This window comes from Scyliorhinus canicula, chromosome 14 (genome assembly GCF_902713615.1).
Source record: "Scyliorhinus canicula chromosome 14, sScyCan1.1, whole genome shotgun sequence".
Lineage (NCBI taxonomy): Eukaryota > Metazoa > Chordata > Chondrichthyes > Carcharhiniformes > Scyliorhinidae > Scyliorhinus > Scyliorhinus canicula.
In genome coordinates this window covers 110,822,951-110,967,129 of record NC_052159.1, presented here as the reverse complement: position 1 = coordinate 110,967,129, position 144,179 = coordinate 110,822,951, and the positions used below count along the sequence as shown (strand labels likewise).

At 45.0% G+C, this 144,179-nt stretch overlaps 1 protein-coding gene across 2 annotated transcripts; it reads right to left on the bottom strand.

The window, feature by feature from the left end:
* Positions 1-59,584: 59,584 nt before the first annotated feature.
* Positions 59,585-127,884, bottom strand: LOC119977273 (ephrin-B2-like). 2 transcript variants are annotated; one of them, XM_038818014.1, is made up of 5 exons: positions 127,175-127,884; positions 93,938-94,221; positions 69,402-69,494; positions 68,015-68,113; positions 59,585-62,996 (listed from the first exon to the last, which is right to left on the bottom strand). In XM_038818014.1, exons 1-5 carry the CDS (start codon positions 127,294-127,296, stop codon positions 62,584-62,586), a joined length of 1,011 nt encoding a protein of 336 aa, XP_038673942.1. In that variant the 5' UTR covers positions 127,297-127,884; the 3' UTR covers positions 59,585-62,583. The 2 variants fall into 2 exon arrangements, with proteins under 2 accessions (XP_038673942.1, XP_038673943.1); XM_038818015.1 differs by lacking the exon at positions 68,015-68,113.
* Positions 127,885-144,179: the final 16,295 nt, after the last annotated feature.

The window sequence follows — 144,179 nt, the reverse complement described above, 5'->3', positions numbered from 1 at the left end:
ACCCGGAGTGGGGTGGTAAAAAAAGCAACAGCAGCTCCCCAAAAAAAGCGGGGGAAGAAGACCAAAATGGCGGCCGGTGGCGCACCCGAGGAATGGAGGAAATGGGCGGAGGAGCAGCAGGCCGCTCTCCTGCGCTTCTTTACGGAGCTGAAAATGGAGCTCTTGGAGTCAATGAATGCGACGATCACCAGGCTGATGGGAGCCCAGGCGACCCAAGAGGCGTCGATTCGGGAGCTGCAGCAGGAGATGACTGTGAGGGAGGAGGAGGCCACGGTCCTCGTGGGAAAGGTAGAGGTGCACGAGGCACTCCACCTGAAATGGCAGAGCCGTTTTGAGGAGCTGGATACCCGAATGAGGCGGAAGAACCTGAGGATCTTGGGCCTGGCAGAAGGCCTGGAGGGGTCAGACCTCCCGGGATATGTAGCAGAAATGCTGAGCTCCCTGATGGGGGCAGGGGCCGTCCCTTCGCCCCTGGAGCTGGAAGAGGCCTACAGGGTCATGGCTAGGAAGCCAAGAGCAAATGAGCCCCCGAGGGCGGTGCTGGTGCGGTTCCAGCGACTCAGCGATCGTGAGAGAGTGCTGGAGTGGGCCAAGAGGGAAAGGAGCAGTAAGTGGGAGAATTCGACGGTGAGGGTCTACCAGGACTGGAGTGCGGAGGTGGCTAAGCGGCGGGCCCGGTACAACCGGACGAAGGCGGTGCTACATGCAAAAAGGATCAGGTTCGGAATGCTGCAGCCAGCGCGCTTGTGGGTCACCTACAGGAACCAACACCGCTATTTTGAGTCCCCAGAGGAGGCGTGGGCCTTTGTACAGGAAGAGAAACTGGACTCGAATTAGACCCAGGGGGTACTTGGCGGCCGTGTCCGCTCGGGTACTTTCAGCTGAACAAGCGGTTCGTTTCTTTTTCGGCTGGGTCGGAACTGGGCAACTCTTATTGGAACGGTTTCCTTTTTTGTTCTTCTTCTTTCCTTGTTTGGATCTTGAACTCTTGCTTTGGGTTTTTTTTTCTTCTGATGTTTTTTCCCCCCTTTGCCAACTTCCCTTAGTTATTGTTATTGTGGTTATTCATGGTTATTTATGGTTATTTATACTGTTTGGTAGAGGGCGACTGTTAAGTACATTGTTATTTGTTATCTATCTGTTATTTATAATGTTAAGTTGGGGAGGCGGGACGGGGGGGAGAGCAGATCGGGGATATGGGCTCCTAGGGGGGGTTCTTTACAGGCATGGACGGGGACGGGGGTGGAACTGAAGATGGCGGGGTGGGGTGTGGCAGGGCAAAAGCGCGGGCTTTCCTCTGTTTTCCCGCGTGCGGGGCAGAGGAGGGGGGAGGGGAGGAGTGCGGGGCGTGGCTAGCAATGGCGACCTTTCCCGCGTTGGAGCAGGGCCAGGGAGGAGTGGCAAGGGGGGGGAGGACCCCCCCCCGAGCCGGGGGGAGTCGGAGTGTGGCAGGAGCAGCCGGGTCAGCGCAAACCAGCTGACTTACGGGAGTACGATGGAGGGTACATCGCGACTAGGAGGGGTCCTAGCCTGGGGGGGGGGGGGGGGGGGGGGGGGAGCAGGGGGGTTAGGGAGGGACACCGGGTTGCTGCTGGAAAGACCAGAAACGGGAAGTGGAGGACTGGAGAGGTGGGGGGAGGGGGCCATCGCCATGGGGAGCGGGTCAGAAGGGGGGGGTCGACCCGGGGCGAGCAGGGAACGGGACATGGCTAATCGGCAGGGGAAGGGGGCGGGTCGTTCCGCGACCCGGCTGATCACTTGGAACGTGAGGGGGCTGAATGGGCCGGTCAAGAGATCAAGGGTATTCTCACACCTGAAGGGACTGAAGGCTGATGTAGCAATGTTACAGGAGACCCATTTGAAGGTAGTGGACCAGGTTCGCCTGAGAAGGGGGTGGGTGGGACAGGTGTTCCACTCTGGATTGGACGCAAAGAACCGGGGGGGGTGGCGATTCTGGTGGGAAAGAGGGTGTCGTTCGTGGCGGAGGAGGTGGTGGCGGATAAGGAGGGTAGGTATGTGATGGTGAAGGGTAAGCTGCAGGGGGAGAAAGTGGTGATGGTCAACGTATATGCCCCGAACTGGGATGACGCGGGTTTTATGAGGCGCCTATTGGGCCTCATTCCGGGACTGGAGGCAGGGGGCTTGATCATGGGGGGGGACTTCAACACAGTGCTGGACCCCGGGCTAGACAGATCGAGCTCAGGGACCAATAGGAGGCCGGCAGCGGCAGAAGTGCTGAGGGGGTACATGGAGCAGATGGGAGGAGTAGACCCATGGAGGTTTGGTAGGCCGAGGGCGAGGGAGTATTCCTTTTTCTCCCACGTCCATAGAGTGTACTCCAGAATCGATTTCTTCGTGTTGAGCAGGGGGCTGGTCCCGAGGGTACGGGAAGCTGAGTACTCGGCCATTGCGATCTCTGATCATGCACCACATTGGGTGGATGTGGAAATGGGGGAGGCGCGGGACCAGCGCCCGCTGTGGCGGCTGGATGTGGGGCTGTTAGCGGACGACGAGGTGTGTAAAAGGGTCCGGAAGAGCATTGAGAGCTATCTGGACTTGAATGACACGGGGGAGGTGCAGGTGGGGATGGTCTGGGAGGCCCTGAAGGCAGTGATCAGGGGAGAGCTAATCTCCATAAGGGCACACAGAGAAAGAAAGGAGAGGCAGGAGAGGGAGAGGCTGGTGGGGGAGATATTGGAAGTGGATAGGAGATATGCGGAGGCACCAGAGGAGGGGCTGCTGGGAGAACGGCGCAGCCTGCAGGTCAAGTTCGACCTGCTGACCACCAGGAAGGCAGAGACGCAGTGGAGAAGGGCACAGGGCGCGGTCTATGAGTATGGGGAAAAGGCGAGCAGGATGCTGGCACACCAGCTTCGCAAACGAGATGCGGCTAGGGAGATTGGGGGAGTGAAGGAGAGGGGCGGGAAGGTAGTACAGAAGGGGCAAGAAGTGAACGAGGTCTTCAGGGATTTTTACAAGGAGTTGTATCGGTCTGAGCCGCCGACGAGGAGAGGGGGAATGGAGGACTTCCTAAACAAATTGAGGTTCCCAAGGGTCCAGGAGGGGCTGGTAGAAGGGCTGGGGGCGCCAATAGGGCTAGAGGAGCTAGTCAAGGGAATAGGTCAGATGCAAGCGGGGAAGGCGCCGGGGCCAGATGGGTTCCCGGTGGAATTCTACAAGAAAAATGTGGACTTGGTGGGACCGGTACTGGTACGAGCCTTTAATGAGGCGCGAGAGGGGGGGGTTCTGCCCCCGACAATGTCGCAGGCTCTGATCTCCCTGATACTGAAGCGGGATAAAGACCCCGTGCAGTGCGGGTCCTACAGGCCTATCTCGCTTCTGAACGTGGATGCCAAGTTGCTGGCAAAGATCCTGGCAGCTAGAATAGAGGATTGTGTGCCAGGGGTAATCCATGAGGACCAGACGGGGTTCGTGAAGGGGCGGCAGCTCAACACGAACGTGCGGAGATTGCTGAATGTAATTATGATGCCGGCAGTGGAGGGGGAGGCTGAGATAGTGGTAGCGCTGGACGCGGAGAAGGCATTCGATAGGGTGGAGTGGGAGTACCTGTGGGAGACGTTGGAACGGTTTGGGTTTGGGGAAGGGTTTATTAAGTGGGTGAAGTTGCTCTACTCGGCCCCGACGGCGAGTGTAGTGACAAACGGGAGGAGGTCGGAGTATTTCGGGCTCCACCGAGGGACCAGGCAGGGATGTCCCCTATCCCCCCTACTTTTCGCACTGGCGATCGAACCGTTGGCGATGGCACTGAGGGGTTCAGGGGGGTGGAGAGGACTGACTAGGGGAGGGGAGGAACATCGAGTATCGCTGTATGCGGATGATCTACTGCTGTACGTGGCAGACCCAGAAGGGGGAATGCCGGAGATAATGGAACTATTAGCAGAGTTTGGGGACTTTTCGGGGTACAAACTAAATTTGGGCAAAAGCGAGGTTTTTGTGATACACCCGGGGGACCAGGGAGAGGGTATTGGGAGACTCCCCTTCAAGCGAGCAGGAAAGAGCTTTAGGTACTTAGGGGTGCAGGTGGCAAGGAACTGGGGGACCCTCCACAAGTTGAACTTTTCCAGGCTGGTGGAACAGATGGAGGAGGAATTTAAGAGGTGGGACATGGTACCGCTGTCGCTGGCGGGGAGGGTGCAGTCAATCAAAATGACGGTCCTCCCAAGGTTCCTGTTTTTATTTCAGTGCTTGCCCATCTTCCTCCCTAGGGCCTTCTTCAAAAAGGTGACGAGTAGCATCATGAGCTACGTGTGGGCGCACGGCACCCCAAGGGTGAGGAGGGTCTTTTTGGAGCGGAGTAGGGACAGTGGAGGGCTGGCACTACCCAATCTCTCGGGGTATTACTGGGCGGCAAATGTGTCAATGGTGCACAAGTGGATGATGGAAGGGGAGGGGGCGGCTTGGAAACGAATGGAGAGGGCGTCCTGTGGCAACACAAGCCTGGGGGCCCTAGTAACGGCACCATGGCCGCTCCCCCCCACGAGGTACACCACGAGCCCGGTGGTGGCGGCCACCCTCAAGATATGGGGGCAGTGGAGGCGACACAGGGGGGAAATGGGAGGTCTGTTGGCGGCGCCAATAAGAGGGAACCATAGATTCATCCCGGGGAACATCGACGGGGGATTTCAGAGCTGGTACAGGGTGGGCATACGGCAGCTGAAGGACCTGTTTATAGAGGGGAGGTTTGCGAGCCTGGGAGGGCTGGAGGAGAAGTTTGAGCTCCCCCCGGGAAACATGTTCAGATATTTACAAGTGAAGGCATTTGCTAGGCGGCAGGTGGAGGGGTTCCCCCTGCTCCCCAGTAAGGGGGCGAGTGATAGGGTGCTCTCGGGGGTCTGGGTCGGAGGGGGGAAGATATCAGACATCTACAAGATAATGCAGGAGGCGGAAGAAGCATCAGGGGAGGAGCTGAAAGCCAAGTGGGAAGGGGAGCTGGGAGAGCAGATAGAAGACGGGACGTGGGCGGATGCACTGGAGAAGGTCAATTCTTCCTCCTCGTGTGCGAGACTGAGCCTCATTCAATTTAAGGTGCTGCATAGAGCTCACATGACGGGGACAAGGATGAGCCGGTTCTTTGGGGGTGAGGACAGGTGTGTCAGATGTCTGGGAAGCCCAGCGAACCATGTGCATATGTTCTGGGCATGTCCGGTGCTGGAAGGGTTCTGGAAGGGGGTGGCCCTCTACCAAACAGTATAAATAACCATAAATAACTATGAAGGGGGGGGGGAGGGGTTGGGGGGGGCAGCAATGGTCGTGGGGGGGCATGCACGACTGTAACGCGGGCAAGTCTGCTCGCTGCTCATGTCTGAAACTGTAGGCTGCCTTGTTTGTTAAGTTGTTGCTTGGGGGGGGGGGGGGGGGGGGGGGGGGAGGACTGGTGCGTGCGAGAGGGCGGGCGAGGGAGGGATATTTGCCTAGAGGGATTGTGTTGTATATAATTTAAAAAATAGTAGGGGTAAATGTTTGTATGGAAAAACTCTTTCAATAAAAATTATTTAAAAAAAGAAAATGACTGCTAAGAGTTTGCATCAATTGTTAAGGCAACAATTGTAATTTTCTTGGGTAATAAGAAAGACAGACCCAGGTGACCTGGATGGGGTGGCAACAGGAAGGAAGTTAAATAACCTGGCCCTGGCAATCACAAAGGAGAGCTGAGGCAAAAGATGATCAGCACACAGATGGAGGAGTTCTTGGAGGCGCCATGCAAGTGGAATAAAAAGGTCTAAAACCCAGAACGCTGCGTAAATAGTTCAGAGACACTAAGAATCTGGGCGTTTTCGAGATACAAGTTGAATATGGGGAAGAGCGAGGTATTCCCGACTGAGACTAGGGGGAGCAAAGGAGTTTAGTGAAGTTGCCATCTCGGGTGGTGGGATGAGCTTTAGGTATTTGGGGATCTAGATGACGCGGGGCTGGGCGCTGCTGCACAAGTTGAACCTGGCTCGGCTGGCGGAGCAGATGGTGGAATGTGCTCCCACTGTCACTGGCAGGGCGGGTGCAGGCAGTAAAAATGGCGGTACTGCCAAGGTTTCTGTTTGTGTACTCTTGAAAACCAGTGAAGCAAGGTGATTTTGAAGATAACAAAAGAGATATTCTGATCAGAAAACAAATGATCTAGGGCAGCACAGTGGCGCAGTGGTTAGTGCAGCTGCCTCAAGGCGCCGAGCTCCCAGGTTCGATCCTGGCTCTGGGTCACTGTCTGTGTGGAGTTTCCACATTCTCCCCGTGTTCACGTGGGTTTTGCCCCCACAACCCAAAGATGAGCAGGGTAAGTGGATTGGCCACGCTAAATTGCCCTATTTTTTTACCAAACAATTTTATTGAGGTATTTTTCAGCATTGTAAACAGTTACAGATAACAACAATAAAAAAGGCAAAAATGTGCAAACATCAACGTAAAATCAATACTTCAAGCGAACCATACTGCACAAGCCCGCTCCTTTTCCATCGACACTACCCGCCTATTTATCCCTGCTACTCTACTCTAATCTCCCCCCTCCCTCTCCCTGCTGACGTTCACTCGCCCATGAAGAAGTCGATGAATGGTTGCCACCTTCGGGCGAACCCCAGTACAGATCCCTTCAAGGCGAACTTAATTTTTTCCATACCCAGAAAACTTGACATGTCCGAAAGCCATAGCTCGGTCTTCGGGGGTTTTGAGTCCCTCCATGCCAGCAGTATTCATCGCCGGGCTATCAGGGAAGCAAAGGCCAGAACATTGGCCTCTTTCTCACCCTGGACTCCCGGGTCTTCTGAAACCCCAAAGATTGCCACCCCTGGACCCATCACCACCCTTGTTTTTAGCACCCGGGACATGATCCCCGCAAATCCCTCCCGGTACCCCCTAAGCTTAGGACATGCCCAAAACATGTGAACGTGGTTTGCTGGTCCGCCCCAGCATCTAACGCACTTATCCTCTACCCCAAAGAATTTGCTCATCCGAGCTACCGTTATGTGGGCCCGGTGAACGACCTTAAATTGAATCAGGCCGAGCCTGGCACATGTTGCAGTTGAGTTTACCCTACTCAGGGCTTCTGCCCACAGCCCGTCCTCCATCTCTCCGCCAAGCTCCTCCTCCCATTTGAGATTCAGTTCCTCCGTCTGGGACTCTTCCCCCTTCATGAGCACCGTATAAATATCTGAGACTCTACCCTCTCCTCCTTCTCCTCGAGAGACTATTCTGTCTTGGATCCCTATTGGCGGGAGGCGTGGGAAGGATGGGACCTGTCTGTGGACAAAGTCCCGCATCTGTAAGTACCTGAAATCATTTCCCTTACCAGACCAAATTTCTCCTCCAAGCCCCTCAAACTCGCAAAGCACCCCTCCAGGAACATATCACCCACCCTCCTCACCCCTGCCCACAGCCATGTTCGAAAACCCCCATTCATGCTCCAAGGGGCAAATCAATGATTATCACATATTGGAGTCCAGACAGATGCACCCACCTCCCCTACATGCCGCCTCCACTGGCCCCATATCCGCAGGGCCGCCCCCACTACTGGGCTGGTGGAATACCTGGCCGATGACAGCGGTAGGGGAGCCGTGACCAGGGCTGCCAAACTGCTGCCCCTGCACAAAGCCACCTCCACCCGCTTCCAGATAGACCCCGTACCCACCATCCACTTCCTTATCATGGCTATGTTAGCCACCCAGCAGTAGTTGATCAGACTCGGCAATGCCAGCCCTCCCTCGCTGCGGCTCCTCTCAAGCTTCGCCTTCTTCACCCGTGGGGATTTTCCCGCCCAGACAAAGCTCATGATGATATTGCCAGTCCTTTTGAAGAAGGACTGTGGGATAAAGATCGGGAGGCACTGGAAGATGAACAGGAATCTAGGGAGGATTGTCATCTTTAGAGTCTGCACCCTCCCCGCCAGTGACAGCGGGAGTGCAGCCCATCTCCGAAACTCCCTCTTCATTTGTTCCACCACCCTGGTCAAATTTAACTTGTGCAACCTGCCCCAGTCTCATGCCACCTGTATCCCCAAGTACCGGAAACTTTCCTCAACCAGCCTAAATGGCAGCTCCTTCAGTCTATTCTCCTGGCCCCTTGCCTGCACCACAAACATCTCAATCTTGACCATATTTAATTTGTACCCTGAAAACCGGCCGAACTTACTCAGTGTTTCCAGTATATTTTCCACCCCGGCCAGTGGGTCCGACACGTACAGGATCAGGTCGTCCGCATAGAGAGAGACCCTATGTTCCACCCCGCCCCTGGTCATTCCCTTCCATCCCTTTAGAGCTCTCAACGCAATCACCAACGGCTCTATGACCAGCGCAAACAGCAAAGGGGAGAATGGGCATCCCTGTCTGGACCCGCTATGTAGTCTGAAATAATCTGACACTACCCTTTTCGTCCTAACGCTAGGTTTTGGGGCCTGGTACAGTAGTCTGACCCAATTCACCAGTCCCTCCCCAAACCGTCCGAGCACCTCCCACAGATAGCCCCACTCCACCCGATCGAAGGCCTTCTCAGTGTGCATTGCCACCACTACCTCCACCTCCTTGCCCGTCGGGGGCATCATGACCACATTAAGCAATCTTCTCAAGTTAGCTGTCAGCTGCCTGCCTTTCACGAACCCTGTCTGATCATCCCCAATCACCCCCGGTACGCAGCCCTCAATTCTAATTGCCAGGACCTTTGCCAGGAGCTTGGCATCCACATTGATCAGGGAGATTGGCCTGTATGACCCGCAGGATTCCGGGTTCTTGTCCCTATTCAATATCAGTGAGATGGTGGCTTGAGACATCGTCGGCGGTAGGGTCCCTCTGTCCCTTGCCTCATTAAAAACCCTTGTCAAGACCGGTCCTACTAACTCCGAGAACTTCTTGTAAAACTCTACTGGGTATCCATCCGGCCCTGGGGCTTTCCCCGACTGCATAGCCTTTAGGCCCCCCAATACCTCCTCCACTCTAACCGGGGACCCCAGCACGTCCACTAGTCCCCCGCCTACTTTTGAGAATGCTAGCCCATCCAGGAACCTTTTCATCTCCTCCGGTTCTTCCGGGGGCTCCGAAGTATACAGCTTACTATAGAAGTCCCGGAATACCTTATTCAGTCCTGCAGGATCCTCCACTCTGCTCCCCTCCCCATCAATCACTCTACTTATTTCCCTGGCCGCCTCCCTCTTCCTGAGTTGTTGCGCTAGCAATCTGCTGGCCTTCATCCCCATGCTCATACACCACTCTCCTCGCCTTCCTAAGTTGTTCCACGGCCCTACTCGTGGATAGCGTCCCCGTTCCGCCTGTAATCTCCGCCTCTCCCTGAGTAGGTCCTCCCCCGGGGACCCCGCATGCTCCTCGTCTATTCGATACATTTCCCTAACCAATCTGTCCATTTCTGCTCTGTCCGCCCTGACCCTGTGAGACTGAATTGAGATCAGCTCCCCCCTCACTACTGCCTTCAGCGTCTCCCACAGGGTCGCTACTGAAACCTCCCTCGTATCGTTCACCTGCAAGTAGTTTTTCATACACTTCCGAAGTCTCTCACATATCCCCTCCTCCGACAACAATCCTACGTCTAACCTCCATTGCGGGCGTTGGTAATTCGCCCCCCCGACCTTCAGATCCACCCAGTGCGGGGCATGGTCCGAGATAGTGATTGCCGAATATTCCGTATTCTTTAACTCCCCTACACAGTCCCTGCTCAAGATAAAGAAATCAATCCTAGAGTATACTTTATGAACATGTGAGTAAAATGAGTAGCCCCTTCCCGTCGGCTGTCTGGCTCTCCATGGGTCCAATGCCCCCATTTGCTCCATGAACCCTTTCAGCTCCCTTGCCATTGCTGGGAGTTTACCCGTTCTGGGACACGACTGTTCCAGCCCCGGGTCAAGGACCGTATTAAAGCCCCCCCCCGCCATTATCAACCTACGTGAGTCCAGGTCCGGGATCTTCCCCAGCACTCTTTTGATAAAGTCCACATCGTCCCAGTTCGGAGAATATATGTTCACCAGCACCACTCTTCTCCCCTCCAGTTTGCCCCTTACCATCAGGAATCTGCCTCCCTGACTGCGACTACGCCTTCCGCCTCAAATTGAACCCGCTTATTGATCATAATTGCTACCCCCCCTAGACTTAGAATCCAAGTCCGAGTGGAAGACCTGGCTAATCCAGCCCTTCCTTAGCCTAGTCTGGTCAGACACATTCAGATGTTTCTCCTGCAACATAATTATGTCCGCCTTTAGAGCCCGCAAATGCGCGAACACACGTGCCCTTTTAACTGACCCATTTAGTCCCCTGACATCTGACATTCCAGTGATCAGCCTGGTTGGGGGGCACAACCCATCCCCCCCCCCCCCCCCCCCCCCCCCCCCCACGCCGGTCAGCCATAACCTTTCTCAGGCCCGCCCCCGGCCCGTGCACCGCGCCATTCTTGTCTCGCCTCTTGGCCGCCTCCACCCCCAACCTCCTTTCCATTACCTACTTCAGATCCCTCCCACATCAGCAGAATAACACCCCCCCCCCCCCCCCCCCCCCCCCCCAGCAACATCCCCTGGTAGCCCCATCCCTGCCATCCATTGGCTGTATTCTCCCCCCCCCCCCACCTGACTCCCTTGACTAGCCAATCTGCTAGCCCGGTGACTCTTCACTCCGGCGCCCACCTGTCTCATTCCCATTGTTTCCCCGACCTCATCCCCACTCCCCAGCACACCATCCCCCCTCCAACCCACTGGAGCAATCTCACTAACACAGGAAGGTCAAACAAAATGTAAACCTCAAACCGCCCCACGAGGCTGCTCCAGGTGCAATACAGTTCCCGCCGCGTACACAGAAAAGTGTTGACCCACGTTCCTTTCCGAGCATTAATAAGATAACCCCGCAATACCTCATTACCCATACAAGTCCCACCTGAAACAAACCTAACAAACCATAAACATAACTAAAACGAAAGCCCCCAACCCATGTCTTTAATCCCCATTGCTGACCGGCCACCCCTTTGTTGCAATACCGGCTCCAGTGCACTCAGCGAGCCCAACGAAAGGTACCCATCACAGCAGAAAGACCCAGGAAAATAAAATAAAAGCAACAAAAAAAACCAAAATAACCCACATGGCACCTTTAAAACAGTAAACAGTTGACCAACAAGTCTAGGCTTAATCGCCGTTCCCCTCAAACGGTAGTTCTCGGACGCCAGTTTGCGTCCGTGGGACCTCTTTTCGGGACCAGCCCCTGATCCCTCGCAAAGTCCATCGCTTCTTCGGGCTCGGAGAAGTAGTGGTGTTGACCCTGATGTGTAACCCAAAGACGGGCCGGGAACAGCAGACCAAACTTCACATGCTTCTTGAACAACACCTCCTTAACTTGTTTAAAGGCTGCTCGCCGCCTAGCCACCTCCTGGCTTAGGTCCTGTTAGATGCGAAGAACACTGTTATTCCACGTGCTGCTCTTGGCGCTCTTTGCCCACTGCAGCACCCGCTCCTTTTCCACAAACCTGTGGAACCTAATCACCATCGGGCCGGGGGGGGGGGGGGGGGGGGGGGGGGCGACGCACCTGCCTCGCCTGTACTCTGTGTTCCCCCTCCAGCTCCGGCGGTCGCGGAAAGGCTTCAGCCCCCATCAGCTGCATCAACAGGTCCGCCACAAACGCTGTGGCATCAGCTCCCTCAGCCCCCTCTGGGAGGCCGATGATCATCAGATTTTGTCTGCGGGCTCTATTTTCCAACTCCTCTACTCTGTCCAGCAGTCTTCTCTGCCTCTCCTTCAACCCGTCAACTTCTAGTGCCGCAGTCGTCTGCGCATCCGCCTGCTCCTCCACCACCTCTCCCAGCTCCTTAACTTTTTCGTCCTGGGCATCCAGCCTCTGGTTCAGCTGATCCACTGCCTTCTGAAGTAGGTCCAAGTTATCCCGCTTCAACGACTCAAAGCTGCTTTTAATAACCTGCAGCATGTTTTCCAGCGCTTGCTGGATCGCCGGGTCCGAGGTCCGCAGGTCCGCCATCTTGGGTCCCGGGTCAGCTGCCCCTGCACCTTGCCTTTGTCCCTTCCTCTCCCGTTTCCGTTGCTTCCTGCTCTCCCGCGGTTCCATAGAGCGCTGCCCGCTCCTCCGCACCTCCGTGGCCGTCCTTTCACCGCTCCACAGTCCCGCTATATCGGGGAACCAGGTCCTTAAGTCCCGCCGGAGTAAGAGCCCCCGAATGTGCGGCTCACTCACTCATTACCGCAACCGGAAGTCCCGCTAAATTGCCCTTTAATTGGAAAAAATGAATTGGGTACTCTAAATTTAACAAAAAAAAACAAATTATCTCAGTAAAGGTAAGTTTTTATTTCAACATTTAGGAAGAAGAAGAGAAACTGGAATGATTAAGGAACTCTGCATTCTACACGGGGAGTGAAAAGAGGAGGGCTCTCATCCTTAAAAGTGCAGGAAAGTTCACCATCATTTTCTGAGGTGTACTCCCTGCAAACATCTCGATACACAAGGATCGGGGATGATGGAATAACATTTTAAATCCACTCCTCCATCAATTTCATTCCACCAGAGTATTTAGACCCAATTTTAACCTAAACTGTCCAGCGGGGAACATTCTTTACCTTCTGAAATCAACCAAGGACAACTGATTGGGGTGTAATATGAGCCCACGCCGCTCCAGCTACCGATCCCAGCCTGAACCCAGCGGCGCGGGGTCCGCGCATGTGCAGTGGCCTTCTTCCCTGTGCCGGCCCCGATGCCAAATGGCGTAGGGCTACCGGAGCCGGCGTGGAGGAAAGGAGGCCTCCCCTGACAGAGAGGCCGGCCCATCGATTGGTGGGCCCCAATCACGGGCCAGGCCATTACGGAGCCTCCCCCCCCCCCGCCCACAGGCCGCCCAGACCCTTCAAAGCCGAGGTCCCACCGGCTCAGGGGATGTTAGAACAGCGCCGGCGGGATTCGGCTTTTTCGGCCCATCCGGGCCGGAGAATCAGTGCGCCGGCCCATGCCGGCCTGGGCCGAAGAGTCGGCGCATACCCCGACCAGTGCCGCGCCAACCACGCCGGCCCCAGTGGCACCCGACGGAGAATTGCGTCTCGGCATCGGGGCGGCTTGGTGCAATTCGTGCATCCCACCGGCTGCGGGGTCGGAGAATTCCGCCCAAGTTGTTCCCATTCGGCAAGTTAAATCAAAATCATGTATGATGCAGGGTGTTTTTAGATTTTCAACAGGTAAGAATGTACTGAGATTTTAAGAATGTAATGTGATTTTATTTTAATTGCAGTTGCACTATTGCTGATTTGAAACAGAATGTGAGAAGACCACCGTGGATTGAAGTTGGCCAGCCATATACTGCTGGCACTTATCAAAGTGGAGACACTGGTGCAATATAAAGCAGCATGAGGTTCTCGCCATAACCTGAGGACTGGAGGTATCCTTGTTATCACTTTTCTGTGTCCTTTCATAACTGTATTGCTGAAAGTGGAATAGTCAAAAACCAAAGCAACAGTTTGCAGTATAGCCTCAGTGTCATTTTACAGAGGTTGGTTATTTCAACTGACCTCATGTAGGTTCCATTTCCGTTGCCAATTATTAACATGCAATATAACAAGATCTTGTAAGCTTACCTTTTCCCAAGCTATTATGTTCAATAGCGTAACATTTAAAAAAAAATAGTTTTCACTTTTATATACGCTTTATAATTGAACTCCCAATGCGATGGCACTTGTTGTCCAGCCATTCATTTCCAAACTCGTATGCACAATGCCTATTTGTCTATTACAGAGGTGGCCAATGTTAAATTGCTGGGATTCTACCATGTCTATATTCATGGGACACTTGGCATCTTTAGCCGGCCATTTGATACTCATCACAAATTGCGATTGGGCTGAATGGCGTGTGAGGCCACTTCAGAGGAAAGTTAATAGTCAAGCACATTGCTGTGGGTCTGAAGTCACATGAAGGCCAGATCAGGTAAGGGCAGCAGACTTCCTTCTCCAAAGGACATTAGTGAACCAGATGAGTTTGTTATAGCAATCGACAATGGTTTCATGTTTTTTTTAAATTCTGGGGGCGGAATTCTCTATTTCTGTGGCTAAATGCCGGCTAAAACGGAGAATCCACAGGACATTCACATAAGGAATATCAGCGTGAATCCCTCACTGATTCTGGTACTGGTGAAGGGCGAGCGTCTGTGCCGAAAACGGCCTGAGAATGGCTGGGTCCTGGGCCACGCATGTGCACGGCTGACGACCTGCACCAGTCACGCTGTGCATGTAACCTAACCTGCAAACCATGACCCCACAACCCACCCCCTGGCCACTCCCCACCAGCCCCCCCAACCCTAGCAGATGCCCCCCTGACCAGCCCCCGTAACAGTATGGATCGCGGCCGAGTGTGGCGGCTGGAAAAAGTCCGCAGCTGGCACGCCGGCTCAGACCACACGTGTCCCGGGTGGGCTGGCCGATGAGGCGCCAATGGTCCTGTGACTGCGCACGGCGCACGTCACAATGATGCCATTTTGGAGGGGACGGAGAATCACAAACTGGCGTCAAACCGGTGCTGGCCCCGATTCCGGCGTTGGAATCGATTCTCCACCCGATCGCCAATTACGATTTTGGTGTCGGGCAACGGAGAATCCCGCCCCAGTTATCTATTCAATACAAATTTCTCCATCTTATTGTGACGGGATTTGTACCTGGATCCGCAGAGCATTAACACCTGGCCTCTGGATTACTAGTTTATTGACTGTAGACTACACCACCACTCCCTATGTCAATAAATGGCCCATGTTCAATAATGGAGCAACAGACCATGGATTGAATGTTTCAGTTGGTGTGGATGCCTATTAGGTCGGCCCGAAAACGGATCCGTGTCTGTTCCCACCCACAATCGCAAACTGAACCCAATTTCACTCTGGCTGTTCAATGAACAGCCAGCCAGCATGAAACAATGGCTCAGAGGTGCCAGTGGAGCAGGAGAGTGACGGGTGTCAGGTCCAATGGTGTTCTGAAGGGGTTTTAAAAATTGTACAGTGAGCTCCCTGAAGGCTGCTAAGAGTTACTGAGGAGCCTCAAGGAGCTGTGTGAGTTTGACTTCAAGGAACATGATCAGCAGCAGTTAAGGCCTCAGGAACCGCTGCCCATGCCAGGCAAGATGGCAATGCCGGTGGGCACTCTGCCTGCTGCTTCTCTGACACGCACCTGCACACTCTGCTGGAGGCAGTGAGTGCCTGGCAGGAGATCGTAGTCCCACAGGATGGCAAGATGATGTCACCTTACCAAACCATGAAGGCATGGATGGAGGTCGCTGCCCAGGTAAGCAGGCAAGATGCTGTGCTACGCATAGGTCCAGTAACAAAAATGGAACAGTGACCTTTGGTGAGTACTGAGTTGGCGTGGAACATTTGGGCGGTATTCTCTGGCTGTGTCAATGGAGTTTTCCATCGCATGCGGCTCGCCCATGGCGTTCTTGCGGCGGGCGGGGCGGGAGAATCCAGCCCTTTGTACAGATGACTTGGAAGGTGGCTGGGCTTTGTGGCATCCGGGGGTGTGAGATGCAGAGTGCCTTACGGCACATACCCTATGCCATCCAATACTGGGAAATGTGCCCACTTTATTTGGATCTTTGCAAGGGTGAGGTGTGCTAATCTGACAGCAGCGCACCCTGGGTCTCCTGCTGCAGGAAGGAGGTGGTGAGACTGATGTGGTGTGGCAGCTGGAGGGTGGACTAATGAAAACACTTTAGTCCAGCCAGGCGAAGGGAAACTGCATTGTGCAGGAGAAAGTACAAACAGGGGGTACAGTGCCCAACCTCCTGATCCTCTCCAAGTTTGAGGTGGAATCCCTTGACATGGAATGAAAGTGTGGAGCAAGATCCACAGGTCACAAAGAGTCAGGGGTCTCGGAGAAAGTTAAGAGTCTAGAGAGCGGGGTAGAGACTGGGGAAGTGTTTCACATGAGATGTTCAAACCAAGAGTCTCTGTGATTCTTCCAATCACAATGCTTCACTGGGGGACATGTCCATTGTCACAAGTAGCCCTAGTGCCTGCTTAGTTGCTTTGAAATGATGTTAGCAACTGTAATCTTCTCTTCCTCCCTCAGATATACCATCCTCACGGCGAGCCGCAGACCTTGAGAACCCTCCCTTGACACCGAGGAGAAGGCACAGACAGATGCACCCACACAACATTGTCTCTCCGTGCCAAGAACCAGTGCAGACACAGGCACGTCGGTGGTCAATATCACGTCTTGTCAGAATGCACATTGGTTAGGGCATATCACACTCACTTGAGGAGCTGGCGGAGGCAGAGAGTGCCCAGGGATCAGTAATCAGAGGATCATTGGAGATGAGGACGATGCTGAAGCAGATGATGAGTCTGTGGAGTCAAGCAGCAGATGCTGGATGTACAGTGGGATGTGCGGGAAAATCTCGTGGAGATCCCTGAGGGTCTGGGTGCTATGGTCTGTGTCTTAGAGGAGTCCATGCAGAGAGTGTGAGCACTGTTGACACGGACTTCCGAGCAGACAGCCTCCTCCATATAAAGAATGTGGCAACTCTCATGGACAGGCAGCTCCAGGAACAAAATCAGGTTTTCTGCGGTTGTATCTCAGCCCTTCATCAGAATCATTACTTGAGTCATCCTCTGCAGCCTGTGGAGCAGTCTCCATCCTCCAATATGTCCTCTTGACAGAAGCAGATTGTGAGGAGCACAGTAGACAATGGCAATAAGTGAGATGAGCTCTGGAGGATATTGAAGCGCTCTACTATTGGTTCAATCAGCAGAATCTCATCTTGACCAGCCCAATGGTCCTCTGAATTGTTGCCCTTGCAGAGGCATGACTTTGATTGTATCTCCCCTTCAGTTGTGTCCTTGGATGTTCCAGCGGCTTTATGAGCCACCTTTTCAGAAGATAGCCTTTGTCCCTCAGAAACCAACCATCCAACCGAACTGGAGCTACAAATAGCCTTAGCATCTCGGAGTGCTGCAGGATGTACGCATCATTGCTGCTGCCAGGGCGTGGAACCTCTTTCTGTTGATGAAGGCACCTTCCATCATCTTTGTCTACCTGGATGCAGAGAAACACAGCAATTGCAGCTAAGCCCCCTGCTCATTGACCTGGCTGGCTTTGTCAGTCCAGAAATGAATGAAGATACTGACCGGTCTGAGCAGAGCGTCAGTGACCAATTTTTAACAGCTGTGGGAGCAGATTGGGAAACGTAACATAGATCTCCTGCTAAGACCTGGAAAGAACCCGAGGCAAAAAAAACTTAGGACCACTGTAACCTCAAGAGCCACAGGCATAGGATAGCCACCTACACAGTTTGAGGTAATCTCTGCGCCAATTATCTGACAACTGGAGCTCACAGTGTCCATAGAGTGACAGAGCCTCCTTTGGCACTCGGCTTCAGACATGCCCAGGAAACAAGAGGTGTGCCTGTAAACTCTGACTGCAGGACTTCTTCTGCAGACCCTACTGCAGGACTTCTGCAAATTTCCTGCTGGTCCTGCACACCTTCTGGCTGCACCTCTCTTTCCACAAGTCACACTCTGGGATGCTGCTTGCAGGCACTACGCCTCCTCTAACCAACTCTCGGACAAATTCCCACCTACTCAATTTGCCAAGTTCCTGGTCATGTTTTAACCCACCCTGGATTGACAATCTGGCCAAGTGGCTGGTGTGCTGAGCGGGAAGTAGAACAAGCCACATAAATCCCAGTGAATTGTCTTTTTATTTGGCTTAGTTGCCTCTTTAATTGTCGGCGGGCACACTATCAACATCCGCACGCGCCCAACAACCATTATATCACACCTCGGCGCAATGACATCCGGACAACCTGTTCTCGCATGATTTTACCTGAGATTGGGATCTCCGCGTACCTATTTCAATACCATAAAATTCAGGTCCATATTACCATAAAATTCAGGTCCATATTACCATAAATTTCAGGCCAATATTAAAGTGCAACCTGGATTCTGCAGCATGGATGCCCAGTCTGTTGAGTTCCTTATGCAGTGCCATAGTTTGCAAGCTGTGTGATGATGATCTGGGACATGACCAAATGATCTTTTGGAGAATCTCCATCTCCTCAGAACATTCTGCTTTCCTAATTAGTGTCATTCATAATTTTACATATTTTGCCTCATTTGCAAGAAAGAAATGAGATGAATTCTTTTGGCACCTCACATACCTTCAGGCTGTCTCATAGCACCTCAGTCAATTAAGTACATTTGAAGTATAGTACCTTTTGTTAGTAAGAGTTACATTACCATTAATTTGCACACAGCAAAGTTCCACAAACAAAGCCAGTTTTATTGATCGTGGTTAAGGGATAAGTATTGTCCAGGGTACTGTTGTTCTTGTGATCTTTTTCATTACCTGAAAGAAGCAGCTGGGGCCTCTGCTTAACATCCCTTCTAATAACCAACACCTCTAACATTCTCTGGAATGAGAGTACTACAATACTACAGAGCCAGAGAGACACTGCTGATTGCTTTAGAAAGTTTGTTTTTGTTGTGATCTACAAGGTTCCTGAAATTTACTGTTTGTAGTTGGACAATTAAAACTACTACCCATGATCAGGAATCTGTTTCCTAGCCCATACAATGCATTACTGGGTTTCATAAGTTCCTTTTCATGCTCTGAGATTTCATTATAGCCACAATTCACTTCTGAAGAATTTTGTCAGCCACATTTTAACAGTCAAAATATTCAAAATTCATTATAGCTTCAAACCTCAGCTCTGATCTCCAAGAATTCCAATATTTTGTTAAATATTACCTGTTCTTCATGAAAACATGTTGGATCAGATTTGTTCCCTGAACTCATGCTCTTAAATTCTTTTGCTGTAGAATAACGTTCAGTGTTTTCCAACCATAAATGTCAAACAAATATCTTTGCTAGACAGTATCTCCCAGAAGCAACTTCTGACCTTTTTTTAAATGACTGTTATTGCATTCACTGTTTTCTAATCATCCAGTGCCATCCTCTATCCAATAACATCTAGCCTCATTTATTTTATTATTCTTACAGCTTGTGTTATGCTTAACCATGGCCCTATTCTGGTTCTAATTATATTGTGGCCTGAGCCAATATGAAGGGAATGCTGTGGGTGTCATACTAAATAACATTTTAGAGGGCATTTGATAAGGTGCCACATAAGAAATTTGGTTTGGAGACTGAACAGATGTTATTCAAGGGAATTTCATCACATTGATAGCTGGAAAGTAGAGGACGGAAAAGATAAAGAGTGTGAGCTACTGCACATGTTTCTGGGAATGGGGAATGATTGTAATGATAAGCCACAGGAATCTGTGCTGGGGTCCCTCTTCTCATTTCAATTTATGTAAATGAGTTAGGCATTGGCACAAGGGGATGGGTATCAAAGTTTGTCAGTGATACCAAATTCATCAAATTAGCCTGAGAAGATGGAAATCCTCCAAAATGGATTTCCAGATCCCACTTTGAACACATCCCAGATCATCATCAGCCAGATGACCCGATAGCCATTCACATTGAGTTCAGTCACTCACAGTAACAACAATCATTGTAATGACCTCTGAATAATTCCATGTTTGCACCTCTTCCTCCTTCAGTTACCATGCCCTAAGATGCATTGACAACGATGGACCTCCAATTGATTAGCCCACGACTGTACTTGGCAAAGTACTGCAGTGTTTTGCCATTTCCTTCTACAATATGGCTAACAAGGAGACTCTCCCACTCTTAACGTCTGCCATCAGGCATATTGGAAGAATTTACGGGCTGATAATCAACCCTTTTAAACACATTATGAATGCACCTACGGTGACCATCAAATCCTGAAGTGGGACTTGAACTCAGAGCTTCCAGTTCAGAGCTAGGGATGCAACCACTGTGCCACAAGACATCCTTATCATTGCACCGCTGTCAATTAAAGAAATAAAGAACTGGCATTTATATAACATCTTTCGTGACCTCCAGACATGGCAAAGCACTTCACAGCCAATGAAGTATTTTTGAAGTGCTGCCACTGTTGTAATGTGGGAAATGTGGGAGCCAATTGGCACAGAGCAAGGTCTGAAAACAGCAATGTAGTAATGGCCAGATAATCTGATTTAGTGATGTGGATTGAGGGATAATAGCACCACGTCATTTTTCACATCCAGCTGGGTTTCAGTGAGAGATGAAATGCAGACCTCACTTCCCTCTCAGTAAGACATAAAAGATCCTGTGCCACTATTTTGAAGAAGAGCATAAGAGTTCTGGTGTTGTGCCAATATTCATCCCTCAGTCAACATTGAAAAAGCAGGTTACTTTGTTGTTGTCAAATTGCTGTTTGTTGGAAGTTGATGTGTTGCCAATTGGCTGCCATGTTTCCGACATTACAACAGTGACAACACTTCAAAATTACTTAATTAGCAAGTCGTTTTATTTTTTTCTAACGTCTCACCTGAAAGATTGTATTCCCAACAATGCAAGATCCTGTGGTACTGCACTCTCATTCCAAGTCTCAAGTCTCTGGAGTGAGAATCAAATTAACAACCTTCAAGAATGGGTCATGTGGGGAGGATATAAAATCAGACAGAGTAGTTTCCTTTCTGTTCATTCTGCTGCTAATTTAATGTTCAGGTTTCAGTCATGAGACCCATTGCCAACAGGCAGTATTGGGTAAATATTCAAATGTCAGGTTTCTTTGGCATGATTTTGATGACAAGTTTCACAACTCTCACTATATGCTGGAGCTGTAAGACAAAGCTGTCCACAGGTGGATCCCAAGCAACAAGAGTCCCATAAAGGTGACTGTTTTAATAAAAATATATACGTCTCTGTGGCCTAGATGAATGTATGTGCAGGAAGTGCATCTGCCGAAACTTGAGGTCCAGACATCGGAACGTGTCAGCAGCTGGAATTCCTGCAAGGCTGAGAGCTATGTGGTTAGCACATTGAAGGGGGTGGTCACATCGCAATTTAAGAGAATGCAGGTAGAGAGGGAATGGGAATCTAGGAAAACCGGAATCCCCTGAATCTATCTCACTCACAAACTGGTTTTCCATTTTGGATACTGGCGAAGGTGATAGTTCACCTGAGGTGTGCAGCCAAAGTCAAGTCCATAGTACCACAGATAGCTGAGTTGTACAGGAGCAGAGGAAGAAGTGTGGAGGAGCAATAGTGGTAGGCGAATCAATAGTTGTGGGACAGACAGGTATTTCTGTGGCTGTGGACTCCAGGATGGTATGTTGCCTCCCTGGTGTCAAGGTCAAGGGGTCACTGTAAGGCTGCAGGACATTCTCATGAGGGAAGGTGGTGTCCATATCGGCGCCAGATGTTGGTGTCCATATCGGTACCAACAACATAGGTAGAAAGAAGGATGAAGTCCTTAAAGGGATGAGGTTCTGAAAACAGATTTTACAGAGCTAGGAAAGAAATTAAAAATAAGAACTCCAAAGGCTCCTCAGGATTTCTTCCATTGTCGTGTGCCATTGAGTACAGAAATAGGGAGATGGGGAAAATTAATGCGTGTTTGGAGAGACTGGTTCTGGGGAAGGTGGGACCTAATCAAAATGGATGGCTTGCACCTCAGCAGGACAAGGACCAATATCCTTGCTGGGGGATTTGCCATAGGTTTTGGGGAGGATATAAACTTAGTTGGAGGGGTTTGGGAACCATAGAGGGAATTCAGATAAGAGAAAAACACAACTGGAATTGGTAGAAAAGAAAATAGTAAACAAAATTGCAAGGCAACAGAAACAAAGGTCAGCTGTCATCAGGCAGGCTTTTAAAAAATGGATAAATCTCCAGGGCCAGATGAAACGTATTCCAGGCTGTTGAGTGAAGCAAGGAAGGAAATAGCAGGGGCACTGTTAATAATTTTCAATTCATTTCTGCCCACAGGAGAGGTGCCGGAGGACTGGAGGATAGCTAATGTGTTATCATTATTCTAAAAGGGAGGAAGCAATAAGCCAGGAAACTACAGGCCAGTCAGTCTCACCACAGTAGTGGGGAAACTATTGGAAGCAATTCTTTTTTTTTAATTTAAAGTACACAATTCATTATTTTTCCGAATTAAGGGGTAATTTAGTGTGGCCAATCCACCCACCCTGCATCTATGACTGTATCAACTAGGGTCAAAATACATACAAATGTTAGAAAGGCAAATTTAAAGGCATTCTATCTGAAACCACAGGGCATTCACAACAATGTTGATGAATTGAAGACACAAATTGAAGTAAACTGGTATGATCTAATTTTCATATGGAAACATGACTGCAGGGTGAGGAGCAGGAATTTCTTCTCTCAGAGAGTAGTGAATCTGTGGAATTCTTTACCACAGAGAGCTGTAGATGCTGGATTGTTAAGTATGTTCAAGGCTGAGATCGGCAGATTTTTAATCAGTATGGGATATGAGGATAAATTGGGAAAGTAGAGTTGAGGATTATCACATCAGATCAGTCAAGACGCCATTGAATGGCAGAGTAGACTTGATGGGCTGAATGGTCTACTTCTATTACAATGTCTTATGGTTTTATGGGTGACCATGGCTGGAAACTGAATGTTCAAGGGCAATCAACATTTAGAAATTATTAGAAAAAAGGAAAAGGATGTGTGATAGCGCTATTATTAAAGGATACAATTAGTACATTAGTAAGAGAGGATCTTAGATTAGAAGATCAAGATGTAGAATCAGTTTGGGTATGTTATGTATCTGGGATCTTGCTGGTTCTGCATCACGTGATGTGTAGTGGTGCCAGCAGAGGGTTTGCACGGGCTCTGAGCAGTTCACCATCTTGATAGTATGAGCAACACCCTTAATAAACCTCATCATGGTTTACAAGAATCAGAGTGTGGGCACCTTCATACAATTTCTCTTTGCGGCAAAAAATAAATAGAACAGGTGACAAAACAGGCGCTGAGGATTGAGGCAGAAAAATCGCTGGAAAGATTTTTAGCGACTAATTGTATAATGACATCGGCAGCAACAGACGGTTCTCGGGATCGAACACACACACACACACACACACAGACATCAGACAAATCACTGCACCAATGTAAAGGTTGGACAAAAGTTTCAAAAGCAATTGCAAGTAAGAAGACCGACAGTTGGTTAAGACTTGCTTGCTTTAAGGTGAGCTGCAGGGAGGGAGAGGGGGGGGGGGGGGGGAACGGTGAGGGGAAGAGGGGAGGGGGGCAGGGAGGGGGGAAAAAGGAAGGACGGGGGCAAAGAACAATAGAGGGGAACCAGAGGGGGGGGGCAGAAGAAAAGGGAACACAAACTGGAAGGAGAGTACAGGAAATGGCAACAACCATGATGAACACAGCAACACAGAGTAAGAAAGTACAGGAGGAAGAAATGACGAACGGCTGAAGCAGAGGCAAACGCACAACAACAGCGAAAACCGACCCCCACCCAGATCTATTTTGTATTACTGGTTTGTATGTACTCTCTTTGTTTAAAAAAAAACGGAAGAATACACAAGGTATGTGTACAGGTATACTGCAATTGTCTTTCCAAAGCTTGAGTTTTATACAGTTCCCCAGTTTTTCCCTCCCCACACCTAATTTTTTTTTACTTTTTATTTACATAGTTTTGTGAATTATATAGCGTTGTTGTTTTTGGCATGTTTGTATTATCTTCTCATTTTTTTTCTCTTCTTTGTGTACACCTGTAAATAAACTCAGCGGGATTCTCCGATCCCCCACCAGGTCGGAAAATCCCCAGGGGCCGGCGCGAATCCCACACCGCCGCCCCGATGCTGGCTGCCATATTCTCCAGTGTCGGTTTTCAGGCGGGGTTCACGCTACGCCGGTCAGGGTCCATGGCAGCAGAACCCCTGGCAATTCTCCGGGACCCGATGGGTCAAGTGGCGCCAGTTTGTGGCCAGTCCGGCTGACACAGATTAGACATGGTCCCACACGGCGGGACCTGGCAGGTAAGTCGGCTGGTGCGGTCCTCGTGGGGGGGGGGGGGCGGGGGCGCGGGGCGATCCGCCCCTGGGGGAGGGGGGGGCTCCACGGTGGCCTGGCCCGCGATCGGCGCCCACCAATCTACGGGCGGGCCTGTGCAGTGGGGGCACTCCTTCCTTCCGCGCCGGCCCCTGGAGGGCTCCACCATGGCCGGCACGGAGAAAACAACGCTCTGCACATGCACCAGAATACGCCACCGGTTCCGCATGTGCGGAACCACGCTAGTCCTTCGGCGCATCCGCAAACTCGTGCAGTCCCTTCAGCGCCGGTTGGAGTGGCGCCAACCCCTCCGCCGTCCACCTAGCCCCTGGAAGTGCGGAGAAGTCCGCACTTTCGGGGGCTATTGACGCCAGTGTGGTTTGCGCCAGTTTTCCCACTGGCATGGGGACTTAGGCCCCGGAAAGGAGAATCCCACCCACTATATTCGAAAATCCCAATAAAAAACATTTCTTAAAAAAAAAGACTTGCTTGCTTTGAAGTGAGTGGGTTTTGGGCTGCATGGACCGCGCATGTGGTGAAACAACGCGGGCTGCGGTGAATAGGGATTGTGAAGGCTGCCGACTCAGCCTGGGCCACTACTTGGGCGAAAAGTCAAAATACTCAAGCATAAAAGGGGAGAGAATTCCTAGTTGCTTGTTCAAGGGATTGTTTGTGCCAGATGTTCCAAACAGTAGGAAGAGAGGAAGTGTGGCAGGGTGGCACTGTAAAGGTGACAACCTGGCAGCAGCCAGGTACCTGGGTGGCACCAGAAATACCAGAGTGCCACCCTACACAGAGACCAACCACCTGGGGGCCGCCGATCACCTGGGAGACCCCCCCCCCCCCCCCCCCCCCCCAGGTATTGTTCCACCTGGTCCCTGTTTGTGGGGACCAGGACTGAAAGGTGTTTGGCTGGTGTCTCCTCAACTCAGCTGATGGATCTGGGTGACCGTTAGATCCAATGCGAGCATGACTAAGTGGGTTCTTAAATTCACTAAACTGTGCCAGACTGTCCCCCCCCCGCCCCAGCCCCCACCCAGATTGTATTTGATGTATTCTAGCATTCCCCCGCTGAGTGTGTGAGCTGTTTACAATGATGATATGGCTAGGAGGCAGGGTCCAAAAATGGTGGGGAAAATGGGGGCCATGGACATGTTTGATGAGGATTATGAAACATGGAAATCATATGAAGAAAGATTTCAATTGTTTTTAATAACCAATCAGATACCGGAGGACCTAAAGAGCACAACATTTCTCAGCCCAGTTGGCCATAAAAGGTTTATGCTGCTACAGAATCTTGTTCACCCAGAAAAACCAGGAGAAAAGTCCTTCAGTGAAAATTTCACAGGGGCATTCCTCTCCCAGTGATTGCAGAAATGTTTTGGTTCTACTGCCGTAGTCAGCAAAAAGATTAAAATATTTTAGAGTTTAGAGCCAATTTAAGAAGGCTTGCTAGATATTGGATGCGATCCACCAGCCATGACCTGCTGAAACCGGGATGCGTCGTGGCTAGATTCCAGGGGAGGCCCCCGGATCTAACCAGACCTCACCAAACGTCATGACCCCCCCCAATCTGGATGGGGGCTGGGACGGAGGGGATTTGTCAAAAAACCCAGTGCGGCCGGGACCCAGTCTGGCGCAGTTAAGTGAGTTTAAGAACCCACTTAGTCATGCTCACATTGGATCTAACGGTCACCCAGATCCATCAGCTGAGCTGAGGAGACACCAGCCAAACACCTTTCAGTCCTGGTCTCCACAAACGGGGACTAGGTGGAACAATACCTGGGGGGGGGGGGGGGGGGGAGGGTTCTCCCGGGTGATCGGAGACCCCCAGGTGGTCGGCCTCTGTGTAGGGTGGCACTCTGGTATTTTTGATGCCACCCAGGTACCTTGCTGCTGCCAGGTTGTCATCTGGGTGCCAGGCTGACATTTTGCCCATGCCAGGATCGGGCCTATCGGGCCTGAGGGTCCCCTGCCCGTATGAGTTGAGATGTAGAGGCTCTCAATGACCCCCTTATAGGTGAGTTGGTGTTCCATCGGGGGGGGGTCAAGAGATCAGGACGGCATTTAAAAATGATGTTATGATCTCTTCCTGCACTGTGGAGCTCCACTTGCCAGAGATTCTCAGCGCAGGAAATGACACTGAGTGCAGCCTTTACAGGGGGAGCGTTCCCCACCAGGGCTTAAAAAACAGATTGCCGTTTGATAGTGGGGTTCCAGCTAATCTGAGACAGAACGGGTTAGTAAGATCACGCCCATTGTGAATTCGATACAACACTTGATGAGACTCTTCGAGACAGGCTGGTTTGTGGGTTATGCAGTGAAACAATTCAGAGGAAGTACTTACTGTAAGTGTTTTAACTCTGAAAGCTGCTATGGAAGTTTCCACCTCTCTGGGGCTTGCTACAAGAGAGGTTTCACAGAAAGGGGGTGGAGAGAAGATCTGCGAAATGGATACCTCAAGGAACAGGGCTGCAAAGGTGCAGCTATATCATCATTGTAAACAGGTCACACACTCCTGCTAGGGAATGCTAGAATACATCGAATACATGCAAAAACTCTGACAAGAAGAGCCATATTGCCAGGCCGTGTTGGGCTCAGAAAACATCTTCTTCACCAAGAAGGTGCGAGAAGAACTGCACAGTCAAACAATCTAGTCCCGTCTAAAACGCGAGTATCCAACCAGGGAGAGAGAGTTCTAGCTAAGAGAAATGGGATACCACCTATGATCCGGACGAGACAGCCCAAGATAATACACCATACAGATGGATGATAAAAGAGTTTGCCAATGTCATGCTGAACACTTACTTGCTGCACTAAGTGAGCTAGCAGAAATTTGTCAGGAGGTTGTACCTTTCGAAGATCCAGAAAGCGTGACTTTGGAACAGAGACCATGGAAATTCACATTCTGTTTCTGAGGATATTTCAATGCCTGTAGTGACAGATACTGAAATAAATGCTCAAGAAGTATCGTCTACAGAAAGGAATGAGGGCACTTCTGAGGTTGCAAATAGCCGAGTACAGGAACACTGAATTCTCCAAGAAAGAAGTCTTACAACACCAGGTTAAAGTCCAACATGTTTGTTTCAAACACTAGCTTTCGGAGCACTGCTCCTTCCTCAGGTGAATATTGGACTTTAACCTGGTGTTTTAAGACTTCTTACTGTGCCCACCCCTGTCCAACGCCGGCATCTCCACATCATGGTTCTCCAAGAAAAGAATAGGCTTTCAGAGACTGTCTTATTGAATTGTATGTATGTAAAGAAATAACATGCCAGGGGTCTGTTGTATCCATGTTAATTGTTGTCATTGCACAAATGAAGGAAAGGAGGAAAGGTTTTATGGGCGAAATTCTCCGCCCCCCACGACGGGTGGGAGAATAGCGGGAGGGCCTTCCCGACATTTTTGCCGCCCTCCCGCTATTCTCCACCCCCCCCCCCCCCCCCCCCCCCCCCGCCGAAGTCCCGACCCGAATCGCTGCCGCCGTTTTTTTACGGCCGGCAGCGATTCTCAGCTGTTAGATGGGCCGAAGTCCCAGCCCTTTCCGCCATTTTTACGAACGGCAAACACACCTGGTCTTGCCGTTCGTAAAAACGGCGTCACAAACTCGCTATTAATAACCATGGCACCGATTGGCACGGCCGTACCATTGGCATGCCCGCACATGCGCGGGTTTCGCGCAAAAACGCGATGACGTCACCCGCGCATGCGCGGGTTGGAGTCTTCCAAACTGCGCATGCGCGGCTGACGTCATATGACGCGTCAGCCGGCGCTAACTCCGGCAAGCGGGCTTAACGATTTTCGTTAAGCCCGTCTTGCCGGAGCCTACGGCGTCGGGCTGCTAGCCCCGACCGGGGACCAGAATCGGTCCCCGGTCGGGAAGGGGCGCGCTGCCGTAAAACCCGCCCGGGTTTTACGGCAGCTTTACGATTTCTCCCGTTTTGGGAGAATCGCGCCCAATGTATCTGGGAATACATTCTTGCTGCTTCTGTGTCACGTGATGTATAGTGACATTAGCAGAGAGTTTACACGGGCTTTGAGCTGGTCACCTTCTTGGTTCAATGAGCATCACTCTTAATAAAGCTCTCATCGTGTTTTGCAAGAATCCAGGTATGGGCACCTCCATAACTTTGCTCTTTATGGCAACAAAGAAATATAACAGTGTGGGCCGAAGAAACAGCAAGGGGCAGCAAACATTGGTGGGAGTTACTTATACGCCACCATACAATAGTAGTAATGTAGGACACAGTATAATTCAGGAAATTAGAGGTGCATGTCACAAAGGGACTACAGTAATTATGGGGGAACTTCAATCCTGAAATGTTTGTTGAGGAACCAACTAGCTAACAGGCTATTTTAGATCAAATATTGTGCACTGCTCCCGGCAGTTCACACTATCACACTGAGAGGTAAGTAAGAGCCTACTGTGTGCCCTGTTTCACAGAGACATGGCTCACCCTGACTCACCGAACTGTGCCATAATACTGGATAGACCGCACAGCGTAGTGGGGAAAATTCTTGAATCCATTATCAAGGGCTTTATAGCGGAACATTTAGAAAGTAGTGACAGGATCAGTCAGAGTCAGCATAGATTTATGAAGATGAATCATGCTTGACAAATCTGTTGGAATTCTTTGAAGATGTAACCAGTACACTTAACAAGGGGGAATCAGTCAATGTGGTATATTTGGACTTACAGAAGGCGGTTGACAAAGACCCGCATAAGAGATTATTGTGCAAAATTAAAGCGTATGGGATTGGGGGAAGTGTATTGAGGTAGATAGAAAACTGGTTGGCAGAGAGGAAACAAAGAGTTGGAATTAAATTGGCAGGCAGTAAATAGTGGGGTGCTACAGAGATTGGTGCTGGGACCCCCATCTATTCACAATGTATATTAATGATTTGAATGAGGGACCAAAGGTAACATCTCCAAGTTTGCAGATGATACCAAGTTGGGTGGGAGGGTGAACTGTGCTGAGGATGCAGGAATCCTACAGCATGATCTGGATAGGTTGGGCGAGTGGGGAAATCAATGGCAAATGCAGTATAATTTGGATAGGTGTGAGGTTATTTACTTTGGAAACAAAAACAGGAAGGCAGATTACTACCTAAATTGGGAGAGGGGAGTGTGCAGTGGTATCTGGGTGTCCTTGTGCACCAGTCGCTGAAGGTAAGCATGCAGGTGCAGCAGGTGGTAAAGAAAGCTAATGGTATGTTGAATTGGATTCTTGGATTTTGTTTATTGTCATGTGTACCAAAGTACGGTGAAAAGTATTTTTCTGCGAGCAGCTCAACAAATCATTAAGTATGTGAAAATAAAAGAAAATAAAATAAATACATAATAGGGCAACACAAGGTACACAATGTAACTACATAAACACCGGCATCGGGTGAAGCATACAGGGGTGTAGTGTTAATCAGGTCAGTCCACAAGAGGATCGTTTAGGAGTCTGGTAACAGCGGGAAAGAAGCTGTTTGTGAGTCTGTTTGTGCGTGTTCTCAGACTTTTATATCTCCTGCCGATGGAAGAAGTTGGAAGAGTGAGTAAACCATTGCGAGATGTTTTGAGTACAGAAGCAGGGATGTGATGCTGCAAATATACAGGGCCTTGGTGAGGAAGGATGTTCTTGCTCTCGAGGGAATGCAGCGAAGGTTTCTTAGACTGATTCCAGGAATGGCGGGACTGTCATATGAGGAGAGATTGACCAGTTGAGGATTGTTCTCACTGGAGTTCAGAAGAATGAGGGGGGATCTCATAGAGACTTATGAAATTCTAACAGGATTAGACAGGGTGGGGCAGCACAGTGGCTCAGTGGTTAGCACTGCTGCCTCATGGCGCCGAGGTCCCAGGTTCGATCCCGGCTCTGGGTCACTGTCCATGTGGAGTTTGCACAATCTCCCCGTGTTTGCGTGGGTTTCGCCCCCAGAACCCAAAGATGTGCAGGGTAGGTGGATAAGTCACGCTAAATTGCCCCTAAATTGGAAAAAAAATGAATTGGGTGCTCTAAATGTAGAAGAAAAAAGGATTAGACAGCATAGATGCAGGGAAGATGTTACCAATGATGGCTGTGTCCAGAACCAGGTGTCACAGACTGAGGATTCAGGGTAAACCGTTTTGGACAGAGATGAGGAGAGATTTCTTCACCCAAAGAGTGGTGAGCCTGTGGAATTCATTACCACAGGAAGTAGTTGATGCTAAAACATTGAATATATTCAAGAGGTGACTAGATATAGCACTTGTGGAGAATGGGATCAAAGGATATGGAGAGAAAGCAGATTAGGCTATTGAGTTGGATGATCAGCCATGATCGTGATAAATGGCAGACCAGCTCGAAGGGTCAAAAGGCCTCCTCCTGCTCCTATCTTCTATGTATTGATGCCTTTTCTGTGACTGTGCTGTAACTACGGCAATCAGTGAGTTTCCCCTCCTTTCTTTTGATATCTATATTCTAATGCTCAGAGTCACCAGGTATCAAATGATACCCCACAAAGTTTAACCGGCTATTGATCAAAGAGCCAAACACCAGTTAGTTAGTTCAAGGTCAAGGGTACTTTATTTACACACACAATTAGTCATGCAACATAAGCACTACCAGTTAACTACACCTGTCGACTAAGACAACCTGTACTTAACTTCAGGCACCCGGCTTAGGTCAGAGGAACAGTGGCCGCTGTTCAATTCTGAATCTATCGAGCCTGGAGAAGTAACTGCTGCTCAGCTAGGCTCATCCGTCTGGTAGCGAGCGCTGAACTTGAACTTGCTTCTGGTAGTGCTGCGATTGGAGATGGACGTTTCCGGGGTGCCACGTCCAAAAGAGGACGAACTCATGGCGGACTCTCTTCTTATGCTTGGGGGTTTTCGTGCTCTTTTGGGCGGTCCTTCAGTTTGGACCCCACTAATTGGGGTCCAAAGAACTCAAGAACTCAATGGCCAACCTAAATGGGTATGCCACCACAGTCACAGACTTCATAAGTCACTATGTTCGATTTTGAACCAATAAATGGGTGGGTGCCTGGATGGCTGGGCGTGTCCCAAGTGGTCACTGACCCTGTTGTTTAGGCTTCCTGAAAACAGGGAGTGGCGCCGAAATGTCTGGGACTGTACCGGTCACTCAATTACCAGTCCTTTGTCTTGATGGAGATGGGCCATCAAATGCTAATCGGTCCATCAAAATTCTAATTGTTCGGAGTTTCGATACCGTCTGGATTCGTCACTTGCAAATATACATTTCAGGCTATGAGCCTACCTGAATCTTGCTTTGCCCATTTTACCCGCTATGCTTTGCGAGTTTCTCTGTTCCTGGTTGTAAGTGGCCATCCCAGATGGCTACAGTATCTATGTATGTATCTGGCAAAGTGAAGGGAAGACAGGTTTGCCTCCTCATCAACTCTTCCCGGCGACCCTGGTGAATTAATCCTTCCCGGACCTGGAATACCTGATTGTGAAGTGCCGCCCATAATATTTTCCACTGGAGTTCACTTCTGCCATCATCATAGCGGTCTAAACCGCTTGATAAATTGTACACCGCTATAAATAACAATGCAAAAAACCCGGAGGCCTTGTTCATCATGTCCGGGGATATCAACGAGGCCAACCTCAAGAGTGTACTGCCCAAATTTCACCAACACTTCTGTCCCAAAATCCACAACAACTGCTACGCCAACATCAAGGGCACCTACCCCGATCCATCCCCCGACCGAAAATCAGACCATAAGACGGTGCCCCTTCTCCCAGCAGACAAACAGAAACTTAAGCAGGAGAATCAGGTTAAGAAGGTTGTGCAATGCTGGTTCCAGGCAACAGAAGAGCTCCTACACGCCAGCTTGGAGTCAGTGGACTGGTCCATATTCAAGAACTCGATGGCCAACCTAAATGGGTATGCCACCACCATCACACACTTCATCAGCAAGTGTTTAGAAGATTGTGTGCCAAAGAAGACAGTACGTACACTCCTCAACCACAAACCATGGCTTAATCATAAGATTCACTCCCTACTGAAGGCCAGGTCTGAGGCGTTCAAGACAGGTGACTCTACAAGAAATCAAGGTACGACCTTCGCAAAGCCATCAGAGATGCCAAGAGACAGTACGAGACTAAGCTAGAGTCACAGACTAACGATACAGACAGCCCAGAGTGGCAAGGCTTAAACAACATAACGGACTTCAAACCAAAGCTGAGTAGAATCTCTGCCAGCAGCGGACCCCTCCCTGATGAACACAATGTATTCTATGCTTAGTTCAAGCAGGAAACAATCAAACTGTTGTTAACTATCCCAGCAGCCTCAGACAAAACCATATCTAACATCACAGCTTCCGAAGTGAGATCGGCTTTCTTAAAAGTGAACCCTCAGAAAGCAACAGGTTCTGATGGAGTCCCTGGTTGTGTACTCAGACCCTGCGTGGACTAACTGGCAGGTGTGTTCGCGAACATCTTTCACCTCCTCCTACTCCATTCCGAGGTTCCCACCTGCTTCAAGAAGACCACCAGCATACCGGTGCCAAAGAATAACCAGGCAGCGTACCTCAATGACTACCGTCATTTGGCATCGCTTATTATGAAGTGCTTCGAGAGGTTGGTCATGAGACACATCAACTCCATACTCTCAGAATGCGTTGATCCACTGCAGTTCGCGTACCTCCACAACTGGTCCACAACTGGTCCACATAATCAAAGACACCTCCCATTGGGTTATTCTCTCTTCCAACTTCTTCCATCAGGTAGGAGATACAAAAGTATCTGAGAACACGCACTAAAAGGTTCAAAAACAACTTCTTCCCCACTGTTACCTGACTCCTGAATGGCCCTCTTATGGACTGAACTAATCTCTTCACACATCTTCTTTACTGAGTAGTATTACACTCCGCATGATCACCCGATGTATGTGCCTCAGTATTATGTCCTATGTTTTTTCATGTATGGAACGATCTGTCTGGACTGTACGCAGAACAATACTTTTCACTGTACCTTGGTACAAGTGATAATAAATCCAATCCAAACAAATCTGAGATATGAGGAGATTGCAAAGATGCTTCCAGGGGATTTAGACGGGCTACGTGAAAGGGCAAGGATATGGCAGATGAAAATCGCTTATTGTCACGAGTAGGCTTCAAATGAAGTTACTGTGAAAAGCCCCTAGTTGCCATATTCCGGCACCTGTTCGGGGTGCAATTTATAATGGTTGCAATTTTGGGGTAGCACAGTGGCACAATGGTAAGCCTCACAGTGCCAGGGACCGGGGTTTGAATTCCAGCCTTGGGTGGCTGTCCAGAGTTTCCCCTTTGTGTGTGTGGGTTTTCTTGGGTGCTTTGTTTCCCTCCCACAGTCCAAAGAAGTGGAGGTTCGGTTAATTGGCCAGGCTAAATTGCCCCTTAGTGTCCAAAGCCACGCAGGCTATGTGGGGTTATAGAACATAGAACATAGCAAAATACAGCACTTAAAATAGTGCCCACGATGTTGTGCCGAACTTTTGTCCTAGATTAAGAACAAATTAATCTACATCCTATCATTCTACTGTAATCCATGTACCTATCCAATAGCTGCTTGAAGGTCCCTGATGTTTCCGACTCAACTACTTCCACAGGCAGTGCATTCCATGCCCCCACTACTCTCTGGGTAAAGAACCTACCTCTGACATCCCCCCTATATCTTCCACCATTCACCTTAAATTTATGTCCCCTTGTAATGGTTTGTTCCACCCGGGGAAAAAGTCTCCCTATGGGGTTAGGGTGGGGGAGGGTGCTCTATCAGAGAGTCGATACAGACTTGATGGGCCAAATGGCCTCCTTCTGCATTGTAGTAATTCTATTTTCCCATCGCCTCACGTCCTGCAGGTGAAGTGTGAGAGAGCCCCAAATCGGGGCTCTGCGCCAAGCGTGAAATCTCATGCAAGTCATCCAACTCACGCCACCCGGTTTGATCTAGATCGTAAATTCAGTGACTGTCTGAGAGGTTCCTCTGTGGGTGATACTAAATCTGAGAGATAACAAAATATCATAAGCCTTTCATCAAGAAACTGACTGTAATCTCCTGTGGAGATAATGGAAGCTAATTGTCATCTCAGCAAAAATCACATCCTGTAAGTTATGTCCCAGACCTTTTGTGGGTTCTCCCCTGGAAAAAAACAGCTGAAAACATTGTCAGTATGGACCAGTGCTGGATATATCAGAGTGTGTGACAGAAGCAAGGAAATAGAGCAGTAGTTACCCCTGCTCTCAAGCAAGCCATGTCAGCAATGCCGCAGCTTAAAATAAAGCAGGACAACCTCTCAATTAAACTGCAGAACACTGGAATCTCAAAACCAACAATTCAACTGCTGAAGTCTGAACTACTGCAATCAGAAATCTCAATGTTTCACCATCTACTCTTCACGGACAAGTCAAAAACTGATTTGTATGCCTTGTTTTTACTTGTTTTTGGACTCAGTTTTCATTTCTAATCTGTGTGAATTTGTTCTTGCATTTTAAAAAATTATTTTCCTTGTATTTAGTAGCCAATAAACATATTATTTCATTAACTCAAACAAGCCTGTTTAAATCGGTTCCTTTTGAAACAGAAATAAATTTGGATTGGGAAAAGATAGCTGCAGGGGAAGAGATCCTTTTGAAGTAAACTTGCGACGACCAACAAAGGGGCTTGAATAAATAAAGAGAGCCAGTTCATCCCTCTTCACACAGGGGCATAGCAATTTGGAGCTACCCATCCAGAATAAAAAATTGGGGCTTGTGCTGAGGTCATTCCCATAGAGGGGATGGAGGGTAACTAATTTAGGGACCTCATCAAGGGATCGGTTATGCCAACTGGTACATTTACAGTCCCTTTAAAACCACAGTCAGAATGATGTTCTTGTCATGACTCATCCACCTGTTTCAAAATGGCCGTTGCATTCTTATATATTATCTACTTGTTAGTAGCAAACCTGCAGCACTAACAATTACAGCTACTTTATGTGAAGCACCCGTAATGAACAGCTAAAAGTATTTAAATCTCACAGCTTATAAATGTAACAACCTTCAAGAGATTTATTGTCCCGATGTAATACTTGCTCATTACTTTCTGTTCCCAGTGATCAGTACATTGAATTTGAAACAATCTTCCCGATTTGCCAGAAGATTAATTTAACAGTTTCATTAAACTGCTGTGATGTGCATAATTCAAAGTAAACATCTTTAAAGCTCATCGTTGATCAAATTACCCTCTTAATATTTAATAGATGAGCGCCCAGTTGCAGCATTTGTAATATTGTCTCACCCTCAAAAGTCTAAGCTGTCTGTTTTACTGCTGAATGTTTTATTTGAAAGTAGATTTCCGGGATTCTATTGATTTAATAGAAAGAAAAAAGTAAGAACTTGCACTTACGAAGCACCTTTCACAACCTCAGAACATCTCACAGCACTTTATAACAAATAAAGAACTTTGAAATATAGGGCTGGATTTTCACGCTAGAGAAGGGTAGTGGGAGCCAGGAAATTCCTGAGCCTGTCTCAGGAAAATGTATCCCGAAAGGTGTAATTTTTGTTGTACGGGACACTTGTGTATTGGAATCAGACCTTCCATCCTGGAAACATTTTGGCACAGCAGTTGCTGAGTACCAAAGCAGCCAGTTTAAGAAGTCCATCTCAAATCTCTGGGATGTCATCCCAGTTTATTTGCTCAATATCAAGCCCCGTAGTCCTCTCCTGTCATATTCTCTTACGCCATTCCTCATGCGCCATCCATGTCAACTCAGGCTAACCTATGCCCCTTACCTATCCAAATGTCCCCTCATAACGCCATACTAACTCATAGTACTTCCATGCCCATCCACCCAGTATGCACTCTGCATAGAACCAATGAACCCCAAAGTAATAATGGCGTTTGCAGAAGGACTTAAATACATTCATGACTTCCGGTGATGGGGATTGCTGAGCGGATGCACGGAAGATGGTTCTCCTCCTAAGAATCTGAAATGACGTGCCAGAGCTGAGGAGAAAATAACATCCCATTACCACCCTCTTCAACCTACACAAGGAGAAAAAATGCCGAATAACAACTGCACCAGGGGCCGCAAGGAAACGAGAGGCAACAGGAGCCTGGAGAAACAGGCAAGCGAAACGGTGGACCCATGAGGCGGGGAAGCCAAGAAACACCAACAAGCCGTGCAAGGACATCCCCCCCCACCGCAGAGGGCAGCTGGAGGATTTTCCTCACCAGAGACCTAAAGGAGCTCAAGGAGGACATGAGACTGGGAATCCAGGCAATGGTCAAGGTGGCAGTCACAGAAGCACTGGCCACCTTGCAGGTGGCCCTCAACAAAGCAGAAAGGCGACTAGAGGCCTACGGGACCACAATCAAGGAGCTAGAAAAGGCCTCCATGGAGCAAAGTGACCTGATCGTCGTCCTGGAGGCAGAAATAACTAGGTAGACCAGGGAAACCTTAAAGAGAAGGTCGAGGACCAAGAGAACCCGTTGCGGCATCAGAACCTCAGAATAGTGGGACTGCCAGAGAGAACCAAAGGCAGGAATCCCATGGGTTACATGGCTCAGATGCTGGGAAACCAGGTGGGAAGGGACAGCTTACCCAGCCCGCCAGAGATAGACAGGGCACCTGGTCACTCTGGCCAAAGCCCAGGGCCGGGGAACAACCAAGGGCGAAGGTGCACCGGTACCAAGACTGGGAGAGAGCCCTGACATGGGCCAGGCAGACGAGAACATGCAACTGGGAGGGACACCAGTTATGAATTCATCAAGACATTGGGGCAGAACTGGCCAAGCGCTGGGCAGAATTCAACAGAGTGAAGGCAGCCCTGATCTAAAGTGTGATGATTTGGGATGCTCTATCCAGCCAAGCTATGGGTAACCTGTTTTGTTATGCTCTTGACGTAGCATAAGCAGCTTCCTTGATGTGCACTCTGACAAAAGAAGGTTCAGATTTGGAGATAGCTTTAACATGTTTATTAAACTGTTAACAATTCTCCTACTTGGATTCGACTCTCCTGTTAATCCTGCTAGAGCTACTCAGACTTACGAACCAGTCTGCTACAATCCAGGTGGTGGGTGTGATGTGTTTCAAATCAACCCTGTGTACTCACTGTGAGTCTCCACTGGAAAGAGGAAGATCATGTGTGCTGTGTCCTTTTATATGGGTTGGTGTAATCCCCCCTGTGGTAGTGTCACCTCTGTGTGTATCGTTAATACCCATTGGCCATGTCCTATCTTACTGGCCTATTGGTAGAATGTCTGTGTGTCATGTCTCTGGTGCCCCCTCTAGTGTCTAGCTAGTCTACCTGTATTTACATTAACCCCTTGTATATTTACAGTGATGCATATCACCACATAACCTACCAGGGCAGGTAGCACTATTTTACATCCCCTGAAGAAGCGGATGAGTTTGTCCAAAAGAATAGGCTGGGAAGTCAGCAGCAGAGACAGAGATTAAACCGTCACCTGGAGAAACTGAGAGACTGAAAGGCATTTTGGGCAGGACTATACCGCCTCGCTCTGAAACCGAAAGCTAAGACACAAAAAGGAGGGGGCGAGGGCAGCGGGGCGCAGGAAAAAGGGAGAAAGAGGAAGAGGGGAGAGAGAGGAAAGAAAATCACTGGCCGAAGGAGATGCTCAGACCGACCCCAGGAGGGGGGCAGTCACATTGGAGGTTAAGCTAGTGGCAAAACGTATGAGGGGGAGGGCCACAGCACATCTCCCGCAGGGGGAGAACATAGGGAAAACAAATGGATGGATGGGGGGAGAGCTCTAGGCTGGCTACAGCAGGCCACACATGACAACAGAGAACAAGATGATGCCATAAGCAGCCACTTTGGAGGGTCTCCAAACAAAGGGAAACCCCGGAATGCAGGGGTGCACCCATATGGCGGACACATAGTTGGCAGCCATGTTTCGTGGCCCCTAAACAAAGGGAAACCCCGGAGTGCAAGGGCCGAGCCTCATGGTGAGTACGGTGACCGTGGCCATCTTGAATGGCCCCCTAACAAAGGTAAACCACGGAGTGCAGGGGCACATCCACAAGGTAAGTAGGGTTGATCCCGCAGGAGGAGAGATGACAGAACCCCCCCCCACCCCCCCGCCCTAACAGAATAATCACCTGGAACATCAGGGGACTTTTGTTTTCTTTTTAAAAAATAAATTTAGAGTACCCAATTCATTTGTTCCAATTAACGGGCAATTTAGTGTAGCCAATCCACCTACCCTGCACATCTTTGGGTTGTGGGGGAGAAACCCATGCAAACATGGGGAGAACGTGCAAACACAACACGGACAGTGACCCAGAGCCGGGATCGAACCTGAGACCTCGGTCCCGTGAGGCATCAGGGTTAACCCACTGTGCCACCATGCTACCCCCTACATCAGGGGACTTAATAGCCCAATGAAAACATCCAGATCTTCGCCCACATAAAAAGTATGAAAGCCGACATAGTCTTCCTCCAAGAGATGCACCTGAGAGAGAAGGACCGACTGCGGGTAAGAAAGTGCTGAGTGGGATAGACATACCATTCCTGGGGATGGGACGTTTCGGCGTGGCCAATTCGGCGTGGCCATTCGGCGTGGCCCATTCGGCATAGCCCTTTCGACGGAGGAATTTTTTGGCTGAGTAATTTTTCGGCGGCGGGACAGGCTTCAGAAAGACAGGTTAGTGCAATGAGCAGACATTTAATATCGGTCTGGGTGAAAAATACAAGACAGTAGAAGGAACATTTTTTACAACTTGCTCTTAGTTCTAGGATGCGCAGCATTTGTCTCCCGCTTTAGAGGCTGTCCCTGGTTTGCACATGAGCAGTGGGTGACTCCGGAAGGAGCCGGTGAGGTGAAGCGGACAGGCGGCCCAGTTCAGGGGGACAGCAGCCGGCGAGGTGAAGCGGACAGGCGGCCCAGTTCAGGGGGACAGCAGCCGGCGAGGTGAAGCGGACAGGCGGCCCAGTTCAGGGGGACAGCAGCCGGCGAGGTGAAGCGGACAGGCGGCCCAGTTCAGGGGGACAGCAGCCGGCGAGGTGAAGCGGACAGGCGGCCCAGTTCAGGGGGACAGCAGCCGGCGAGGTGAAGCGGACAGGCGGCCCAGTTCAAGGGGACAGCAGCCGGCGAGGTGAAACGGACAGGCGGCCCAGTTCAGGGGGACAGCAGCCAGCGAGGTGAAGCGGACAGGCGGCCTGGTTCAGGGGAACAGCACCCCCCCCACCCCCAAGGTTTAAAAGGTTTATTCAAAACCTTGGAACCATTTCACCTTTGCTCCTGAGAGGGGAATGGGACGTTTCGGCGTGGCCAATTCGGCGTTTTAATGAAGGTTTTTTATCTAGGTTTTTAAAATATTTTTTAATGTGACGTCGAAATGTCCTGACGCCTAAACGGCCACGCCGAATCAGCCAATTATTTCCCTGACGCCTAAACGGCCACGCCAAATCAGCTGCGCCAAATGGGCTACGCCGAAACGTACCAAACCCATCTGCTACGGGATGAGAGCTCGGTGGGTAGCTATACTACTCAGTAAGAGGATGGTGTTCACAGCAACGAGGACAGTTATGGATCCTGGGGACGGTACGCCATGGTCAGCGGTCTCCTGGATGGGGCACCAGTAGTCCTGGTGAATGTGTACGCTCCCAACTGGGACGACACGGAATTCATAAAGAAGACCAAGGTGGGGGCAGCACAGTGGTGTTGTGGGTTAGCTCTGTTGCCTCACTGCGCCGAGGTCCCAGGTTCGATCCCAGCTCTGGGTCACTGTCCGTGTGGAGTTTGCACATTCTCCCCTTGTCTGCGTGAGTCTCACCCCCACAACCCCAAGATGTGCAGGATAGGTGGATTGGCCACGCTAAATTGCCCGTCATTTCGAAAAAAAAATTGGGTACTCTAATTTTTTATAAAAAACAGATACTCAAAGTAATTACATAGCACAGAAAATCAGAAATTTAAGTTCTCCTCACCCATAATTTCTCAATCATAAGATGAATGGTTGGAAACCTATGGATGGCAAATCCTTGAATTCTATCAAGGTAGAACCAGGTATTTTTGAAAACTGTACATTCAGTGCCCACAACCCAAAGATGTGCCGGCTAGGTGGATTGGCTACGCTAAATTGTCCCTTAATTGGAAAAAATTAATTGGGTACTCTAAATTTATTTTAAAAAAGAAGACCATGGTGGAATCCCAGACATAGGCACACAACGACTGTTCATTGAGGGTCTTTAACTGTGTACAGGACCCACGGACAGCCGAGTGAAACCCCAAAACAGGGAAGAACTCCAGCATGACGAGAAAACTCAGCACATTAATGGAGTAGATGGCGGCAGTGGACCCATGGAGGTTGACACATTCAGGAGAGAAGGAGTTCTCCTTCTCCCAGGTACTTAAGGTAGACACACACTTCAACTTCTTTGTAGTAGGGAAAGCGATGCTGTCAGGGGTAGTCAAAAGAAGAATACTCTGTGATCGTGCTCTCCGACCACACGCCACACTACATCAACATGAGATTGGACATGACCCTCCTTGCCGAAAAGGCTTTCTGCAAGAAAATATTCCCTTGGGCAGCATGGTAGCATAGTGGTTAGCACAATTGCTTCACAGCTCCAGGGTCCCAGGTTCGATTCCCGGCTTGGGTCACTGTCTGTGTGGAGTCTGCACGTTATCCCCGTGTGTGCGTGGGTTTCTTCCGGGTGCTCAGGTTTCCACCCACAGTCCAAACATGTGCAGGTTAGGTGGATTGGCCCTGCTAAATTGCCATTAGTGTCCAAAATTGCTCTTATTGTTGGGTGGGGTTGCTGGGTTGTGGGGATAGGGTGGAGGTGTGCGGTTGGGTAGGATGCTCTTTCCAAGAGCTGGTGCAGACTCGATGGGCCGTATGGCCTCCTTCTGCACTGTAAATTCTATGAAATCACAGGTCGTAGACAGGTATATTATCAACAATGCGGAGGTCACCCTCCATGTTCTGGGACGCACTGCAGGCTGTGATCAGGGGTGAGAATATTGTCTATGAAGCACGTCGAGGCAGGGAAGGGAGGGTGGCTTGGCAATAGCTGGTCGACTCGATACTGGAGATAGACCGACAATACTCCACAGCCCCGATCATAGAGCTTCTGGCGGAGAGGAAAAACCTACAAATGGACTTTGACCTGCTCTCCATGCAAATGAAAACCAATTAAGAAAAGCATACTATGTTATGAAAAGGGGAGAGGGGGTTGGGGGAGCAAGGGGAGTGGTATTGGAGGTTAACTTTATAGCCAGGCTTTTGTAAATTGTAATCTATACAGACTAGTTTATTTTTATTTTTGTTATGTATAAAAGGAAAAACTCTAATTAAACCATGATGTGGAGATGCCAGCATTTGTTTCGAATTACGAGCTTTCGGAGCACAGCTCCTTCCTCTGGTGAATAATAAAAACATTTTTTAAAAATTCATAACTTTCTTTTAAAAAATTGCTGTTACTATAATCCTCTACAATTGTCAAACAACCAGACATCTAAAGTATTAACAGCAGAAAGTATAAACACTTGACACCTCTTTAAATGGTGTAAATAAACATTGAGCCATTGACAAAATAGCCAGGATTCTCCGACTCGGCGCCGGGTCGGAGAATCTCGCGCCCCGCTGCCGGCTTCCCCATTCTCTGGCGCTGATTCTCGGGCACCCGCAGGATTCTGCCTCGCCGGTCGGGAGCCATTGGCAGCACCCCCCCCCCCCCCCCACCCGGCGATTCTCCGGGCCCCAATGGGTCAAGTGGCCAAAGTGTTTGGCCGGTACCGACAGCGTGGGTTACTCAGGTCCCACATGGCGAGACCTGGAAGGTGAGTGTGCAGGGGCCGTCCTGGAGAGGGGGCGGAGGATCCCCCCACGGTGACCTGGCCCGCAATTGGGGCCTATCGATCGGCGGTCGGGCTGGTTCCATGTGGCCCTATTTTACTCCGCGCCGGGCTCCTGTAGGGCTCCGCCATAATGCCCAGGAGTCAGCGCGGAGAAGGGTACTCCCGCACATGCGCAGAACTACGCTGGCCGTAGCGCGCATGCACGGCAATACGCAGGCTGTTCTGCGCATGCACGAACTCGCGGGTGTCATTCCGCGCCTGCTGCAACTGCGGGGACCACTCCGGCGCCAACCTAGCCCCTAGGAAGGGGAGAATTCCTCACTTTTGGGGACCGTTGACACCGGATTGGTTGGCGCCGCTTTTCATGCCGGCCGCCGGGCATTATGGCGGTGCCCGACAGGGGCCCGGCGGGGAGTAGAATATGGCCCCACGGAACCAGCCCTCCCGCCAATCGGTAGGCCCCAATTGCAGGCCAGGCCACTGTGGGAGAATCCCGCCCAATAGATCTGAAGTGGGATAATTGAAATAATTTTTATTAAGATTTATATTAAAATGTGCCTTATTAGCTTTACAATAGATGAATATAGTAAGAGCCCTTTTTTGGCACATGGGATATTTTGCTAATTCTATAGGTACGATGGGATCCTTGGCCAAGGGTAGTTACAGAGGTAGCAAGCCTAACAGTTAAAACAATATCAGCTTTCACAGACATTCATTGCTGAACACGATAAGACAGACTTAAGGGGAAACTGAAGACAATAGCCAAGTCTAAGGGGTGGGATAACGGGAATATCTGCTGATGGTATGGTGTGGTTAGTTAAAACGTTAATGAGAAACATCATAATGAAAAGTAGGAAGCTGAAAACTATAAATATATGCTACAAAGCTGTGTCATTGAGAGAGACACCATAACAGGCTGTGGTTCTCTCTCTCCACCATATGCTTGTAAAATAAAGCCCTTATGTACTCAAACGCTCACCAATTTGGAGTGGTTGTTTTTACCACAACAGACCTAAGAAAAAAAGCTGTCAGTCAAGCAATATTTTATCTCATGTGCCTCTGTTTCAAAACATTATTGTAACTCTGGGCTCTTGACCTCTACCACCTGGAAGGACAAACGGAGTAGACACATGACAGCGCAACCACCTGCAAGTTTCCCTCCCTTCCTTCTGACTTTGAACTGTATTGCTATTGCTTCACTGTGGCAGGTTCAAAAACCTTGAATTCCCCTCCTAACAACGCTATGGGTGTACCTATAACCAGATGTACTGAGCGATTCAAGAAGACATCTCAGCACCACCTTCTTAAGGGCAATTAGGGAAAGGCAACAAATTCTGACCTGGCCAACAGTACTCACATCCTAAGCAAAAAAATGTTTAATGTGTCACAATTTTGAAATCGTGCCTTCACCAGATCTCAAGCTGTGAACATTTGAAAATCTGGCCTAGGTATCTGAACCAAGGGTTCAGCCTGGGATCATCTTGGTCTGTGTGGCTCAGAATGTATTCTTCATTGTTGCCACTATTGCCATTGGGGATACCAATTATTCCCTGTAGTTTAGATTTAGAACAGTACAGCACAGAACAGGCCCTTCGGCCCTCGATGTTGTGCCGAGCAATGATCACCCTACTCAAACTCACGTATCCACCCTATACCCGTAACCCAACAACTCCCCCTTAACCTTACTTTTTAGGACACTACGGGCAATTTAGCATGGCCAATCCACCTAACCCGCACATCTTTGGACTGTGGGAGGAAACCGGAGCACCCGGAGGAAACCCACGCACACACGGGGAGGACGTGCAGACTCCGCACAGACAGTGACCCAGCCGGGAACCGAACCTGGGACCCTGGAGCTGTGAAGCATTGATGCTAACCACTATGCTACCGTGCTGCCCTGAGCAGGGTTACTGCCGATGTGACATTCTCTTCAAAAGCACTCAAGGGATAAATTTAGATGATGTTACACCCATTACCTAGGTGAAAAAGAGCTGCAAAAAAGTCCAATTTCGAGTGCCAATCTTTCATGCTCCAACATTAGAATCAAGTCTATTGTCATATAGGTTTGGACACTGTAAAGGTACTACCTAAACAGGCCTCTTGAATAAGCAAATAAAGGCCCAACACCGAGTTTAGGAACTCAAACAAGAAATTAGGTTGTTCTGAATGTAGCAAGCTTCCGTAAAGGATTACCTGGTTTACGTGCTACGTAACTGTCAATCCTTGAAGAGGTCATTGAAGGCCACCAACTAAAGATTTTGTTTAAAGTTTCTTACTTTAATATTGACAGCTCCCGATCCAAATTGCAGGCTTCTGTTGGCCAACATTCATTGACCCACTATGACCAGGCTCTGCCTCTGAGATCATGACTAGTGCCCGCAACTTAATGATACGCTAAGCCTGTTCCCATTGGTGGTAGATCCACGAACCAGAGGGCACAGAAGAAGCAAGCCATTATGAGGAAAGCCTTTTTGTGCAACGTATGGTTAGGATCTGGAATGCACTGCCTGAGATTGTGGTCTCCTGAGGCTTTCATAAGGAAATGGGATCATTGTTAGAAAAGGAAAGGTTTGTCCAGCTACAGGGAAAAGGCACTAGGTGAATTGTTCCTTCAGACGTTGAGCACTGACATGACAGACTGCATGGCCCTCTTCTGTGCAGTAATCATTTTATGATTCTATGTAGGCCTGACACCCAGGTCTCTCTGCTCCTGCACCCACTTAAGAATTGTACCCCCTATTTAATGTCTGTCCATGCCCTTCTAACCAAAATATATTGTTCCACACTTCACCACATTGAACATCATCTGGCATCTCTTTGTCCATTCCACCAACATTCTGTGTCTTTTTGAAGTACTACTCTTCCCCTTACAAGTTATAATGCTTCCAAATTTCATGTCAATTGCAAATTTTTGAATTGTCCTCTGCACATAATGATTGAGATCATTAATATATATCAGCAAAAGCAAGAGTCCCAACACTGACCCCGCGAAACCCCACTACAAATCCTCCTCCAACCTGAAAAATATCCTTTCACTTCCTATTACTTAGCCAATTTTGTATCCATGTTGCTACTGTCCCTTTTATACCATGAGCTGTAACTTTTCTTACAAGTCTGGTGTATGACACTCCACGGGAAGTTTCTGTCCTACCTGAGCTTGCCTTAGGACATCTGCATTACGGTGTCACAGGTGTACCACCCCAGTCAAACTCCCCACCTGTCACTGTCAATAGAGCGGGTTGTGACCTGCCGACCGGACATTTCCTACCAGTGCTTTTTGAAAGTCTATGTACATCACATCAATGGTATTACCCTCATCCACCCTTTCTTCTACCTCTTGAATATACTCCAGCAAGTTAGTTAAACATGATTTCCCCTTTAGAAATCCATGCCGACTTTTCCGAATCACCCATATTTTCCATATGATCACTAATTCTACCCCAAATAATTGTTTCCAGAAGCTTGCTCACCACTGAAATTAAACTGAAGGATCTGCAATTGCTGGACTTATCATAGAATTTACAGTGCAGAAGGAGGTCCTTTGGCCCATCGAGTCTGCACCGGTCTATGGAAAGATCACCCTATCTAAGCACACAGCTCCACCCTAACCCCGCAACCCAGTAATCTCTTTTTGGACATTGAGGGCAATTTATCATGACCAATCCACCTAACCTGCACATCTTTGGACTGTGGGAGGAAACCGGATCACCCGGAGGAAACTCACGCACACACGGGGAAAACGTTCAGACTCTGCACAGACAGTGACCCAAGCCGTGAATCGACCCTGGGACCCTGGAGCTGTGAAGCAACTGTGCTAACCACTGTGCTACAATACCGGGCCTTCATTTGTTGAACAATGGTGTAATGTCTACAATTCTCCAGTTCCCTGGCACCAACCCTGAGTTTAGGGAAGTCTGAAAGATTATGGCCAGTGCCCCTGCAATATCCACTCTCACTTCCTTCAATATCCTTGTAAGTATCTCATCCAGTCTCAGTATCTTAACAACTTTGAGTACCGACAGTTTATCCAATAGTTCCCATATCAATGTTGAACCCTTCTCGTGACAGAATTTCCTTCCCTGTCACAATAGTCTGGATAGCATCTACCTCCTTGGTAAAGACAGATGCAACATAGGCATTTTGTACCTCAGCCTTGCTCCCTGCCTCCATGTATAAATTTCTTTTGGGTTCCAAATCTGCCCAAATCCTCCTTTTACTGCCCTTTTACTATTTGTATGCCGATAGGTTTTTTGGGTCGGTCTTCACAGTGGAAGACACAAATAACATGCCAGCGACTGATAGAAATGAGGCTATGACAGGTGAGGACCTTGAGAGGATTGTTATCACTAAGGAGGTAGTGATGGGCAAGCTAATGGGGCTAAAGGTAGACAAGTCTCCTGGCCCTGATGGAATGCATCCCAGAATGCTAAAAGAGATGGCTTGGGAAATTGCAGATGCACCAGTGATAATTTACCGAAATTCGCTAGACTCTGGGGTGGTCCTGGTGGATTGGAAATTAGCAAACGTGACACTACTGTTTAAAAAAGGCAGAAAGCAGGAAATTATAGGCCAGTGAGCTTAACTTCGGTAGTAGGGAAGATGCTGGAATCTATCATCAAGGAAGAAATTGCGAGGCATCTGGATAGAAATTGTCCCATTGGGCAGACGCAGCATGGGTTCATAAAGGGCAGGTCATGCCTAACTAATTTAGTGGAATTTTTTGAGAACATTACCACTGCAGTAGATAACGGGGAGCCGATGGATGTGGTATATCTGGATTTCCAGAAAGCCTTTGACAAGGTGCCACACAAAAGGTTGCTGCATAAGATAAAGATGCATGGCATTAAGGGTAAAGTAGTAGCATGGATAGAAGATTGGTTAATTAATAGAAAGCAAAGAGTGGGGATTAATGGGTGTTTCTCTGGTTGGCAATCAGTAGCTAGTGGTGTCCCTCAGGGATCCGTGTTGGGCCCACAATTGTTCACAATTTACATAGATGATTTGAAGTTGGGAACCAAGGGCAACGTGTCCAAGTTTGCAGATGACACTAAGATAAGTGGTAAAGCGAAAAGTGCAGAGGATACTGGAAGTCTGCAGAGGGATTTGGATAGGTTAAGTGAATGGGCTAGGGTCTGGCAGATGGAATACAATGTTGACAAATGTGAGGTTATCCATTTTGGTAGGAATAACAGCAAACGGGATTATTATTTAAACGATAAAATATTAAAGCATGCCGCTGTGCAGAGAGACTTGGGTGTGCTAGTGCATGAGTCACAGAAGGTCGGTTTACAGGTGCAACAGGTGATTAAGAAGGCAAATGGAATTTTGTCCTTCATTGCTAGAGGGATGGAGTTTAAGACTAGGGAGGTTATGTTGCAATTGTATAAGGTGTTAGTGAAGCCACACCTGGAGTATTGTGTTCAGTTTTGGTCTCCTTACTTGAGAAAGGACGTACTGGCACTGGAGGGTGTGCAGAGGAGATTCACTAGGTTAATCCCAGAGCTGAAGGGGTTGGATTATGAGGAGAGGTTGAGTAGACTGGGACTGTACTCGTTGGAATTTAGAAGGATGAGGGGGATTCTTATAGAAACATTTAAAGTTATGAAGGGAATAGATAGGATAGATGCGGGCAGGTTGTTTCCACTGGCGGGTGAAAACAGAACTAGGGGACATAGCCTCAAAATAAGGGGAAGTAGATTTAGGACTGAGTTTAGGAGGAACTTCTTCACCCAAAGGGTTGTGAATCTATGGAATTCCTTGCCCAGTGAAGCAGTTGAGGCTCCTTCATTACGTTTTTAAGGTAAAGATAGATAGTTTTTTGAAGAATAAAGTGATTAAGGGTTATGGTGTTCGGGCCGGAAAGTGGAGCTGAGTCCACAAAAGATCAGCCATGATCTAATTGAATGGCGGAGCAGGCTCTAGGGACCAGGTGGCCTACTCCTGCTCCTAGTTCTTATGTTCTTATGATAGAAGACATAGACATTAGAACTACTCCATATCATTTGCACCTCTGTAATTTTGCTGAAGATTTGTCCTCTACTATGTCTTTCTCACTAGTTGGCGATCTATATGGTATGGTTGAATGTTATATATGCACAAATGTATGAATGTAGGTACATGAAATGCGTACTGCTTTGAATTAATGGCTGTATGATTATTGTTATATTAGGGGTGAAGCCAAAGGAAAAATTTGACTTTTTCATGGACAATAAAGTTCTATTCTATCCTGTAGGCTACAACGAGCAATGTAATAGTTTCCTTCTTGTTCCATAGCCGTAGCCAAATTGACTCTGTCCTTGAACCCACTGGGACATCCTCTTTCTTGAGCATTGCAATGCTCTCCTCAACCAATACCGCCATCCCGCCATCTTTTCTTTATTTCCAATACTTTCTGAAAACCTTATACCCAGGAATATTTTGCAGCCAATCCTGTCCTTCCTTGAGCCAGTTCCTCAAGGAGCTGCTCTACTCAAAGCTCAGTCGTGATAGGAGACTCCCAGGAGGACAATGAAATGCTTTAGGTTTGTCTTCAAAACATCCCAGAAGAGATCAAACATCCACTCAAATCGGAGACCCTGGCTTGTCAGTGACTAAAATAGAGAAGATTTACTTGGGAAGGCACCAAGCACTTTGGGACACTTCATTAGAAATGCTCCAAACAACTCACTAAGCCCTGCCTAATCCACATGTGGCAGAGTTTGCAGGTTGCAGATAGGACTGATCAGCCATCGCTGAACACATCAAACTGGGATGGACACAAGTCATCCCCAATCCCAAGGGACTACGCAAAAAGACATTGGCAGCATTTTCGCCCCAGAGTTGAAGAAAATCACACTCCAGCCAGGTGAGCCCAAACTCAATGTGAGAGGTGACATCTTTCAGTTGAGACCAGATCCTGTCTGCAAATGGAGATAAAAGATCCCGTGTATCTTGAAGAAGAGTAGAGGACTTAGATCTAGTGTCCAGGGTAATATTTAGTCCTCAGTGAACATCGCAAAAACACATTACCTTGTCATTAACACATAACTATTCGTATGCGATGCCTTCTTTTTTTATACTTGTGTGCAGGGAGGGAAAAAAGAGTCCAGAGCACTGATGTTTAAGCAATGAATTCCTGGAGTGGTTTGTTTCTGGAGAGGCCAACTGTCACTTGGGTGTGTCATAATATGCACTCATGCACATAATGAGATACAGACAGACAGTGACAGACAGCCAGTACAGCCAATCAACACACAGGATAGAACGCAACCAATCACCAGACAGAACACTAGAGGGGGGGTTTCCCACTATAAAACACATGAGGCGTCAGCACTCTGCCTCTTTTCCACTGGTGACAACTGTAGTGACAGTCAGGGTGTATATATCAGTTAGCACCTTCTACATGTGGCTCAGAGCCAGTCTGGTCTAATTAATTATAGTTAGCACACTTAGAGTAGTAGAATGACAACCCACAGAAATTGTGTGCACTGTTACAGAAGTTCAATAAATCATATTGAACCAACGTCTAAGTTTGGTGTCTGCTTTCCAGTACAACTGCATCCAGTTGCAGTCCATGTTACCCCAGGGTGAATAACACGATATGGTACCAGTCGTCTACTTTATCTAAGTAATTTACCTTGAATGATTCAGTGACGACCAGCAAGTGCCTTCCAGCGGCATGGAGAAGATCCAGGCCCCTCCACAGCTATGGATCTCCGGCAATCTCGGTGCCAACTGGAGGGTCTTCAAGAAGAGGTTCAGTCTCTACATTGAGGCCTTGGGCCTCGAGAATGCATCCGATGCCAGAAACATCGCACTGCTCCTGTCGACTGCCATCCAAATTTTCAACTTGTTCACTTTTGCCGACGGCGAGGACAAGACCATCAATTCCACACTGCGATTCAAAATCATCAAGCCTGACAAGGCATCCCTGGTTGGTGCCCATGCATGCAAGCTACTCAATCTCGTGCAGCGAGCCCATGCCATGTCCTCTGCCAATGTGGATCATCAGGCTGACATTAGTGACATCCTGGCACAATATCTGGAGGTGTTTAGTGGAATGGGTACGCTGCCGTCTTGCTACACAATCCTACTCAGCCCTGATGCCACGCCTGTGATCCATACACCACGCCGGGTGCCGGCTCCTCTGAAGGAACATTTAAAGGCGCAGCTGCAGGAGCTCCAAGCCCAGGGCATAATCTCCAAAGTGGCGAAACGACTGAGTCAGCTCGATGGTCTGTGTGAAGAAGCCATCAGGTGTGTTACGCATTTTTATAGATCCCAAAGATCTTAACCGGAACATAATACGGAACACTACCAGATCCCGAAGCGGGAGGAACTAACCAGTGAGATGGCACACACCAAATTCTTCACGAAGCTAGATGCATCATGTGGTTTCTGCAGATACAACTGGATGAGTCCAGCAGGAAGCTCTGCACGTTTAATACACCTTTCGGAAGGTACTGTTATAACCGCATGCCGTTCGGCATTGTTTCAGCCTCTGACATCTTCCACAGGATCTTGGAGCAGATGATGGAGGGCATTGAGGGTATGCGTGTCTATGTAGATGATGTAATCATATGGTCCACGACCCCTGAGGAACACATATCTCGTCTCAAACAAGTATTTTGACGCATCCATGCAAACGACCTCAAGTTGAACAAGGCCAAGTGCTCCTTTGGCACGTCATCAATCAAGTTCTTGGGCGATCAAATATCCCAGCAGGGTGTGCAACCAGATTCATACAAAGTCAAGGCCATCAACACCATGAAGACCCAGAACACAAAAAGGTAGTACTCCGCTTCCTGGGTATGGTTAACTTCTTGGGAAAGTTCATTCCCAACCTCTCATCACACACCACGGCTCTCAGGCATCTGGTGAAGAAGTCCACTGCATTCCAGTGGCTACCCACCCATCAAGCAGAGTGGCTACCCACCCATCAAGCAGGCAAAGCTCACCACGGCTCCGGTACTAGCGTTTTTTGACCTGGAGAGGGAGATGAATATCTCCACGGATGCCGGCCAGGACGGCATTAGTGTGGTGCTCCTCCAGAAGGATGACTCATCATCATAGGCCTCCACTGGATGGCCTATGCGTCAAGGGCCATGACTCCTACTGAGCAGAGGTATGCTCAGATAGAAAATGAGTGCTTGGGCCTCCTAACCGACATTATAAAGTTCTATGGCTATGTCTACTGTCTACCAACTTCACAGTAGAGACTGACCACAGACCCTTGGTCCATATCATTCAGAAGGACTTGAATGACATGACACCCAGGCTTCAGCGCATTCTCCTTGAACTCCGCAGGTACGATTTTGAGTTAGTATACACACCAGGCAAGGAGCTAATAATTGCGGATACCCTGTCACGCTCCATCACCTCGCCCTGTGAACAGGTAGACTTCATCTGCCAAACTGAGGCACAGGTGCAACTGTCTGCCAGCAACCTCCCGGCCTCAGATGAAAGAGTGGTCAACATTCGAGAAGAGACAGCCAAGGACACTCTTCTGTAGCGGGTAATGGATCACCTTGCAAATGGCTGGCAGAAAGGGCAATGCCCTCAGTTCTTTAATGTCAAGGACAACCTGACAGTTGTTGAGGGGATCCTCAAGCTATATCGTATCGTTATTCCTCACAGCCTCTAGAGCTTAGTGCTCAAACAAATCTACGAGGGAGACTCGGTGTCAAAAAATGTAGGCACAGGGCCTGGAATCACCAGGACATATCCAACATGGTCCTCAATTATACGACCTGCCAGCATTTCCAGCCTGCTCAGGCCAAAGAAACACTCCAGCAACACGAGATCGTGACCTCTCCGTGGTCTAAGGTGGGAATCGACCTTTTTCATGCCAATGGGCGTGACTATGTGCTCATCATAGATTACTTCTCAAATTACCTGGAAGTCGTGAAGCTATCAGACCTCACATCAAGGACGGTCATCAAGTCCTGCAAGGAGAAGTTTGCCAGGCATGGTATTCCGCTCACAGTCATGAGTGACAATGGTCCTTGCTTCCACAGCCAAGAGTGTCCAATTTCGCCAAGCTGTACCAATTCAAACACATCACCTGAAGTCCGCACTATCCGCAGTCTGTAGCCATGCTGGCCACGCAAAATGAACACTGAGCCAAACTAAAATGGAAGACTGCTGGGAAACAGACAGTTTAGCCAGAACAGCAGTCTGCAAAGAGCAGTTTGCATTCTGCAGCAGCAGAAACCAGTTTGGGCTCAGGTGAAAAGACCTTAGCTAGGTGCAAATGGCAAAACGCTTTGCATGCTAATGAGGCCATCAGACTTGAACACCCACACAATAGATACATTTGGTTCTGAATGGACACATTCTAATCAAGACCCAGACATCGAGGCACCAGAAACCTCCAAACAAAAGGACATAAGAAACGCCCCCTCCATCACGGAGACCCCCTCGCATTGGGGAATTAATCCAGTATCGATAAGAAATTGATCCAATAGGTAGAGCCCGCCCGAGAAGAGGGAAGGACAATGGAACCCCTATAAAAGATAGGGACCTCGTGTTGTCCGGTCTGTTAAACCCGTGCTCCGGCTCTGACTGACATCTTGCATCCTGACTCCAGCCGTTGAGCACCAGCCGCCGAAACCGTAAGTTCAACGCTCGCTACGCGATCCAAGCCCACTAGACTCCCAAGTACCAGAACGCTTGCTGAAGGCTGCAGTGCCAGACCAGGACGAAGGCCTCGTTCTCTGACCTTGCCTGTTCCTGTTAGATAAGTATTCTGTTTGCTTAAGTTTAGTTATAGCTTAGTCTCTTAGTGTGTGCATGAGTATTTATTATAACTGTATAATAAATATTGATCGTTTGAACTTTACTAATCGGTGTATCGTCTTTATTACTTTGAACTTGACCTTGGAATACTTGTGACGTTGCCTATACGGCAACTGGCGACTCCAGAGCTAAATAATTACATAGAACAGAGCCTAGTAGTGTTAAGCACACGTCGAACTCGGAGGCGTGTTAATACACTCCAATAAACGCGTTTTACGCCCATAGTAAAACGTGCAACATCTAACGCAAAGGTCGAAAAAGGGGTCCATATCATAAAGCAACTGCTCTGCAAGGCTGCGGACTCGGCTTCTGCCTTCAACCTTGCGCTGCTGGCATGCAGGGCAACCCATCTGTCCACCGGTATGTCTCCGGCACAACTCCTTATGAATAGAGAGCTGCAGACGACTGTTACGGCCATTCACCTACCAGACCTGGATCACCTTCCAGTGCTGCAAAAGGTGCAGCAACGCAGGAACCGGCAAAAGCTGACAAACAATGATCATGCTACTGATTTGCCTGTGCTCTCTCCGGAAGATGCTGTTCGCATCAAGTTAGCTGATGGAGGCTGGTCAGCCCCAGCTGTTGTTGTGCGACAGGCTGCTCCCAGGTCGTTTGTGGTTCGTATGGCTGATGGCTCCATTGTCAGACGCAACAGAAGGGCACTACGCAAACTTGCCTTCCCACCACCGAATCTCACCTTTCCAGCTGTTGTTATGCCTCCTCCGGACAATTCGCTCCACGTGGCCACCAGTCTGGCTGCAATCCCGCCTGTCAAGGGGCCGTCGTCCCCACCTCCACCTCTCAGGCGGTCGACAAGGATCCGACGCCAGCCCCAAAGACTGGACTTATAGACATTTATCTTGTACATATTGTTCTGTATCTGCATGCTAGACACCTTCCATGTACATATTCATTCACTCGTCATTATTGTAAATAGTTATACCTGTATATACTGTCGTATATGCTCTATGCAACCAACATTTTTTTTTAAAGGGGATGTCATGATATGCACTCACGCACATAATGAGATACAGATAAACAGTGACAGACACCCAGTACAGCCAATCAACACACAGGACAGAACGCAACCAATCACCAGACAGAACACTAGAGGGGGGGGGTTTCCACTATAAAACACACGACGCATCAGCACTCCGTCTCTTTTCCACTGGTGACAACTGTAGTGACAGTCAGGGCGTACATATCAGTTAGCACCTTCTACACGTGGTTCAGAGCCAGTCTGGTCTAGTTAGTTATAGTTAACACACTTAGAGTAGTAGAGTGACAAACCACAGCAAGCTGTGTGCACTGTTACAGACGTTCAATAAATTGTATTGAACCAGCGTCTAAGTTTGGTGTCTGCTTTCCAGTATAACTGCGTCCAGTTACAGTCCGTGTTACCCCAGGCTGAATAACACGACATTGTGTTGCCATGACAATGTTCAAAGCAGCACAGGGCTAACAATGAAAATCTTTTTTGGTGATGTCATTGCACTGTAAGTGCACGTTCATATTCAAAATGTTAAAGCTATCTTTTACTGATCCTATCTCCTTTCTTTTCCACACATTTTCTTGATGGCAGTTTCACTGCAGTGCTGTTTCATAGCTGCATCTTTGTAAATGGCAGAGTTAAATATTCTTTTAAGCTTGCAGGGCAATAATGCCCTTTAAAATGGGGCAGCTTGGAATGAGGGTGACGTGAAGCGTATTAAGTGTGAGAGAGTGAAAGGAAATTTACAGAAGCTGAAAAAATAAAACACAATGTATAATATTATTTTTCCCCCCCTTTTTTTTAAATTTACAGTACCCAATTAATGTTTTCCAATTAAGGGGCAATTTAGCATGGCCAATTCCCCCTACCCTGCATGTTTTTGGGTTGTGGGGGCGAAACCCATGCAAACAGGAGGAGAATGTGCAAACTCCACATGGACTGTGACCCAGGGCTCTGATCGATCCTGGGACCTCGGCGCCATGAGGCAGCAGTGCTGACCACTGTGCCCCCTTACTGCCCTTTATATAACATTCTTAATCCATAGGAATCGTCACCGATCCTGAATAAATACTTGAATGTGTTTTAATTATTCAAGAATATAAATACATGATAGGCTTACGTGTTAGCAAATAATATCCCGATCTCTGAATAATAGCAATCAGCCTACATGTTTTATTTTGACCAAAATTGCCTACCCTCTCACATCCTGACATTCCCTCTGATAATCAGACTTAACATTCAATGCACTGTCAACCGCAGGTGAGGAGCACTGTGCTCCCAATCACATATTTTGCATAAATAGAGCGTTGTGAGAATGACGCTGCAAAATTATTCTGAAGGTTTCCTTCCAGATTTGCTCTGGAAACAATTCAAGTGTCTCGGAATCTTATTTATCAAAGAATGCACGTTGAAGTGGAGAACATACAGAAATGTTCCAGAGGGCAGCACGGTGGCGCAGTGGTTAGCACTGATGCCTCATGGCGCCGAGGTCCCAGGTTCGATCCCAGCTCTGGGTCAGTGACCTTGTGGAATTTGCACATTCTCCCCGTGTTTGCGTGGGTTTCGCCTCCACAATCCAAAAGATGTGCAGGCTAGGTGGATTAGCCATGCTAGAATTTGCCCCTTCATTGGAAAAATGAATTGGGGACTTGAAATTTCACAAAAAAAAAAGAAATGTTTCCAGAATGCCTTGAAGAGCGGAGGGAGAAATGCAGCTCTGGTTATTTTGGTTGATGTTATAGAGTTGTTCCAAGAATGATTCATTTATTACAAATCAGCTCCCCAAGGGTTTTCCAGGCAGCATTTATGCAGATTAGGAAGAAGCAAAGGTCTGTTCTCAGTTAGCTGATCTGAGCACAGCAGCACAAAGTGTGGTACAATTGGCCTCAGGTTGTTCGGTGTAAGGAGGACATAATCAGGCGGCATTCCTGTTCCAGATGGTTATCCAGTAAATCCTGCATCTTAGTGAGAATAGATTCAGGTTTGATTGCCATGTCGTGCATTGTTGAAACGCCCCGAGAATCCCGAAGTTCACACAATGCACAGTGGCCACTGAGGTAAGCTACGAGAAGAAGCACAGTGTGCGCCTGGGCCAGTGTACACCCGGGAAAAAATAGAAAGTGTTTTTTTTAAGTAGCGACCAAAATTACAAAATTAAAGTTTCAGGGCTACCCAGTCAGTCAGATTTGTGCTTTGTATGTGCACGGTTAGGTAGTCCTCAATTTCACTGCGAAGCCATATATGTAGGTTTTCCATACAGAACTGAATAAAGCTGAGGTATTCCAGTCCCCCCCCCACCTCTTCACTTCCACTGTAATGGTACACACGACTGACTCATTGGATTCTGGCCTCCCTGAAGTATGTTTCTCGGCGGCGTGAGGTGCCCACCATTGGCCGGCAGCCGTATCTTCTAGTCCGTCGCTGTCAATGGGATTTCCCATTGAATCCACCCCCTGCCACTGGGAAACCCCATGGTGGGGAAGCGCTTCCACCGTGAGCATCCGGAAGATACAGCACACTGTAAAGGTGCATTGGCATTAAAAATATAAGGGGCGGGATTCTCTCCTACCCAGCAGGGCGAGGGGGTCCCAGCACCGAGGAGTGGCATGGACCATTCCGGCGTCGGGCCGGCCCAGAGGTGCGAAATCCTCCACACCTCCAGGGGCTAGGCCGGCGCCGGAGTGGTTTGCGCAGCGCCGGCCGGTGGGGAAGGGGCTTGGTGCCGAAAGACCTCTGCCGCCAGCACGAGTTGGCGCATGCGCGGGAGCGCCAGCGTGTGCTGGCGTCATCCCAGCACATGCGCTGGGGGGATCATCTCCGTGTCAGCCATGGCGGAGGACCACACCAGCCGACGCGGAGGAATAGAGTGCTCCCACGGCACAGACCCGCCCACAGATCGGTGGGCCCCAATCGCGGGCCAGGCCACCGTGGGGGCAACCCCCGGGGCCAGATCCCCGCGCCCCCCCCCCGAGAACCTCGGAGGCCGCCCACGCCGCCATGCCCCGCCAGTAAGGACCTACTCTAATTTAAGCCGGAGGGACCGGCAAAAGAAAACAGGCGGCCACTCGGCCCATCGTGGGCCGGTGTATCGCCGGGGAGGCTGCTGCCAGTGGCGACCGACCAGCGTGGCGTGATTCCCGCCCCCGCCAAATCTCTGGCGCCGGAGAATTCGGAAGCCGGCGGGGACAGGATTCACGCCGCCCCCCCGGCAATTCTCCGACCCAGCGGGGGATTGGAGAATCCTCCGGCCCAAGAGAGGGGTAGGAGTAGATGATGCCACTCCTCGAGTCTGCTCTGCTATTCAATATAATCATAGTTTATCTTCTATCTCAACTTCACTTTCCTGCCCAATCTCCACATCCCTCAATTCCGTGAAATGCCAAAAATCTAACAATCTCAACATTGAATATATTCAATCTTTTGGAGTTGGAAATTCCAAAGATTCACTGCCCTCTGAGTGAAGAAATTTCTCCTCATCTTGTTCCCAAATAATCAAACTCTTACCCAGAGAGCATGCTCCTGTTCTCGATTCCTCAGCCAGGGGAAACAAACTCTCAGTACCTACCCTGTCAAAACTCTTCAGAATGATCCATTAAGATAACCTCTCATTTATCCACGTTCAAGAGAGTAGGCTCCAATTTCCTCAACATTTCATCAAAGGGCAACTTTTCATCCCAGGAACCAATTTAATAAAGCTCCACTCTCCCATTTCAAGCTTGCATAAACTTTATTAGATATGGAGATCAAAACTGCACACAATTCTCCAGAGGGGTACCACAAACCTGCTAAATAATTGCAGAAAGACCTCCTTATTCTTGTACTTCGATCATCTTGGAATAGAAGTGAATGCTTCATTTTTCTTCCAAATTGCTTGTTTTATCTGTATGCTAACTATGTCCCTGAACGAGTATACCCATAAGTCTAGGAGTATTTGCACTCACAAGTTTCAGGTGTTTTCAAAATTCTGCTTTTAATTTCTTCCTGCCAAAGTGAATAATTACACACTTCTCTATTATATTCCGTCTTCCAGCTTGTTATTCACTCATTGATCCCATCTATATTTCTTTTCAGCCTTTGTGTCCTCCTCACAGCTAACATTCCGCATGGCTTGGTAGTATCAGAAAGTTTAGATATAATATCCTTGTTATCTCCATCCATGTCATTAATGTTGATTGTTAATAGCTGAGGCCGCAGCTCTGATCTTTGTGCACTCCAATCGGTAGATCCTACCAACCTGTAACCTTTCCATTTATCCCTACTCCTTGCTTCCTGTCCAGTAACCAACCCTCCAGCATTGCTATTACATTACCTTGAAGTTCATAAGCCCTTATCTTACAAAAACATATGTTTTTGTGGCAACTTATCAAATGTTTTTTGGAATTCCAAGTATGGTATCTCTGCTGGTTCCCATTTATCTACCTTACTAGATCTCTTTTTGTCTCTCTTCAGGTACCATGCCCTAAGAGGGTGTTGACAACCATGAGTGGCACAGTAGCACAGTTGTTAGCACTATTGCTTCACAGTGCCAGGGTCCCAGGTTCGATTCCCGCTTGGGTCACTGTCTGTGCGGAGTCTGTATGTTCTCCCTGTGTCTGTGTGGCTTTTCTCTTGGTGCTCCGGTTTCCTCCCACAAGTCCCGACAGACCTTCTGAATTCTCCCTCTCTGTACCTGAATAGGCGCCAGTATGTGGCGACCAGGGCCTTTGCACAGTCACTTCAGTGCAGTGTTAATGTAAGCCTACTTGTGACAATAAAGATCATTATTGTAATTGAACTTTAATGTGTGAATCCATGGTTATGTTTGGCAAAGTACTGCAGTGGTTTGCCTTGCCTTCTGTAGGTTCTGGCTGAGCAGGAGACTCCCGTTCTTACCGCCTGTATACGCATATTAATAATTTTCAGATTGATAATCAATCTATTTTGGTCATGTTCTGAACACACTTTTATTGCCATCAAATTCCAGAATGGGGTTCAAACAACCAACTGGCTACATCCTCACAAAACTCAAATAAATTGTGGCACACTCCACAAGTCACTTATCCCCAGATAGAAGGTAGACGTGCAGGACATGTTCAGTGAATCCCCACATGAACAAACTATTTCTACCCTCCTTCTCCAGGTTAATGCTCTTCTTTAGAACATCACACGCTGGGACATCATGAGGAATTTGGGTGTGCCTGCAGCAATTTTTATCCATTTGGCTTACCAGATGGGAAGCTACTGGAACCGCTCGCAAATAATTCTCATTGTATGGAAATGGAATAGTGTCAGAGGAAGAATAAAGAATTTATCCTGCTGACTCTCATGCTGGAGAATGTTCCAGTTATTAATTACCTTCTCAGCTCTTCTTTCCAACCCTTTAAGCCCCAAACTCTGGAATTCCTTTGCTAAACATTTCTGCCTCTCACCTCGCTTAGGATTATTCTTAAAGTCCACCTCTTTGACCAAGCTCTTAGTCAGTCCTTCCTTTTTTTGGCTCAGTGTCCAATTTGTTTTTTCTGATTAAGCTTCTCTCAAGAATATTTTTCTACATTAAAAGCATTATATAATGCAAGTTGTTGTTTGTGCATGAGCCTCGACAACACGTGTCAACAGATACTGAATGGGGAAGGGGGTGTTACAGACAAGACCAATCTCCTCACCTGACATGCAAGTACACTTTCAACACATTTGCAATCAGAATCATAGAATTTACAGTGCAGGAGGCCTTTCGGCCCATTGAGTCTGCACCGGTCCTTGGAAAGAGCACCCCAGCTAAGCCCGCACCACCACCCTATCGCTGTAACCCAGTCACCCCACCTAACCTTTTTGTTTTGGATACTAAGGGCAATTTAGCAGGGCCAATCTACCTAACCTGCACATCTTTGAACTGTGGGAGGAAACCGGAGCACCCGTAAAAAACCCATGCAGACACGGGGAGAATGTGCAGACTCCGCACTGTCACCCAAGCTGGGAACTTTGGAGCTGTGAAGCAACTGTGCTAACCACTGTACTACCATGCTGCAGGGAACACTGACTGACTTTCCCCTCTCTTTGACCCTGGGACCACAGAAAACACAACTTCATAATTGAATCTCCTGCATTTTATTCGAAACGTAACAAGCCATTTTAAAAGACCTTTGTTTTTGCTAGATTTCAGGAAGTAGAAGGAAGGAAGAAAAAACTTGAACCTCAGGCAAATTTCCATAGGAAAAAAAGTCTTTTATTTAAAAACAACTTCAGTTTGTAACAGACTTATGGAATGTGATTTTAATTTTGTTCATTTTTCCTTGGACTGCGGGTGAGTGAAGGTGAAAATTAAATCTGCTTCAGAAAAAGAAAATGTTTGAAAAAGCGGAAGAAAAAGGAGAGAAATGAGGAGAAAGCAACATTCAATATTTATAAAGCAAGCGTAATACTGTGTGTACAAACTGGACAAAGAAACAATTAAATAAATATTCATGGCACAAATATGCAGCGGTCAGTTTGGTAACCTTACCAATTTTCTTTTTTCTCCATTTTTAAACAGTGCAAAGGGGAATGACACTGCCTTGGAAACAAGCTATAGCTAAAAATACATTGCAAAAAATTCAGATTTTATACAAAACATCCTCCTTAGAATTTGTTTAAAAAAAATCTTCTATTTACACAATTTTACTTTAAGGAAAATTAAGTCATGCTCTGCTGTGAACTTCTGTTACTAAAAAGGTGAATAAGGCTATTTTAACTCTCCCCTCCCTCTCTGCCCAAATCGTATTACATTAAAATATTCCACATATTTACAGCTTCACAACTAGCATCAGTTTACTGTGTGGTGCAAATTCTAAAACCAGGTGATAGGGATGAATGTGTCTGCAAGGCGGTTACTCTTGGCGGGGAGGGGCGAGTAAGATAAACTATGTAGGATCAGTGTAAAGTGCCGTACGCTACATCAGACACACAACCACTGCACATTTTATAAACCAGAAATCCTATCAATTCTCACGTTGGATTTTTTTTTCAATGGGAAATTCACCTGCTGTTAACAGAATCTGGTTTATAATGTGAAAAAAAAATGTCAGGCACAGAATACCCAGAAAGTATTTCATGAAGAACAAACAAAATCTTGTATAACTGAGAAGTGTCTCTGCTAATATGTCTCTTGTCCCAAAGGCCCACAAAAAAAACACACTGTACATGGAAATGGTAGAAAATCAGATGCACATATAATGTACTTCATCGCCGTGGCAACGATCTGAGTACATGCAAAGTGCTTCACTTTTGTCGTCAATGTAATTTCCAGGCTCAAGGATTAGACTGGGCAGCCATTCTGCGGGTTCCCCTTTCTGTAATTTCCAGGCTCAAGGATTAGACTGGGCAGCCATTCTGCGGGTTCCCCTTTGGGATCCCTGAGCCCAGTCTTTTCACAGAACATGTTCTTTGAATTTTAAGCTACAAGATACCACAGTTTGGACAGTGCCACGCAGTAACTAATAAACGCAGTCTACATGGCAAGTCACCACAGGAGTGAGGATGATTTTGGAAAAGACATTGTCAGTGCTAGGTTACTACTGTTTAATATTAACTTAAGAAGTGTTTTCTAAAACTTAGGCCCCTGTGTTAACTAACTAGATCAAGGCTGAAAAGCCCTTCAGTTCTTGGAAATACGACGCAAAAGCGATTTCCCAGCTTCTGTTACTTGAGAAGATTCTATTTTTATTTCTGTTATTTGTGGAAACATGATTCTGTTCCCAGAGGCAAGTGTCCAAACATTTTGTGGTAATGTTATGACCATCCAGATAGTTTAATATTCAAATGATCTTCATCTGCCCACTGTCCATTCTTACTAAACAATTCTGATTACCAAGATTGACCCACATTAATCTGCTCACCAGGTCTGCTATTTGATCACTTAGTTGCTTCTTCTCCCTTCTCCATTTTATGTAGAGTATTTGATTTTTTTTGTTGCATGAGTACTTCAAGGGTAAGGCCTTAAAAGGTCATTGAAGCTGCCAGCCACAATTTGAGAAGCTGTACCATGTAATATGGAGACTGCTCCACAGTCTATTCATACAAAACAAACTGTAAGGCAATTTATATCCTCAGTCTGTCTGTACCACTGTTCTTAAAAAGCATAAGCATTAGCCCACGGGTCTCTTTTCTCACTGATGTGCGCCCTTCCCTTTAATACCTCAATAAAGCATCATGCAGATGGAGGCCTTTCATTTTTTTCTCTCTAGTTCAGTTTTGCTTATAATAATTATTTTAGCTCATTTAAAGTGCAGCCCTACAGCACTGTGCTTGTCACCATGTCTACCAGTCTACCTATTGGAACTTATAGTACCAAAGTGCTCCCTAAATAATCTATATTTCTACACTTCCTTTTCAGATTCAAAAAGGCAGCAGCAAACAACTGCAAATGCAGTTAAATGTCACAGGTGAACTCCTGGTCTCCTGCTTATTACCACCGTGTGCTATGTATGACTGGAAGGACTCCAGCTTGTATGTGGACATGGTTTATCACTTTCTGGGTGACTGATTAAATTTGGCTGCTTTTATTGAATACTACCACTGGTGACTGGGATGTTGGATTCAAGTTAATGTTGTGGTACGTTCTAGCAGTTTCCTGATGTTACAGTGATCATGTTGGAAGGCAAAGTGGCCTTCGGGTTAACAAGTAATACTGGTAACAGGAAAACAAAAAGAGGGAACAAAAATCAAAAGCACTGAACAAAGACAGAGGTGGATTTATGAAATCCGGTTATTATAAAAGATAACAGTCCAGGGAAAGTGGAGACTGACTATTTTCTATTGCTGAATATCCAAAGCTTAAAATGTTACTAGTTATAAATACAGTGATAGATAGTTCAAACACCCCTTTGTCTCTTGCTTCCTGGTATGTTTGTAGCATATGGTCCAGAAATGAAAGGTAAGAGTAAAAGGTGGAACATTTTGGTTGAGTCCCTGACTCAACTTTTTTCCGACTTGCTGCTCCTGTTATTTTACTGTAAGCAGATTCCTACACAGACCATACATACTAACCAACTCTCTCTTCAGCTGAATTTCCTGCAAAGCTTCCATTTTCCCATTTAATTCTCCTACACATTTAAAGTCAATCCTGGTGCAAAGTAAAGTCACCACTATTTTCAGCAGAAGACCCAGGTATGCAACAGGCCAAAAGTTTTCTTCAGGATCCCAAACTAGCCTCAGTTTCTGCCAGCTCAGACTTTGTAGTATATATTCGCTGGGCTCTGTGGCGGCATCTCCTGAACTATATATACAGGATGTCCATAGTCTCCACTGACTTTTTCATAGTGAGGACAGAAGGCGCTGTCTGCAGTCCTTAATGGAATGATGATGTCACTGGGTTCAGAGCCATTGTTGTTGCCTCCCCGTTTGGGCGTGGCCAGTGTGCTAAGGGACAGAGTGGTGGTATGCTGTGGGGAATGCTTTCTGTGCCGCCTCTTGTACTTTAGCAGCAGGACAACCAACATGATGATAATGATGATGAAGATCACACAGCCCGATCCAATGCCTGCAAATAAGGCCACGTCGGAGTTGAGGAATCTGCCCTGGTCTGGGTACCTGGGTGCAGTTGAAGGTTTATTATCACTACTGAATGAGTGTGTCCCACCTGAAAACAAAGAAGAATTGTTTGAATAATTTGACTCGCAACAAAAGCTCTTTAAAATAATCTCTCAGAACAAAATTTCACTCCTCGAGTTAAATGTTGTTAAATAAAACCTCTGGTCTGTTGAAAAATAATTGAAGCTGCAGCCTCAGTGCTTCCAAATAATCCATTTTGATATTATTTGAATCAATCAACCAGCAATCTCTATGTGGTGTGGCAGTTTCGGTGATCGCACCGTCAATCATGTTGCTGAAGGAGGAAGATCTTGCAAAAGCCATGGGCTGGATTCTCTGTCCCACACCGTCGGGAAACCCCTGAGCTGCCGGCAATACAGAGAATCCCAATGGTGGAGAATCCAGCCCCATGGTCATGACTTTCCGGCCGTTCCTGCCGACGGGATCTTCCAGTTTTGCAGACGGTGACCCTCCCCCATTCCCCACCGCAGGTTCCCTGATGGCAGAGGGTGTGAGTAATGGAAAACCCCACTGACAGCACGGGCAACAGAAAATCCCGCCCAACAGATAATAGTTACATAACTACTAAATTAATGCATAATGTACTTCATTTAAAATGCTATTTGACTTTGAACAGGTCATCAAAACAATGAGACTTTAGTCTAAGACTTCAGCAAATGAGTTTATCTATTGTTTATCCAAATATAAGCACTAGTGGTCAGTAATTAATATTTAAAATAACATATGCCATGTTATCCCTGGACCCTTTCTTTTATTAATAAATCTTCATCAGTCAGTAGCAAAAATATGGAGCTGACAACTTCACTTAAAACAGATGCAGGCTTGCCTGAGGCAGTATGGTAGGAGTAAGAAAATGTAAATCCTTAAGACAATTGTCCCTAGTCATACTGTCTGACTGGCTGCAGCCCCTTTGCTGCTGGTGCTGAATGTATTAGTCATTCCACATGCTGATAAACAAGCCAGACTATTCATTCAGGAATGAGACTGCATGTTCAAGCTTTTTTTTTACTCAGAAGCCTTGCTGTATTTATCTAGCTTGCAATTTCAAATCGAACTGGCCATAAAAATTAATTTACATGGTCATTCTTCCCTTGTGAATCAAAACTTTATAGCCAGTAGTCTTTGTAAATCCACTTGTCTGGTAATCTCTTTCCTCTGGCAGGTTGGGTCTGCTCCTTCTCTACTTCAGGGAGAATTTCTTTAACAAATAAATATTTCCATTTTCCCATCCTTTTAAGTGTCCTGGTGTCATCGAATGGGTAGCAATGGTAACCAGGTGACCTTCTCCCAGATGTTTACACCTGTTGCACATTCCCCACTGGCTTCACTGAAATCGGGGAAGGTTCTGTGCAAGTTCCACAGTTTTTGTTAATTGCAAAGACTACTTGAAGTGCCTAACTGAAAAGAAGAGGAGAGAAAACAAGGACAATCTTGTGGCCTTTAGAAGACTTTAAGGGTAAGGAAAGATTAAGGGAGAAAAGGAGTTTCGCAGGAGATGACTAGATTCCCTTGAGTATAGAAAATTGAGGAGTGATCTAACCAAGTTGCTTTAAATTATAAAAGGACTCAAAAGGACAAATACATGTTAGAGGAGTCCTGAATAAGGGGGCATAGTATTAAGGTTAGAGCTGGACAACTCAGGAATGAAATCAGGAAGCACAAGTCCTCACCTAAAGCACAGTAGAAATCTGCAATTCTATTCGCCTAAAGACAGGCATTTGGGTTAATTGCAACCTTCAATTCTGGGAGGTACAGACAGTATTGACCACTACGGTATGAAAAAATAGACTTGCAGAGAGACAGAGAAGGTAGAGCAATGTATCTGGTAACTTGTGGTGTAAAATTATTTCAATAAGTAAACAGACAACTGGACGTATTACCAAATGAACTTGAACATTCTGATGAAAGGTCATTGACCTATCTTGTTTCTCTCTCCGCAGATGCTGCCAGACCGCTAAGTATTTCCAGCTCTTTCTGCTTTGATTCCATATTTCCAAGCATTTTATTTTTAAAGAACATCCAATCGTTCTCATGGATTAATGATTGGTGACTTAAAATATTATGAGGCGTCTCACATGGAGGCAGCAGTTAGTGATTTAACAGCAAAAGCAGCAGACATTGCTGGAATGATGCAATTTCCACACAAACTGATCTAATTTGCTGAGATACAGGACTGAGAAATGGAGTTCTGCTATGCTGCCATGGTAGAGTTATAGACTGAGACGCAACCCCACAAGTATTTGACTGCTTTCTATTTACAATAAAAATAAAACTATCGCACAGATACTAAATTTATCAACAATCTGCCTGGATTCTAGCCATTCACAGAAATGAAGGGCAATATTTTATCTGCAAGTTGATTTATTTACTGACACACTAAACCAAAGCAAGCTCGTGGGTCTGAAACATGGATTTAAATCCTTGAAATAATAAACAGATCCCAGTGGAGAGTCACAGCTTTGAGAAATTGTAATATACACTCATGACCATTCTTTCTGCTGCTGAGAAAATTGACAGCCAGAGACAGCAACATGAACCCTCCCGAAAAAAATTCTACTTAGCAGGTCTGTAACGTTCTCCTGAAGCTGAGGCAAAGCAAGGCATGCTAATAGAAGTGATGAATCAATCATGTTTACATTAAACTGATTCACGTAAGCTGCAGCTGAGTGCTAGCCTGACACACTAAGGAAGAAGAACAGGAAGAAATTAAAGGCTTTCCTCTCTTAAAAGCACAGTACATAGAAGCTCTCATTATCTGTCAAACATCTGGAATTGTTCAAAACTTAAGGTCCTGAGGAAGCAAATTAGAATATTGCCAATTTAATCTAGCCAAATCGTGAATAACAATGCTGCTCACTTTTCAGGAAAGACAGAGAGAATCCTGAAAGGATTAGGAGTAAAGGAGTTTGTCAATAATAGGCAATAAGGATGAAATAACTGTAACAGACAAAATTCACCCAAGTGATAAAACAGCACTGACTCTGACAGAGGTGCTACGAAAACATCATAGAATCATAAAATTTACAGTGCAGAAGGAGGCCATTAGGCCCATGGAAAGAGCACCCTACTTAAGCCCACTTCCTCCAGCCTATCCCCATAACCCAGTAACCCCAACTAACATTTCTGGACATTAAGGGGCAATTTAGCATGGCCAATCCACCTAATTTGAACATCTCTGTACTGTGGGAGGAAACCGGAGCACCCGGAGGAAATCCACGCAGACACGGGGAGAAAGTACAAACTCCACACAGACAGTCACCTAAGGCAGGAATTGAACCCGGGACCTGGAGCTGTGAGGCAGCAGTGCGAACAAATGTGCCTCCACGTGGATCTATCCTATGGAAGCAATGCACTCCTGTTGCTTCTCATGGTCCTAGTTTATGATTGTTGAAGCAAAAATATTGAAAGACACTAAAGCTACTGCTGATTTAATAGGTATCGCACAATGGCACAGATAGTTAATTTTATGCTTCAGACTTGAATGTTTTTGTGTAGTGTTACCTCACTACAGTGAAGTTCTGTGTTTTAAAAGAGCCTGGTAATTTTTAATAAGAAGCTTTTTGGATTGACCACCGACAGCCATCTAAAATAACTAAACATCTGGACCACTGTCCCAGGCAGTTGATCATACAACAGGCTTTGAACAACTAACATAATTTATTAAAGGCAAATAGTTCTAAAAAACCTGATTAGGTTCTTTGATGAAAAAAAGGAGGGTTGATGAAAGCATTTTATATGTATATGCACTTTCAAAGGTATTTTATAAAGTGCTGCATAATAAACTTGTGAGCAAAATTGAAACTAATGGACGCTAGTAGCTAAATTGGCAAAGTGACAGAAAGCAGAAAGTAGCCATGAATGGTTGTGTTTCAAACTGGAGGGGAGTGAGCAGTCGCTTCCCACATGGACCAATACATTCTTTTTGATATATAACAATGACCTAGACTTATGTATAGGATGTATATTTTCAAAGACTGTAACTAATCATGAGCGGGAGAGTAGCTAATTTCAGGAGAACACAAGTAGGCTGGTGAAATGGACAGACACATGGCAGATGAAATTTAATGCAGAGAAGTGGGAAAAATGAGACATTTTGCAAGAATTCTTTCTTGAGAAGGCGATACAAAATTAATGTTACAATTCTGGAAGAGCACAGGAATAGAGAGCTGGGGGTTCACATACACAAATCTTTGGAGGTGGGCGGAGAAATAAGAGAAAGCTGTTGAGAAAACATGCAAACTCCTTGGCTTTGTAAACAGTGGTATCAAGAACAACAGTAAGGAAGTCATGCTAAACCTTCATAAATCACCAGTTAAGTATCAGCTGGAGTATTGCATCAAATTCTGGGCAGCACACTTTAAGAAAGAGATCAAGGCCTTGGAAAGGGTGCAGAGGAGATATGCCAGAATGATAGCATGAGGGAATTCATTTATCTGGAAAGACTGGAGAAGTTGTGATTTTTCTTCTTAAGAGCCCAGAAGGTTAAAGGGAAATTTAATAGGGGTGTTCAAAATTATGAGGGAATTTGATACAGTAGATAAGGAGAAGCTGTTTCCACTCACAGGAGGGTAAGTAACCAGAGAAGACAGATTTAAGAGCTTAAAGAATCAAAGAGATGAGAATTTTTTTTTGTCCCAGCAAGTTATGATCTAAAATGCACCGCCCGATGGAATGGTGGAAGTAGATTGAATAGTAACGAAACAGCAGAGGGGTGTGATTTTATCACTTTCAAAGATGATGGACTGAATAGCTTTGACTCTGAGTGCAAACATCCCATTGGATCAGCACTTCACATACATGAAAAATTGAGCCAAACTAAGTGTTGAACAGTTGTGGCTCATATAAAGATGCACTTAAGTCTCAAACAGGAGTAGTGCTCCTCATAGAATCGCCCCAAAGGACTCCTGCCATTTGTTCCCTTGTGTCAATGACCCTCATGCTTAACTTGCACATGACATGGGCTTTTCAGGCAGATGAAAGAAGTTCCACAACTCCAGCTCACAGATGAGGTATCTTCCTTATAATCAGCTTCTACTAGATGGTTACCTTCACTCTCCGTCTTTTGGGTGGGCTTGGTTGTGATGCCATCCTGTCCTTTTTCAGGAGCTCTGGTTGGTTTTTCTTTTCCTCCCACAGAATTTTCATCTAAAAAGTTTTTAAAAAGGTTGTTTCAATTACAAACCGTAACGTTGAGATACCTTCATCAGTCAGACAAAGGGGAACATCCCTCAACACTGATGTTTTACTGCCTAAGCAACCCACATTAAGGTATTGCGGACTCCAGGTGCCATGACTGGAGTGAAATCTGTTTGCTTTTAGCTTTATTGGCTTAACATTTTGGAAGTCACTGTTGAACAGTAGTGTTCTTTAAAAAATCAGCTTAGAACTTAATCAAATGAACCAGCGGAATTTCTATTGATAGCAAAGTGTGAGTGTATTTTCTGTATTGTCAAAATCTGAGGTGAAAAGCAATTCATTGCAGTGCGCAGGTACTTTGTTTGGTAACAAAGTGATTTAAAATATTCACTTTTGCAGCAACACTGTTCTGCATGGTTTATCTTTTTAAGTTTTTATATACGAGAGGGAGAAGCAATGTCCACTGCTTCAAATAGCCCTTTCGCACAGTTGATACTGGTCAGTTTTAAATGCTGACCACTCAAATATCTGCAACAACCATAGAGAAGCCGACCCATATCAGGCAACTTGTAGGTGATAGTTCAGTTGAATAGTGGATGCTGACAGAACGCTTAATTGGCAATACACTAACACGGAAAGTGTATGATACAAGTTGTAAGGGAGGTTTATAATGTCAACACATGCTGTATTTAGAAATTGTAATTGTGTTGAATGAAACAGAATTAATTTCCATTCACTATCAACTAATGATATTACAAGGAAGAAGTGATCTTCTTACTTAGTAACAAGTTACATTCAAAATATTTAACCAAATTGGTCTCCAGTCTCTGGAAAAATCTGCTTCATGTTAATGGCACAAAGCTAAATGCAAGTCTTCTATTCTTCTCATTTGAAAACTCATAATTGTTTTCTCAAATCTTCAGGTACCAGAAAAATGCAGTGTTTTTCCCCCCAGTTATTAAAAACACAATAGCCTCAAGTTGATGCCTTAATTTCACTGGCCTTAAGGAAGGGCCAGAGATGGCTTGTTTTATTTCATTTTACAGTGCAAGTATTGATTAAAATTTAGAACAAACTTTTAGATCACTCCTAATCCTTTTATATAACTGATTGATTCAGAAAGCTCCAGAACAATAGTTAAGCATCGGATACTCTTCACTTTTGATCCCAGCTGATTTTCACAGCAATGATGAGAATATTGGGCCTCTTATTGTCATAATGATTATGAACAGCTTGCAGCGAAGTGGATAAAAGAGATGATTGTTCTTGTCTTTGGGAAAGATGAGATGGCTCTTACCTTGTCCAACTTTCATTATAAGCTTCATGGCTTTTGTCTGGCATACTCCGCCTTCTCGGTTTTCCAGCCCTTCCAAAGTACCATTTGATGTTGCTGTGAAAACAAGAAAAAAGGTATAATCATCAAAATTATATCTAGTATCACCTGTGGATAACCTACATTTTTTGAACAAAGTCACTATTACAGTTTACATATTACAATTGCATCCACAAACCTAAACATTAGAACAATTTATTTAATACCTCCACTTCCTGCCCCTCCCCCACTCACTTAAGGCAACATGGTCATCTATCAGCTATCAAAACCTAATCTTCTGAAAGACAGTTAAGAATAGACCTGTAATGTGGCACCACATCAACAGATTTGGAGAATTGTGGAGACATATAGCTTTTAGATGGAAAAATCAATAACATGAAGCAATTTTGTGTGTAAATCAGGTCTGTCAATGTTGGAACTGGATTTTATGACCTATTAGACTAAAACACCAAGGACATCACTGTTAAAACAGCTCCTACACACAGAAGAGCAGGCACAGGGCTATGGAATTGCTGATAAAGATGTTTATCTCTGTCACTCTACCTCGTCATTTGATTACAGGTGTACAACTACAATAGCTTGGCAGGTGAAACCAAGCTATGAAGCCAATTCAAAAGACTATTAGCTCTTTGAAAAGCATTCAGATACCGAAGGAAAGGTTTATTGCTATGTATTCCGTTCAGTACGTTGATCATCAAAAATACTAATAAATCAACCTATTTGGGGGCCTGGGAAAATGTGTTGCTTTCCAGATAGGATCAGACTTCAGTTAACTATCCTTACAGGTTAGAAAACAGCATCAAGGAACGGCAGGAACATTTCCTGCATAAATGTCAAACAGCATAAAATGTATTATTATCCTAAAGCAAATTTTGCTCATGGTATTTTTTAAAAGTAGAATTTGACAAACATTTTGTTTTCTACTGATCCATTTTTCAAGCAAGTTATTTGAACAGAATGAGGCAAGGTCATGAATTTATCTAGCATTTTTCACAACCTCAGATTGTTCCACAGCATTTTGCAAACGCTAAAGTAATTTTAAAATTAATTTCACTGTTCTAACGTAGGGAATGTGGGAACCAATTTGTGCACAACAAGCTCCCACAAACAGCAATGAAGTAAATAACCAGAACATTTGTTTTTAGTGACATAGGTTCATTTACAAACATTGGCCAAGATATTGTGGATTAAAGGTGGTGCAGTCGGATATTTGCCACATTTTTAAAAGCAATGAGTACTGAAGTTACCATTGAGGCTATTGTGGAGGGAAGGGCACCTGACAATGTGATGTTGTTAAATTAACACATGCTTTTGAAATTGCAAGCTTTCAGGCGGCACGGTGGCGCAGTGGTTAGCACTGCTGCCTCACAGTGCTCAGGATCAGGGTTCGCTGCTGGCCCCGGGTCACTGTCTATTTGGAGTTTGCACATTCTCCACGTGTCTGTGTGGGTCTCACCCCCACAACCCAAAAAGATGTGCAGGGTAGGTGGATAGGCCATGCTAAATTGCCCCTTAATTGGGGGAAAAAAAATAAATTACAAGCTCTCTGAACACTTTGGCTTCAAAAATCTACCTATTTAAATTAATTAATTTCCCTTCCAATATTAACTTCAAAACACCATGTCAGAACTGCTCACTGTTCAAACAAAAAATACAATTTAAAAAATTCTTTTTATTTGGATTATGAGGGAAAATGTAATTTCTCTTTGAGAGCACTTACATGGATACATCCAAATAACACCTTCAAGGACTTTATTAAAACACTCTGTTCATTCTATAAATCCATAAAAATTAGGAGGAATCAGCAACGTGACTGTTCAAACTTGCTCCGTCTTCCATTAAGGCCAATAAGAAGTGGGGCAGCACAGTAGCACAGTGGGTAGCACTGTTGCTTCACAGCTCCAGGATCCCAGTTTCGATTCCCGAATTGGGTCGATGTCCGTGTGCAGACTGCGCGTTCTTCCCGTGTCTACGTCGGTTTCCTTCGGGGTTTCTTCCCACAAGTCCCGAAAGTTGTGCTGTTAGGTAATTTGGACATTCTGAATTCTCCCTCTGTTTACCCAAATAGGCACTGGAATGTAGCCACGAGGGACTTTTAACAGTAACCTCATTGCAGTGTTAATTAAGCCTACTTGTGACAATAAAGATTATTATTATTAGATCACGGCTAATCTATCTCTCTAAGGTACCCAATTATTTTTTCCATTTAAGGGGCAATTTAGTGTGGCCAATCGTCCTACCCTGCACACCTTTAGGTTGTGCGGGTAAGACCCACGCAGACACGAGAAGAGTGTGCAGACTCCACACGGACAGTGACCCGGGGTCGGTATCGAACCCGCCTCCTCAGCACCGTGAGGCAGCAGCGGCTAATCTACCTCAAATTCACTGATCTGTACTATCACCATGACCTTTGATTCCAATGATGTATCTATCTCTGACTTGAATATATTCAACAATTGAGCATCCATAGCTCTCTGGGCTAGAGAATTTGAAAAATCAACAATCCTTTGAATAAAGAAAATGCTCCTCATCTCAGTACTAAATTATCGCCCCTACGCCTTTTGGTGTCCCAGTGTAAATTATTGCCCCTCTATTTTGAGACTGTGACCCCATGTTTTAAATTCCCCAGCCGAGAAAAACATGTTCCCAACATTCAACCTGTCACGCTCTAGAAGAATTTTACAAGATTCGATGCAAACATCTCTCATTCTTCTAAACTCCAGTGAATATAGGCAATATGAAGAACATAGACTATAGCCTAGAAATTTCCTTTGAATACTGACAGGCTTAGCAAACTTCCATGACATTGCATTATTTTAATGCAGGCATTAGCACATTTACAAAGAGGACAAACCAATGTCATAAATTAGTTGAGAGTTCCTCCATCTGCAGCTGTCAAATTCAGTATGTGTGTCTATAGCCAGCTGAAGCTATGTGATTAGACTAGATTCATTTCTCTAAGAAAAGAATAAGAGGTGTAGATGCACAAGCACAATTCCCAAATGTAGACTCCATGCAATGCAGATCAGGGGGAAAGTAGAGGTTGAACGTAGCATTAAAATACGTTTAACACGGAGATAGTGAGGTTTGTGTGGCAAATTGAACTGGGTAAATTATTAACTGAGGTCAGTTGTGATAAATTGACAAATGAACTGAGCCCTGAAAAGAGCACCCATAAGCAAGTGGCCAGGCTCAATTAAGAATTACTGATGTAAACTTAGGATTTTCCCATTGACTGGGACGAAAGGGAGCAGTACAGACACCAGTTATGGCAGATCGCCTTGAAGTTCGATGCAGAACAAATCACTAGTTAACAATAGCATATTAAAATGAAAGGGAACACGATTAAAACCAGTTGCATCCTTAAGTATTTTAAGTTGGGCTTTGATGATATTTACATGCAAAAACACAGCAGGTCTGACTGAAATTATTTTCAGTGCAGACATTCATCAGGCAATATTGTTACCACCTCCACCATATTTCAGGCGAATGCATTTAAATGCTTGTAGGCTATTAACACACAAGTTCATTTCCGGGCCATAATTTTGCTTCCCTCCCCCACATTTATCCACATCACCCTGCTCCCCCTCCCCTGCCCAACCCCCCCCCCCCCACCCCAAAATCAAACTCGTCCCACCTCCCTCTACCCTAGCTGGTGTCAGATAGAATCTGTGTCTTAATCAGTTTCCACATGTTGGCTGTGAAAATGGGATCAGGCAGAGAAACATAACTGTGGTCTGTAGAGCCTGAATGCCAAGTGACCACCTTGGCAAGATTGTTTGATTGCACTCCATTCAAAAAGAATGAAAGAATTATTGGTAGAAAATGTGGTATAATCTGGCACGTTTTTGAGGTCAAGTAACTACGAAATGAACAATTCTACGTTCAACAATCAACAAACCTTGAAAGTTTGCTTTGGATGATGCTTAGTTTCTTAATTGATTTTCCTCATGAAATTTCTAGGATGGGAGAGAGGGTGGGGGTGGGGGGTTGTCGGGGGAGGAATCTGTTCTGAATTCAAAACTCATATTGGACAAAGAATAAAAACACTGTTGGCTGAAGGCAATCTGTCAGTCCTAGCTGGAGCCACATCATAACCCAATCCACATAATTAATCTGACAATTAGCCAAGGATGCTTGAAGAAATTATTTGAAGCATTCATAGGGACTGTCAAGCTATCGCCTCACACCTCTGGCTGCACGAGGTCAAGCTGCAAGCAAAGCCTCCCACTGCAAAGCTGCACTTTGCGTACACTAAAAGAGACAAATCAGCTGGTGATGCTCAGGATACCAGAACTTCTTGTCATTAGTACCTGTTGAAAGCTATGTGTGTAAGTCAAACACAAGAGCAACTGCAAAATATTCCCGACAGACTGCAGCTGTAGGAGGCTGATCGCTAAGCAAACACCGGCTGTATGGCCCTCCATCTCTGCCTTTTTTGAAGTTTTTTCCCCTTAACTTGAGAACACCTTTCAACTGCAAACTGCCTCCCAGGTCAACTGTTCGACACATCATGTTTGAAAAGAGCTTTGAAAGCAAATACTGTAAATTAACCCTCTGTGGTTTGGCTTCTCAACCCCAACATTGAGTCCACATCGCATCCTAATCTACAGGGTAAAATGTGACACCGGAGTGGCTTGAAAAAAAAATCATTAGCTTCTCAAGGTGAATCTATATTTCACAGTCCAGGAAACAGCACTACACCTTCTTGCAGTCAAAATAAACTGAAACTAGCATTTGATCGTAAGTCCTGGAACTGCTTAATTCCATGAGTGCTTTGTATAGGATTATGGGAAACGTGAGATCCATCCATCAGCTATAAATGACAGCTGAATGCCACCTTGCAGTAATAATAAAATCTCAAAATAATGTCTCATTGTTTCTGCAATACACAGTGTTCAACAAAAAAAAAATAGCTGGATGGAAGATTTTCAGGTTGAGAGCTTTGCCTGCTCATCCAGCTAAATCTCAAATGCTTCTGATAAGGGATGTGCTGCAGAGGAGCTCGGCATTCTATATTTGCAGTGCAGGTTACTACTGCCTACTCCATGTTTTTAATCAATATATCAAAATCTGACTCTGTTATTTTAGCCGAAACAAATATTGAATGACAATAGCTTGCAACACTGAGTGAAGATAATCTGACAGTCAATAGATCAGGCACAGAGCAGCATCTTTTCCGTCTGAGTCATGACTGCATTAAAACCAATACAAGCTATCGGACTAATGCCCTGCTGCAAGGGTTGCCGAAGTAACCTAAACTGAAAAAAGCCTGCTTTTGCTGGTGTGTGCGATGTTTTCATTTTATATCCTTGTGATGGTGGTGCTCATCCACACAACCTTGAAGGAAAGGGATGGAGATTTTCTTTCAGTCCAGGGAGGATGTGGTTGGGGGTAGAATGATTTGCATCACAATTCCAAGGAGAACAATGTCACCACTGGCTTCATAATGTTTATCTAGCTGTGGCACCTGTCAAAAATAGCAAGGACTATAGCCACTGTTACAAGGCTCTCATCAAAATTGTGCACAATTTTAAAATATACTGATTACAATGAATTAATGAGTCGAAGCTGAATGCACTTACACAAGTGCCGCTTCTGGATTTGGTATTTTCCCAATGCCCTACGGAAGGGAAGTAATATTACATTTTAATATGTCTTCATTTGATCATTATTGCGTTGCTTCCCCAGGGAGTGACTGTACTTCATATAGAGTATGGGTCTTAGCCATCTCTGGTCTATCAGGTCAGTAACATTGCTTTGCTTTAATCACATGATGAATTAAGCTGTTGGATTTGTGCCAATACTGTCGTATTTATTCACTGCCACTGATCAGAGGAGCTCGAAGAGGTGCAACCGATTCAGCCCGGCTTCTTTCTCCAATACCCCATCAATAGAAGGCAAAGCAAATAAGACATTGATTTTTTTCATCTTGACTCAGATTAGCCACAATATTCCAGCCACTGCTGATCGTTCACACAAAATGCAGCCTTAAAACGTGCCTCCATTTCCTCACAATGTACAGGTCAATGTGAGATGCATTCACCTTTGTGAATTCAGCATTGGCCCTGTCAATTATAAGAGGCCAGAATGCAAAGATTTTAAAAGTGCTTTAGAAGGAACTGGCTGAAATGCAGCAAAGAAGTTGTCACTCTCCCCTAAAAATAATCACAGAAGAACGGATACTTTCTTTCAAAAGTAATGAGTAGCTCGAGCCAGTTCACACTATTCACGGCAGGCAAATTAAAAGCATGGGAGAGGAAGAGAAAATTCAATGGGAATAGTTTGCATTACAAAAGGCTCATTTTTTTTAACAAAACTAAATTTGAAAGTCTCCAGCTGTAGAGTCAGCCTATAGCTTTTTCTTTCTATTTTTAACTCTCGTTTTCTCAAATCAATTCTCTGATGACATCCAAGTGGAACTGAGCTGAATCTGTGTAACATTGACACTTCTTCAGAAAGGTGAATGCATAGTATTCTGACATTCAAAATAAATCACAACTGCATATTGGCCAGCTGAAACCAGCATTTGATCCGTTATCTCCATACAGTATTATGGAGCACAAGTAACGAGCCTTTAAAAGAAAATCCACTGGGCAATTACACAGCACACAGATTAGCTGGATGAAGTCAACCTCAGGCGTCAGCTGTGACTCCCTCGGCAGCACTCTTACCTTGGAGCTATGAAGGTAAGTTATGGGTTCTAGTTCCACCCTGAAGAATTCAGCACAAAATCTATGCTGGCACCACTGATGAATGTCCTGCCCTTCAAAGATTAAACTGAGGCCTCATCGGTGTTCTCTCAGATGGACAATAAAGATCCAACTGTTTCCTTTTGAAAGAAAGATCAGTGAAGTTCTGACTGGTGTCTTGCCCAGGAGCACTTATCTCTCAACCAACTAATTATCAGGACATTATCTCGTTGTTGTTTTTGGGATCTTGCTGTGTAAAATCAAGTATTTTATTGGCTGTAATTCCCTTTAAAATGTCCTGAAGTGATGAAAAGCACTGTATAAATGCAAGTCCTTTTGATCTTTCATATATTTTGCCACCCCCCCCCCCCCCCACCCCAGCTGCTTCATGGCTCAAAGAAATAACAGGGTTTCTTTCTACCTTGGAAAATGCATCAAATGTTGGACATTAGATTAGCTGAAACACCACTTCAGCTGTTAACCAATTACACCAAGGTGGTCCTTCTTTGCTCTTGTTAACGTAGAGATATCCAGTTGGATTTAATCGCTGGTAGTGTTGATTCAGATCTTAACAGATACAAGTGCATCAACTAGTTAAACGGATCTTTATTGGTTGTACATTTGAATCCAAGGGAACGGTTGTATTGGTATCATATTACATGTTAAAATATTTTGTAAACCAATGAACTGCATAGCATTATGTACACTGACAGCCAAATTAACAACAGACTGAATTTGGTCTTCAGCTTTAATTGATGTCTGGACTCTCAACTAAGAATACCATGAGGCTTGGCTGAGAGCCCAGGAATCTATTGCAGCAGTAAAACACCTGAGCCCCAGAGAAAACATTGCTTGATTGACAGCTCTGGCACTCAGGTCTATGCTGTCAATTTCACAATGTTTATTTACACATGATAAAATATATTTCAAGTGCTCGCAGTTTATTCACTTATAATTTTAAAAAGTCAATATGATTGACACTTCTATTGGGCTGCAGCAAAAAGGAGTATTTTTTAAGAAAGTTGAAAATTATCAATGAATGATTTTACACATCCTACTACCACTATATGATTCATTGGTTCTCTGCAGTGTATGATGTGAATTGGTATTAACATGAAATAGTTTGACATGAAGAGCGAAAGGGGCTGAATGGATGTATAACTTGGCATGGAGGGTGTTTCAGTTTTGGAATTGCAATCTTGCACAACCTGACTTGTACTGTTCTGCCATAGTTATGTGACTTTGCCGTGAGGTGGCCATTTCCAGCCAGTTCAACAAAGACTCTCACTGATTACACATTGTAGAAGTACAGCTGTCCTTATCCATGAAACATTGTGTCAGGCGATAGTGGCATAAATAGATTTTTGGAACTTGCACAAGAGACAGAGAAGACACTGAGAACCCAAGAATACAGAAATGTTCAAACCATGCAAGAAGCTGCTGAACAGCACAAAGGAAAATAGACAGAGGCTGCCAATCCCGCCGGTCAGGTAGGTGGTTTAATCCACGGCGGCGGGAGAGGCCTGTCAGCGCCAGGACTTCGGCCCATCACGGGCCGGAGAATCGCCGTGAGGGGCCCGCCGACTGGCGTGGGGGGGCCGCTTACCGGCGCGTCGCGATTCCTGCCCCCGCTGAATCTTGGGATTGGAATCGGCGGGATTGACACCGGTCCTGGGCGATTCTCCGACCAGGCGGGTGGTCGGAGAATCCCGCCCCATATCTCCAGTCAAAATGCACTGTGATACATGCCAGAATTGGCAGCTTTTCCATTTACAATGGCAAAACTATGAGATTTCAACAGATTTAATGAACAAGCCAGACCAATAAGAGTAGCAACGCTGATAACACTGCTGGGGAAGGACTGCTACAAAGTGTATACCACTCTAAGTCTAACAAACAAGCAAAGAAAGTAACAAAAGAGATTTTGAAAGCTTTGAATGCACATCATGGACATTACATATGAATGTTACGTGTTCAACATTAGAGTTCAGTGTAAAAATGAGACTGTTGAATGGTATGTCATGGCAGAATCTCATGTAACAGAATTAAATGAACTTCAATAGCTAAAAGATGATTGGATTAAAGATAGATTGGTCCTAGGCCTGAGAGATTCCTCTGTGAGAGCAAATCTACTGAAAGATGAGAAACTGGTGCTAAAGAAAGTGATAAACGTGTGTCAAAATGCAGAAGTTGAGAAACAACAGTGAGAGCATATGTGCAGCAGAGCTGAAATATGGCACACACCAAAATAGCTGGGCAAATGCAAAGGGCAAGATGCAAATACTGCGAAGCACAGCGCGCACAGGAAAAGAAGGATTGTCCTGCATGGGGAAAGCAGTGTTTTAACTGCAAGGAATAAAATCATTTCACACACGTGTTTGACCAGAACAAAACAAAAAAGATGCAGGTGGCCACTAGAGAGTTCTCAGCAGATGAGTCTGATGAAAAACTATGCATGATACAACAGGTTTGTTCAGTCATGTCTATAGCCAACAAAAGGTTGTGACTGTTACAATGATGACCACAGAGGCAGAGTATCAAGCGAACATGAATTGGCTGGTCAGGGAGGAGGGACCTCACCAGCTGTACTGAGTACCAAACCATCATCAATTCCAGAGGTCCACGAGTCGCCAATCACCACAATTGAACAACAGTCAGTAAGACAGCAAAGGCCACAGGAACGCCATTTTCAGGACAAGGAACATCATCCTGACAGCCAAGCGCAACACGCATGCATTCCATTAAAAAACCTGCATGGTTTAAAGACCACGCAATATGATTGACGAGTAGAAAAAACGGTTTTTAATGCATGAGAACAGTGGGTCTATAGTGGCTAACTTCGGTAACTCACAGTCATCCAGGATCGTGCATGCAAACGTGTCGTTTGCTCGCTCGGAAAAAGGGGATGTTTGTATCTTTTTTTACATGAAAAGGGGATGTTTTGGAAATGCAATCCTGTACTACCTGACTAACTGGATTGTCATAGTTCTGTAACTCTGCCACAAAGCAAGCACTGTTGGCTGCCATTTCCAGCTAGTTCAATAAAGACTCTCTCTGGCTATACACTGAAGGAGTAGAGCAGTCCATATACACGAAACAGGGGCATGGGGGGGCCAGGGGAGGGCATAAAATGGCATGGACATAACGTGGGGAGTATATATGGGTTAGGGGCTATGATGGATGAGGGCTGGAGGGCCTTTCAGATTTTATTTTAATTGGGACAAAGCCACACACCACCAAGATGGGCCCTTTAAAAAGGCTTGCCTCCACACACACTGCAATTATTAATTAATTCAAGAACAGCCCAATGGATAAAAGTCACGATAGTCACTTACCCAAGAAAATCTAAACAAAGAAACCTCATCCCTTGTTCAAAGCAGTTAGTATTCTGTCAATCATTAGTTCTGTGCGTTAGTCAATCTCAAGACACAGATCAGTGGTTGGTGGGTTTTTTAATTTATCAAATTGACTTATGGATGACAGATCAAATGTGCTTTTGGTAAACAACATTTATTTATCTAACTTCAGCTTCTCATGACATCTCAAGGACAATACTCCAGCTTTTTAAACACACAAAAGGTGGAAATAAATCAAATGTAACATTTAAGCTTGCTGCAACAAGGAGCAGGAAGGACAAGGGCTCCTCCCCCAAAAATCAGTCCTTTGTAAAGCAGGCTGTGGAAAAAGGCCCCATTGAACTGCACCACTTGTAATCCCTTTTCACTTTTTCCTGATGAATAAAAGAAAACACGTTTCTTTTTTCTTTGTATGTTCCACAAAATGCACTTCTGTTTGGTCTGCGATGTAAAAATAATTTTATAGGAACTGGGACTAGGTGTGGAGTAACTGGATTACATGCTACTGATGAATTGCTGAATGGAACACTTTGCTGAAGAATGCTGAAGGAATGTCTGCTCTGTTGGCGGCAAAAAGGAACCGTAAGTTTCCATTCTCTATCTTCAAGACTGCGGAAGACACAAATGAGGGCCCGTTCTAGTTTGATGCTTTCTGCTAATTAGCCATGCACCTCATAAAACATCGACCAGCGGTGGATTTAATGTTTTTTCACAGCCAAATTAATTATGATACATTCAAGTGTCAGCAGTACTTTTTATGTGCCTCCTTGAGTTATGACACTTATTAACTGTCATAAAATTCATTGGCATTGATCCAATATTTTATATTTTATTTTTTTAACACAATCCCTAAACATGGAGTAAGATGGGAACGTTGTCAGAATACAGTTGTATCTCAAGTGGGGCACTGGATCGCCATCTTCAATCGGTAGGAAAATCGTTTGCCAATCAAATAAAAATTAACACGGAAACTTAACAAAAAATTGAAGATTTTCCAGCTCTTGTATGTTTCGTTATTTTAGGAGACACCACAGAGCCTTTAACACAGTGGGTCGCTTGACGGGGGTAACTTGATTTGTCTAGCTAACAGGAAAGGTCAGTGCCATGTCAAGTTTTATGCAGTCGTCTTTCTTCATCTGGGAGATTTCCCTTTACTGTTAAACAAAAGCATGGTGGGTGCCTATGAATATTCCTAATGCTGGCAGGTTTTTTTTAATCAGCTCACAAAGACTAACCTTCTACTGGTAAGCATGAGAATATAGTATTCACCTCCCCCACCCCCTTCATCAATAAGGCCACTTATCTGAAATGGAAGCAACAAGCTCCGCAGTAATTGTCTCACATTATGCCCAGGTCCTTCAAGGACGGCAAGGAATTCTTTAAACTCGAGTGTCTCGATTTAATGAGCACAGTTTCTCGGGGCTATGATTGTCATCCAAAATGCAAGCTTCAAACGTTGCCCGTGGCAAAGAGAAAGTGTGTTGAGAAGGACTCTTCCCATGCCTGTTACAACACCCTATAGCTCTCAGGAAGGAACAAATGCAAGCAGCAGTGACAAAACTGACAGTATTTTCACTGTGGCAAAGGAGTTTGGACTTTTGAAATTAAAAGGTAATGGTACTTATCAGCTCAAAAGTATTGTTTTGTTTCTTCCTTCTGTGTCTTGTTGCTTAACAAATAGCATTACCTTCCAAGAGGAGGGACAAGGAGCCAAAAAACCAGTCATCTTTTATAAACATATAGTGAGTACCCTGTAGACAAAAGAAGGGATCAGCAGTACTTTGTTGTGTGTGTGTTTGTGTGGTGTGTGTGTGTGTTTGCAGCATGGTGAGAAAAGGGTGGAAATGGGTTTCATCTCCAATTCCTTGCCCAAACACAGATGGCACTATTTCTGTGCCCAAAAGATGCCAGAATTTCTAGGCTCTTGTTGTTTCGATGATAAGAGTCCAACTTGCCTTGGCTGATAGCTAAACAGGAAAGAGATGATGTTGCAGATTTAAGATGTGCTCCTTCAAACGTTACAGTTGGTTTTTAGGCTAGGGTGACAAATCATTGCTCTCTTCACACAATGGGTCTGATTTTTGAGTTCCATTTTAGACTCTTAGCTCTTGATTTGGCTGCCAAATGAAAGGCTTCACAGAAACAGCCACATTCGAGAGGAGGAAGGGCTGGCAGTGATCATTTGTCCTGCTTCAACCACACCTCCTGCTGGCTGACTGCAGACAGCATTAGGATGGGAGACACAGAATTCCATGGCTTAAGTTGCTCCACGTTATCAGTTGGGGAGAAGGATTGATGTAGGTGAAGCACTGCAGTTAAATGCAGAAGCAGGCAAATTGTGTGATTCTAATTATTGTACAAGTAATTTATTCAACAGCACATGTGTGGATTGAAAGGCATACTGCATTCACCATCACTGTCATCTTTAACTCATGGAACAATGCGACAGGAATCCATTTGAATGTGACAGTATTAGAGTGGTGCTGGTCATTATAACAGTCGTGCAAACTGTGTTAGCACAAACCGATAGTCAAATTCAGAGTTTGATTCCAAGCCTCCCAGGGAATATCTTTCTAATTAGCAGGGGGCCTGTTATGCTTAGGTGCACCACAGCCAAGGCCGTTACTGAAGAGGGGGGGGGGGGGAGTCTTGCACAGACTCTGGGTGCATCGTAAGGGGATTTGTAGCGATGAAAATCAGTTTTGTCCATTTCAGAACAATATTCTGTATCTCCAGTGTTTTATGTTGATGGACTGGACTGCAAAATCTCAAACGTTCATCCGAACTATGATACAGACATGACAGGAAAAAAAAACTAAGAGTTTAAACTCAAAAATCTATTCAGCCCATCCATTTCCTCTCAGACAACCAAATCCTCTATAATCCATTATTTCACACTGAGTTAAAGATTGACCCAGTTCCCTCTTGAATAATTCTCTTGATTGAATATATATTGATGGGCAATAGTAAAGATTGATATAAAGTTGAGCAGAGGGTTATGTTTTACAACATAACAATTGAAACAACCTATCTCTAAAATAAAGATATTAAATATAAAATTACACTGTGGGATACTAGTAAATGCCAAATCTTTCCCTGTTGTTTAAGGAGAAGGCATTAATATGTTTAAAATAAATAATTTAATGCATAAATAACAGACACATTTGTTTTGATGAGCATGTTCAACGTCTGTGTGCTTATGGCATGTGGTGCAAAATCAGTAACCAAATATTTAGCTTGTGAACACTTTTGCTATTTTGGAAACAAATGCACAAATGATCATATTTGTTTTTAAACACAGAAGGGCGACATGGTGGCACAGTGGTTAGCACTGCTGCCTCACGCTGCTGAGGACCCGGGTTAAATCCTGGCCCCGGGGTAACTGTCCGTGTGGAGCTTGCACATTCTCCCTGTGTCTGCGTGAGTCTCACCCCCACAATCCCAAGATGTGCAGGATAGGTGGATTGGCCACGCTAAATTGCCCGTCAATTGGAAAAAAAAGAATTGGATACTCTATTTTTTAAATAAAAAACAGATACTCAAATTAATTACATAGCAGAGCAAATCAGAAATTTAAGTTCCCCTCACCCACAATTTCTCAATCATAAGATGAATGGTTGGAAACCTATGGATGGCAAATCCTTGAATTCTATCAAGGTAGAACCAGGTATTTTTGAAAATCTGTACATTCAGTACTCTAGTAATATCTGAATAAATAACTCTATAAACTGATAATGACTTTGGGATTTGACAAAGATGCTCAAAGGGTTAATGAAAAATAATTCTGAAGCATTAAAATCACCAGTTTCAATCCAGTAGTTTTCACTTTTGAAAACCATCCAATCACAAACAGAAGCAATGATATTAATGACCCAATGATTACCCTGTAGGCTCCAGTCAGGCAGAATGTAGCGTTTTAAGCGGGAGGTCATCCCTTGGTTAGTCGATGTCTACATTCACTGAGTTAATGCCGACTGACAGTTTGGAATACAACATAACTAATGAGAAAACACATCGCTCTTCCGCACAATAGCTGGTTTTAAAACCATGATGTACATGAAGCTATTTGCTTTGACTACAAACAGTCCTCCAGTAAAGTTAATAAAGTGCCACAGTCATGTTGTGCCCCACTGGTGAACCTTACTGCTTTACAAGGAGAATCTTTTCTCGGTAGGAATCTAGAGTAATTTTCCACTTGTCTGCTTCAATAAAACATGTGTTTGTCGTGTGTTTTTAGATCAAAGACAACAATGTAATGTTTGTACAACACAAACTGCCATTGATATTATGTAGCTGTCTTTACATTGTATTCATCAGGATTATGTTTGGATATATCAGAATTTTGTACTGTCATCTTCAGTAGATGACTGAATCAACTCCAACCACATATTTCTTCGACTAGTGAGAGCTCAGTCCTTTTTTAAAAAAATGTCACCTCTAACGGTGTTGTCACTCGTTACTGAGGAAAGCATTTCTGATCAAGGTGCATGGCCAGCAATTAAGATTGCAGGACCCAAATAATTAAACATGGAGTATTTCCATACATAACATAAGAACTAGGAGCAGGAGTAGGCCATCTGGCCCCTCGAGCCTGCTCCGCCATTCAATGAGATCATGGCTAATCTTTTGTGGACTCAGCTCCACTTTCCCACCCGAACACCATAACCCTTAATTCCTTTATTCTTCAAAAAAAAATCTATCTTTATCTTGAAAACATTTCATGAAGGAGCCTCAAATGCTTAACTGGACAGGTTCAACTGCTTCACATATTGTGACACTTGGGATGGTTGAGTTTGACTCCTCTTCCAATATCCAAAGCTGTGAACTCGACATTCTTCCATTAAATAGATGTTTCAAAGCCAACAAAATCCAACAGGAAACCTTGGATGTCAAACTGAACAAAACTAATGATTCCAGAAATGTGTAAAGAAAGTAGAACATTGCTTCAATTCTCTTATACAATCATTTTCTTCAAGAAGAAATTTATTTGACGTCTCCAATTTATGTTTCTTATCAGCTCACATAATATACTATTGCACTATTAATAAAATGTATAACATCAATCAACCACAGGTAAGGGTAATGTTAACCGAAGTCATCTGGTGACAAATTGATACGATCCAAAGCCAACATGTTGGGTACATGTCACCCAACTTTACTAACGGTGAAAACATAAAACCAGAGTTGAAAATTTACAGCTCCTCCAATCAGTGGGATTTTCTGGTCCCACTGAAGTCAATGGAGTTTTGAATGGCTCACGCGTTTTCTGCCCTTGTCCCTGCCATGATGGGGGCTGTACAACTCTGCCTCAGATATCTTGTACAGTGGGTGGCAGATCTGATTGTCAGTTTTCCACATTGTGATTTAAGTAAAATGGTCAATGTCACCATTCTCTGTAAGGCAGCTCTTTGTTACACTTTCATCGAGATGCTGCGGGTGCGATCTTGAGCCCCACTTGCGGCATGGGTGGAAATTCTCACGAGACGCGGGGAATGCAATTCTCATTGGGGCAATCGTGTTTCCCAATTTTCTCCGTCCCTTGCCGCCAATGTCATGAGATTGATGCTCACAAAGGAGTGAACCTCATTTTGATCAAGAGGAATGGAGTTATATTTCAGTAGAGCCCCATGGGGGGAGGGGGCTTTCATGTACAGTGCAGAGAGAATGCCAGCTATACTTCCACATTCTCGGTGGTGGGGGGGAGGGGAGTTTATTCATTCATGGGACATGGGTGTTGGAGATTGGACCACCATTTATTGCCCATCCCAAATTGCGCTTGAGGAGATGGTTAAGAGTCAACCACATTTCTGTGGATCTGGAGCCACATGTAGGACAGACCAGGTAAGGACGGCAGATTTCCTTCCCTCAAGAACATTAGTGAACCAGATGGATTTTTACGACATTGGCTTCATGGGGCTGGGTTTGTCTGCCCCGCTCACCACAAGATTACCATGGGCGACACACAGACAATGGAAACGGCAATGATCTCGGGAGGGATTCTCTGGTCATCGGGCGGGCGTGGCCAGAGAATTCCGCCCGAGGTGATCATTAGACATTGAATTCCAGATTTTTATTGATTTCACATTTCACCATCTGCAGTGGTGGGGTTTGAACTTTGGTCCCCAGGTGGTTCCAATGTTGGCGGTAGATATGGTGGGCGGAGAAGGGAAGGAAACAGAATGCCAGCGAAGATTTGCAAGGTGTGGGGGTTTAATGCCGGTGGTGGATGTGAGTAGTGAGTGGAATGCCATTGAAGATGGTTGTGGGGAGGGGGGGAGGGGGGGGGGGGGGTGATACCTCAGTGATGGACGGTGGGGGCCATTAGGCTGCCTTTAAAGCTTGCGCCCTGATCGCTGTTGAGCCTGATCCCTGATCTATGAGGCCCCACCTCAGCAGAGTGACAGCGTAACGCGCACCCTGTGCAAGAAGTGTGTCCATTTGCAGCTCCTGTTAGACCGCTTGACGGCTCTGGAGCTGCGGATGGACTCACTTTAGAGCATCCGCAATGCAGAGGACGTCGTGGATAGCACGTTTAGCGAGTTGGTCACACCGCAGGTGAAAGTTACTGAGGTAGATAGAAAATGGGTGACCAAAAGACAGAGCAAGAGTAGAAAGGCAGTGCAGGTGTCCCCTGCGGTCATCTCCCTGCAAAACAGACATACCGCTTTAGATGCTGTTGAGGGAGATGGCTCACCAGGGGAAGGCAGCAGCAGCCAGGTTCATGGCACTGAATCTGGCAGGAAGAAGAGGAGCAGGACTATAGTGATAGAGGACTCAATCATAAGGGGAACAGACAGGCAGTTCTGCGGACGCAATCGAGACTCCAGGATGGTATGTTGCCTCCCTGGTGCAAGTGTCAAGGATGTCTCAGAGCGTCTGCAGGACATTCTGGGGGGTTGGGGGGGAGTGGGGAGGTGAATAGCTAGCTGTCATGGTGCACATAGGCACCAACGATATAGGTAAAAAGCGGGATGATTTCCTGTAAACTGAATTCAGGGAGTTAGGTGTTAAACTAAAAAGTAGGATCTCAAAGGTAGTAATCTCAGGATTGCTTCCAGTGCCAAAAGCTAGTCAGAGTAGGAATGTCAGGATAGATAAGATGATTGCGTGGCTCAAGAGATGGTGCAAGAGGGAGGCATTCAAATTCCTGGGGCATTGGAACTGGTTCTGGGGGAGGTAGGACCAGAACAAACCGGACGATCTGCACCTGGGCAGGACTGGAACCGATGTCCTGGGGGTGGGGTGGGGTGGTGTTTGTAGAGCTGTTGGGGAGGGTTCAAACTAATGTGGCAGGGGGATGGGAACCAATGCAGGAAGTCGGAAGGTAGTAAAACAGGTACAGAAACAAAAGGCAGTAAGGGGGAAAGTGTAAGGCAGAGAAGACATAGGCAAAAATCAAAAAGGGCGACAGTACAAGGTACAGTGACTGAGGGGAGCTCAGTGAATAGGCCCAGTAATACTAAAAGGAATAAAACGGGAAGTAGAAACATAAATTGTAAGCGACGGGGCAGGTTGTTACATGAAGATATGGGTTCAACGACAAGGAAAATTAGGAGTAAAGTTAAGAGGAAATATAACTCAGGAAACATTACTGATCGAGGTGTTAAGATTCAAAACAGAGGTATAAAAGCCAACATAAGTGTACTCTACCTGAATGCTCGAGTATTCGGAATAAGGTAAATTAGTTGATGGCGCAAATTATCGTGAATAACTATGATTTAGTGGCCATTACTGAAACATGGTTAAAGGATGGTCACGACTGGGAGTTAAATATCCGAGGGTATCCAACTATTCGGAAGGACAGAGTGGATGGTAAGGGAGGTGGTGTAGCTCTGTTATTTAAGGATGACATCTGGGCAATAGTAAGGGATGACATCAGTGCTATGCAGGATAAGGTTGAATCCATTTGGGTGGAACTCAGGAATAGTAAGGCAAAAAAGTCACTGGTAGGAGTAGTCTATAGGCCACCAAATAGTAACATTATGGTGGGGCAGGCAATAAACAAAGAAATAACTTTGTATAAATGGTACAACAGTTATGGGGGATTTTAATCTACATGTTGATTAGTTTAACCAGGTCGGTCAAGGCAGCCTTGAGGAGGAGTTTATAGAATGTATCCGCAATAGTTTCCTAGAGCAGTATGTAATGGAACCTACGAGGGAACAGATCTGGTCCTGTTTAATGAGACAGGATTGATTAATAATCTCATAGTTAGGGATCCTCTCGGAAGGGGCGATCACAATATGGTGGAATTTAAAATACAGATGGCGGGTGAGATGGTAAAATCAAATACTAGTGTTTTGTGTTTAAACAAAGGAGATTACAATGGGATGAGAGAAGAACTAGCTAAGGTAGACTGGGAGCAAAGACTTTCTGGTGAAACAGTTGAGGAACAGTGGAGAACCTTCCAAGCGATTTTTCATAGTGCTCAGGAAAGGTTTGTACCAACAAAAAGGTAGGACGGTAGAAAGAGGGAAAATCGACCATGGATATCTAAGGAAATAAGGGAGAGTATCAAATTGAAGGAAAAAGCATACAAAGTGGCAAAGATTGGTGGGAGACTCGAGGACTGGGAAATCTTTAGGTGCCAACAGAATGCTACTAAAAAAGCTATAAAGAAGAGTAAGATAGATTATGAGAGTAAACTTGCTCAGAATATAAAAACAGATAATAAAAGTTTTGGCAAAAATATAAAACAAAAAAGAGTGGCTAAGGTAAATATTAGTCCTTTAGAGGATGAGAAGGGAGACTTAATAATGGGAGATGAGGAAATGGCTGAGGAACTGAACAGGTTTTTTGGATCAGTCTTCACAGTGGAAGACACTGAAGACACTGCTCCTAATTGTTATGTTCTTATGTTCACTCATTTTCGTTTGGCAAATAGGCTCAAGATTCTGCGAGGAAACCGGTCTGTGCAATTCAGGAGTTACATAAGAGTTTTCTGTCTGAGTCTGACACTTTGCCAAATTCTACTGAGATCCCACCCTACATATTTGTTATAACGATATTCGTGAAGCTCCCAGGCAGATACAGGGAAGAGCAAGCGGCAAGGGATCAGAAGCAGGGAGATTCAGCCAATTTTAGCGGCAGGTTCTTGTTAAGATATCACTTATTGATCTCCTGACCACAAGGGCCAGGAAGTTAGTGGACTCAGCCACCAGCCTGTTAACATCAAACATCAGAAGGCTACCACCAAAGATTTGGGGTAAAAGACCTGGCATAAAGTAAGTTCTTACAGAGAGGGAATCCTGGCTGACAGAGGAAGTCCAAAATTAGGGAATCTGAAAGTTTCTTATGGTCCGGGGACCACCTACATCAAAGAAAACAATAAAAAAACACAGTAAAAAACTATTGTTGCTGCACCTCTTCCAGCCCTGGCTGCCTGCAGTACTTGGCAACATGAGCTGCATGTCCTTGTCAGTTACAAAATAAAATGGTCAGCCTGATCATGGCAGGAAAGGGGTTGATAAGCCCCCACTTCATTATCAGGGCCTGATTTCTGCCACTTGCGTAAGAAGTGAACTAAAAATGGCAACCATTTAGCATGATTCTAAACAGAAAAATGCCAACATCTTACAAATTCCAAATGATCAATTTCTAATACAGTAACTCCAATAAATCTTATAGATCTCCAAAGGGGTCAGACATGGGGTCATCAGCTTTTTATTTTTTTTATTTATCACTCAGTAGCAGTACTCTAAGTCAGAAGCTGCAGTTTAAGTTCCATTCCAGAGAATTGAGCACATAATCTAGGCTGGCGCCTCAATGTAGTACCGAGGGAGTGCTGCAATTTCAGAGGCACCGTCCTTTGAATGGGTCATTGAGCTGACACTCCACCTGCCAGGTGGGAGTCGAATAGTTGATATGCAATTTGAAGAAAAGAGAGTTCATCCCTGTCCAATCCCTCCACCAACATCAATAAAAAACAGATGATTTGACTATTACGGTGTACAAATTGGCTACATTACAAGCGACTACCTTTCGCTGGCTGTCACGCACTTTAGGATGTCCCGAGGTTGTGAAAGGTATAAATGTAATTGTACTTTTTGGGGCAGATTCTCCGTTGGCGGGATCCTCCAATGTAGCCAATGTAGCTTCACTGATAGTGCACCCACGCCCGCGGAATTCCCGACAGCATGGAGGTGGCCAAAATAGGAAACCCCATTGCCCGCTGCCAGGATGCCGCTGTCAGCGGAGGCGCACCACGCCAGAAAACAGGTCTGGCGGGACGGAGAATCCCAACCTTTACATTTATATGCACTTGTTTTTCATGTGCACTGGCAGTCCTTAAACTAACTGATGTCACTGAACTTAAATATAGCAAGTTACATGAAAATGTACTTGCAAGAAACAATTTTACGCTCCAAATAATACCCACATTCTTTTCATTATCAGTTTTTTATGAACTTCACATTAGTACAGCAGTTTCTACTTAATGCTTTCTATCCATGCCTAATAACATTTCCTGACATTAGTTCTCATATAAGTAGTAACAATGATTCCACACATCATATAAAGACCATTCCTTATCACTCTGATACCTTCAACCACAGCACTTAAATGCCTTGTGTAAGATGAAAGCCTTATTATTAGCTATATGTCAAGTGCCTCTTCCGTTACGTCAAGGCCAGGGCATCTTTAAAATAATTATTGGAATTGTTTTATTGTGTCTGCCGGGGTCCATCACCAAATAAAAGGTCTTCACCAGTCTCCCAATTTTAGGATTGGGTTTCGCTCTAGGGTTTGCTTTTGTGTAGCCCATGGGTTCCATTAATTAAGTCAGACACCATCAGACAACCCTTTACAGACAGCACTTCAAAATGTTACATGTTCTGAGCACTGTCATAGCTAGTAATCATCATCCAACTGTAAGTTGAACTAATGAGGTCTACTTACTGACCCAAAGCATTTGCATGCTCCCTGATTTTTAGTCCCGGAGTCAGAATATGTTCTACTAGAGCAATGAAAGGATTGTAAACTAATGAAGGTGCTGTAACTGGAGACTGAGCGAGGCTGGGAGAAACTCTAAAGGCCAATTTCACAGCCTTGGTAATTTGTGAACCAAGGACAAGCCAGGACTCAGCTTGTTAAATCCAGATTGTAAGGTTGTTTCATATATAAATTTAGGACTGATTAGAAAAACAGACAGCTCCCCAGCATGGGAATTTATACAATGCATGACTTACAGCTACTGTAGGAGTGTGAGAAGCATTGCTTATAGACTATTAATAGACATGCAGTACAAGCAAAATGCTGTGAAGTACACTCATGTCCAACTCTTCATTGCTTTATTCTCATTAAAGCTGTATAGTCACACACTTCATATTCTACCATGAATGTAGATGCTCATTAAAAGTGTGAGAGAATTTGAACTTTACACCTTGAAGTAAAGAAATGTTGATCAGCACATTTTTAAAAATTATCGTGCCAATATTTTTCTTTAACTTGCCTTGAATTTCAAAGGCAAACATGTCCTATATCATCAAAAGAACACCTAACATTTTGATTGCATTCTCATACTCTTATTTTTTCCAATAACTTGGGCAGCACGGTAGCATGGTGGTTAGCATAAATGCTTCACAGCTCCAGGGTCCCAGGTTCGATTCCCGGCTGGGTCACTGTCTGTGCGGAGTCTGCACGTCCTCCCCGTGTGTGCGTGGGTTTCCTCCGGGTGCTCCGGTCTCCTCCCACAGTCCAAAGATGTGCGGGTTAGGTGGATTGGCCATGCTAAATTGCCCGTAGTGTCCTAAAAAGTAAGGTTAAGGGGGGGGTTGTTGGGTTACGGGTATAGGGTGGATACGTGGGTTTGAGTAGGGTGATCATTGCTCGGCACAACATCGAGGGCTGTACTGTTCTATGTTCTATGTTCTATGTTCTAACTAAATGGAACTGTTTATATAACAGCTGAAAATACATTGTTCAAACTAAGGGTTGCAGGAATAAGTACAATTTGAGATCCTCTCGGACCAACGTAGTGGTAGGGTTGAAGAAAGGAGGAGTTATATAACACTTTTCACGCCATCAGGGCATCCCAAAGTGCTTAACACCAAATAAATATTTTTGAAGCACGGTCACTGTTGTAGCACAGTGAAAGACAGCAGCAAATTTGCACATAGCAAAATCCCACAAGCAGCAATCAGATAAATGACCAGAACATCCATTTTACTTTGTTGAAGGGTAAATGTCAACCAGAACAATAGGGAGAACACTCATGCTCTTTTTTAAAATACTGCCACGGGATCTTACGCCCAAGAAGGCAGAGGTTTAATGACTCATACAAAAGATAAAAGCCGGAATTCTTCATTTGTTGGAATTCATTTTTCCTGCTCACAATGCGTGGTGGTGTGGGGTGGTTTCAATAGGAAATTCCACTGTCAAGCGGAGGGAGAAAAGAATCCCACCTCTGGTGAATGGCGGATGGGTGAGAAACCCCGGTAGCACAGTGGTCAGCACTGTTGCTTCACAGCTCCAGGGTCCCAGTTCGATTCCTGGCTTGGGTCACTGACTGTGTGGAGTCTGCACGCTCTGTGTCTGCGTGGGTTTCCTCCGGGGGCTCCGGTTTCCTCCCACAGGTCCCGAAAGATGTGCTGTTAGATTGTTTGGATATTCTGAATTCTACCTCTGTGCACCCGAAAAGGCACCGGAATGGGGCTTTTCACAGTAATTTCATTGCACTGTTAATTTAAGCCTAAATAAAGATTATTATTATTTAACCCGCAGCGGGGGGACTGGAGAATGCCTCCCAGCACCTCTGACAATGCAGCGCTCCCTCATACTCCAGAACTCCTTCGACTCTCCCTCTGCCATTCAGACCCTCCTTAAATTCTACTCCTTTGACCAAGCTTTTGCTCACCCCTCCTAATATCTCTCACTTCGTCTTGGTGTCTGTTTTTGTCTCACTACTGTTGTGTAAAGCTCCTTGGGATATTTTCTAATGTTAAAGATGTGATCCAAGTGCAGCTTATTGTTGCTGTATTATTTAATAAATAAGCATCATAGAGTTTACCTCAGGGAGATAAAATGGGTCAGACTGAGTCAACAGTAAGGTTAATGGAAGGAAATGTTAATATTTTTTAAATGACTGTGGAGTACCCAATTCATTTTTTCCAAATAAGGGGCATTTTAACATGGTCAATCCATCTACCCTGCACATCTTTGGGTTGTGGGGATGAGACCCACAGACAATGTGCAAACTCCACACAATCTGCAAACTCCACATGGACAGTGACCCGGGGCTGTGAGGCAGCAGTGCTAACCACTACGCCACCGTGCCCCCCTGGAAATTGTGTTCTAAACTTTCTAATATTCTTTGCATTTGCAATACAAAGGTCATCCCAAAGTTGATCCTCTAACAGGACCTCACTAAGGATTTGAGGAACACCAAAGTGTTGTCTATTAGTTTCCAACAAAAGAAATGTGTTGCTTTTGCATTACTTTACAAATTACAGTGTTGTTTTAGCTTAAGGTTAAACTTTATCATCCAATTTTATCTTGAAATCAAAGCACGAGAATGGAATTTTTTTTAAACTGAAGGAGAAGTTAATGCAGAAAATTGACATTTGGACTTATTACACTCATGTATTGCTATAGATTTTCATGTTTTATTACAGCCAGTTGGTTTGGTTAAAGATTTCTCATGTTACTTTTCTTTTTACGTAATCCCTGTTCACATTTTTTTTTTCAATAGCCAAGACCTAAGGCAATAATTAGACTTTTGATTTAGAATTAGTGACAGAATTGTAAACTGAAGAAAATCCTGTTCACATTTTAACGAGGACTGAAATTCAGCATGTACCATTTTCCAGGCGAGACTTCCGTTTACACTTAAAGTGATTAACATGTGGAATAAGCTGCCATCCATCTTGGCTCTTTGCAGCCATTTTATTCCCTTAGCACATTTGGGTACAAGGAAATTACCTTTTTTATTTTCCAAGTTTATATAAATGAAGTGAGCTGTTAACTGAATGTGGACAGCAAAAGGAAAATAACAGCTTATTTGTGGGATCAGCTGGATGTGCACAATGATTTACAGCAATACTGTGAGGGAACTGACAGACACAGAAGGGTTCAAATGAATGGGGTTGGAAACAAAACACTGAAACACTACACAAACCTCAAAGACTCTATTAGTTGAAACACTCTGAAGAAGAGCAGATGGGCGTTTCCCAGCGTCCTGGTCAATGTTTATCTTTTAACCAACATTACTAAAAATCAGATTTTCTGGTCATTTGCTTCATTGGCACTTGTCCTCACTGGACACATATTGGCTACCACGTTTGTTACATTAAAACAGTACTTCAAATGAACTTCACTGGCTGTAAGGTGTTTAGGGATGTCTCAAGATGCTGCTTTATGAATGCAAGTTTTTTCAAGTCTTTCTTTTTGACTTTATAAAGTGTTTGTAAAAGAACTCAAAGCTGGATAAGCAAGTTGCAAAATTGTGAATACTTACAAATAATAAAATAGTCCTCATATTTTCTGAATTCCAGTCCCCAGAGGTTCGGGCTAAATTCCTGAAACTTGATGGTAAACTTGACATCTTGATCTGGCTTGTTGCAATTGAGTAATGGCGTGGGGCTGGGCACAGCATTGCAGCTGTCTGCTTGGTCTTTCGACACCATGTACAGTTTAAAGTACTCATATTGTCCAGTAATCCTGGAATCCACCTTGGGACAGATAATGTCCAGTTTGTCTCCTATCTGTGGGTACATCACTAGGCCTTTACTTGGTAGAAACCTAAAAGTAAAAACACAAGAGAAGAACATGTAAATAAGTGTGTGTTTGCCAAAGAACACAGGCAAATATTCTGTTATGCAAAGGTTTTTTCCCCCCAGGTTTTTGCAGGAAGCTGGAACTCGATAAGTAATTGGCTGCAATAACAAAGTACAATGGAGAGGGGATATTAAATGAAAGCAAAGAAAAATATTTTCCATTGATCTCTTTTTGTTGGATAGGGTCCCTTTTGAACCAACAAACCCCCTCCACCCCAACCTCCCCACTCCAAATAGTTATCGCGGGTATTTTATGCGTACTTCTCACCTTAATAACTGGATTATAAACAAGAGTATAATTCTGTTTGTCGAGCAATTCAAGACAAAAAATTTCAGAAATAATTTTTACTTTTCTGCTGAAGCTCAGCATTATAATTTTACAGACTGCCATTGTGCAAAAGGCAAGAGTTAAGCAACATTTTTGTTTAGGTCTCTTAGGTTAGAACAGAATTTGGGAATACCTTTCACAACAGTTCCATTCCATAAAAAAAGGGCAACCCAAAAGGATTGTCTAAATTGGAGTAAAGGACCTGTTGTTGCACAATTTGTTTTATTCATGAAAGTATATCCTGGCATAAAGGCTGGCCTTTCCTTGGGAGTATTTGCTCATGAATTAGGGCAGCACGGTAGCATAGTTGTTAGCACAATTGCTTTACAGCTCCAGGATCCCAGGTTCGATTCCCGGCTTGGGTCACTGTCTGTGCGGAGTCTGCACATTCTCCCAATGTGTGCGTGGGTTTCCTCCGGGTGCTCTGGTTTCCTCCCACAGCCCAAAGTTGTGCAGGTTAGGTGGATTGGCCATCATAATTGCCCTTAGTGTCCAAAATTGCCCTTACTGCTGGGTGGGGTTACTGGGTTATAGGGATAGGGTGGAGGTGTGGGCTTGGGTCGGGTGCTCTTTCCAAGAGCCGGTGCAGACTCGATGGGCCGAATGGCCTCCTTCTGCACTGTAATTGCTATGAAATTGCTCTTGTTGAACTCATATCTGTACATCATCACTAATCCTACTTTTAGATGTTTGCTTGAGTTAATACTTGGAAACAGCTACTTAAACCTGTTGCTACTGATACATATCCTCAAGGTACAGAGCAAAGTGCCTTTGTCGCATGAAACTACAATTTTATAAAGAATTTAACCACAGCTGCACACAGGTAAAACTCCAGAGCTTGTGAAAGGTTACAGCACAAAGGAACATTTTAACCATTATTCAGTGCAGTTAGTCACTTCTTAAATCTATTTCTGCTGTACATTTAATTGCATATTAAGGATTTTAAATGACTCCTAAAGGGATTCATCTCCACCAGTTTAATCATATTCTGTGTTACAGAATGAACAGCATTGAGATTCACCTCAAATGGATGAGTTAATTGTTTGTTGTTTTCCATATCCTTTACCTGACACAACAATTAACCACACTGTGTTTTCAGATGACCCAATCACATTATCCTTCTGCGCATGCGCCAGGCCACCAGACAATGTTACAGAATTGCCCATTATCTGAACTCAGAGTTGTCCTCGTCTCTGTAACTTCCTTCAGTCCTACAACCCTCGGAAATTTCTGCATTCTTCCATGACTCTTGCGCATCCCCAAATTTCATCGCCCCCACCAGTGTTCTATCTTCAGTTGGCTAGGTCACAAGTCCTGGGATTTTCTCACTAAATATTGCTGTATTCCTACATTTCACTCCTTTTTTACGATGCTCTTTTGTGGTTCAGTGTGAAATTTTGTCTGATTACATTCCTGTAAAACACCTTGGGACATTTTACACCAAATGTGCTAAATAAGTGGATGCTATTGTTGTTAAGCCTGTACATAGATTGATTGTCTGAAGTCACAGTTGGAATACTGCCTGATTGCCACTCAAATTACATTTTCGGCAAAATGCCGAATCAGTTTTGCCCAATGCATATCCGACTACCCTGAGTTTTCTGTACAGTTGAACATGTACAGTTGAAACATCATTGGCAACAAATGCAGCCAAACGTGAGAAGCAGAAACTTTAGAAACATGCTTTCCATCAACATGAAACCCATATGTTCATCACTGACATATTGGGCGGGATTCTTTGACCCCCCCGCCGGGTCGGAGAATCGCCAGAGGGCGGCGTGAATCCCGCCCCCGCCGGCTGCCGAATTCTCTGGCACCGGGGGTTCGGCGGGGGCGGGAATCGCGCCGCATCGGTCGGCGGCCGCTCGCAGTGCCTCCCCCCCCCCCCGGCGATTCTCCGACCCGCGATCGGCCGAAGTCCCGCTTGTTCTATGCAGGTCCCGCCGGCGTAAATTGGACTAGGTCCCTTACCGGCGGGACCAGTTGGCGCGGGCGGGCTCCGGGGTCCTGGGTGGGGCGCGGGGAGATTTGGCCCCGGGGGTGCCCCCACGGTGGCCTGGCCCGCGATCGGGGCCCACCGATCCGCGGGCGGCCCTGTGCCATGGGGGCACTCTTTCCCTCCGCGCCGGCCGTGTAAGCCTCCGCGATGGCTGCATGTGCGGGGATGACGTCAGCTGCCACTGACGCTCTTGCGCATGCGCGCCCCACGCCAGCCTGCGGCGTACCTTCGGCCCCGGCTGGCGCGGCGCCAAAGGCCTTCCATGCCAGTCGGCGGGGCGCAATCCACTCCGGCGCCAGCCTAGCCCCTGAAGGTGCGGAGGATTCAGCACATTTGGGGCAGTCTGATGCTGGAGTGGTACACGCCACTCCATCCCGCCAGGACCCCCCGCCCCACCGGGTACAGGAGAAACCCGCCCATTGGGTTGAATTATAACTCTGGATTTTGAATGGGTTTAAATTGGGTCCAACTGATTCTGGATTTAACTATTTTAAATCCTGAAAATCATGTGCTCCATACACGTCTGCATTAATCATGAAAAATAATGTAAGGAAGTTTACTTCATTGATATCCTTCAATTTCAGATATCTTGTTCGATTTTTGTTTTGGGGTTCCTGGTTAATGCTACAATAATCCCACAGTGTTAGAATCTCAAAAATCACGATGTCTTTCTTCATGAAATTGGTGGCAATGCAGCTATATTTTCAGGGATTATTGTTAACTTTGGATCTAAAATTGGAAACATCTAAAGGATACTCTGATGAAATGTAGGACGAGAATCATTACCTTAACTGCACCGTAAGAAATCAAAGTCAGGATCAGTTCTGCAGGGTGAAATCCCGCTTAGAATGAACATATTCAAGATTAATTTGATTTAAACAAGAACGAGGAATCTATGAATTGATAAAGGCTTAAATTTCCCAGTGCACTGAGAACTGCGCTGAATCACAGTAATTTCATATCACATGGGAAGCACTTAATGCCAAGCAATGGGAGGATTCCTTATATCATTCATGTTATGCGCTACAATTTTTAATTAGTATTATAGCCTGATACAATCTTACACTGGGATTTTTTTTAATGGAGGATCTAATCTCCTGTGCTCCAAGTCAGCTTCAAAAATGATTGGTAATGTGTGAGATATCAAAATCTGAGCGCAGAGCACGCAATCTATATTAAATTGTCTGCTACATCTTGATCGGAGGCATAGAAACAGTGGGGGTGGGGGATGGGGTAGGGTAGGGGGTAGTAGCACTGTCAGATTCATCCATATAAAAATGTTACCTCATGGAATATTGTACATGAGTGGCCTACTAGATTATATTACTCTTATCCATTGTTTTAACTAGTTTACAGTTGCATCATTTTGTATAATTAAATCAAACTGCCTGCTTACTTTTCCAATGCACAATTATGTGTTGATTAACTCCCTAACAATCCAATTGTTTCAATAATGTTTACTGAGGATTGTTCAATCTTATAATCACACAGACGATAAAAATCATTACTGATAGCATTGCATGTGATTAGGAACTGCATGTAAACATCACTGTAGTATGTAAGATTGAATCCACCATTACCGAACCAACATCTCAATGCCAGATTTAAATAGATTACTGCTGGTAACAAAATAATGATGATCAAAAAAACCCGGTTTAGATTTATTTATTGTCACGTGTACCAAGGTACAGTGAAAAGTATTTTTCTGCGTGCAGTTCAAACAGATCATTTAGTACATGAAAAGAAAACACGTAATAGGGCAACAATAGGGTTTGCATTCCTTATTCATCTTCACTGCCATAAACTACCGCTCAAAGAAACTCACAAGCTAAAATGGGTTCTTGAAAGTGACAGCGTAAGATGGCAGAACCAGAAAGTAGCAATCAAAAGTGCTCAGTCCATCGCTCATCGAAGCAGTAATCCAATCAGAGTGAGGAGTGTTGGGGTGATTGTCCAGACAACATTCACAAATTACATTCAGTTTAATAGGTTACCTCATTTTGTTGATTAGATCACCGATAGTAAGACATTCCTTGATAATCACCATTCTCTAAAACTCATTATTTTGTACAGACTCTTCTTTGATTTTTGGAGTTCCAGGGAGTCAATGATTTAGTCGGTTAGCCCAGATTGTCATTTTATCTATGAAACCTGGGATTCAAATCCAGACAAGATCGGTTGATGTGGCAGTCTCCTCACTCTTACGAGAATGGCTGCACGTGGTGTAGATCTTGAACATATTCAATCCATGGCTCAAAATCTCTCTGAAAAGAGTTCAGGGAAGGTTGACTAGACTAGCACCCAGAATGGAAGAGTTGCCTTATGAAGAATGTTTGGACAAGGCTAGGCTTCTGGAGTTTAGAAGTGTAAGAGGCGACTTGATTGAAACATCAAGGGCGAGATTCTCCGCAAATGCGGAGAATCGTAAAGGCTGTCATGGGACAGGCCGTGACACACGGCAGCCTTCACGCCCACTTCCGGGGCCGATTCTCCCCCCCGGGCGGAGCTAGGAACGCGGCCCCGTGCGTCACGGCCGCACGCCAAGCATCACGCCCGCTGACGCAGCCGATGACGTCACCCGCGCATGCGCAGTTGGCGTCTTTTCCCTCAGCCGCCCCGCAAGACGTGGCGGCTTGATCTTGAGGGGCGGCGGAGGGAAAAGAGTACGTCCGTTATGGACACACGGCCCACGATCGGTGGGTACCGATCGCGGGCCTATGCCCCCCTTGGCATGGCCATGGTACTGCCGTGCCAATCGGTCCCCCAGATGCCCCAAACGGGCATCTGGCACCCGTTTCACGACGGCAGTGACCAGGTGTGTTTGCTGCCGTGTTGAAAAGGGCGTGAAGGCCCGGCCGCTTGGCCCACCGGCCTCGGAGAATCGCCGCTCGCCGTAAAAAATGGCGAGCGGCGATTTGTGGCGTGGGTCGGGGGGGGGAGAATAGTGGGAGGGCATGAACAATGTCGGGAGGCCCTCCCGCTATTCTCCCACCTGGCGTGGGGGGCGGAGAATCATGCCCATAGAATCCTGAAGGGTCTAGACAGGGTGGATGTGGAAAGGATGCTTCCTTTTGTGGGAGCATCTGGAAATAGGGGTGACTGTTTAGAAATAAAGGGTTGCCCATTTAAGACGGAGAATTATTTTCTCTCAGAGGGTAGTGAGGCTTTGGAACTCTCCTCCTCAAAAGGCAGTGGAAGCAGAGTCTTTGAATATTTTTAAGGCTGAGATAGATTAATTTTTGGTAAGCAAGGGGGTGAAAGGTTATTGAGGGTAGATGGGAGTATGGAGTTGAGGTGACAATCAGATCAGCCATGATATTATTGAATGGGGGAATCAGGCTCAAGGGGCCAAGCAGCCTACTCCTGCTCCTAGTTTGTCTAGCACACGTTGGCATTAAGCTAACAAACTCACAAGTAGAAAGGACTTCTGGCTGTAGAAATATAAAATATCAGTTACTGAAGCGCTCTTTGAAGGTTGAGGTGAAAAATCATTGGCTGGGGCAGCAGGGTGGCGCAGTGGGTTAGCCCTGCTGCCTCACGGTGCCGAGGTCCCAGATTCGATCCTGGGTCACTGTCTGTGTGGAGTTTGCACATTCTCCCCGTGTCCGCGTAGGTTTCGCCCCCCACAACCCAAAGATGTGCAGGGTAGGTGGATTGGCCACATTAAATTGCCCTTAATTGGAAAAAATGAATTGGGTACTCTAAATTTATTTTTTTTAAAAGATCATTGGCTCAGACACAGTGCAAAGAATTATACTAATGCTGGGAATAGATGAAACTGATACTTGTGACAGAAAAAGTGGCACAGTGATTAGCACTGCTGCCTCACAGTGCCAGGGACCCAAATTTAATTCTGACGTTACGTGACTGTGTGGAGTTTGCACGTTCTCCCCTATCTACGTGGGTTTCCTGCGGGTGCTCTGGTTTCCACCCACAGGCCAAAGATGTGCAGTTTAGGTGGATTGGCCAGGCTAAAATTGCCCCTTTGTGCCCAAGGATGTGCAGGTTAGGTTATAGGGTTGCAGCGATGGGGCAGGGAGTAGGCCTAGGCAGAGTGCTCTTTTGGAAGGTCGGTGCAGACTTGATGGGCCGAATGGCCACCTTCTGCACTGTAGGGATTCTAGGGTTCTATGAAACAGGTGAAATGTTTCATTACTTGACACTAATATTCCTCACCTTGGCCAGTATGAGAAAACCGGCAAAATATAAATGCTGACTATAATAAAGATTGATTAAGGGTTAAAATTCTTTTTCATATGTTCGCAACATTAGCACAGTGGGCACTGGCACCAGTTGAATGTAATAAGCCTGACAAGACCCAAGGGGAAACGCTGATCAATCTCCAAGTGGGACTAGTAGAATATAAGGTTTCCCGTTAGTGGCGGAGGCCTGCCCAGCTTGAGCTCGTTAACCCGCCCTTTAAAAGCTGGCCTGGACTGAGACCGGCACTTCCCCTAGACCCTACTGGGGCCTTTGAGTTGTAAGCTGCTTTGCGGCCTTTACTTTATGTTAACTAAATAAATGTTACTCAACTTACTTTCTCAGGTCTCCTGAGCTTTTGTAGTCACCCACCTGTGCCAAAACGGCTAACTGTGCCAAAGCAAACTGGAATGCCCAGTTCCTGTAGCACACCAACAGCAGAGCCCAGAGTCAGATTCCACTGGTTGGTAAGGCAGCTACAATAGCAATAAGAATTAAAGGAGAGATTAGGACAAAAAACATGTAGATGGAAGGTGGTAAGAATGTGGGACTCTCTGCTCCCAACCTTCTGTTGAAACAGGATCCTTGGGGTAGGTTTTGACTTTGTACAATCGTTGTGACAATAAAAATAAAAATCAAGGGAGATGTAAATTGAGCTGTTCTTTTACTATGGCACAAAGTCAAATTCCAGCCCTGTTCATTCTTTTAAAAGAGAATAGGGATTATGAGAGGATGAGGTTAGACAAGATGGGGGGGGGGATTCTCTGCTGGCCAACGCCGGAATCGGGAAACATGATTGGGTGGAGAACTCGGCGTCAGCCAAAAATCGAGGTTGGCACTGGGCGCCAAATGGAATGCCATGCTCCGGTCCTTTGACAGCGGCGTGAATGCATTCTGTGACGCACACCGGCGTGGGCATGCAAATTGTACAGTAAATGCTGTTGGCATACATATCATTTACGAGCCCAAACCGGCATTTTCCGGGCCTTGCGCGACGCTCTGCCTTCGCCAGGACACATTACTGACGGCGAGGTTCACTTGTGGTATTTCAAATCATGGCACAGGTATCGTGGCTGCTGAGGGTGCGGGAGAGGGTACAAACAGTGTCCAACATCGCTATTGTGTGCTGACAGTTGTGTCGCTGACCAGGGTGGGTGCCTGCTAGGGCCGGGAGAAGTAGCGGGGAGGTGGCTAGGAGCTGGTCTGTGGGGTTGGGGTGGCGGGGCATAGGCCGCTAATTGCCACTACCTGCAAGGCAGCCATGTGGCTGTGCATGCCACTGCCTGCCCACTGGGAACAGCACCACGGGTCGTATGGGTGAATCCCCCCCCCCCCCCCCTCCCACAGGCCACCCCCCCTCCTAGGTACTCTCTGGCCCCAGTCGATCCATAAACGGATGGCATGCTCCAATACATCAATGCCATCATCTTAGCTGGGATGAGGGTCGGCATGCATTGGAATTGCGCGAGTTCTACGTGGTGGTGGTGCTAGCCCATTAATGGGACCTGAATCGCTCCGGGACTGGCACCGCCTTCGCCCACTTAGTATACTCACAATTCAGTCCTGGCATCAGCACTTAGTCTCTCAAATGGAGAATTTGCCCCAAAATCTTATATGGAGACCACCAGCAGTTCAATATTGAAGGGCTGAATGACATGGGCCTAATTCTGTCCTGGAACATTCTATGCACTCATTGTAAATGGAAATGATTTTTCCAGATAGATTATATTTGATCCTAAACGAGATTAGCTTTTATCTGAGTTCAATGGACTCTTCTGAAATCTACTAAATTGAAGTGCAATTGCAAAAGTATTTGGGACCGCGCCAGCAAAAAGATCACTTTCTATGTTACTGATCTGTTGCCTCAACTCCAGCTGCTACACTTGAATGTGTTGCCAGACTACTGCTTTCTGTATGTTTGACAAGTAACAATGATTTTAAATGTGGCATTGTTATACTGAATTTGCAACACACTGATATGTGCCACAAGTGGCCCATTTGGGTTCTGAGCACGGCCCACGAGACATTTTGCTGACCGTTGCCTATGTGCTGTTTTGGTCTTCGTAGTTTTACTCCTACCGATATGGCTTGAAGTGATACTCACACAAAGCAAGGGCAAGTCAATTGAGGTGCGTGCTGATTGCAAACAACATTGACGGTGAGAGCCATGCGCTCCCTCTGCACCCAAAGTGTACTTTTCTTTTTGTTTTTATCATTTGAAGTTGATGACAGTTCTATTAATGTATAAATGATTAAGCATTTTTTAATAACTTCCTATGAAATATTCAGCATGAATTAAATGTATTTAATCTTATTCATAGGGTGATGTTTAGTGAACAAGTCTGATTTCAATCTTGCGGCCCACTGCATTGAAGGAGGGCCACTCATGCGGCCAACTCACTAGCCTAGTTTGCCCATCACTGCACAAATGCCTGACCTGTAAAGTAGTCTTTTAGAGATCCTGTTTAAAGAAAATAGTCAGCATAGTCTCTTTAGCTTCCAGAAAATGTCTCTGGCGTATTAAGTACATTTGTTAGGTTAGTGACATCATTTAGACAGGAGACTATTTATATTTCCATTGCAGAAACTGTGCGCAAATGGGAAGATCAAATGCTTGTAAAAATCTAGCTCTGTTAGCATTTCCGGCTGCAGCAACTGATTACTGATTGATCACTGAATTTGACTGTCACTGTAGATGTTTAACATTAGTGATTACGTGACTGTGGGCCTGTCTGTAATCAGCTACCTGTCAGCATGTGATTTGCATTTGAACAATTACCATTGATAATCTAGATCATCATCTTTTGTAGTTAGTTAGGGAGTCAGGAATGAAATGGGGCTCTACGCAAGAAGCCAGTCCTATTTTTAGAGTTTGCTAGTGGCAGCCTAACCAAGGATCATGGATCACTCCTCCTTAAGGGCTACATTCCAACAAAAAAAAACATCTGTGATCATCCTTTTTCTTCCTACTTACCCTTCAAATTTTCAGTAATTGTAATTTAGACGACCACTTCATTTTCTGAACTGTTAACCTTTCAGCCTTTAGTTGGTTTGATCACAATGATAGATAAATTAATCAACCACAACAATCCTTACTGATTATTACGGGGGATGCCGAAAGGGCAGGGCAAACAATGTTTGGTAACAATAAGGAGTGACATCTTAGTGCAGTGCCACTTTTGCCAACCAGCTGACCTTCGCGGCCCATGCCACGTTCGCTTACCGTTAGTGCGAAAGGAGAGCCTATGAGGTCTTCATGATCTCACTCTAATCAGGTTCGCAGGAGGAGATGGCAACGCGCATATCAGGTGCAGAGTTCAGCTGATTCCTTTCCGCCGTCTTCCTCATTGTGAGAACGTAAAATTCAACTTCGCACCTGGAGGTCGTTGCGAAGGGTAATAGCAACAAAATGCCTGTTTTACTCAGCACTGGATACTCCTTGGAGATATTACTCCAGAATGCTGACAGCCTCCTGGACTTTTGGTGTGTTTTTAATGTGCTGTCACAGGTCAGGTACAGCAGCTTAGTCTTTTCATTTGGAGTCCCCTGTAAGTTGATAACTGACTCTGGGGTCTTATCCTCAAAATAAATTTTTCACCCACCACTTCACTTTCAAAATCTGAAACTTCTCTCATTTCCCTCATATAACACGAATGGGCTTTGCATCCTTAATTGCAATGAGACAATTAGAAAAAAACATATCTTAAGAAATCATCTTTATACTGCTTTGTTCCTGGGTTAAGTTTCTTCTTTATTAGGAACAGAGGTTGTGCACCAGAGGCCCTATAAACAGAGTTAACATTAGCACTGCCCAGTCCTAACATGGACTCCCCTGTGCAGCTCTCTCCAACAGATTCAGATGTGTGATCCTGGCCAGCAGGTACACTGCCTATTTGTGCCTCTGGCCGCTTCCTCTTTGTAACAAAGCAACCCATTGTCACAGTACTTTTGCCTTGCATGCTTGCAGCTAGAAAATGGAAGGAGTTCTCCTCCATGCTTTGGCACCAAAAGCATATATGTACAGGGCGCTTGACATCAAACGTACATGCAGGACACGTGACCTGCTCACTGCTGCTGCTATGGTCCGAAGACTGCACACAGCCTCATTACATTATCATTTAAAAGCTGGTAGCAGCTGCCATTCTCCATTTAAATTCCAGGAGTGGCCATTGGGCACTTCACACGCGATCACGATCATTGTGGGAATACCGCAACCGATCACTCCGGGACTCTAGTGTCACCCGCCTGCGGCGCATCCGTGGGTCATGACAAGCATTTTGAAAAACCGTGTCTTGGTGTATAATTGGCTGCTAAAACTTTGTTGGTTAATCCTGCAAGTTTTACTTGCAGAAAATTAGTATGCATCCACGGTTATAAGAACATGTCACAGCTTCAAATGTGGACATATGAAGCGATGCCAGAAAATTGTGCAATATCTTTCCTGAAGCTCTACTGAGTTATTCTGCATTTACATTCATAGGGTCATGTGCCCTCTCTTCAGTATAGCCAATAAATACTTCAGTACTGATCCTAGGAGATAGAGTTTACATGGCTCTTATTAGAGACAAGAAACTAGTACAACAGAAGATTAACTATTTCTGTATGCTGTTCAATTTTTTTTTTAATCAAACAGGTTTGTGGGCAGCTTACTTGCAATGAATAAGGCGTGGAAACAAACTACTTTTGACAGAAATAAACCTCCCACAGATAAATACCCAGTTTTCTCCACATTTCCACCATAATACTCAAATTCAACACAAAGGATTGAGGGAATTTAAAGGTTTTACATTGTTTTTAAACTCCAGCCAAGTTCCTGAATGTTGTCCACCGATTCTAGGAAACATCCATCTTTATCAAAATAGTCTGCCCCACCATTTTGTGCTATTTTCCTGCACTAATACTAGTTTTCTTTCCGCAGGTGTAGAAGTAAGCCTAGAACAATTTAGATTCAGAGCGTCGACAGTCAATATTTATGGAGCTTTACAATATTTTTTTTTAAAATTCCTATTTCAAATGGAACTCTCTTATATCTTTAATTGCTTTCTCATAGCTTCATAACATTTACATTAGGAACTGAAAAGCTTCCACAAATGTATTTCCTTTAAAGTGTTTGTGTCGTGCTACTTCTAGCATTGCTGTGCAGACATACGTTAGCTCCCCAGGGACAGGCAGTGCACAGGCTGCTACCTGTACAACTCTGTGGCATTCTTCAACAATGTCAATGATGATCGCAATGAGGGCCCCGCATGTAGCAGGCTATTGCACTGCCGGGAAACTAATGTGATTTAGGTTAGTGCCACTGTGACACAATGCAAATGAATTTCTCCCCCATGGTGTCTGAGGTATGTAAATAGTGGCTTTAAATTTACATTAATAATGACGGACTTCATGAAGGATTAATGAATTAGTTCTCTACTTTCCTCAGGCCTCGACTGTTCATGCTGATTTCTGCTTGGTTTACTTTGGGTTTTATGATCTCATGTATGCTAATGAGATTGGCAGATCATTTTGGCACAGATACTGATTGGCACGATTGGCACAGAAACTAACTTTTTTGGGGCCTATTCGGGAAACCCCTGTATATATTAAATACAAAATGCCAATGTATGCTGCACACAAGTCCTGGAATGGCCGAGGCATTCTCAACCCAACATCACTGGTGGCAAACCACAGGCCATAAATCTCAAATCATGTGAATTAGATATTCATAAAATTCAAAGCCAGAAGGTCCCATTTTGCTTAGCAAACATAAGGCTCTATACTGACTTATGAACATAATTTTGAATCCATTTATTTCTAATAAATGAGCAAATTTAAATTTACAAGTCAACTCGATATTAACTGTCGAACCTATGCTGATGAAACAGAAGCTGTAGCTGTGTGAGGAAATGGCTTAACTGACAATAGCAAACCTTCACAGGAGTACTAAAAAAACGCATGGAGCAAAACCATTCTGTCAATGCCCTCTACCCACATTCACCAGATAACTAAACTGTAAAGTGACTTTGTGAAATGTGTGTGTAACTGCAAATTCTTGAAAATACTGGACGGGATTCTCTGATCCTGAAGTTAAGTGTTGATGCTGTCGTAAATGCCGTCACATTTCTCGACGGCGTCAACATGGCCTCAGGGGCAGCAATTCTGACCCCACAGGGGGCCAGCACAGCACTGAAGTGACTCACGCCACTCCATTGCCGATCCCCGGCGTTAGATTGGTGCCGCAGGCATGCGCAGTCGGGCCGGCACCAACGCGCGCATGCGCAGTGGGACCAGTGTGATTGCCACGCATACGCACTGGCTCCAACGTAACATGGCGTCGGGCTACAGGGCCTGGCACGGAACAAAAGAGGCCCCCAGCCCGAGAGGCTGGCCTGCCGATCCCTCCCTCCCGGCCAGGCCGCCCCCAGGTGCATCCACGCCAAAAGTCCCACCGGCTAAGAGCAGGTGCGGACGGCGCCGCTGGGACGCGGCTTTTTTAGCGTGGCCACTCGGCCCATCCCGGACCGAGAATCGCCGGGGGGGGGGTGGCTCCGTAGAATCGCTGGACTTCCGTCAGGGCAGCGTGGCGCGATTCGCGCCAGACCCAGTGATTCTCTGGCCCAGCCCCGAGGTGAAAGAATCTCGCCCACTATTTATGTTTCAAAAGGCACACATCAAAGTGAGAATTGGAATGTAATAACATGAGATGGAACAATAACATATTATTTTTGCCACCTCTAGAAGGAATAAAAATATGTCAAAACCAAAACGGAGAGAGCAGATAAAGAGATGAAGAAATATTGTCCACTTGACTGTTGTCTCACTTGTGCCGTCATGTTTTCAGGTATCCTTTTTGCCAAAAGTTACTGGAAAGAAGCAGGGAAACATTTTATAAGAGAAAGTAGCTGGATTGCTTCACCTATCATGAAAAAAGGATTCCAACAAGAATGTATGGAACTTCCACCAAATATGTCATTTTGAAAGATAAGATTAGTATCCTTGTCAAAAGAAAAATCCAAAATGTTGTTAATAATCATAAGAATAATTTTCACTCATGTCACAAGTAGTCTTACATTAATACTGCAATTAAGTCACTTTGAAAATTCCTGAGTTGCCACACTCCGGCGCCTGTTTGGGTACACAGAGAGAATTCAGAATGTCCAAATCACCTAACAAGCACATCTTTCGGGACTTGAGAAAGGAAACAAGAGCACCTGGAGGAAACCCAAGCAGACACAGGGAGAACTTGCAGACTCCGCACAGACAATGACCCCAGCCGGTAATCAAAACCGGGTCCCTGGAGCTGTGAAGCAACAATGCTAACTACTGTGCTACCATGCGGCCGAAAGCTAGTGTCCCAATTATGGGGCGGGATTCTCCGCAAACCGGCGGGGCGGGCCACTCCGGTGCCGAGGAGTGGCGTGAAACACTCTGGCATCGGGCCGCTCCAAAGGTGCGGAATCCTCCGCACCTTCAGGGGCTAGGCCGGCGCCGGAGTGTTTGGCACCGTGCCAGCCGGCGCCGAAGGGCTTGGCGCCATGCTAACTGGCGCCGAAGGGCCTCCGCCAGCCGGCGCGAGTTGGCAAATGTACGGGAGCACCAGCATGTGCTGGTGTCATCCCAGTGCATGCGCAGGGTGGTTCTTCTCCGCACCGGCCATGGCGGAGGTTGATAGCGGCCGGGTGCGGAGGGAAAGAGTGTCCCCACGGCACAGGCCTGCCCACGGATCGGTCGGCCCCAATCGCGGGCCAGGCCACTGTGGGGGCACCCCTCGGGGCCAGATCCCCCGCGCCCCCCCCGAGGACTCTGCAGGCTGCCCGTGGAGCCAGGTCCCACCAGTAAGGACCTGTTGTGATTTACACCGGCGGGTCCCGCCGAAAACAGGCCCATTGCGGGCCGGGGAATCACTGGGGGGGGCACTGCCACCAAAGCCCCGGTGCCGGCGGGGGCGAGATTCACGCCGCCCCCCCGGTGATTCTCCGACCCGGCCGGGGTGGGTCAGAGAATCCTGCCCAAGGTTCCACTTCATTGTAATTTAAAAGAACGGGGGATTGACAAAAATGAAATAACACGGCAATTTAAACTGGTGAGATATGCCGGAACTACCATTGAGCCACGTTCCAGAAAGTTAATGGATTGCTGCAGATTTGTGATCAGAGCGCAAGGCTTCTCAGGCGAAGCTGGACATGCTGAACGGATATTCTGATCCAGTCAAGGAGACCAACTGCTGCATATGTAGAGAGACAGAAAATGCTAGGCTCTTACAAAATGTAAGTAGCTAGCTACTCATAACTAGAACTGAAGCTGCCTTCTGACGCACCATGTAGAGGGGCAAACAACTCCACATGGACTTCAATGAAATTTCCTTTAATAAAGTGCCTGACATTGTAGGGCAAAGGAATCCAGGTGGATCTTAATGGAAGTATTATACAAGCATGGAACCAGTCTCCTGGTTTGGTGGAGAAATGGGCCTGGACATGATTCCAGCATTCTCTGCTCCTGTGAGCTACTGTCTGGCACATGGCACAAATCCTAGACTAAAGTGGTAGCTAGTGAAATGGCTCTGTGTTTATGTTGATGGGTTACAACACAATTACTCCATACATTGATGTCAGCAGTTAGGAAACTAATTAATTTCCAGAGATGAGACAAAGAGACCTCAAAACCCAAACTATGTACTTATATAAATATTGATACAAATTAATATTACAGCAGAAATTCTTTAACGTGACATGAATCAATTAATGTGGCTAAAGAAGTTAACCTATTAAATATTCCTAGATAAACAATCACTCCTAAAATGCCGCAAGACACTTTCTTAAATTGCTTGACCAAACCAAATGGTTTATTTTAGTGTGCTTATTCTAATGTGTTTATTTTGTTAATAAAGACCAAATGCTTGAAGCTGAAAATGCACAGAAGGATTTTGGATCTTCAAGATTAACGTTTGAGGCCATTTGAACTTGCCATAAAACATTACAGCCTTTGAGTGACAGGGTGATACTTAAAATGGGCAGGGATTCTTAGTGCAACGTTTACCGACTGCTACCTTCAACACAGAGAACCCCATGATTATTGGAATCATTCCTGCTTTAATTAGAAGAGTAAATCAGGCATGAGCTAAGTTACGGTTTTTAAAGACTTCTAACATTACTCTTGCAACAAATAACATTGGCGTAATTTAATTCACAATTAAATTCATAATTCTGTAAATGTGAATGATTTAAAAATGTATTGGGAAATGACTGGACAAAATTGTTTGCAAACGGAAAGGTAGCTCGAGATTTGGGATACTTTAAAATGTCAGGTTTAAACTGCTCTTTGTTATTGATCACCTGAGGATGTCGACAACACGATCTATACAGGTATCACACTCAACATCACCCATTTTGAGCAGAAAAGGCTTTCACTGATGACACAGACATCACTTTACCTTCATGTTGCCTCGACAAGACCAAGGTGAGACTATGTGGGTGATATATCTGATGAGGATAATGAAATAGAGCCAGGGGATTATTCTGCTGGTCATCATTGTAACCTTGGCTCAAAGGTTGTTCAAAGATTACGGCATTTACAAGTTGGCCTACTAAAAACATGCACGCACGAGGATTTCAAGAAGGGAGGACTGCCTATGATATTTAACATGGCTTGCTCCGTGTTACAAAGCAAATACCTCATGAGCTGCCCCTGACCAAACACAGTCAATAAGGTTAATGCAAACTGTTTGGATGTGATTTGCTCAAACAGAAAGGATAGATGTTACAATGTTTCCATGCATCATACTGGGAAAAGCAGCCTTTGATATGCATGAGTAAAGATTAAAGAGGAATTCAACAAACGGTTCCACAGTGAATGGTGACTTAGTGCAGAAAGAATCCATCCGGCAAGAAAAGTATTTCTGTAGAACTTCCTAATTCTAACTTCTATGGTTTTAAATATTATTAATTTTGTTTAATGACAAAAATGAAATAGGTTCAGGCACTAGTGAAACAAAAACAATTGCTTTCTTCATCTTGGAGTGACACTGGAGTGGGATGGGGATCAGGGTGATTGAAGTCAAGCAGCAAGTTTTCAACTGGAACATTCTCCTCAGAGGCTCACCCCCAGAAGCATACATTGGGTAACTACGCACAGTATGACTGTCTTTCTGTCCGGTGGCATACTGGCCCAGGTTCCCAATATGGGAAACTTTCCGGACATGGACCTCTGTGCCTCTGTGCCTGTAAGGGTGAAGATGGAAATGAGTAGTAAATCAACTACTTACAATCTGAATCCAATAATTATTTCTCATGAGGTGCCGAATCTACATAAATGTGAGCAAACTTTGTTCATCCTGTCATGAAGTGCATTAAAATTGTAGTAATGGGGTGAAGATCAATAGTGAAAGTATTGATTAACCCACTAGATGCTGCGTGTGCTCGGCCTCTCATTTGCACTTGAAACTAGGCACATGCAGTAAGTATAAAGACATTAAGAAATTCCAATACCGCTGCATCTGAGACATACCAGGGATAGAATAGCGTATAATTATGCATTCAAGGCCTGCTGCTCTGTCCATTCCTTTTAGTGGAGTATCCTGGACTGGAATGTACGTATGTTTAAGGCCAGGAGTGGTCATGTCAGTATTTATATCCCAAAATTCATACACTTGACAGTAACCGATTCTAGAGTGAATTTTTATATTTTAAGCAGAACATTCATTTTTCAGCAAAAATGAAGTGTAAAACTCGCTGTGCATATTGTGTACTTAGCAATGCATGTTTCAGACACCAAGGTCAGGAATTTCCTCAGATTTTATACTGCATTCATAAATCCACCAGAAGCGCATTTACATCTGCAGCCTTTACTGTCTTGCTAGTGGCCCCATAAAGAGGCAGAACTGATTTGTTGGTCTCCATGCTGAGAAACTGAATCTGCTTTATATTTGAATCAAAATGCACTTATGTTACTAACTTGTATTTATAAATATTTTGGGCATATATTTGGTTGTTGATCTTTGGAATTCTCTATCTCAGCAAATTGCGGGTGCTCACGGAGTCATATATTCAAGACAGAGGTCAGTAAATATTTGAGGACTAAGGGAATTAATAGGTGGATAGTGCAGGGAAGCTGAATTGAGATAGATCAGCCATGATTACTTTGAATGGCAGAGCAGACTTAAAAGGTTGATTGGCCTACTCCTGCTCCTATTTGTGTTACTTTGTGTATTAAATTTGGTTAATTATTTTGTGATATGGTCCCAGTTTTATAAGTTGAATAAATTACATTAGTGCTTAAAGGCCAAAGTTTTTGTCTACAGCTTTGAAACACAGCTATAGGAGGGACTCATCAGAATAAATGTAATCAAGAGAATAAGTGATGCAGAAGATATAATTCAGAAGCGGCTGATGGAATTAATGTGTCACTAGACAATGACTGTGTGTGTTGTTTTGAGAAGAGCACATTGAGAATCATATTTAAAAAAAACAATGTTAAATGATGCGAGGGGGTAAAATATCTATTTGGTTAGTTGGACATTCATCCATCTTAGAAGACAATGGACTATGCCAGTGGTGTGGGTCACTTCTGTACTGAGCATTGTCTGTTGTGGCTACAGAGGCAGATTTGTGAGTGGCAAGCCCCTCCACAGTCCACATGAAGGAATAGCATTGTCCTGGGGTTGACTGATGTTTTTTTCCTTCCTGCGGGCTCTATTTTCCACCATTTGGTAATTTATTTTGCCCTCTGCATTTTCCCTGCCCTTTCTGACCACTTGACCCAAGACTCTGGTCAGCAATGAAGTCTTCCATGAATAAACTCCAGTTACTTGAAATCTCCTTGTATTGGAGATGTGGGCAACCTATTGGTCTCAGGTCAATAGCAAGCTTACCATAGTGTCTTTGGGGACAAGGCTCTCATCCATTTGGCTCACATGATCCAATCAATGGAGTTCCCACTGACTCAATAGAGCAAATATGCTGGGGAAACCCTGAAGCAGGGCTGTTCTCTCCAGGGCTCAGGCCTGGGCAGATAGTTTGGATACCCTGAGTTTCCCAAGCATCAGTATTAGCATGGCTAATACTGTCCAAAGGAAGGATGAAACCATTACTGTTTGGTACCAGTTCCGCAGCAGGAGTTGCTGGAAAACTGCCCGACAGATGAAAGATTTCTGCCTCTGGGACCCACTATGAATTTTCTCTAAGGGTTTACTCTCTTAGTTTTCTACTCTCCTGAGACACCCACAAGAGTGGGCCTATTTACCCACAGTTGGAGGTTTGGTTCGTGGGCATTAGGGCAAAGCCACATGCAGTGGGCCTCCTAGCAGGCACCTAGGGTCAGAACTCCTCAGAGCCCCTATAGTTTAGCCTGGGTCCACATGGTTATCAGTTTTTGAATGTTGCCACAGGGAGGCACTACACAGAGTTGCTGATGAAGAGGCTATGTACTGACAGGAGTGACTTATACACTCAGCTCTCTTTTTCACAATAGTCATACTGCTAGTCAGTGGTAAGAGCTGAAAGCAAGAGGTGATAAACAGACATATCACTACACATCATTACACACCACCCATGATGCATCACAACAACTGGAGACACATGAAATTTCTATATAATGGTGCAAATTAACATATCGAAGTTGCTATAGACTTAGAAGATAATACTTTATAAATTGTAAGAAAATGTATTGCTTTGAGTTCTAAAACTGCTAGAAAGCACACCAATCAAAATTCACAATTTTCTGGTGTGAGGAAGGAGAATGTTATGCTTCAGGTCAAATTATTTGCACTCTCTTTAGAAGTCTCTCATGAGATTTAATGGCCTTGTTACGCCTTTCAAGATCTTGAAATGACGCAATCTGGATACGGCCCACAATGGACGGGATCCAGATTTGCATCTTCAAGTCAGCAGTAAGGTTCACTTGAATATGCTCTCGTTACCAAAGGCACAGGGTCTAACCCCCACACCTTGGAGGCCCCGAGTGAGTGCCATTTAGCACTGGTCTCCACCAACACGGACCTGGCGAACCAGCACTTGGGGGTGAGGGAGGGGTGAGTGGTACCGACATTAGGGGGGCGTTCCCCAGGTGATTGGGGGCCCCTGGGTAGTCGGACCCTGGGCAGGGTGCTAACCTGGCACCCCAATGCCACTTGTGCACTGCCAGTCTGACACCCTGGCAGTGCCACCTGGGTGCCACACTGACACTACCAGGGTGCCCAGGTGGTGCTGAAAGGGGCACTGCCAAGTGGCAGTGGAAAGGTAACTGGGCGATCTTTAGCCTGTGCTGGGATTGGGCCTGAGGTGCCCTGCCCCTATGAGGTGGGTGTGGGAGGCTCGAGGACCCCCTCATTGGTAAGTTAGGGCTTTGGGGGGTTCAGGTGGCCGCGGTGGGGTTTCAGAGATCGGCCCACACTGGTGAGCAGAGCTCATTACTACAGGAAATGGGACTAAGTGTGGCCTCGGTGGGACATTTCTCTTTGGGCCCAGAAATGAAGCAGAGTCCCATTTAATAGTGGGTCGTTCTTATTGCTGCAAGCTCCAGTAAACACATGGCTAACTTGCCCGCCATGGGATTCTGTTTAATTTCCATTAAATCGTGCCCTCTTTATCTAACACTGGGAAAGGTTGCCTTCAACATTGCACCAGCAGGCTGCAATTTGCGAACTAGTTTATCAACATTTTTTAAAAATCTTTTGTTGAAACTACCCTTGACTATGCAAAATATTTCATTTCTAGTTAACAGGCAAAACCCATAACTCAGCAGCTGCCTGCATCTTTTATGGGGTAATTCATCAGCAAACGTTTGATAAAATCTATGCTCGGTGTTTAGATAAGATAAATATATTTAGTTTGTCCAAGAATGAAAACTCACTTTGTTTATTTTTCTGCACAGAAAAGTTTCACAAGTTTCACAAACGCAAGATGTTTTTCCAGTTATCTTTTTGCCAGGCTTATTGATTCAATTTTGGAATGGTAGGAATCATGAGAAGTGCCAATTTTTGGTTAGCATTTGTTCCCCAGATTCCACCATTGTTTACGAAACTCTATGTTTCCCAATGGGAGAGCTTTGGCATCTCAGTTCATAATCTGGTAACCTGTTTACACAAATAGCTTTGTTTTCATTTCCATCTTGCACAACGGTTTTACGAATACCTCATTCGGAGCAAATCAGAATAACAATATTCTAAGCAGCTGGCTCTGAACCATGTTTGTGGTACACCAAATTGGCATTAAGGTTACATTTCTTCTCGAGATTGTTTTGCATTCAATTAAGATCATTTGAAGGCATCTTTGTGAATTTGTTCAATGAGTAGCTGGTCAATAGAGAACAAGAAGTTCCCAGCCCGGATTCACAATCCACACTGGGTTTGTTAATAACAGTTGAGTGTAATTAAGAGTATTGCAATTGTATTTGTGTTCCTTGGGTTTGGGAGAGGGGGGAGGGAAAACACCCTTCTTCCAATCGGTGTCTGTGTGGACATTAGGTCTGGACAGATAAAATGTGTCCAAATTTCTCACCCTTACTCATTGACAAGGCTCACAGATGAAGAATATTCATTTGAGTGAGGGATTGTGGAGTGAACATCACTGGAGTGCTGAAGACAATATCTTCAGGGGAGGAGTAACGGGGAGAGAACGGAGGAAACAGGTGAAGATTCTTGGCAAGAAAGCATTTGCCCATTTTTTTTCAATCTTTTCTTGCATGTTTAAAGTGACACAGAAACATTAGACGAACACTTGAAACTCCATAGCAAACAAGGTTGTGGATCAAATGCAGAAAAATGGGATTAGAATAGATTGGTGCTTGATGACCAGCACAGACAGGGTGGGCTGAAGGGCCTCTTTTTGTGCTGAAAAACTCTATGACTCTATGAGAAACCTTAAAACCTAATCAGAACCTCGCAAACACTTTCACAAATTATTTAAAACCGGATTGTAAAAATTCATCCCCTTCCAGGCAAATCACATGGTGCCATTTAAAGGCCCAAATTGAAAAAGTCCCCTTCCAAACGGCACAGAACAGATTTGTCCTGCCAAAATACTAATTAAACCAATGAAACAGTTGTCACTTGCTCTACCTGGTGGAACATGAAGATGCTTTCAAAATTCAGTTGGGTATGCTCTTGTGCCAAAATCCTTTTATCATTCCACACAGGGACAAAAATGAACACTTTTACAAATATAACAGGCTCTTTATAAGTCAACCAAAAGGGAGCCACCATGCTTAGGCAAGAATTTCTTGTACTTTCCCATTTCCACAATCTCCTCTATGCCAACTTTAAATGCCTTTTTATGAAAGATTCAGCATTTGATACTTCATTTATTTAGGCTTCCTCCCATTTCCTGAGACTGAAGGAAGACCAGCTGGATATTGCTGGGATCATGGTGGGGAATGGCTGGCATGGATACTGAAGATCAGACCAGTTCTGCTAGGTAAGAAACAGCACTCTGAAACATAGTTAACAGAGCACTGCAAGAACAATGTGGTATGTTTATCTTTGCCTCTCTCATGGAGTGTGAGACCAAAGCTTGTGCCTGAAAGATGGCTGCATCAAAAGCGCTCTGTTTTCCTTTCAGATAACCTCAGCCCCACCAATCCTCCTGCGTTCTGTTGCTACTCAGCATGTTCCTGTCTGTGGCACAAATAGATGAAAGAAACAATCTCAAAGCGAGCTTAATCCGACCGAATAGCTGCTGCTGAGCCAGGAGTTAAAAAAAACCTAACCAACCCATGGTACAATCTGGAGCTTTAGGCATACAGGGCTTCAATAAAGCAGCAAATTAAATCTACCTTTTTCATATTACACACAATGAATGAACAAGAACTGAGCAGCTTTTCTTTACCATCCTCCAACCCAAGCCAAAAAACAGGCCTTTTATATATCCTAATCCCAGCCTTCTCTTATAGAGTAAAATGCTCAACAGCTCTAAACACTGCTTCACTCCTTTCCTTTTCAAATTACAATGATAGATGTGTCAGTTTGGACATGAACAAAATCTATATGTTGCCTTGGCAACCCCTGGTTCCCGCTTATATTTTGTATATAAAATGGGTGCATTTGCTGTATTATTAATCAGAAAGGAATGGATTGGTGGTTTGCTTTAGAAACGATCAGATTACTACAGTTGATGTCTTTGTGACTGTTTATTTCAATCATACTAGATCCGGCTCTTTCTATTCTGTCCTTTGATTTACATTACGGCTCCAATCTGCAGTGTAATCCTTTCATTGTCAATTACTTGAGGGCTGATTTCCTTTTAAATAGAAGATGATTGTGTTATGGCTTTCTTCTAATTTTCAATTCCGCACTTGAAAAAAGTCTCAATAGAAAACACAGAGATACATCAGCAAACAAACACTTAAAAGTGTCAAAAAAAAGTTTAATCTATATCTAAAGCTACGCATATCAATATGGAAAAAATGGACATAGTGGATGAAAGGTCATCAACCTGGAACACTAACTTTGTTTTCCTCCCCTCAGATGCTGCCTGCCCTGCTGAGTATTTCCAGCCATACGTTATTATTTTAAATTTCCAACATCCATAACATTTTGCTTCTGTATTAGGAGAACACGATGCAGTGTCACTTGTGGCAAATCTATTCTTAAAATTCTCAACTCCAGTTAAATTACAGGAAAATGTACCGCAATGAATTGCCTTATTATAGTTTGGCTCTGTAAGGAGATTGAGGGATAAAACACGTCCATATGAAAATGATTAGTTTAACTCTCAGCAGTTAGGGAAACCTGTTCATCAACTTTTCATTCTGCAGGTTCTCCACACAAAAATCATGCTTTGAGGTGCAAAGCCTAACTTGTGATAGAAATAGGGTGGCATGGTGGCGCAGTGGTTAGCACAGCTGCCTCATGGCGCTGAGGACCCAGGTTCGATCCTGACCGCGGGTCACTGTCCGTGTGGAGTTTGCATTCTCCATGTGTCTGCATGGGTCTCACCCCCACAACCCAAAGATGTGCAGGATAGGTGGATTGGCCACGCTAAATTGCCCCTTAATTGGGAAAAATAAACTTGTGATGGAATGTATATTATGACAGTCCAACTTACTAAGAAAAACCTCAACTTTATTGCCATTGCTCATGAGCTTTTCTAACATTTTCTACTTACACCCAAATTATCCAACATCAAAAAACTGCTTTTGCCTGACCTAACTTCTGCCATGGAGACACAGGAGTTGCATTTACTTTTGTTACTTTCCCCATTTGTAAACTAAAGGAAATTGAAGGCTGATTTACTACACATAAGCATTATGTGTGTATTCCTTTAATATAACATCATTTCAATCAACAGTTTGGTGCACAAATCATATTGAAATCCCTTGACATAAAAGTAGACAAGCAGGTTATCTTTTCAATGAAAGCTTGAGTGTCAAACCTTGCAAATGGACTTCCTATCTCCGCTTAATATATAGAGATCTGCCTGACAGTACAATAAGCAGTTTGGTGCACTGCCTTTCCCACGATTGATCTGGAGGTAAGTAAGATTGAGAAATAGGTTTGCATATTTGCCAAATTAAAATTCCTCAGGGGTTAAGCATGAAGGTGGGAGGGTAAAGTCTGAAGAAAGGCGTCTCATGATTTTCTTTTGCTTTCAGGCAGCTGAACCTTCTGCATTCCCGTGCAATTTTTCAGACAGGAATATGGGACAAATATAATAACAATGAGACTGCTGTTAGCAAGTACAGATTTGTTTTGTCATGCTCCTTTAATTGGTATTTACGGCTTCTTTTCACATTTCCTGCTGATTTCCATGCACAGTTCTTTGTAGCAATTTATTTTTATCAAATTTTTGGTTTCTTCATCAGAGTGCAGCAACTTCAAAGTCTCCTGACAATAACGCATCAGACTGGTTTTAATAAGCATAGCAGCACTTTTAAAAAGCAGGTACAAATCTGTGCAGAACTGGAGACATGTCAATTAATTTGTGAACACTTAAAAGGCATCAAGACAACTGTGTACTGTTTTATGTGTAATCACACGCCCATCCTATCAAGTGTCATTGGATCACCAGGAGAGTCAAAATGCACCAACATTTTGCATGAGCCATCATCCTGGTTAATGATGGTTCCTGCTAGAGTTAAAGATTCCCCATTAAAAGAAAATAAGGATCTTACTTCTACAGGCTCAAGTTGTCCAGAACTTACAAGTTGTTTTAACAGAATGTTGCAAAAGTACACACTACAGTACAAAAGTACATGGTTATACGTATTGGACCATATGACAGCAACTTCATCCTTTTTTTCTTTATTTTTTTAAATTTAGAGTACCCAAATCATTTTTTCCAATTAAGGGACAATTTAGCGTGGCCAATCCACCTAGCCTGTACATTTTTGGATTGTAGGGGTGGAGCCCACACAAACACAGGGAGAATGTGCAAACTCCACACGGACAGTGACCCAGAGCCGGGATCGAACCTGGGACCTCATTGCCGTGAGGCTGCAGAGCTAACCCACTGCGCCACCATGCTACCCAACGTTCTCCTTTTTTTTAACATTTAAGAAAGGAAAATATAAGTCCTGGTATAAATGCAAGTTCTGTGGCCTGTTCCAAATGCTATCAATATGCACCTGCTTATCTACAAATAAAGAAATGCCTAATACATTGAGATTAGTTTGCATCATTCAATGATCAGTTTAAGAGGACTCATCAGTCCTATTTGATGTAAAACTGCTTGACACAAGAATAATCCCTGGAGGTAACTCACAGGGGTTTTCCCAGTGAGATTACAAATTCCCTCATAAGATATTGCTGTATGAATCTGCAGCATGTTCATATCAAAGACAATCAAATTTTAAAAGCGACATAAACATGCTTATTCTATGCAATGAAATGTCCCTTAATGTTTCATAAGGATGAATTTGTTACAAGGCCATGTTAAGCATCTGTATGCTAATTTTACCCACGATCATTCCCAGGCTCGTATAATTTATGTTTTCAGTTGTGACATTACATGAGGTAGTCTGTGCTCTTGAAATCTGGTCATGTCAATGTATTCCTTGTACAATGAAATGAAATGATGCTCTTGAACTTGAAACTATTTATTATTGAACTTAGATATGTTGCTCATTAAGAGAAAAGATTGGTTTAAGCCATGATTAGATTTTGAGAATTGGAACTTATATATAATTAAGATTACGAAGGAAGGATTTTTCTTAAGTGTCACAAAACAAGAAACAAATTAATTATCTTAAGATCTTAAACCACCTGATTTTCAAAATGGTTTTAAAGAATTATGTACTGAAAAACTTTATAATATTTACAGAAGTGAATTTACTTGTCTGAACCTACAGCAAGAAAGATGCCTATAGATCATTATGGGTAAGATGTGTTGCCTGAAATTAGTGACATATTGAAGGAACCTATTTTCAAGCATTATTCGGAACAATCCGATCCTTGCTCCTCTCAAACTTTTCCAAGAAGGCCAAGGGACATCTGTGGGCCCCTGGTTCTTTATCATCCCTGACTTAGGGACACAGAAACTAACAATCACACTCCCAATGCTATCCTGTGTCACATCTCTTGGCACACTATATCACAGTGTGGCATTTAACTACTGAACCAGGTCGCCAAAGGAGCCTAGCGATGTAGCTTTATTAATAAACATTCCACTGCATTGTTGAAAAACTGTCTCTTTGCAGTAACAGTAAACATAACTGCCAGGAATTAATCATTTGGGCTATTTAAGGTAGTTGGCCCTGAACTGGGAATATGTTAATTGAAATCAAATCAAATCTCAATATTTCATCCTGCCACCAAATAGCCACATCAGTGCACAGCATACTCTTGTTTAAATTATGCCTGTGAATTTTGAAGGCCTCAATAATGCAGATGAGTTTTCAAAATGCAAATGAAATAACTTGTCATCTAAGAGCTGTCCTTTCTCTGAAAAGTGACATGCCTTTTAATAAAATAAAATCCATTTTCTGGCCGTTCTGGGTATGTGAACATAAAGCACGGTCTTTCTGTTCAGTATCAGTGTCGGTATTAGTATTTCTCCTGCTCTGTGTGCCATGAGCTGCTACTGCCTGCTCCCTGTCCCCAACCTCCAAGGAGACTAATGGCTGGGATATTATGTCTAAAATAATGACAAGTCTTTTTTTCTTTGTGGTTAGGATTATTATGGTGTAAACCTGGATCCTGCCCAGAATCTGCTTTTATCGAAAAATATCAAGGGTGTTGCCTCTACCTTTGATGATTTGAACTAACCAGACAGGCTGAGGTAAAATGTGCTGTACGCAGGCAATTGGTAGAAATTATATTTTACTCTCGTCTCTTTGAATTCCTTTCAGGCAGAAAGCACAATTGTGGCACCGGGATTCAGAGCAAATAACAATCTTTCCCAACGTCCTCTATTCATGACAGGAATTAGAAAAAAAAATCTTTTACTGAGGTAATCAATCCGGATTCAAAAGCAATATTATTAACGATATATGTGCAGCCCCTCAAAAGTCTCCCCTTAAAAGCACACTACAATCCCTAAAGATGCCAACGATTTTCCATTTTATTTTTTTAAAATCATGAATAATTATAGTTCACCATGTCCTATTGTTTGGTCAGAACAGATTGGTTTTGTCAATTGGTTTTCTTTATTAATCTACCACCTGGTAGCCCATAGAACTTCAACAGAAATGCATTTTGTTGGGAAAAACTTCCATCAATTAGAGAAATATTGAAACAATGATTTGCGAGAATAAAAACGGCACCCTTCTTAATTAATCCGTCATCACAGGAAAGATATTAGTACCACAGAAAAGGTACAGCCAAGGAATGATGCCAGAAATGAGAGGTTATCAACATAAAAAAATGTTGCACTGCCACAGAGAAGATTAAAAGAGGGATCTAATAGAGGCTTTCAGAATTACGGAGGGTTTTAGGAAGAGGTCAATAATGAAAGATCCATTCCACTCATTAGCAGCTGGCTAGCAAGGAGGGAGAAATTCAAGAATATTAATGAAAAAACAAAATAGGCAAGCTGCAAACATATTTATATTTTAGATTATTCGAACATGGAATGCCTTAACATGAACAACTATTGAAATACAGGTTCCAATATAATCAAGAAGGGAACTGGATAAGAATTTGAAAAAAATGTAAAGGATATGAGGAAAGGGACAACGTAAATTAGATTCAAACAGATAGCTCCCGTTGAAGAACGAGCACAGTCAAAATGGGTTGAGTGACCTCCATGTGTGCTGTAATTTGCATGGTTCTATAATCAATACAATAATATGGTCTGTTTCAGTATATTATGAACACAGCTAAACAGAATAACAAGCTGGGCTATTGATCAAATCATCTGCTATTAAGCAGCAATGAAAAGGTGAATGAAAAATGAAGATCATCCTATGGTTAAAAATAGGCAGCACACCCGCACCAGATAATGGTCTTTTGTATGTATATTGGAAAATTTACTTTTTTTGCACATTAGTGTATCTGGAAAATGTTAACTGAAAACAGTTCCAACTTTTTAAGGGGTTTCTGCCCATTTTGTGAGGATTTAAAGCAACAGAGCTGTTGCAAAAATGAGCAAACAACAGTAACTGGAGGGCGGTAATTGTGTATAAGACTTCTGTCTAAGTACACCCCCTGATGCAAACCACCAACACTGTGTAGTTCTCTTTACTCTAACTGGCATTGACTGCCAGCACTCATGAATAAGCAAAATACTGCACCCTTGCTACTGTGATAAGGCAATTACGTTTATGATAAAATGGGACTGATATAATGTAAGTAATACAACTCTGGGACATAGTGGTAAATAATTATTGCAAACCCTTGTGAGTAAAATTAAAACTCACAAAGTTTTTTTGGAAGGGGGAAATTTATTAAAATTAATTTTACATACATTAGGTCACTATTTGTGGAATAAATCATCTGGCTACGTCATTGATTGAAAATATGAATTATCTTTCCACCTCTTTGAGTTCCAAGAGAGTTATGGAGATAGCATTTGAGTATAGGGAATAATGATCACATAAGTTACAGGTATTAGTGAATTAAACTATAATTGATCCATGCTTCCTGTAAATACAGCAGAAACATTGGAGTGACATTATACTAAGCCGGCAAAAATGCAAATGCTCTGTTCTCTCCTCACTAGTGAACAAACAAGCAGTGAACCTATACTTGTGCTAATGCTCCATCTGAACCGGTATACTTATGAACAGGATGCTCATTAATCTCAACATACTACATGGACATTCTCTGGTGAGATTGCATCAAACCAATGAGCTGTAGAAAATGATCAGTTCCCTGCAATGCATGAAGACACTTTCTGACTCATTGCAAAGCAGACTGCACAGATCTGACAAGCCTACCCTTGTCAGGCAGTTTAAGGGCCACCTTGAAGTAGGCCCTTGTAAACAGATGCACAACATAGTGAAAATACAATAACTTCAAAGCAAAGTTTGAGTCTCCTTAGATTTTTCAACTCTGGTAGAATATAATGCAGCAGGTTTCTGTACATCATTTTCTATCTCCAACAGCCCATCTAGTCAGCAGACATCACTCCATCTCCAATATTTTAATAAGTAATAAACAGAGGTGCTAACAGAAAAAGAGTACCCTTTTTAATGGCACTATGGTTTTTTCTTTCTCCTGGGTTGCTCATAATGGTGTCCATGGAGAATGGATCTTCCAGGGGAATCTTAGAGGACTGGCAACTTTGTCGTCTGTATATATTAAGGTATCTGGTCTATAATGATTATGCTTTGAACAAAGCAATTGACCACTCAAAGTCTCAAACCCCAAGATGGGAATATTGTTAATGCACCATCAGGTGCAATATTCCAGTTATTCTGATGAGAATACTCGATTCAGATTGTAAAATTGTCTCAAAATGCTTTGCACAATCTGGCAATGGTTAGGAAATAGATAGTCCAGTCCCCTGTCCCAGCCCCAGTCTAACTTGTGGGAAATATGATGATTTCCAGAAACCGAGAAAAATATCAATAACCCATAAATATTGTTTTTTTAAAAAGTCACAGGCAGCTACCGACTGAGATTTCGGTGGAAGGATTGGCTGCTTTAAACATCTGACGAGTGACCTCTGTAGGACTGCAATGTTTGGAAAGATCTGCATCTCCCGCCATGAACTAAAAAAAACGGCTCTTGAGAAATAAACCTCTTATCATCTGACTGAAATTTCCGTTCATTTTTCATTAGAAGTCTTTCAACTTCAAAAAAAATAATAATTAATACCAGAGTTTCTAATTTGTTAATGTTCTGGTTAATGTCTGACTTGAGTACACCGATTAAAAAATGTTGAAGCAGTTTCATGTTTGGTATTGGTAATTTGCATTGTGTGTGTACAGGAACAGCACCAACATTCCTGTCAACATTACTGTCGAACTAAATTGAAGGATTTATTAAACATCATAGCTTGTTTAACAGGACAAGTGTTCGGACAGGCACTAGGGCCAAAATTAATATTCATGTTGACCGCGAAATTGATCAATGCAGGTTCTTACAACACCAGGTTAAAGTCCAACAGTTAGAAGGAGCCGTGCTCCGAAAGCTCGTGTTTGAAACAAACCTGTTGGACTTTAACCTGGTGTTGTAAGACTTCTTACGTTGATCAATGCAGGCCAAGCTTTGAGTTTCACAAGCAGAGTACAAGGTTTCACCACACGCCCTTCTCAAAATCCCAGGGTTAAAACATGTGGGTTAAACAGGGTTAAAACTCTTTAAGGAGAGAGAATTGGGAGATCAGGGCCGGTTTACCGCAAGCACCGTTTTTTGCTCTGTGCCACTCGCTTACTGTAATAACGGTGAACATTTTAAGATCTAAACTATTCCAAGAACACGCTGTGACAAAAACAAATCTTTCATCCGCACAGGGTGAGTTTTAACAAGCGGGTAAATTGGGTGATTATGGGTCTGTTTCACGTTCCCTTCAGCATTCAGTATCACCCAGTTAGTTACCTGTTGCTTGCGGGGTGGGGGGGGGGGGGGGGGGACGGTGCTGCCTTGGGAAACAAACTGAAGAAGGATTCATTGCAACCTCCTCCTAACCTTCTTCCTTCTAGTGGCCGCTGACGGGGTTACTTCAACTTGTCTATGGGGTTGTTGGAAGTGAAGCCTCGAGTGCACACATACATGGCAGGGGCAGAAGGTGTCAGAGAGCGAGGAGGAGAGAGTAAGAAATGTACCCCACTCTGAACTTGATTCTCCACTGGCCATAACTGGAACAAATGTAGTCAGTCCGTATTTTCCATTTGCAATAATGTTCTTAAATTTTAAATTAATCAGACTCAATCCCAACACCCACCCTAAACACTGGGCCAAAATAAACCTGCAGAGCCACTCTTAAATTACACTTTCTGTAAGGTTTGGGGACCCAGGACAGAAGCGCCCTGGGCACTTTCGCCCAGGTTGTTTTTTTTTAGTTGGGAGGGGGGGGGGGGGGGGGGGGGGGCTGCGGTTGCGCTTTCAAAGTAAAGTCTCAAAACTTTCTTTCGCTTCCCAAAGGTGCGGAAGAAAATTGACTGTTTCTATTGAACGAAAGTGTCAACTTTGGCTGAAGATAAACGGCGAGGCTGTAATGTGATTTCTCAATTAATTTCACAGTTTTTATCCTGCGCCTAAATCTCATCCAAACCCTGTTAGGTTCGATCAAACTTCATCGATCCCAGATTTGGAGGAAAATGCAGTCTTAACATTTCCGCACCTTCCTTCCCCTCCTGTTTTTGTTTAATGCTGTACATCTATTTGAACACAAATAACTCATCCAATCATCTTCGCCGAGTTCAGAAGCAAAACAAAAAGTTATACTTCAGACTCTTGCGGGGAAATTTGGACATTCCGCCATCTGCAACACGGTGATATTTCCCCATTTTATAAGCGAACCTGTTACAAAACAAGTGGCAAGGGCTTTACAAATAGCTGTCTTGCGCTTTAAATAATATTTACATTTGTGACCAAAATTATTCCTGCGCGTTAAAATTCATCAACCGCCCAAAATTCCCGATTAACTTTAAATGCAGATGGGGTGAGCCACTTTTTGTGATCTAAGTATTTGCTTTTTCAAAACAAAAGTTGTGTGTGGTGTGGGAGGGGTGGTTGCAATCCTGGGTACATTTAGATTTGTCATCAGGTCTTCTAATCTTGACCTGTTTTTTTGGGAAGTGGGAGACTCCATTTACTTTAACACTTTAAACAAATATTTGCTCATTGAGTTTCCAACCGAAAAAAAGGTTTAATTCAGCTCCCCAGAAGAGGCTGATTCGTGGACAAAACACTTCACGGGCCAACACAGTTTTAACTGTTTGCTTTTCCTAAAGAAGGTTAAAATGATAGACTGCTCACTGAAATCTATCTGCAAAGGGGTCACTCGATGCGGGGAGGGTGGTGGTGGCTGGGGATGCCTGAGCTGACAGCGGGGCAGGTTTGAGGATTCACACATCAGAATGTAGAGTTACCTTTCATTTTTAACTTTCGCACCAATTGCGTTCTTCAGTCCCGAGAATCCTCGAAGCTGGACGAAGAAGGGTTTTTTTTTTGGGATGGGATGGGTGGGGGTTCGGTCACTTCGTTTTTGACTTGCAATTGGATGCATTTATCTCCCAGCGCGTGTGCCTCCGTGCAGGAATGGTAGGGGAGCTTTTGCCCCACACTCGATTTTTCTATGCCAACTTTAACCTGAGGATTGGGGTAAATTCGGGGCAAAGAAAGCTTGTGGTGTGGCACTGATTAGATTTCCTGCAGAATCGCCTTGCAGCGAAAAACAAACTTCGCCAAATGCAGGCTTCTAGTGTCGGTCGCAGAGTCTCGTCCACCACACTGACAGGTAGAATCGCTTTATCCACCCCCCCCCCCCCCCCAAGAACATTAGCAAAATCTTCGACTAACGCCACCTGCTTTTTTCCCCTATCTGACTGCCCGAGATACGCGTCTACTGAGGGTTCCACCAGAAATAAAGCTCTACCCGGTTCCTGTTGCGACCCCAGTCGCTCCTCTTTCGGGCTCCTCACATCAGTATCCCTGTTCTCCCAGAGAGGAGGGGGGGGGGGGGAGGTTACTGTTCAACCGCTCCTTAAATCCCCTCTGTCCTGACCCCTTCAATGTGTCAAACCTAGTCAGATTCAAGCGTTGAGACATGAGGCCAACAACTGCCCCCCGCAAGATATACCCCCCCCCCCCCAAACTCTGATCGAGGCCCCGTCTGGCTTCAATAGAAACAGCGAACTGTGTGCCCGCCCTCCCCACAGTTATCACAGGAGCCCCTTCAATACGAGGACGTGTGTGTCGGTGATCGCACCTTTGTGATTACAGCAACACTGAGATGGGTGGGCGGAAAGGGGGGGATTCAGCGCTGAATAGTTCACCTTGCCCTGTGTTCTCTGTGTATCTATACCACAAGCAACAAAACACCAGCGCTGCAGGTGTTGAGGCTAAACAAGATCATGATTTGTTTCACTTACTTGGGGTTTGAGGAATTCCAATATATAGGTGCCAGAATTTCACAGTTTGATATAGCCATCCTGCATGAAACGAAGAAAACTCCCAAATAGTATTTCCAAAGCGAGTTCCTTATCGCCATCATCACCGATCACTTTGTCCAGTATAGGTCGAAATATCTCTTTTTTTTCCGATTATCCTCGTCCCGGGCAAATGTCTGAACGGTATCCTTTTTCTAACAAAAAACCAAAAGCAACACTTCTGATCCGAGACTGCCTTGGCCGAAACTTGAAATGGCCTCTCCGCTCCCAGTTGCTGCTGCTCCGGTGAAGTAGTTGTCTGCAAGAGCGCTCTCACACTCGGCCGATCGCCTTCCTCATTCCCGTCCCCTTGGGTTACTTACAATCGCTGCAACTCTCTCTTTTTGTGTTGTGTGTATGTGTGTGTACCTGAGACACTTGCTTGCAAACCGCAGCGGCAGAATGAGGCAAAGAGGAAGAGGGGAAAGAAACACACACACAATCTCAGTGTGGCAAACCTTCTTTCTTTTCTTGCTAATAAATCTTGGTCGCGAAATATGTCCAACTGTGTCCGGTGGGTTGTTAGCACAACTGTGGAACGATGTGTGTGCACTCTGCCGCCCTGTGTGTGTGTGTTATATATATGCGTGTGTGTGTGTGTGGATATTTCTGTCTCGCTCAGCGCTCCACTTGGCCACTTACACGGTCCAGGACGTGATGAGCCAGCTCTTTGCAAGAACGTTATATACCACCCAGCAACCGGGTGCGAGCCACGCCCATACACCGCGCTCATTGGTCCACCTAGCCACCTGCAGCCGCCCCTCCACCTGACTGACAGACACATCCACGCTCCCATTGGTCCCTGAAGCCGTCAGTCAAAGCCTCCCTCGATTCCACCGTCCTTCCCCCCCTCCCCATCTCCATTGTTATTATTTCCTCGGTCTGAAGGCTGATCTGAGTGAGCAGTCAGCCTCACAGCACAGGTAACCAAATAAAACACCGCAAGTAAAACAACGCTGCAGCGTTTCTGTGCAAAATCCTCACACTGTTTCATTTGCACTTCCTAATTGGAAGCATTGCGGTTTAGCGCGAATCTCATTATCATTTGATAAAGGTGTTGACGGGGAGGGGGAGGGGGGCTGTTAGGGGAAGTTGGTGGGGCGGGGTTGCTCTCCTCAATCCACTGCATTCAGCATCACTTCAATAAACTGATAAAAGTTTCAGCTTTGCCATAAAGTTTAACGTGTTTCCCTGTCAAATTCCCTCTTGACTGGTCAATTCTGTAACATTGCATTGGGGGTGGGGAAAAGAGGACTGCGAAGGCAAGATTTCATATTTGCACAGAACAAATGGGGGTGGGGGGAGGGGTATAAATCTTGAGCAACATAAACTCTAAAGATAACTAACTGGATGCCTAACCCGAGAAGTAAACAATTATGTAAGATCCATTGACTTGCAACAATTCGGTGCATTTGTGTTCTGTTTAAAGAATTACACGGCTGGTTAAAGGCACTGATATATTTCGTTCTGGGTTGGGCATTAAATGCAATGATGTAAAGGTATGATATGCAAGGCGCCAGCCAGGATCCCGACTAACTTTGGTCTTTTCATGGATCGACAGCGCCCACTAGAGATCAAATGGGCAATTTTCTCAAGAACACCCCTCAATCGGTCTCATTGCCTTCCAACTTCTGGTGCATTCTCGCGGCGAATCAGTGTCACGGTAAACTTTTATTTTCCTGATTATGCAGTAAAATATTATGCAGACCGCTTTGACTTGACCGACGCAGTTGGCTTCTTGGGGGGAATTTTATAGCCATTGAGATCATTTAATATCATGGCTTTTTAAATTCGTGGGAACTAATCGTCAGGGAAAAGGCTGAAATTCAGTCTTTGAAGTTATTTCTGCATAAAATATTTAAACGATTCCATTAAGAGAGCAGTGCTTTGAATACATTGCGTTTCAAAGGATGTTGTCTTCAGGGGCAACACAGTTTTTGAAATGTGTTTGATTGGTCAATAGGTTTATTTAATATGAGATATTAAAACGGGCGCCCAGCAACAGACAGCAGGTTTATTTTAGAGAGGGAGAAAAGCTGATATTCCGGCCAGTAAGTCAGTTTCTGCCACAACCCCCTTGCCCAATCCCCTTAATGCAGTAGTAAGTCCCCCCAAACTTTATATTAACACATTTGATTAAAGGAAAATGATGAATGTGCAATCAGAGAGATTTTTGCGATTAATGGAAACCGTAAACTTAGCGAAAAAGTGGAAAGAGCAAACTAAACATGTCTTGCATAGGTTCCGAATAACGTAAGTTCCATAAGGACATTCTGTAACTAAATCTCTGACGGGGGGGGGGGGGGGGGGGATAGGTGGAAGAGCGTGTTAGTTTTATAAAGCAAACAAATTGCCAAGACGCCAGACATAATCTAATTTACAGCCACGAGATCCCAAGTGTCCAGGATACTGAGCAATTAATCCAATTTATTTTAAACGGGTTCAATGGTGACTCTCGATTGTGACAGTAAATGAACTTCGTAATGAGAAAATGAAGCCACAAGAATGAAGTGTCCAGTTTGATCAGAGTGTTACTCTGAATAATGTGCAGGTGATTGGATCATCCCGAAACGGCGCCGAATTCTCAGTGGAAACAGCATTCCTCTTTGTTTACGGATCCGTCGGCCCCGATTTGAATTCTCTTGCAAATGCCATGTGGAAAAAAAAGAATGAAAAGCAAACTAGGGTTTTACTAAAACACTTAAAACGGTACATTGTCAGTTAGCAACGTTAAGTAATTGAAAGTAAGACATTTTTCAAAGAAAACTCCCAGTGTCTAAAACTAATCTAAATTAACCTTCAGCAGATTGGATCCACGAATGTGGAAATATTTTAACTTTCCGGCATATTTAAGGCGATAATAATGAAGGATGGAATTTGTCAGACCCTAGCCCCAGCAAACGTATGAACACACTTTGTTCTCCCACGAGTCCTCTGCCACCTCAGACTGCCGCTTTGACACAGTTTTCACGTTGCTTTTTGTATTTTGTGATGGGGAGAGGTCAAAGCAAACGGAACGATATTATATCGTTCTGTTTTCAAACGGGGCGTTAATAAAACAAAAGTTAGATAAGATAGATAAATACAAGGACATGTTGACATATCCCTCCAGTGTTGAGATGGTAACCTGGTTATTGTTAAATGAGAGTTGCGGGAGCCTTTGACTTTTTTACATTCTGTGCGTTTGTATAATCCCCGCCCACCGTCCCAAGAATAAACGAGTTGAACAGAAATCGTCACGCGTGTCTCCCAACAACAGCAAAGGATTAGAAACGATTGTAAACCCTTTCAACATCACCCTTAACCACTACAGCTGTCGACACGTTTACTGCCGCGTTTTAATGGGGTAATTTTCACGGTGATCATGAGAAGGGGGTCGATGAAACGGTTCTGCCGGTAATTAATAACATGGATCGCGGGAGGGGAAATGCGCCTCCGAGATGCCTTCAGCTTCTCCAGTTACGCGAGGCTGTAACTGGAAGGAAAGAGAGGCGTGTTACACTTTGCAAGGTTTTTAAACTAGAATAGCCTCGCATCCCGTTAGCCTGAATGAATTGGAGTTCAAGAGGAAACAATTTTTTTTGGGGGGGGGGGGCTCTCTGTACCGTTTTGCCCGCAATTCCTTTACAACCAGCTTCAAAACTCAGCGAGATCCTTGTTACACTTGTGTCTTATCGAAAAGGACACATGGTGGGAAAATTAGTTCAGGCAAATTGTTGATTTTTAAAAAAAAGAATCGATTTTTGCTTGTTACATTTTCAAATCACAGTAACACGAAATACACAAACCGAGGGGCGGTGGGACTTGAATTATTTCTTTTGTAACACAGGTCAGCAGAAACCGGCCACCGTTTAAGTTTAGGTCTCTAAGAAGTACCGGAAATAGTTGATTTGCTCAGTGTCTGATTTCCACCCCCCCCCCCCCCCTCCCCACCCTCCCCACCCCTTTTAGTCTGACCCACATCACCAAAAGAATTGGAAACAACGTGAAAGCGGAGGAATAAGAAATTTGACCACTGCGTCCGATCTATAAAGTAACTGCTCGGTAAGAAACTCGGAAACGTCTCCTTTACATGTGCTGCAAGATCCAAGAACCTATTTCAAAGCAAATCCACAAATCCATTAAATGACAATCCTCCAGTTTCCCCAAAATCTCCCTGGATGGATTTGACATGCAAACCGGTGTACCATAAATTAATATTTATCACCCGTCAGAATAACGCAGGCCTTTCCAAAATCGTTTGACAGCACATTATCGGTAAGATATTACATTTCAGTACATGTCACGAATTAACCCAAGGCAGAACAGTTAAAATGCTAAAATCTAAAATACACTGAATTGTTGAGTTCGCCTTCTAAACATGTAAGCCACTATTTTTTACAAGAGCATTCTTATTACAATTCAGGTTATTCGAATTGTCATGTAGTTGTTTTTTAAATGATTCAGTGTGTTACCTTTTTAAATTTACTTCGACAATGTGTTGCATCCAATCCAATTATTTATTTAGTTGCTCAACATAATCAGCCTGATTTGTTTTCTCAAAGATCTAACATGGACAGATGGAAATTCAAAGTAAACAATTAAAGCAAAGTTCCTCATACACTGCTGACGAAACGTTTTGATATGTTTTGATCACGAGCCTTATCTGTTCGATTATTAGAGTCTAAACCGAAGACTTTAGTTTTATTCCCTGGTGTTCTGACACATTCAAGATGTTTTCTGCCTGTGTTATTCATCCGAAATGTGTTCTGTTAAAAGAAACATTCCACATGGTAGCGGGATTGTGAAGGTGCGATGCTGAAATGTTGGATTCCTGAAAATAAAATTGATAGAGATTAGTTTAGGAATCAAAAGCAGGCACGCGTGAATCGAGTCTGCCCACACCGAAGCGAAAGATGATTTTTGACAATCCACAATCTTTATTAACCGTACAAGTCTGTCGGCTGCTCAGATGGAAACTTGTTTTGAACACGTCTGTTTCATTGACACAGTGTGAAAGAGAATAAGACACCCTTTTTTGCCAGGGTTTCGTGTACCCGATTATTTAAAATGTACAACCGGATTATTTCAGATGGTAAGGGTGAATTCAGAGCACCATATACCATAGGGGAAGGCCATTCGGGCCAAAGTGACAATGCTGGCACTTTGAGAGAGTTAGTCCCATAGTCCCATAACCGTGTATTTATTTTCCACTTCCAGCTATAAATTATTCAAAACATGCAGATTTTGTTTGAAACATCTTGAACAAGTTTCTGGTAAAATGTCATTCCAAAGTTTCTTTAGTGGTATGACGTGACCATGATCTAAATGACAAAATATTGCAACGCTTGATGGCAAGTCTTTGTATTAATGATAAATGTGTGTATGTGTAAGGGAGACAGAGAAAGAAGTAAAGAGAGAAGGAGAGAAACCATGTGATCTAATAATGAGAGTAGCTCAGTAAGTTTAGTTCGGACAGGTGAGACAAGTTTTGGAAAGCTACATGGGTAGATTTCCTGTTCAGTGAACCCGGTTACATGACAATCAACAGCAAGCGACTTAAAATCCAACCCGGAAATGCTGACGATCAGTTTACATTCCACATTTGCACTTTAAAAAGAAAATCGCTTTCGTGCAATTTTGCGAAAGGTTCACGCACTCCATTCACTCGCGGAATCACATGCAACTTGATAACAATTGTTTATGTATCGTTAAAAACAAAACTGAAGGGAGGCTAATCTAGTACCGTCTCAAAGAGGAAGGAAGGGCAGACGGCAGACGGTCACTTAACACAGACCCAGAGAAAGACTCCACTTTAAGAGGCCACTATTTCAAAGCATTAATGCCTTGGGTACGTCCGAGACTTAAAATCTATTAGAGTCCATTAACCTCGTTTTGAACATTGCTACTATCTCATCTCACCCCGCCTTGTTATTTCAGACACCTCCTGTTGTCGCTTTTAGGACTAAAATGTAAACACGGTCCCTTTTCCCAAGGCACGGGGGTCACTTGTTGGCTCAGCTTAAATCAGCTCACCTGAAATTTTTAATAACTTCTGCTTTGCAGCTTCGAAAACCGAGCTGTATCTCTAGGCCACAGCCATTAATAGGTATCCTGGAGTGAGAAACTGTGACATCCTGTTACATGAACAATACACATCTGAGCGCGGCTGCCAGCAACAGTATAATATTAACCATCTGACGGCATCATAAACTGTTAAGAAAAAAAAAGTTGTTTATAACTTTTGGCTGCAATTGCTCTCATGTATCCATCTTTAAAAAAATAAGTTTAGAATACCCAATTCTTTTTTTCCCCCAATTAGGGGCAATTTAGTGAGGCCAATTCACCTAGCCTGCACATCTTTTTTGGGCTGTGGAGGTGAGACCCACACAGACAAGGGGAAAATATCCAAACTCCACACAGACAGTGACCTGGAACCAGGATCGAATCCAGGTCTTCGTCTCTGTGAGGCCGCAGTGCTAACCAGCGCACCACCGTGCCTCCCTACCCATGCACCCACCTTGATTGGTCGGAAGGTATTGTAATGTAACTGTCTTTGCAAACATCAACTACATCATTACATACTGTGCAGTTAATTTCAGATGTTGCCCAAGCTTGAAACTTCAATGATTATATGTTTATCAAAAGGTGATTGACATTAGGCTACCAGGCTATATGAGAGTCAATATATAATTCATAGCAAATGTTAATTGCCTCATCAAATGCAGTATGATGCAAGATGGAGGTGCAGGAGGTTTATACAATCAGAAGCCATTTCAGGATGTGTGGGTCTCAACCCTTCCTTTCTAAAAGGTTAGAATATTTTGGGGTGCTTATATCAGTTTTACATCCGTTGATATGCTGGTAGTAGTGTGAATGACAAAATACAACACCGACCATGTTGCTAATACACAAAGGATCCCACACTTAAAAATGTCATGCTTGCGATATAATCACTGCACATTTTGTTCCAGAAAATAATAATGCCAATGAAGTCATTTGTTTTATCAAGCTTCCTACATCAAGACAAATTATTTTTATGGTTGGTTTAGACTTCTGAATTCCTGCTGAAAATAACATGTTTCATATGGTGACTTGAACCGTGTGAACAGACCAAGTTTCCCTGTCCTTTCCCACAAACAACTTTGCTAAAATGTTTCCTATTCATTCTCCTCACTGTAAATTGTGACAATTCTTGTTTGGTCATTACTAGAGTTTCCAAGTGAACAACAGAATGGGTGTAGCAGGCAAACACAGCAAATCATTAACAAGAAATCTTCAAAGAGTAGTTAGTCTGGGTCCAGATTAGAAATGTTCCATATGAACAAGGAACAGGAGTAGGCCATTCAGCCCCTCTAGCCTTTTCCGGCATTTAGTAAGATCATGGCTGATCTAATTGTAATCTCAAATTTAAATGCTACCTACCCCGAAAGTCTATCACCCCTTTCCACACCAAGAATCTACCCACCTCTGCCTTAAAAACATTCCAAAACTCTGCTTCCGTTACATTTTCAGGAAGAGAGTTCCAAAGACTCACAACCCTATGAGTGAAACTATTTATCTCCATTTTAAATGTCTGATTGAGTTTCCTCCGGGTGCTCTGGTTTCCTTCCACATTCTAAAGATGTGCTAGTTAGGTGGGGTTGCAGGGATGGGGCCAGGGAGTGGGCCTAGGTCGAGTGTTTTTTCAGAGGGTCAGTCAGACATTGAATGGGCTGAATGGCCTCCTTCTGAACTGTCAAGATTCTATGATTCAATGAAATGGGGTGACCCCCTTATTTTTAAACAATGATCCCTCATTCTAGATTCTCTCACAAGATGAAACATCCTCTCTACATACACCCTGTCAAGATCGCATAGGATCTAATATGTTTCAATCAAGTCACCTTTTACTCTTCTAAACTCCAACGATACAAGCCTAGCTTGTACAACCTTGCCTCATAAGACAACCCACCCTTTTTAGATAATAGTCTTGTAAACCTTCTCTAAAGTGCTTCCAAAGCATTTACATCTGTCCTTACACCAACAATGTACACGGTACTGCAGGTGTGATCTCACTCGTGCTCTGGGTGGGGAATGGGTGTGGGGGGGAGGAGGTTGGGGGCACAGAGAGAGTACCCGAGAAGCTCTGGAGGGTGGGGGGGGGGGGAGAGGCACACAGAGAGAGAGAGAAAGTGTGAGAAAGGCACTGGAAGAGGGCAGAGAGAGAGAGAGAGAGAGAGAGAGTGGGCTTGGGGATGGGGAGGCTGGGAAAGAGAGGTCCTTGGGAGTGGGTGTTGTGGTTAGAGAGAGAGAAAGGGCCAGTGTAGGTGCAGGGCGAGAGAGAGAGAAAGAGAGTCTTCTTTGGGGAGCACTGATAGAGAGGGGCCTGGGAGCAGGGTGGGTGGAGGGGGGAGGGGGGGGGGGGTTGGTGAAGTGTGTAACGAGCATAACTTTCCTACTTTTGAATTAAATTCCCCTCACAATAAATGTTAATATATTTTATTTCCTAATTACTTGCTGCACCTGCATATTAGCCTTTTCTAATTCATGTGCTGAGACACCCATATCCCTCTTCATCTCAGAGCTCTTCACTTTACCTGCCTCTCCCCACAACCTTTGACTCAAAAGAACATGTGAACACAAGGTAAGAGCAGGAATAGGCCATTCAGCCCCTCTAGCTTCCTCCACCATTTAATAAGATTATGGCTGATCTTAATGTGGCCTCACATCTACTTTCCTTCATACCCCAAAGTCCTTGATTCACTTGGCAAACAAGAAACTATCTAACTCAGCTTTCAAAATATTCAATGACCCTGCCTCCATTGCTCTCTGGGGAAGTGAATTCCACAGGCTAATGACCCTCTGACACAAACAGTTCTCCTCATCTCCACCTTAAATGAAAAAAATCTTATTTTCAAACTGTGTCCCTTGTTCTAGTCTATCCCATAGTTCCAGTCTCTCAATATCAACCGTGTCAAGTCCCTTATATGTTTCAAGAAGATCACCTGTCATTCATCTACACCCCAAAAGCCACAGGCCCAACTTGTCCAACCTTTCCAAATAGATTTCCTCATTATCCCAGGGATCAGTTGAGTAAACCTTCATGGAATTTCTTCACATGCAATTATATCCTCTCTTAATAAGGAGATCAAAACTATACACCGTACGCCAACAAAACCTATGGACTTTAATATTCCATTCTCTTTGCAATAAGCAACAACTTTCAATTTGTCTTCTTAACCAATTGCTGCATCTGCATACTAACTGTTTGTGATTCATGTACCAGGACACCCATATCCCTCTACGCTGCAGTGTTCCGTAGTCTCTCTCCATTTAAATAATATCCTGTTTTTTTATTCTTCCTGCCAAAGTGGAGATGTTCACATTTCCCCACATTATACTCCAGCTGACAAATGTTTGATCACTCACTTAACGATCTATATCCCTTTTTGAACTGATGTCCCCTTCACAACTTCTCTCCACCCTATCAGAAAATTTGGCAACTATATATTCAGTCCCTCCATCCAAATGATTGATAAAACTTTTTAACAGTTTTGGGCCCAGCACTGATCCTTGAGGCGTTACCTTGTATGCCAAACATCTGAGCTGGAACCCGACTAATAATATAAATATTAACGTAAAAAGAAAAGAAGGTTTAAAATAAATATCAGTTCCTAATTCTGTGGATAACCAAGCTGGATGGAGTAAATACAGAGAGGAACTGAAAAGGGACACAAGAGGGAAAAACGAGTGTATGAGAGTAGATAACATAAAGAAAATTCTACATTTTTCTTAAACATATAAATAATAAAAGGGCAGTCAAAATAAAGGGTCCAGCCAAGTAAAGGCTAAAACGGATCTTCTAGAGGTAGGGGGCAAGGTTGAGGAACTAAATGAGTACTTTTATGGAATCCCTACAGTGCAGAAGGATGCCATTCAGCCCATTGAATTTGCAGTGACCCTTCTAAAGAGCACTCTGCCTAGGCCCACTCCTGTAAGCAAAGGATTCAGAATTAAGGTAATAGACAAAGGACGAGTGTCAAGAAAGCACATTTTTACACAACACGGTGTTATGATTTGGAATGCACTATCTGAAAGGGTTGTGGTTGCAGATTGAATAATAACTTTTAAAATGGAGTCGGATAAATACTTGAAGGAGAAAGGTTTGCAGTGCTACGACGATTGGGTTAGGAGTAAAACTAATTCTGGGCGGCACGGTAGCACAGTAGTTAGCACTGTTGCTTCACAGCGCCAGGGTCCCAGGTTCGATTCCGGCTTGGGTCACTGTCTGTGCGGAGTCTGCACGTTCTCCCTGTGTCAGCTTGGGTTTCCTCCCGGCATTCCCGTTTGCTCCCACAAGTCCAGAAAGACGTGCTGTTAGGTGAATTGGGCATTCTGAATTCTCCGTCAGTGTACCCGAACAGGCGCTGGAGTGTGGTGACCGTGGGATTTTCACAGTAACTTCATTGCAGTGTTAATGTAAGCCTACTTGTGACAATAAAGGTTTTTATTATTATTATTATTATTATTATTATTAATTGGATATCTCAAAGATCCAGTATTAGCATGATGAGCCTCTTGTGCTATATCGTTCTATGATTCTAACAGTTTTTCTTCGGCTAATCTTTTTCTTCTGTTCCAAAGGTGCTGACCTGGCAAGAAGTACCAAACCCAAATGGTCATTCTTTACAGGTGAACCTAGGCAAACACAATGTGGGGTCAGAATGACTGATCTCAGTCCCATCCCAGTCTCATATGTTTACCACCCTGTAGCAAAGCCACCACATAAGAGACCAACAACTGTGGCTTATTTGACACTTATCATGCCCAGGGATGCTGAAAACAATTAGTGTCATTCTTTCTACCTTGTCTATTGTCAATTAACTTTAACGGCACGGTGGCACAATGGTTAGCATTGCTGCCTCACACCACTGGGGTTGCAGGTTCAATTCTGATCTTAGGTGACTGTGTGGAGTTTGTACATTTTTCCTGTTGGTTTCCTCCATGGGCTCTTGTTTCCTCCCACCGTCCAAAGATGTGTAGGTTGGGTGGATTGGCCATGTTAAATTGCCCCTTAGTGTCCAAAGGTTAGGCAAGGTTACGGGGTTAAGTCAGTGGTACGGGCCGAGGTAGGGCGCTGTTTCAAAGGTTGGTGCAAACCGATGGGCCAAATGGCCTTCTTCTGCACTGTAGGGATTCTATGATTCTAATAGGTAGATAAGAAAGATAGACAGTGAAAACTGGGAGGGGGGTGGTTAAACATAATAGAAATAAAGCTATTAAAGTATCCTAGTTATTACTTAGAATTCCCGGCCCTGTGTCAATGTTCATGTGGTGTTTGCATATTTTCCCTATGTCTGCGTGGGTTTCACCCCCACAACCCAAAGATGTGCAGGTTAGGTGGATTGGCTATGCTAAATTGCCCCTTAATTGGAAATAAATAAATAAATAATTGCTTAAAATTGCTCTAAAAGGAATATTCTATTGTTATAACATCAGTTTTGTAGTCAGAGAGCTACTAATATGACAGTATATGTGTAACTGTAACACCAGAAATGTTTCAGTAGTGTGTTGGAAATGTAATTTCAGAAGGAAATTATTGATTTTGGGGACATGATTCCCTGGAGCTGCTGGGCACTCTAATAGTTAATATTTGTGCCTCACATTTGACCAGTACTCTCAATAGAGTGCAAAACAAAATCAATAATCTTCTATGACGATCAAATAATACCAACCAAACACTAATCAGTGGATCTTCTTTTACATTCCTTGCTCCTCCTGTTGAACTTAATGCAATTGAAAGAGCTCATCTTTCCAATAGGAAGGAAACCTTGCATCTCTGAATTGTAGAAGTTCTTACTGAATACGTGGTCAGATGCTTGGCTGTCACAATCAATAAACAACTGCTGAAGCCTGTTGTGTGCTGCAACCCAAGTGTGAAATATAACAGCAAAAGAACACAAGCTGTCATGCCTCCCATGGGAAGGTCAGAAAGTATACCTTATGGCTTTCAAACTGTGAGACACAAGGATTGCAAATTATTTCATTAAATATTTTCACTTAAGTATCTTTCCCAACCTCCAAAATTGCTAAACAATGTTCAGTCAGGAGATTTAGAAAATCCAAATTTTTCTATAACTGCTATCCACACTATTATTTTGTTGATGGACTCGGAGGCGTTTGGATGGGACAAGAGAGGCACAATCCTTGCCAAACCAGTTTTCTCTTTGCCTGTCAAGGAAGCTAATACAAACCAGCACAACCAAAACCGGTGTGCAATTCAGCTATACATTTTAGCTGGCAATCCAAAACATAAGCAGTAAAATTCCTCTTTTACTAATAGGCCCGTTGTTCATGGATAGTCTAGGACCTGAAATGAGGGATCTGAAGCTTACCATGAGCCACTTCAATCCAACCATGACACTTTACAGATCACACTCGAGCAATGAATTTATTGGAGCAATGTGTCACATGACAGAACACAAAGTAAAAATGCTGTACCTTAACCGATACTAAGTAAAGGTCTCACAGTCATAACCGTATGCTGTTTATCTACAATTTTACAAAACTTGCACATGGTGCAAATAAATATTCCCAGGACTCTCCTTTAATCCACATCTTAACATGTTATACCTCATATAATAGATTTAGAGTGTTTGCTATTGAAGCAACATCAATTGTGGATCATTTTATTTTATTAATTCTACTGCTACCAGATTGTTACAGTGCATCAAGGTCTTCTATTTTCACATAAATAAGATAGAAATTAGAACTACCACGAGGCACCTCCCTCACATGTATTCTTCCAAATTAATTTTTGGGATGTGGGCAACACCAGCAAGGCCGACAGTTATTGCCAATTCCTAACTGCCTCAGAGAAGGTCTTCAACCATTGCAGTGAATGTGGTGTAAGTACTCTCACAATGCTATGAAGTAGGGATTTCTAGGTTTTTAACCAAGCAGTAATGAAGGGCTACAATGATGTGATATGCCCAAGTCCAAGTGGTGTGTGACTTGCAGGGGAACAGAGAGATAATTGTGTTTCCATGTACCTGCTGCCTTTGTCCTTCTAATATATAATATAAAATAATCTTTATTGTCACAAGTAGGCTTACATTAGCACTGCAATTAGGTTACTGTGAAAATCCCCTAGTCACCACACTCTGGCACCTGTTCGGGTACGCTGAGGGAGAATTCAGAATGTTCAAATTACCTATTAGCACGTCTTTTGGGACTTGTGGGAGGAAACTGGAGCACCTGGAGGAAACCTGTGCAGACAGAGGGAGGACACGAAGACTCCGCATAGACAGTGACCCAAGCCGGGAATCAAACCTGGGACTCTGGTGCTGTGAAGCAACAGTGCTAACCACTGATGTACAGGGTAGGTACATTTCCTTAATTGGGAAAAAAAGAATTGGGTACTTTAAATAAAAAAAAAAGAAACCATCTGGCCTTATGCTCAATATGAATTCAGCCACTGGACAGTTTCCCCCGACCCTCTTTGGTTTTACAAAGTCTCTTTGTTGTTGGCTTACAACGTCAAATGCCATCTCAATGTTAAAGACGTTAGGCTTGCTTCACTGGTGGAATTCAGATCATTTATCCATATTTGGACCAAGACTGTAATGTCGTTTGATGCCAAGTAATCCTGGCAGAATCCAACGTGAGCAGATTATTGGTAAGTGAATGCTGCTTGATGGCACTCTTTGATAATTGAGAGTAAGCTAACAGCAACGCAATTGGCTGAATAGGAATTGTTCTGCTCTTTATGGACAGGGCATACTAGGGCAATTTTTCGCATGGTCAATTAGGCCCCAATGCTGTAGCTGCCTCGGAAAAGGCGCAGTTGGTTTTGAAGCACAAGTCTACAGCACTACAAGTGGATGTGGTTGAAGCCTTTGCTGTACCAAGTGCATTCAACTGTTTTGACATATTATGCTGAAGTGTTGCATCTGCGATGGTGACAGCCCAAAGGAGGAGGCCAAGAAGGATCGTCCACTCAACACCTTCTGATGAAAACAGTTGTGAATATCTTTTGAACTAACATGCTATTTACAATAACATTTTGATCAAATTCCTCAAGAAGGCAAAAAATTTTATAAGATCAGAATTCCAGGAACCAAGTTCACTGAATTGTTACAGCACAGAAAGAGGCTATTCGCCTGTCGTGGCTGCGTCGGTTCTTTAAATTAACCATTCATCTTGTGGCATTCTCCTGCCTTCGCCCCGTAACCCTGCATGTTCTTCCGTTTCAGAGATTAATTGAATTCCCTTAAGGACCTTGATTGAACCTGCCTCCACCATACTCTCAGGCAGTGCATTCCAGGTCTTAACCACTTGCTGCGTGAAAAAGTTTCTCCTCATGTCTTCATTGCTTCTTTTACCAATTACCTTAAATCTGCGCCCTCTGGTTCTCAATCCATCCACCAATAAAAGTTTTTCCCGACCTACCGTGGAGCAGCACGGTAGCATTGTGGATAGCACAATGGCTTCACAGCTCCAGGTTCAATTCCGGCTTGGGTCACTGTCTGTGCGGAGTCTACACATCCTCCCTGTGTGTGCGTGGGTTTCCTCCGGGTGCTCCGGTTTCCTCCCACAGTCCAAAGATGTGCAGGTTAGGTGGATTGGCCATGATAAATTGCCCTTAGTGTCCAAAATTGCCCTTAGTGTTGGGTGGGGTTACTGGGTTATGGGGATAGGGTGGAGGTGTTGACCTTGGGTAGGGTGCTCTTTCCAAGAGCCGGTGCAGACTCGATGGGCCGAATTGCCTCCTTCTGCACTGTAAATTCTATGATACTCTGTCCAGACCTCATGATTTTGAATATCTCTGAGAAACCTCCTCTCAACCTTCTCTTCTCCAGTCTATCTACATAACTGAAATGATGTGGAGATGCCAGCGTTGGACTGGGGTGAGCACAGTAAGAAGTCTTACAACACCAGGTTAAAGTCCAACAGGTTTGTTTTGAATCACTAGCTTTCGGAGCACTGCTCCTTCCTCAGGTGATCAAATTCATTCACCTGAGGAAGGAGCAGTGCTCCGAAAACTAGTGATTTGAAACAATCCTGTTGTAAGACGTCTTACTGTACATAACTGAAGTTCCTTATCCATGGCACTATTCTCATGATACTTTTTTGCACTCTCTCTAATGCCTTCACATCTTTCTTAAAGTGTGGCACCCAGAATTGAATGCAACACGCCAGTTGAGGTCGAACCAGTGTTTTATACAAGTTTTGTATAATGTCCTTGCTCTTGTACACGATGTAAATATTAAAAAGAACTAAGACACTCTATGTTTTATTTTTTTTTGAATATTTTTTATTCCCCTTTTTCACATTTTCTCCCAAATTTACACCCAACAATAAACAATAATCAGTAACGAATGTAATGTCAATCCCCATATCAATAACAACGATCCCATCCTCCCACCAAACCCCAGACATCAGCACACATGTTAACCTAAACAAATGACAAAAAGGAATCAGGAATCACCCAGAGTCAGCATTAACACACACAGTCCCTCTGCCCCCAACCCTCCCAGCCCCCCCCCCCCTAATGTTCAATGTGATCCAATTCGCAAAAGTCCATAATGAATAACGCCCATGAATTGTAGAACCCCTCCATCCTTTCCCTCAGTTCAAGTTCCCTCAGGTTCCCTCAGACCTTTTCAAGTGTCAAGAATTCCAGCAGGTTCCTTCGCCACGCAAGGGCACAGGGTGGAGAGATTGATCTCCACACTAACAGGATCCGCCTTCGGGCGATCAACGAGGTGAATGCTACAACATCTGCCTCCGCACCCATTTCCAATCCCGACTGGTCCGACACCCCGAATATGGCCTCCCGAGGGTCCGGGTCAAGTTTCACATGCACTTCCTTCCAGTAATCCTCCACCTTTGGACAGGACCAAAACATATGGACGTGGTTTGCCCCCCCCCCCCCCCCCCCCCCCACCCCGCCCCGGCATAGTTTACACACATCTTCTACCCCCTCAAAGAACCGGCTCATTCTTGCCCTTGTAATGTGTGCTCTATACACCACCTTCATCTGTATCAACCCCAACCTCGCACACGACGTGGAGGCATTCACCCTCCGGAGCATCTCACACCAGAACCCCTCCTTCATACACTCTCCCAACTCTTCCTCCCACTTTGCCTTGATCCCCTGCAGCGGTGCCCTCTCCTCCTCCAACATAGCCCCTTAAACTGCCGATACAACCCACTTCTCCAGTCCCCCTGTCATCAGCACCTCCTCCAGCTCTACTGGGAAGCTCAATATCTCTTCTGGCAAAGTCTCAACCTGCATGTATCTAAATATTTCCCCCTGTTCCAGCCCATACTTCACTCCCAGCTCCTTCAATCCCGCAAAACGACCCACAAGACACAAATCTTTTAGTGTCCTAATTCCTTTCTCCTCCATCTCCGAAAATTTCCATCACACTTCCCTGGCTCAAATCTATGGTTCCACCGAATCAGCATTTCCCTTGACCCTGCCCCCGCCCCCAACCCGAAGTGCTGTTGAAACTGCCTCCAAATTCTCAACGAAGCTCTTATTACCGGACTCCCTAAGTATCTCCCCGGGGTCGTCGGGAGCAGGGCTGTCGCTAGCGCCTTCAGTCCTGACCCCCTCCCCCCCCCCCCCCACCAAACCCTCCTCCATTCTGACCCATTGGGAGTCAACCCCTCTGACCCAGCCCCGTACCTTCTCCACATTCACCGCCCAGTTGTAATACACCAGGTTCGGAAGGCCCAAACCCCCTGCCTTCCTCTCTGTAGTAGCACCTTTTTAATTCTGGCCACCTTCCCTCCCCATATGAACGAGGTAATCATCCCTTCAATCTCTCTAAAACAATGCCTGTGGCAGGCAAATTGGCAGGCATTGAAAACTAAACAGGAATCTTGGCAGCACATTCATTTTAACCGCCTGTACCCGACCCGCCAGTGACAGAGGGAGACCATCCCACCTTGCCAGATCAGCTTTCACCCACCCCAC

Excerpts from the sequence above, each read along its gene's own strand:
- LOC119977273 (XM_038818014.1), bottom strand. The coding sequence starts at position 127,296 with ATGATGGCGATAAGGAACTCGCTTTGGAAATACTATTTGGGAGTTTTC. Across the intron at positions 68,114-69,401 it reads TATAATGAAAGTTGGACAAG|ATGAAAATTCTGTGGGAGGA; the intron begins GTAAGAGCCATC and ends AAAACTTTTTAG. Across the intron at positions 62,997-68,014 it reads CCAAAAGACGGAGAGTGAAG|GTGGGACACACTCATTCAGT; the intron begins GTAACCATCTAG and ends CTTTGTTTTCAG.